This window comes from Eptesicus fuscus, chromosome 16 (genome assembly GCF_027574615.1).
Source record: "Eptesicus fuscus isolate TK198812 chromosome 16, DD_ASM_mEF_20220401, whole genome shotgun sequence".
Taxonomy (NCBI): Eukaryota; Metazoa; Chordata; class Mammalia; order Chiroptera; family Vespertilionidae; genus Eptesicus; species Eptesicus fuscus.
The window spans coordinates 34,616,310-34,759,833 of record NC_072488.1 but is presented as its reverse complement, the minus strand read 5'-3'; the positions used below and the strand labels follow the sequence as shown (position 1 = coordinate 34,759,833).

Genomic DNA, 143,524 nt, shown 5'->3' with positions numbered 1-143,524 from the left:
GCTTCGGTGCCTGTGGCTCGGCTCCTCGGCCAGATGTAATGCTCTCCGGGTCAGGCATGACTGGGTCCATCTCACAAGGCCCAACTCTGCAGACATGTCACAGAGCCACGGTTGTGTGGGTTAGAAGTAGGTTAACTGTACCCAATTCTAACTTGGTAAGTGGCCTCGTAGGTGAAATTTGTTGGCATCCATGGAAGACGGGGTTGGGTGCTGAGGAGAGAAGATCAGCTTGGAAGGAGATGGAGCGTCATTTCTAACAGCTTCAATCGACCCCTGCCCTCGAAAGGAAGCCAGGGGTCAATGCTCTGTTCTGCTTATCTTCCCCGGGGCCAGCATTTTCTGAGGCAAAAGCCGTTGTAAGGAGTTTGGTCAACAAAGTGAGAACAGCAGTCACATTTTGCAGGAGCCTCACCTGCTGAACAGGGTCCTTCAAGCCGGCAAACCTCCGCCCCACCACACAGCACAGGAAATGTGGGCTGATTCTGTTTCTGTGACTTGTTGGGTTGTCTGTGTACACTCAGGTCCCCAGAGGGCAGCGACCTGGAATTTTTAGCTGTGTCCTTATCTTTGGTCCCAGCAACATTTACACACCATACATGCCACATTTATTAGATACATCTTTAAATTTAAACACTTTCGTTTTGAATAGGAAATATGTGCACATGGTACAAAAGTACAAAGAGTCACCACCACCTCCCACTGTCCTCTAGGCACACGGGGCTCTCGGGTCACCAGGGAAGGCACTCGAACCAATTTCTTTTGTGATGTTCCAGAGACAGTGCACACACATGCCCGCCGCTACGTTAGTAAACATGCTACAGATCATGGCTAGGTGGGTATTGTTACTCATTATACATGGACAAGCGCGTCTCCTTCTGCTTTTTCTGCTCACACAGGCTCAGCTGCCTTTATGAGAAGGGGTGATATGAAGTGTTCTCATCACACAGAGCATGCCTAATGGCATGGACCGTGGCAGGGAAAGCAGTCGCCTCTGCGATGACACCGGGCCAAGCTTGGATCTGGCCCAGCGAGGGTGGCGCCGGAGGGCGCTGTGCCCAGCTCCGGCCGCACGATGGCGCCCGCTTCCTGCGGACCTGGCCCGCGGCAGCGGTGCAGACAAAGGCGGGCGCCCGGCCTCCCCCACGGGGCCGCGGAGGCGGCGGGCGCCCCGGGTGGCCGCGGCCGCCCCTGCGCGCGAGAGCCCAGCAGCTGCCGCCCGGGCCTTTGTCCTGCCCGGCGTGCCCTTCTTCTAAAGGGCAAGGCGAGAGGAAGCTGGGCGCAGGCGGAGCCAGTAGGGCATCCCTCCCTGCACCCCAGTCCCGGACCCGGTTCCACCAACACCCCAAAGCTCGGCCCCACGCGAGCTTGGGTTGCGGCCGAGGAGCTGGGCCTCAGGAGCGGGAACAGCCCCTGCATGCCCGCCCAGGGAGCGCCCTTCCCCTTCTACCCCTTCGCAGAGAAGGTTGTGCAAACGGTACAAAGTGGGATAAAGCATGCCGCACCGTGGAGGCTGTTCCCCACGCCCCTGGCTCCCCAGTGGGAAGGCTGCAGGGCCTGGGGGTTCACACTGGCATTTAGATTTGGGTGGAGGCTAGTGAGCGCCTGAGCCTGGCTCTCCCAGGCGGGTCCCTGCAGGGCCCAGGAAAACTGCCCTCGCACCCCAAGTCCTGAGGTCCAGCAGACCTTCCTGAGAGAGAAGAACGTGCTGTGTCTTCACTCTATTCCTTCGTCACTAGCTGAGTTCCTACTTGCATTTCATGTTAACGAGCTTCAGCCACACACGCGAGTGTAGGGTCCGTGGTTACACTCTTGGACCGTGCAGATGTCAGGACTCAAGTTGATTCGGGCAGTTGAATACGCAGTTAATGTTGTTAACAGCCAAGTTTTATAAAGAGTCACATGAAGGATGGAGCCCGTGCGTGTGGCACCTGGACAGATGCCTGGAAAAGGAGCTGGAGGGGAGAAAGACGTGGTGTCCGCTGAGTTTATTTTGACCTGTTTGCATCCCTGGCTGGTGGGAGGTGGGTTATGTCACTGTTGCCTTCCCTGGCCGTGGGATACCTATGAAGCCAAGACCGTCTCCTTGTGAGTTAGGAGGGCGTGTATCTGTGGGATCCAAGACAATCCTGCGTAGAGAAACCAGAGGATGGGAAGTGTTTGTGGTGGTTTTTTTTTTTTTTTCCAGGGCCAGAGTGTCTTAGATGGCAAGCTGACTTCTCACTCATGATCAGAGCATCGTTACATGTAAAATACACAAGTCACCTACAGCAGAGATCAGCCGGGTCTGGTACTTCAAGTCTGCTTACTCACCTATCTCTTCCAAGAGGGTAAACCAATCAGCAACTTCCATTTATTTTTTTATTGAAGATGAACATGTACACTTTTGTAGGTTCCCTGGCCTAGTTTATTGAACGTTTACAAGAAGCAATTCAATTATGTGACTATTTGCTAAACTCTGAGGTTGGATGGTCCCTATGTGTGTGTGTGTGTGTGTGTGTGTGTGTGTGTGTGTGTGTGTTGTGGTGGTGGTGGTGGTGATAAATGGTGGGAAAGGGGCAAAGATGGACCAAGAAATCGTGAGTTATCTGTCAAGACTGTGTGCCCGTCAGCTTGTGAACACGGGCATCTTGATAGCTCGGGGTGTCCTTGTCCATAGTAGGCACTCAATAAATATTGGGTGAATTTTCAGTGAGGAGGGAATGGGCCATGATTCCATATCCAAACTATCTTTGTGGGCTGTCTATCCCTTTCTGTTTGTTTTGTTTTGTGTTTTTTTCCCCCTCTGGAGATGTTCCCAACCACAAATAAAGAACAAGGGGGAAAATAGTTAAGCACACCTAGAGCTGCGTCCAAACAAAAGAGGAAAGAGACTAAACAAACCCAAGGTTTTCTATTTCTCCCTGAGCCAAGTAATCCCTTTGATTACATCTAATACCTGCCAAAACCCAGATGGTGTGCCCACCCATCTCCCGTGTGATAATGCCACGTTGTGAAATCTACCCATTAATATTAATTGTCAGCCGGAGAATCTGTCTGAACTACTAAAGCTTGAGATTGCCTTGAGGAAGCAGGCTCTGCCTTAGCAGGGATTTTAAGATAATTCTCATTCTTTCATTCCGTATCTCACATATGTAGAATGTTAACTAATAGCCCAAGAATGCCTTTCTAATTTCGGCACACGTCTGCCTCTCCCAATCCAGGTCTTAAACCACTGTTCATTTGGAGTCTAGGCCTGCTGACCAGATATTACCTTAAACCGCTGTGGGCTCGCCAGAGACGTGTAGGCGCCCACTGTTCCCCATAGAGAGAGCATGTTAACTCCTCGGGAGCTGTTTGCATGGAATGTGCCCCGGCTTGTGACGGGCCACGATTTCCCTTTCATTTCCCTGCCTCTCAGTCATTGACAGTGGTAATCCTTGAAAGGTCTTACAGAATCTCAGTGTCGTTGTTGTTTTCAATTATTGTGTGGGCCTTCCTAAGGAAGGAAGGCGGAGGCAGAAGAGAAGGCCTGGGAAGAGAACTGGAGGTGCAGGCTCTGTTGGGGTGCCGCTCCTGGCTGATAACCCCATCTGGTTGTTTGGTTTGGACTCTGATCATAAACGCGCCCGGGTCGGCTCCTCTGTCTTCCCTGTCTCCACGTGGAAGCGGCTTACCGTCACAGTGTCTGCTGCGTTCGCTGAACTGTTTTGTTTTTTTTTAAGCCACAAAACTTTAAAATCCATTTATGCTCGAAATAGGATGAAAATTTAGTAGGTACGAGATTGAGTTCTTCCTCTGGAGTCTTCCCCCTTTATTCTCAGGGGTTATGGCACAGTCACCTTTTTTTTTTTTTTTTTTAAATATATTTTATTGATTTTTTACAGAGAGGAAGAGAGAGGGATAGAGAGTTAAAAACATCGATGAGAGAAACATCGATCAGCTGCCTCTTGCACACCCCCTACTGGGGATGTGCCCGCAACCAAGGTACATGCCCTTGACCGGAATCGAACCTGGGACCCTTGAGTCCGCAGGCCGACGCTCTATCCCCTGAGCCAAACCGGTTTCGGCGGCACAGTCACCTTTTGACAGTGGTTCTCAGAGCCAACACCTTCAACTTTATGAGTAGATGCAGAATCCAGCCCACACACCGTCTTTGCTTTTGCCAGGAGCATGCAGGGCTGGTCAAATGAATTAATTTAATAATCTGTGCCTCCCGTTCGAGGAGGAGGCTCTCCCTGGTCGTGAGCTCGATGTCCGGCTGCGGGCAGGGCTGTGGCCGGTACCGGGTGACTGACTGGGGTCCGGGGCGTGGGGCGTCATGCAGATGAAAACTGGAAACGTTCTGCTCTTCTGGGTGCATCAATGAAGGTTTGCTTCCAAGTCCTGACAGTTCTTTTATTAACAAATATTAATTTCAATGGAAAAAACAACAACCAGAGACCTTCCTGGAGCAGCATGTCTACATAGACACCGGGATCATTTTAAAAACACTTATTGGTTCAGAAGGCAATAGACACCGGGATCATTTTAAAAACACTTACTGGTTCATAAGGCAATAGACACCGGGATCATTTTAAAAACACTTACTGGTTCAGAAGGCAACCTTCCTCATGAAAAGAAGTAACCGCACAGTGGCAGAAGCCAGTTTACACAGCTAAACATTTTGGTGATTTAATTTTTTGCTATTATTTTACAAAACGTAAAAAAGCACTTGAATCGCATTCCCGGCCAACCTTGCGATTCTGTGTTACAGGCATGCCGCTGTTCGGAAGAGAGGAGCAGTGAGAAGGCAAGTGACTTTTGTAGAGAGAGGCGAGTCCTCTTCCCGACAGGACCGGCTCAGGCGGTTGCGGCCCTGTGTGCCAGGAGGCGGCCTGCTGGGCGTCCTGGGGAGGACGGTGAAGCCTTGGTGCGCCCGCCACGCGCAGTGGTAGGGGGAGGCATGCCTACAGGAAAGTTGCTTTCTGATGTCAGAGATTGGGACACGTTGTTATAAAGGCACGCAGAAGGCAGAAATCAGCGCTTTTAAACTGAAGGTGAATCACAAGGCCTATTTCTGCCTCAAGCGCTGCTGTCCAACCATTTAAAAGGACCAGAATGAACTTTTAGGCGCCTTTGTTGCACACACGAGCGTAGGTGGTGGTTTCACGTGCTTATATTTGCAAATGACCAGAATTCAGGTGTTTGAAGGAATTCGCTCGCCGGTTCACACCCTAACACCCCAAGCTTAACTATGAGCGAATTTTTATGACCGGCTTAAAGACTGTCGAAACATATACTTCATTATAACAAGGCAGCATGGTGCAAACATGCCACAGGGAAGTTTATACCGCCCCATTTTTATCAGCTAGAAGAAACACAACAAAAATATTAAGGAGCAAACAAGTCAAAAATAGAGAGATGAAAGTCTGCTTAAGCCGAAACTGGTTTGGCTCAGTGGATAGAGCATCGACCTGTGGACTGAAAGGTCCCAGGTTCGATTCCGGTTAAGGGCATATACCTTGGTTGTGGGCACATCCCCAGTAGGGGGTGTGCAGGAGGCAGCTGGTCTTATTTCTCTCTCATCGATGTTTCTAGCTCTCTATCCCTCTCCCTTCCTCTCTGTAAAAAATCAATAAAATATATTAAAAAAAAAAAAAAAAGTCTGCTTAACTGAAAAGGGGACGATAGCCCTTACCGGGCAGCTCAGTTGGTTAGAATGCTGTCCCACTATGCCAAGGTTGTGGGTTCGATCCCTGGTCAAGGCACATACAAGAATCAACCAATGAATGCATAAATATGTGGAACAACAAATAGATGTTTCTCTCTAACATCAACGCATCAGAGAGAATATATGTGAGAACACCGTAAAAATTGTGACGTTTCACCGCACATAAACTAGTATCCTAGTACCTTAATGGTCTCCACGCCTTAGGACGTAGCCCAGCGTGAATGTTTCATCCTGAAACATCCTGTTTCCTAACGTGCTGGAGCTGTCCGGTGTTTCGTGTGTTTATGTATTCAGGTTGCAGGACAGCGAGCCATGGAGCCCTCTTTGCCACCCAGTTTGCATCTTCACTTTCGGCGGTGCCTTCTCAAAGGCGTGTCCAGAAACCTGCCAACATTTCAGATGTTCCTCGTGAGAACTCTGGATGGTGAAGCCAAAACAGGAGCGTGAGCAGTTCCAATTAAACATTCATCTTTAGGGAACGCCATAGCTTGAGATGAGCTCAGTTGGGCAAACGGTGTGGGGATGTATTTGAGGTGCGTTTTCTCTGAGTCTGTGGATGGCATTGAAACCCCCCCACATCACTCCAGGCCAGTTTACTTGATTTCCCTTGTAGAGGTCACCTGCTGAGGGGCTATGCTAACCCTGATCGGCCCACAGCAGCCACTGTCCGGAAGCCAGAGCCCAAGAAGCAAAATTCCAATGTCCTGGAAGCCTTGGGTCTTTGGAATATTTGCTTGCAATTCCTACGCTGGTTGGAACAGAACCCAACCAAGGGGTTTCCCCCCAAACCCCCCCCCACCCCCGACCTTCAGCTCAGAGCTGCTGATATGTTCTTATAAACACAAGTGAAAAGAAATCTCTTTGGTGTCTAATCTGTAGTATCTGAAACCAAGTTTCCTTTTGCATAAATAAATTGAGGGTTAAACCTTTGAAAATAACCTACTTCCTCCCAAATCAGAAAAACAAACAGACATGAAACAGACTTCTTCTATATTTCATTACCTAGGACCTTGAGTTTTTTAATTGGCTAGCAGAAAGTTATTTAAAAATAATGGGCAGGGCAAAATAAACATGTAATTTGATAGTCTGTTAGCAACTCCTTTTACTTACTGCATACAGAGCATTTTCCAATTTTCCCTTTGATTGTAAATAGAAACCTAGTTTATTAAGCAGAAACATAGATTATTAATAAATAAACCATTTGATGCCTGTAAAACACGCTGAGGGTGAAAAGCCCATACTAAATGGCAAATATTATTTTTATTGCAAACTAACGGGAGGAACTAAGCTAATGAGTGCTTACAGCGCTCAGAAGTAGTCATCACACTCCAATTGCCACATACCGAAAACTATTAAACTTGTTTCTTAGATAAGAGATGCGTTTACATTTTAAGTTGATACTTTTTAATTTTTGCCAAGGATGAAAAGCAATGCTTATGGGTCTCTGATTTAAATAAGAATAACTCAAGGGTTTAATCATTTTTTACATTTAAATAGAAGTTGCCTAAAATATATTACACTTTTGAAGGTACAGATAGGAGAAGAAGAAAAAAGAAAAAGAATGACCAAGACTAATTTTCTGAGTTAAAATCATTACCAGGGGATATAGCTTTTTACAAATATCACTTCTTTTGAATAATATCATACCCATACACCAATCTACTTTAAAATAATATCCTACACAGATAAAATGAAACCTGATGTTTTAAGGTTCAAGCTGAATTGAATGCTTTCTTATGCTATACTCTTTTGCATTTGGCCTTGATACTGTGGTATATGTGATATGTAGGAAGAATGAAATCTCTTACTGATGTTTGAAGTAGGGAACCGTATAAAGATAATATCAAGTCACAATGGATTAGTTAAAAATGGAATTATGGATGTAAGCCTGATTTTTCTTAACATTTTTCTAAAGTCAGACCCTGTTTGCTTGTGGTGTTGGTTCGAGTGGACATGCTGTAGATGTGTACGTATTATGGTAAATTGCTAATACATATGTGAATATGTGTTTACATAACTGGGATCCACGCCTTTTGCTCGTTCTTATTGGGAGTAGATTTAATTTAAACCCAAACTAATAATTTAACAAAGAAGCAGATAACAACTGTAAATGTCACAATGGAAAGCACTTTGCCTAAAATCTCATATAAATATATATTTTGGCTAAATCCTTGTGAGAAATCCAGATGGGTTACTTGAGATTTTCCTCGCTGAAAATGTCAACGCAGTCTTCATTCTCAAGAGAGTGAGGTTCTGATCTGAGATCACAGCGAAGGTGCGCTGAAAGGAAAGCATTTAAAGACAATTTTCTTGTCTCTCCCCCCACCCCCCCCACCTCCACACGCATACATTCCAGGCATTTTAAAATGACACCATTATGCTCCATGTCCAGGACTGGAAAACAAAGTCTCCTCCTGTTTGACAAGATTCAGCCTGCAGTGATTTTAGCAGCCAAGATACAAGATTTTTAAATTAGGGCCTTCAGAATGGAATATTAGCAGACCCATATTAAAACAATGCTGGCAGCCCTTATGATGATACAGGGTAATTTTCTAATTAGCAGAAGGCTGTTTGAAATGCAGCATGGTGTCCCATTTTTCATACTGTTATTTTCTACTGGGTAGAACTAGAGAAGTAAAACAAAAGCCACGAAGCCTCCTAGTCAAGGCCGATGAATTGGTCTCTCCAGCCCTGTAAAGACAGAATCTAATTTCAAAGGGTTTTTAATTTACAGAACTTAGCTTTGCTGCACTAGGAGGTCTGTGCTGAAAACCAGATCCCCATCCAACAGGTCACCATTGCTACTCTTCAGTTATTCGATGGTTAGTGTTTTTAAATTTATAGTTTTATCCTTGTATTATTCATGTATTTTTATCATCCTTGTTTCCTTCATATGTGTGTTTAGGTTCTTTTTTTTTTTTTTAGATTCAGTAAGGGTTGTGCATTAGTGGATGCTGAATAAATATGATTGTATGGTTAGAAGGCTTCAAGTATCTATTCTTAGAGATAGAAAAGAGGGGTTTCCTTCAAGAGTTTGGGTCTTACCTTTTGGGAAATGGGGTCAGGAGGAGGGGAAGGGGGAGGGGTTGAAGGTCGGAAGTATTGGGACTCGCACAGGGAAAGACACATAGATTCTTTGACATAAAGATTTCAAATATAGAATCATTCAAAGAACATAGTTTTTATATGTGAGGATCCTGAAAGGCAGTCATCCTGGGCAGGTAAATAGAAGCCACCGTTGGTGCCATCTTCAGTTATGAAGGAGAAAGCAATGAATATTCCACTCCTGGTAAGGTCCGCGTTGCGTCATTTGTACAGGGACAGCTTCTTCTGCAGAATGGCGAATAGGAAAATAGGTGTGATCGCAGACAACGACTTGCTTCGAGTCATCCTCCAGGCTGCCTCCAGGTTCCATTATTTTCAAAGAGCATGTCAGCCCTCCACACCCCACTCAAAAGCCTCCAATGTTTTTTCCCTGCTTGCAGAATTTGGTCAAGACTGTGAAGCATGGCATTCGATACCCTTCCCAAACTTGCCCCCACCTCTCTTTCCAGACGTCTTCCTGCCGCTCCACCCTGCGCTGTAGCTCCACCAGGCGAACTGCGGCCTCAAACTCCCCAAGCCCGTTCCTGTGCCTGATCTTGGTTCAGGCCAGTTCTTCCACTCAGAGGGCTCTTCCCACATCTCCCCACCTGGCAAAGCCCTCCTCGCCTTCCCCAGGAGTTGAGAAATCTGCTTTGGGGTGCCTCCTTGATCTCTCCTTTTTTTTTTTTTTCCTATCCCCAGTCTGACTTGTTCTGTAGCCAGATGTGTGTACATCGGGACTGTGCGCTGCTTCACGTGCGGACACAGACCTTTTTAGAAACCTTCAGCCCCCTCCACACCTGGTACAGGTCCCTGGGTGTGGTGGACACTCAAAAGCACCTCGTATTACATTGGCTTTAGGTAAGGGGCCTTCACATTATACACAGTATTCAATATTGTGTGGATTGGAGAGATTGGTTATGAATTGAAAGCAAAACAAAAGCAACAGCTGCCGTGTTCAAAGAATTCCACGTGGAGTAAAAAGGGCGTGAACGCAGCTGATGGTTAGGGCCACCCGGTCGCATTTTCCAGGCAGTTTTTCACTCCCTTCTACCCCATTCCAAAACGATGAAAGCAACGTTCACATCCTCCCCAGGGCCCGGGGATTCACACCCTCACTTTACTTGCACTGAGACTGGACTGGGATGGTGGTGGGCATGAGTTTGGCATGATTTGGCCCACTCTTCCCTATCCCTGGCGCAGCCTGGTCCATGGAGACACATCCTAGGAGGTTTTGATCATGATGCAAATGTCTCTCTACAAAAGAACAGGGCACTTTCGCAACCCCCAAACAGGCTTTAAAAAAAGAAAAAAAAAAAAAAAAAAAAAGGGAAGAAAAATATGCACCCCATTAGCCTGTGATTAAATGAATAGAATGGGGATTCTCTATTCTTAGGAAGATGAGAAATCCACGTGCTCATCTGAACTGTCTGAGCCAGGAGTCTAGTTTACAAAGCAGCACGTTCCCCTCTGCACTGGACCTCCTGTGAGAGTCCTTGCACCAGTGATTCCTGGCTTAGCCTCTTCCTTGCCCAAACGCTAACAACTGGGTACATCCTAGATGACTGTTCTTGATTTCTGCCGGTGGAATAGTAAATTCCGTAGGATCCTGCTTGCCAGGCCATCAACAACTGCTTTCCATAGCCGCCGATGGCAGATCTACCTATCGAGCTCTCTTTCCCACAAATGATAAGCTGTGTTGTTTATCATGCTTCTTTGTGTCCATGCATCTATTGGATGGGTGGTGCTTATTCCTCCAAGTATGGGTTCATGGAATTTAGAAAAAAAAAAATGGTCCCCACCCCAGAGGATACTCTGAATGTTCTCATAGGTCTCTGACATAGTTGGGTTTACTGCACACTGCAGTCTATGTTATCCCATCAACCCAGGGGGCGGACAGTGTAGTACCCAGAGCTAAGCAGATTTGCCCAATAACACAGGAAAAGCTCTAGGACCTGACTCTTCTGATAGAACATATGCAAGTAATTAAGAAAAAAAAAATAATTGCACGTTTTGAGAAGGTGGGCTCACCAAGCAGTTGCTGAACTATAAAAATGCATTAAGTGTAGTTAGTTTCTTTTTTTAATTATTCAGGAATGTTGTTTATGTTATCATGAAAAAAAAAAAGAGGTGAGAAAATATATTCGGCAATTTTTGATTTTCCCCCATTTGAGCAGATGGCGATTTGTAGTTCAAAATTTGTAACTCAAATTATTTCACATTTTTATTAATCAGTACAATATGTTTTTAAAACAACAAACTGCACTTAGAAATATCAGTGTAAGTTCCCCAACTTGCCTAGTTCCATCAGAGAGCAGTTTAAGAATTAGAGATTTTGTTAACAATACTGGGAAACAGGGCATTCTGGTTCAGTATTTAAATTGTAATTATTTTTACCCCTGTGTTCAGAGTATCTCATAGGGGGGAGGGAGGAGTTGAAATAGTACAGAAAATTGCAATGGGGAGCTGTAAAAAGCTGGGGGAATCTGTTTCAAGATGTTTGCTTTTTTTTGGTAGAACAAAAAGTGCATTTTGTTAGAGACAAATATTTTTGTGATAAAAAAACATTTTATGTGAAGTGTAGATTGGACTTTTAATATAAAAAAGAAATGTTAAGCCATTCTATTTTAGGAAGGTTTGGCGTCTCAAATGAAAGCTGTTAGAACTGCATATATTGGAATGTTCTCACAACTGTTGTCATCCTATGTTCTCTGCAAACCTGTTAAATTGCATGAGTGTAGGGATAAGGGAGCTTTTTTATTATTATTAATTGACACTCATTTTTAGCTGGCATGTGCTGGCAGGTCTTTCCAGACAGACCTCAGACGGTGCAAGGCAGAGCTTCAATCTGAAAGTTGGGAGAGAGTATTCCAAAGCCCTGTAACATGGAAGCTGGGAAGTGTAATATTAAAGTGATAAACATCTTATATTCAGTGTAATTCACAGTTTCTTTCATTCTTTCTCCTATCTATAGATCTAAATCAAAACAAATTCCATAAAAGAGGGGGTTATTTTCAAGCACATTTTCCTACAGAGAGCTCTTGAATATTTTATCATATCTATTTCTATACATATGCTATACATTTCTAGATCCCTGTTGAACAAAATCCAAGGTGATGATAAAACACACACACACACACACACACACACACACACACACACACAACAGAACCGATGACATTAGAATTCCTAGGAGATATAAAGTTAGCCCTTGTACATGTAATAAACTTTGTTTTGGCAATTAAGGAATACACAGAGATATTAAGTCAAAGAACAATATGTCTGAACTATTAAATTTTTTTCCAGGAGGTTATTAAAAATGTATTTCAAATTATCAAAGTGGCAGGAAAAAATAAAAAAAAACAATAACTTAAAAACGGTTACATTTTCCTTTGCTCTTGAGAAAGCACACTGGATTAAACACGAGGTGACTCCAAGTAGAATATTTCCAAGCACCATATATCCACTGTAGGACACCTTAGGGGCCCTCCCCCCACTTCCCAATAGTGAGACCTTTTGAGCTGTCACTGCAACAAACTGTGACTAGGTGGGCACTTCAGCTGTCATCGGGCAATGGAAATATATGGATTTTTCTGGGTGTCCCTCGAATTTTGCAGAACCCTGGGAATTAGACATTCTCCTCACAAGGTCAAACAAAAAACCAGACCCGGATCACGGGTGCCGGCCAGGATCAAACGGGGCAGGAAAATACCAGCTTAGGATGTGAGGAGGGGATCTCCGGGCGCCTGAACAGAGCCTGCGTCCTCAAAAGGGTTAATCCCCCCAGGCTGTCATATTGCATAAACAGATCCTCCTTTAATAAAATTAATTAGGTTCCGAGCTTTATAGGGTGATGCCCACTGACCCTTTACATGCCTATTGTTCCCGGATCCCAGGGAAAGAAAAAGGAGAGGCTTGCCCCGTCGACAAGAGAGAGAGAGAGACCCAAGTTGAAAGATTAGGAATCTCAAGCAGGAGCTGGAAGAGAGGAGGGGGGTGGAGGAAGCTAGGTAAGGTTTGCCTCTGCAAGGAACTAAAAAAAAAAAAAAAAAAAAAATAGGAAAACCAAACCAAACCAAACCAACAGCGCGATGATGGGGGTTTTGTTAATTTCGCTTTTTGCACGCGCCACGAAATCCAGGCAGCGTCGAGCTCCAGAGAAGCGCCCAGAGTAATTGCAGATTGCGGGGACGCGCCGCTTTGGTCCCACTAGGACCCGAGGCGCCGGGGGCAGGGTTAGGTGGAGGGCACGGGGGGATCTGCCGGAGGAAAAGCGGGAACCTGCAAGCCCACTTAGATGCCCCCCCCCGCCCCCATCCCTCCCCGTCCTTCTCCCCGCGCTCTCCCGGCATTTCGTGGCGCAAGTTGCTTCTGATCCTTCTTTTAAGTTTGCTGAGGGAACTCCCGGGGGGGGGGGGGGGGGGTGGCGCGGGAGCTGGGATCGGGAGAAGGTGAACCGAGGACCGTGGTCCTTCTCTTTCCTCTTCTTCCCAAGGGGCTTGGAGGTACCCGTCCTGGGGATGAAGAGAGCGCATCCCGGGCGCCCCTGGTCGGAGGAAATCCGAGGCACGACCGCAAACATTGCGCGATTTTGTTAGGGGGAAGAGAAAAAAAAAAATGTTAAAGGGAAAGAAAAGAACCGTCGACCGGATGTCTCCAATTACGGGGTGGGGAGTGGGGGGAGGGGAAATCTGAGAACAGAAAGAGAGGCGTTTGGCAGGGATGGGGCAAAAATTTGGAGAGGGTGGGTGTTGGGAGGCGGGAAGGGACGCAGCCGAGTAAAATGCAAGGAAATGAGGCTTCTGTGAGGAGGAGAGGGAAAATAGGAAAATGAAGCAGAACTACGAAGATGACAAAGTGTTGAGTGCTGATTTATTGCAGGAGCCTCTGGTCATTTCCATATATTGAAATGCGCCCAAGCGGCCAGTCAGTCAATTTCTTCTGAGCTGCCGCCGCCGCTGCCCACGGGCTGCCCACGTGACTCCCCTTCAGTCAGCCTCTTCGCCATCCAGCCCCTGAAACAGACAGGAGAGGAGGAAAGAGAGAGAGTGAGGCAGAGCAGGCATCTGTGCACTGTGGTGGGTGATGTGGGAAGGAGCCGTTGGTGGGGGTCTTTGGGAAAGGAGGAATGTGGGGGGGGCGGCAGAGGTAGGTTTCATGGTCCATTAAAGTGTTACATCCAGTTACCTCCCTCTGGAGTCTTTCCAATTTTCTCTCTCTTCTTTCTCCCCCCCCCCCCCCCCACCCAACTCTTCTTTTCTTCTTTATTTCTCCCCTCTTAAACCATTCAGAAAGGGGACAGACTATACAGAAATAGAGAAATCTATCTACAAACACATAATGGGGATGGGCGTGGAGATGTAGAATATTTAAGTCAGATTTGATTTTGGTGTATTTGATACTACCCGTTGCTTTGGTAGATTTTCCTTAAGGAAAGGTGTGTGTGTGCGCGCACGCACACACACACACGCACGCACAAATCCGAGATAAAAGTCAGCGAGTTGTTAGAAAATGAATTTGCAGCATTAGAGCTGTTAGCATCATTCAGCAAGCAGCAAGCTTGATAATTTCCAGGTGTTGGGGAAAGCCGTTGTCCGGGAGTTCTTACAGAGCTTATAAATCCCTGTTGGGAGGGAGGGAGAAAAAAAAAAATCTTTGGAGGTGAATGAAATATCAAATCACAAGCCTCCTATGTAGATTTATGATTGCATAAGAAGCTTGATCATTTCCATACACTGAAATGTGCTGTCCTTCTGAGCCTGCCCAGCCCTTCCAGGAGAGGAGGCGCTCCGTTCTGCCTTGATCAATGTTGACTATGAAGCAAGAAAGGAGGGGGGTGGGGGTGGAAAGCAGGCTGGCACCAGATGGAGCGGGGTCCCGGGAAAGGTCAAGGTTAGCCCAGGCTGCTATTGAGTCGGTAGCAGCCTCACAGATAGATCTCTGCCTCCAAGGCACCCACTGGGGCTTCTCAAAATCAAATCTAATAGAAAAGGCAGTCACAGAATGAAATCGCTTCATCTGAATGCTAAAATTGTTATTAGGCTACATTAGAGAGATATCAGGCACGTGGTTACCCAAAAAGGGAGCATGCCTAGCAGTTTGTGTCTGAAAGAAAAGCGATGAATATGTTGATAACATCAGTAATAGGCAAGTAGCAGAGATGGGTATCTTTTATTTTATATTTTTTTTGGTCTCAAGACCAGATTAACATATTAAATGAACACCATCCCCGCCTTTTTTTTTTTTTTTTTTTTAAAGCAGGACAACCTTGGAATTCTTCTTTGGTGGGGAGGGGGGGGGAGAATGTGTGTGAAAGAAATCATTCAATCAAGACATAGGTGACCCTTATTGATCAAGAAGTTTGACTCACTACTTAAGGAATTTTGTTAGCGTCTTTCGCCAGGTGTGTGCCTGGGGAAATTTATTCCTCAGGCGTTACTTTCGAGGTTGACGCCGCTATGGAAATCAGTGTTTCTGGCTTTGGACCCCTGCAAATGGGAACCTGTCAGAGGTCCTCCTCCTCTCCCTCTTCTTCACCCTCCTCTTTTCCCATTTACTTTTTTTTTTTTTTTTTTGGAGATAGAAGTATTTCTGGAGAAAAGGTCTCCCAGGCAAATCCCAGCCTAGGAGAGTGCCTGGGATAGGACAGACATAGCCTGTTGGGGTAGCCACACTAGTATTTGCCAGACAGTCCACCCCCCCACACACCCAGTTATCATAATGAAACCCACCCACATTAGCTGTTTTTAACTTACAGCACAGCCATATCTTCAAGAAGGATTTAGTCTTGTAAAATAAATGCGGGCCACACTAGATTAAACATGATGACTGCACTCCAAGGGTTAATAAATTTAGAATTAACAGATCATCCCAGCTTGATACAGCTACTATAGATGATTTAATATGCAGCCTAAGCAGGTTGACAGTCAGCTCACAGATGCAGATAAGATCAAACAGTCTCTTGATTCAATAGATGGAATGGTTGCACTGAGTGTCTAGAAGGTGAGTGACAGAACATATATGGCAGGGGCTCTGGCAAAGAGGAGCTGTGATTCCCTACTGCTGCTTTGTGCACTGGTTTTCTTTTCCCAACAGTTCACCTTCGGTGGCAATAAAACCCAGGGCAGGGGCTTAACAATGCTCCTCATCCCATAGAGTAATGGCCCCTTGTTTAAGTTTTGAGTAAGGAAAAGATGGATACCTTTAATATCAAGATCTATTTCTAATTAGTTCTGCCTGGTAGCTAATATCCACCCATTCCTCTCCCTCTCTCTCCTCACGGACGCCCAGGTCAGGGCTCTTAAAGACAGGGTACAAGATTCCTGGATGATGCAGATAAAGGCAGGCTCATTGCTGAAATTATAGAGGTAATTTCCTCAGTCCTCTACTTTGCTCTAGCTGTGAAGATCTGAATATGGAAATGAGATACAGAGCTAAGTTGAAATTCAAACTCCAGTACATAGCCACTGTGAGGGGTTTACACTAGGAGAGAGCTTACATTTCTGAAACTGATGTTAGAAAATTGCAACACTTGGGGGCTTGGGCATTGGAAGACTGAGGTGGATTTAATAGAAAAAGTTGAGTATCTTTGTCTTTGAGGCTTACTTACCTCGATGGCTCTAGCTAGAGTTTCTAATACCTGAGTTGTTGTGGGTTTTTTTTAAGGTGTAATTCCCTTTATCTGTTCCAACTCTAGGATTTAAACAAGACAAAAACAATCTTAATAGAAGTGTATGTGATCTGATGTGATGGACAAGTTTATAACAGTTTTTATGATTTGATCAAGAGCAAGGGCTCCTTCTAAACCCATTAGATTCTGTCATGTGAATATATATTCAGCCAATTTAAAAATGCATATGATGTATCCAATAGACCGGCACAGGTCTGAATTGTATCGCGTGTTATTCTCCCCTACCACCCCTTTCCCCCAGGTCTTAATATGAAAATCTGTAATAGAGTGACTATAGAGCTACGGCAATCAGTTTTCCAATGTTCCTAACTTGGTTGTTTCATTTATTTATTTTATTTCATTTTATTTTTGAATATCAAACTGTCCAGTCCACACGATGAGCTAATGGCCCACAAAATTTTCCTTTAATAAATAAGGCCATTTAAACTTGAGTAATAGCTCTACACGCGGTTAACACTTTAACTTTTCCCTTCCAGTCTTAATGTCCTCGTATAGCATGCTATTCCTCTAATTCAGAATTTATCATCCTTAGATAACCCTAGAAAATTCTTAAAATTTTTCATTCTTTAAAAATGCTGTTTTGCATCTTGGTGTGATGTAGTGGTCTTTTTGTTTTGTTTGTTTTTTAGAAATAAAATCCATATCTATGTAAACTGCGTAATTAAAGGTTTAGAGGTAAAAGCAAATCTTCCGAATTTTAGGCTGAGGAAAGTATTTACAGTGAATCTGTAACTGGCAGGAGGAACTCTGAACCCAGGAATGGCTGTTCCTGAAGCAGGGGTAGTGGGCATTTATTTCCCATATTAACCAGATCTAAATGCTTCCAAATTTTATTCTCCCTTTCTTGGACAACCTGTGATTGCAGCAGGGGGCACCACCAACATACGAATTACTTGGAAGGAGGAAGCTCTGGCTCTCCTGTTTCCTGGACTACTTGGAGGCATAACCACTGAAAACAGTTATCTCTCAGAAATTTGCATATTTATGGTGCCTCCTGCAGGTTCCTGTGATTGCTTTACAGTCGGGAAAGGTAACAGAAAAATATATATTCTCCTTTAAAACATGAAAAAGGATCATCTAGGAGCAGCGACTCTAATGGGAGACTAATCCTTGCAAAGCCTCTAGCATGAAGTGTGTTTCTGGAACATTTTTGTTTTGTTTTTGTTTTAGGTTTTGAAGGGAATATTTTGGAAGTTTCAGGGTCCAAGTCTCTCATTCCTTGAAAATAGACACGGGAAAATACTTAACATTTTGAGAAAAAAATTAGCATAGGCTTACTTATTCATTGAATGAATGCCTCTAAAGAACAGAAAATTCCTTACAGACATAGGAAAGCCATCCAATAGATCATTTAAAAGCCTAGTTCCATGGCACATATATTTTTTTAGTCCTAGTCATAAGCAATGAACAAATGTGCAGTGTAGCTTTGGATATAAAAGTTAATTAGGTCTCAGAAGAGAATAGTTTCCTTTTTATTGGCTCTGAGTTCCAAGGATACCTTCGATGCACCTTTTCTTCCAGCCCTTTCTGACCTTCTTTGTGGAAACTGAACCTGGGCCAGACACTCCAGCCAGGTTTCTGCTCCTCTGCTTGCTCTCTTGAAAAGCATCCCACCAAAGTAAGCATCGTAATTGAAATTACACCCAGAAAAATCTAATCTTATCTCCACCTCAGGACCAAGGTGCAGTTAATGTGACGTTTTATCAGGGTTTCAGTCCAGTGAGAGATTTCGTATACGCTTCCATTGGCAATACTCGAACACAGGAATGTGGAGACTGAAGCTTTAATTCTGAGTCGTTCATTTTCCGTGTATCTTCATCAGAACCTCGTCCTTATTTTATCACAAGTTTGCTGTACGTAATTTCCTTCCTTTTTAAAAGGCCAGTGCTCGTAGAACTGTTATCAGCAATCATCAGCAAACATCCTTACTGATGGTGGAATTCCACAATACACAGCCTTCTCTGTCTCCCATCCTTTCTATGGAAATGCCTATCAAAATCAAGGGGATGAAAATAATTTTTCATGCAGTTTTTACACATTAAAGACACCATGTAGTAAAAATAATATGTGCTATCAATACTATGTGGTGACATAAATGCCCAAACTGCAAAGCAGAAGGATTCTCTGATCACACATTAGTCACTGCAACAGTATGTGTACTTAGAGAGTACCTTTCAGGGTAACATTAGGCGGTATCTCTGTTTGTTATTCTGACTAGGGAAATTCTCGTTAAAATAATTACTGCCATCATCTTGTTATTTCAGTGCAAGTTTACCCATAACGTTTGGGCATTTGCTGTTATGTTAAAATATATATATATATATATATATATTTCACCATTAATATTTCTTTCCTTGCTGCTGGTCAATCTCTGGTCCATAAAAAGTGAAGAAAAGATACCATCTGACATTATATTAGGGTCTTTTTTGCCCCTTTCTGCTCCTACAGTGAAAAGCTGCTTCCGTTTAGAATATTTAAACATTGCAAGCAATGAATATCAACTTTTTACTATTGTCAGAAATGGATTGATTTTGAACATTTCTACAAACCAGATTATCATGTCAATCTTACTGAGGATAAAATAGCTGAAAACACAAGGCTGAGCTCAGTATTTAAAATTTTCTCTTTGTCACATTAATTTCAAGAGATTGAAACCTTTAAATGTGAAGATCAGTGGAATTAAAATAATCCAGCTTGGAATGCTAAAGATGTTCCTAAAGTTAAAGTCATATAATTTTTTAAAGAGTAGTTCCTTTTTGGTTTGAGGCTGCTTTTCAGTCTGATTTATTTATGCTAAGATAAAAGAAAAAAATTCAGAGTTGCAAGTTCCCATTAAGGAGAGTTAACTTCCTGAAAGCATATGTTTTAAAATGAGTATATTTATAACTTTCTAGAATCTTTAAATCAACACATCCAAAATATCTAAAATCTTTAGCAAAACCCCTTTATGTGCATAATATTCAAATAATTACTTCACATACTCCCTCATGTGTTTACTGTCAAAAACTGAGTTTATTTGAAAAATTCTCTTCCTAATTAAGCTAGGGGTTCAAGTTTGATAATTTTGAGAAGAGAGGGTCACGATTCTTTCCCCGTTATAGTTAAAGAGCACATACTGATATTTCCCTTAATCCCTAAACAAGGCCATAAAAATCACTGTTTGAGGATGGGTAGGGGGCAATTGCCAATATAAGGCTCTGTGAGCCTTGCCTCTTTCATATTAGAACCAGCTAGAACAGGCTTTGATATTTAAAGAAGGTAGTATCTGGAGAGTCAGACTCCAGAATTAATCTCTCAGAGTTCCTCTGTGCCTGGATTTTGGCTGTATAAATATTTTATTGCATTTCAAAATCTGAGAATTGAGAACAATAAAAATAACATGTTATCTATGGTATATAGGAATTTGAAGTTTCTGGGAATCTAAATGATCTACTTTGTAAGCCTTTATTCAGGTACCAGACATTTCCTCGGCTCCTACTCTGTGCTGAGGGAGGAAAAAGATGAAAAGGACAGAGGCTCTGCCCTATAAGCACTGACAACCCAGGACTTGAGCCATGCGGTGGCTTTAATGACATAAGTTATATAACATATACACAGAAAAACATGAAATTGTTTCCACCTGATGCAAATGGGTTTGCAGTTTATAATGTTTAGGTTAGACAGCAGTACAAATGACCCACACGTAACTATTTAAAAAAGTGAAATAACATAATTTTCTACTATATGTATATTTAATTTATTACTGAGCAGACACAAATACTTGTGTGCTGTTCATCTGCAGCAGCAACTGAAAACACATTTGTGAAATTCATTCTTTGATTCGACAAATGTATTAAACACCTACTATGTGTTAGGGAAGCGAAACACTGCCATTAAAAAAATGATACATTCACAAATGCTTGTTAGAAGGAGTCCATAATATTGTCTACAAAACAAATACAGTATAGAAAGCTAATTTCTCAAAAGTAACTAGTTAACTTAGGAACATCTTTAGCATTCCAAGCTATTTAATAACATCATAAAAATGAAAAAACAAAAACCCAACCCAAATAGATTACCATAGATATCCATGACCAAACTTCATTAATTTACTATTCTAATTTCTGGTCAATCAAGCCCTTTCTCTAGAAAGTAAAAATCCGTTGTCGGAAGTGACCAGAGCTGTGTGCCTTCAAACAGGTCCTTGCTAAAGGCTGACAATCAGCAATGTGAAGCCAGGGTTGTATAGAGCGGGGATAATAGTGTGCATCTATCTGTATGGCTTTGGCATGTGTGACTCGTGAACTTTATGTGACATAAAGGCTTGTGCCTGTGTATGTGTATCTTAGTGCCTTAAAAATAAAAGCCATCCAAGAGCAGGAGCCACGTCTCATGTCTGCTCAGTGCAGGCTCCATAAAGAAAGAAAGAATAACAATCCTTAGGACCAGATTCTTTATTTTATAGGAACCTGGAGGCTTAGATAGCTGACCTGTGCAAGGGACTTTTTTTTTTTTAAAGAGAAAGAGAGAGAAAACAGGCAAATTGTATACAACCAGGAATGGGAGGCTAGAGAGATTTATCCCCTACCATGCTGCCAAAGAAAGATGAAATAGAAATAGGCTTTTTTTTTTTTACCACAAGAGTTCCCTTTGTTAAATTTGGCAGGAAAAAAAAATACTGATGATTAACTATCAGGAAAAAAAAAAGTGTCTTAATTTCTGGAAGTGGGACCAGAATAGTCCCAGCTATTCAGTGTTCCCTGAGAATGGTTGGCACACATCTGGAGTGGTCTCGGGCCTAGATGTTTATGGGGTTTACGAGAAACTGGCAGAGAAGGAACTTGAGCCTGGTGACTTGTTTTGGTGACTGCTTCTCTTTTGTCAGCTAATTCCAGAGGAGACCAACCAAAGCTATTGTGAAGTGAGAATCGTCGAGGCCATTTGGTAACCCGATGGCCTGATGTGGTGGTTTGATTCCAGTCAGAGGACAGAGAAAAGAACTGCTTTTCTTTGGAAGTGAAAAGGTTCCCAAGTGCAGACATGGTTGCTGCACAGTTCTTGGTGGGTCTTTCTGTCTGAAGTCAGTGACTGAGGGCCTGGTCACAAAACCCAGCCAAGGCCACATCTTGGTGTGTATGTGGGAGGGACAAAGAGCTACATACATGTGAAGCACCATCTTAGCTTGTCTACCACTTGAGCTTTATGGAAAAACTCTCCTAATGCAAGAAGAGTTGGAGAAGCCAGGGTTTGAGCCTTTTACCTTCATCGTCATCCTATTTCTACTCCCTTCTGACGGACTTGTTAACTAGAGAAACCACCATCTCCATCATCACCATCACCATCCTGTTTTCCTTATGATAGAATTAGTTTCAGCCATATCATTACTAACAAACATTAATTACATATTATGGTGGTGGTAGACCAGGCTAATAGAACACATTTCAGAAAAACCTGGTCCATCAGATAACCCAAGGTAAATTCTTGATCAATCTGTCAACAATCAGAGTCAGGCAGAGAAATACAAAGTGTTTGTGTGTAGTCCTTGGGTGGTTTCATGCTGACTGCACCATGTCAGCTGTAGCTTTCTGAAAAAAACAAGTGGTCCCAGGAAGGCTAACATCTTATTTCTGAAATAAAATGTTAATACTTCTTTCATTTTTTACCATACTGTAAGTAGACAAGATAGACGGTCTGAGGTGCCTTATTGCTCCTTTTCATCAAAATGTAATACAAAATGTATACCTCTGTGTATGTATATGAGGCTGCAACATTTCTTGACTTATATCTTGATTTTTAGTTGTTTCTCTATGTCTCTCTCTGTATATATATTTTAATATATATTTTTTTCATATTTATCTTTCACAGGATAATAAAATAATAAAAAAGTATAATAAAGGCAAAGAATACTTGTTCAAATAAAGGGCTAACTGCCTATAAAATTTCTTTTTAGACAGTGAAGTCATAACTAGCAATTGGCAAAAAGACCATCTGAAACAACTAAAATTCATTTCTGTGATATTTTCTTAGAAAGGGAGGGAGGATAGAAGGAAGGGGGAGAGAATGAGAGAGAGAGAGACCTCACCTTCCTCAGCTGAGTTACTCTGTTTTTTATAAAACAACTTCACATCTGGACTGATAACTTGAATTCCACCCAGTGCCATTTAAATAGCTTAAGTTATAAACCTCTTAAACTTGGGGTTTATAATAGAAACACTGACAGACCCTTAACTATAGTGCCTCTATAGTAATGAAAGCACAACTATTTCATTATAGCAGTGTCTGGCAGGGCTGCTATAATTAAGAGTCTGTCAGCGTTTCCATTAAAAACCCAAATTTTAAGAGGTTTTTAACTCACATTGTTTTAAATCACATTGGACTGAAACTTACTGTACAAAATGTCAGGCCAGATGTGTGTGTGTGTGTGTGTGTGTGTGTGTGTGTGTGTGTGTGTTGCTTTTCTTTTTATTTACCCCTCCCCCCAAAAAAAAGAGGGAAATAGGTGAAGCTCGTTTTTAATATTAGGTGTGAAAACCATGTATTAAAAATGATTCATTTGTTAAAAGATACATGGAGGGGGGTTCACAGAGACTGAAGTTTGAGATACCTTTTGTTTGTTCTTATTGCATCTTTTCCTTCGGAAGTGCTCTCATTACCAGGTTTGTACATATCTAAAAAGCAATGTTAAAAAAAAAAAGGATCTTTTGATAGCGGGTTTTGATACTGGTTTATCTGGAAGATATTTGATAAGGTAGTCTGCTTGACTTGATGAAAATATCTTGCACTGTATTCTTAATTGTTCAGCTGCTCTGATATTTGGGATTACATTTTTTTAAAATCTCACCATCCTTGGTGGGAATTACTTTTAGGCTGAGATGCACTCTGAACAGGGTTGTCTGATCAAAGCCTTATTAGTTTGTGGGGTGCTTGGGGGGAGGGAACTAATGGAGTTTGGATGGTTACATTGGTCTCATTTATGCAGTGATAGGATTTATTCACTATTCACTCAAAAACCATTTATTGAGCATCTACTATGTGCTGAGTATTGCATGAAGACATCTCTAACACAGTACATTGGACGGGCTTCATCGCCCCGCAGCTGTGTGCTTTCGAAGCCAACGTTAGGGAGTTGACTGTGTCACCTAGCAGTGTTCTAAACCGAACTCCTTGTTGTCTTAAGAGGGGCCTCTTCCTTAAAGTGGTGAGACTACTGCCCCCCTCTCCCCACACATTATTGACTCAGCGCACAGCTGCCCAGTCTGGAGGCAAGTGTAGGCTTATTTAGAGCAGATTCAGCTTTTTCCTCCCTCCCTCCTTCCCTCCCTCCCTTCTCTTATTTTTTGGATAGGCTCATCCAGGTATGTGAGGTGGCCTGCCTGCCCGCCAACCAAAGGCCCAGGGAGCCTCTGGAGAAATACCAGACTAAGTGTTGCCCCAGGAACCTCCCTGGGGGGGAAGTCTGTGCCTTTGTAGAGGTTGTAGACACTGCCCCCCAGGGGCCTCCTTAGCTCCCAGACGCTGGATCACACTGGAAGCAGAGGAGGAAGAAAGGTGGCCCTTCTGCTCACCTTGCAATTCAGGGTGCCCACCTCCTTCCTCCCTCACAAACCCCCCTTTCTCTTTTTAATTAATTTCCCTTTGTCCTAACAACACCCTAGCACTCCCACCCACAAGAACCCCCCAGTGCAAACCTATGCTAAGTGTAGGATCAGTACCTAAGTTTTATGTTTATGAAGATGACTGCCCATTCTCTATTTTCTGAACTGCCTTTAGCGGGAGGGGGGGAGTGAAAAGCAAGGTGGGATCGATAGTATTTTTAACCATTCGTTCAGTCATTCACTTATTTATCTTTAAGTCTATAAAGGTATTTCCCCCTCAAGGCAGGCAGTGAATATTTTATTTTAATCTTGTAGTTTCCATCGAGACAGACCTTTTAACCCCTCGTTCCCCGGCTCAGCCGGAGTCTCCCGCGCCAGGCGATCCATGGCACGAGGGCTGGGACTGTATTCAGTCTCCCTCTTGGAGCTGTTTGTTGACCACGTTCACGTTCAGAGCCCCGGAGCTAAAAGCACTTTACACCATAAAATAAAAGCACTGTCTTTTTTTTCTAAAAGGTTACGTCTGGAGGCCACGCGGCTCATACTTCATACCGAAAACTACTGAAAGGACTATGAAATCCTCTATGATTTACACTCTCTCACTGCATTAGGGTATAGATCTACTCGGCTCTAAAAATACGGTGGGTTTCTAACCGACGTGAATATATGTGCATTATTTCAGAAAGTCTGTTAGAAAACTTGTCAACACATTATAAAGCATAAACCAGGACTTGGCTATTAAGTAGGGAGATCAGAGGCAGAATATATACTGCAGGAAGTCCTGGGGAGTCTCCTCCGCAGGCAAGATAAAAAGGGGGCGGAGGGGAGGGGAGGGGAGGGGAGGGGTCGTCTGGCTGGCCTGGAGTTTACAGGCAATGTCGTCACCAAAGGTTTGGGAAAGAGCCCACGGAGGGTATTACCCCCTCAGTGGGATCAGCAAAGGTTCCACAGCTCCAAATGAAGTCAGCTGAACGGCCAGAAAATCATTTTAACGCTGTCATAATTTACTACTTTCTAAAAGCCACTTTTGGGAAGGTAAATATACTTATTTGTGTTATCCGAGTGTGCTCGTTTAAAGTGACCTTTCACCTCTCCGCACAACCACCTGCATCATTAATCAATACTTATGTAATATTTTAAGACCTCTTAAAACAACACATCTTTATGTCTTTAAACAAGCATACAGACCCTCCCCCTCCCCCACCTTTGGGCGCTTTAGCGAGCATCCAGCCGTCCAGCCACAATAAGGGAGGGGGGGCATCACTGGTTGGGGCGAGCCCGAGGTACCATGGCTTGGGGTCCGCGACCAGAAGGGACCAAATGCCTGCACACAGTTCTGGCTTTCTGGACTGGGTGAAATCAGGCTGGGGGAGGGGCGGGAGTAGAGGGCCGTTCCTACTTCACTCTGGGCATTTTATGATGGTAAAACTACATGTATGTTAATGGTGGAAATGTCACCGCTTCCCTCTCCACTGGCACCCAGGGAAAGCAGCTGCAAAACTGGGCTTTTAATGCCTGTTTTAAGATGTGGTTTAGGAAGGCACCCCCCTAGAATCTGAAACAAGTGCAATAACATAGCAGACCTACTTGTAACTAAGTGCTTAATTTCCTATGTTTTCTTTTTAAAAAGAAAATCAATAAAATGTTGCCAGTTATTTATTGGAAATAACCACAGATAGCGGCCCTGATAGGGTCCCGGTTGTAGAGAGCGCGCAATTGTGTAATGAATTACAATGCTGAGGACTGTTAAATGTGAACCACACAACCTTTCAGAGGTAATCAAGTCATCACTTTTTACACTACAGCCACCCCCCCGCCGAAAAGCTTTATACACACCATTACATATAAATCATACATATAGATTTCCACAACACACTTGCCCATTTCTATACCTTCTCTCTATGTGGACTTTTATGGATGGATGGGGAAAATATTTAAATTCGAAAAGCTCGGTCCCGAAAGAATCCGACTCCCTATTGTTACCTGAAGGGACTTATGTTATTCAAAGGCCTCCCAGCTGCACTTTCTTCTCCCCTCTCCTCCCCTCCTTCGAACTATTCTCCTAGCCCCCCGCTCCTCCCCACCTCCCCCACCCTGCAAGGACATTCTTTTGGTTGCTCTAAGTTTAACTCGACAAAAAAAAAAAAAAATAGTAGTGGAAGAGAGATGCTGACCTGCTCTGAAGAACTCATGAAAAAGGGGAAATGGTGTAACGTACACGCCACAGAGCTTTACTGAAAGTGAATCTTCCAGCTTCTTAAACAGGATTTGCGTTCCCCCCTCCCACCCCCCCGCCAAACTGGAGGGAAACAACAAACCACGTTTACACAAATGCAGTCCAGCCCACATCTCTCTTAATGTTGCGCGTCAAAACTCCTTTTTTTTTCTCCCATAGAGGCACCCGAAGCTTCCCTGAGCTAGGCAAGCCCGTCATTTTCCAGGAGGTTTGAAACTTTGCTAAGACAACACAGGCATCCACAGCCGCTGGCCGGCGCGGCTGGGAGGTGGGTGCGCCCGCGCCAGCCCAGGCCCTCGCTTAAAATAAGAAAGCCCCCCGCCGGGTGGGCGGATGGACGAAAACCAAGTCCCTTAGACTGGGGAGGGGAAAAGAGGAGCCACGAGGGGTTGTGGAGCTGCTTTGGAGGAGACGGAAGGAGACTCCTCGCTCTGCAAGACACACACTCACGCACGTCCACCTGCAGCTCGGAGAGTCCCGCGGGCCCCGGTGACCCGCCTCCACCCAGCACGCTCCGCGCCTCCCTGGGACTTGAGCCCCTTCCCGGGCCCCCCTGCCCTTCCGGATTTGTCATTGCAGCGCGGTCTCCGCGGCCCGAGCTACAGGGTGGCGCAGGCCGGCAGGGAGGCGGGAGGCGCCGGGGGACTTGGTAGGCACGTTTCCGAATAAACTTTCCAATCGCAGGGGGTGCTGTTGCTGTACATTTTACGTAAAAACTGAAAGTATCCCACGCCAGAGTGAAGCCCGCTTTTTGACAGCGGTAGCGCGCGCGCGTGTGTGTGTGTGTGTGTGTGAGTGTGTGTGTGTGTGTGTGTGTGTGTGTGTGTACGCGCTCGCGCGCGCGCGTGTGCATTAAAGAGACAGGGGTTTATTTCCAACAGGTCTTCCCCAGTTTCCTGGGAACGTCTGCAGAAAGGCCAGAGGGGGTGATGCGGGCTCCAGGGTGGGCGGCTTGGCGTGGGGAGCGCGGCGCTGACCCGGGGCGGTCACCCCACCACCATGGCATCCCCGCTGCTCCAGCGAGCCAGTCGCTGTCTCCATTCCCTCTGTGCTCTCCCCGGGTAAACAGCACAGGAATAGTTGTGCTCTGTCCGTAAGAAACATTTTCTTTTCATTCTTCTGTGCCTCTGCAGTGGCTCCGGATTGGGAGGGGGTGTGTCCATCCCGGGGACCCGGTTCCGGGACCTCCCGCGGCGCCAGAGGCACGTTCCCAGGGACTGGAACTCCCAGCACTGCCCGCGCTTTGTCCTCTGGCCCGTGGCCGCTCGGAGAGGTGGACGCCTCGGCGCCTCCGTCGCTCCCCTCCGGGGCCCGAAACGTGCCCCGAGTTTGGCTGCTCGTGTTTTTATTTCTCGGCCTCTCTCTCTCTCTTTCCGCGCGACCCTTGGGCGCCTCTGCCCCGCGCTTCTAGTTGCATCCAGACCCAATCGTTTGTCGGGGCGCTCAGTACCCCGGGCCCCCGGCTCGGCCTTGGGGGCGCCCTCCCGACTCTCCCTCCGGGGCCTGCACCGCCTCCCACGCCCTGGCCCCCTCTCCCCAGGCCGCCCGGAGGCCCCAGCGCTGCCCTTCCCGACCTGCCACCCCCCAAACTTGGGCTGGACTCCGCTCCGCCACGCGCTCCCTTCTGCCTCCCCACACCCGCTGCGTAGCTGTAACTTGGAGGCTCAGCTCTCAACTTAGGGTGATTTTTCTTTGCTCGCTATTCCTCTCCTTGGGCAAAGTTTCCCGAGCGCAGCCGCGGGCCCGGGGCTTTCACTTCAGCCGCCGGCGCCCGCACACGGGGAGCCAGCGCGGCGGCGGCGGCGAGGGGAAGTGGGTGTGCGCACGGAGGAGGGTGTCCGGGAGCAACTCTACCTGGCTTCCCTCCGCCCGCGCTTCTCCGGCCCCGGGCAGCAGCCTCCCCGTACACTCCCGCTGAAAAGAAACCTTTCATTTTGGGGTGCACGTGCGGCGTGGGGGAAGGAGCACGTCTTGCCCCCCCCCCCCGCCCACCCCGCTCCCCTCCGCCCCTTTCTTCTCCCCCAGCCACGCCGCTGTTTCGGCGCTCGTTGCGGCCACTGGTGAGCCCGCGGCCCCGGCGCCCCCTCCCCTCCGCCCGCCCCTCCCCCGGGGGCCGCGTCTGGCGTCTGCAGAGCCCCCCGCCCCGCACCTCCCCCGCCCCGCACTGGCCATTGGCTTGTCCTGGTCTCTTTTTCATGTCCAGCCCCTGATGTGTGTCCATTGGTGTGAGCTTCCCCTTCCCTCCTCCCCTTCTCTCCTGCTCGCCCTGCCCATGTTTTGTGTGTCTCTGTCCATCCAGACTCCTGACGTTCAAGTTCGCAGGGACGTCACGTCCGCACTTGAACTTGCAGCTCAGGGGGGCTTTTGCCATTTTTTTCATCTCTCTCTCTCTCTCTCTCTCTCTCTATCTCTCTCCTCTATCTCTCTCTCTCTCTCTCTCTCTCTCTCTTTTTTTTTGCTTAAAAAAAAAAAAAAAGCCATGACGGCTCTCCCACAATTCATCTTCCCTGCGCCATCTTTGTATTATTTCTAATTTATTTTGGATGTCAAAAGGCACTGATGAAGATATTTTCTCTGGAGTCTCCTTTCTAACCCGGCTCTCCCGATGTGAACCGAGCCGTCGTCCGCCCGCCGCCGCCGCCGCCGCCGCCGCCCGCCCGCCCCGCAGCCCACCATGTCTCGCCGCAAGCAAGGCAAACCCCAGCACTTAAGCAAACGGGAATTCTCGCGTAAGTAACCCAATAATAGTAATAATAATTACTAATAATCACGAGAGCGCGCAGGACGAGAAGTAAGAGCGAGGAGCCGACAGGGGTGTGTGCATGCATTAAATTTTTTTTTTCCCCACAAGAAAAACCTCCGAGAGTCGGATAAAAGAGATTAAAGGGAGGAGAAAAACCTCATTCCATCCCGAACCGTAGCCGTCTGTACTTTTGGGACAGCAAGCACCTTTTTTATCTTATTTAATTGTACAAAAATTTGACTCCTCCTCTTTCCTGCTTTCCGCTGCTTTATTTCGCTTTTCGGAAAGGAATGCAATGATTTCTCCTTCAATTTTGCAAAATAATGAACAATGCTATATGTATGGATGCGAACAACTCTCCGGCAAACCTAGGGGAGGGAACTGGAAGGGAAAGGGGGGTTGCTTCTACTCACCCAAGGAAGGAAAACGGGTGTGTGTGTGTGTGTGTGTGAGTGTGTGTGTGAGAGAGAGATAGGGAATCCAAGCCTTAAAAAACAGTTCCCAGGGAGAAAATAGGTGAGACTGGCCTTCGGACACCGGCGCGCTCACGGTAAAGTGTGCAAAGGGAGGAAAGGGGTCACCCACAATAGTGAGAAAGTGGGATTGTGGGAGGGGGCCCCCCGGCTCTCCGGAGTCTGCGGAGTGCGGAGAGGGGCCGCGGCGGCTGGGAGAGCCGGGCGACCGGGAAGGACCGGAGTCGCGGTCCGCGCTGCCGCCTTTTGTTCCCGGCCCGAGGTGGGTGTTTGTCCCGCTGCCTTTTGTGCCGGATCCTCGCGCTCGCCCTCTCGCGCCGCCGCCGCCGCGGAAGGGCAGGAGCAGGGGCCGGGGGCGAGCTGCCGTGGGAGGGAGAGCGCGCGGGCCGCCGCCGCCGCCGACTAGGTGGCGGATGCCCGCCCCTCCCGGCCTCACCTCAGTGGCGGCGAGAAGACGAGCAAGATAAAATGTATTTAAACATTATATAAAACAAGGCAAGAGCATGCAAAATGTCTTGGCCCCCCAAATCGAGAAGCCAAACGCTCCGCCGGCCGTTTTCTGCAACGCTCTCCTCTTTAACACCGCCCCCCCCTAACCCCCCGGCAAAAAAAAACAAACACCTCACATTCTTTAAATAATGGGGGGAAATGTACAATCACCTCTTCCCCCAAACCCCTTTAGTTGCAAACTTAGAGCGCTAGCGGCACGGAGAGGGAGCGAGGAACTCCCTCCTCTTACTATTTTTTGGAAGATTTTCAAAAAAAGTGGAAGTGGATTTTGATTGGGAAAAATCTCGTGTCTGAATGTTTACAAGCACCGCGTGTGCGGGAGCCTCCTGCCAACAAACAGACAGAGGACCGAGCGCGGCGCGGCAGCCTGGGAGCAGGCGGCGGCGGCCGCCCGGCCTCGCCGGGGCCTCGCCGAGCCTCGCCGCGCCCCCGCCCTGCCCGGGATCGCCCACCCGGCTCCCGGCGCCCGCCCGCCGGCACCGCGGCTGGCCGTACCGAGGCTCCGCGCTGGCGGGGTCCACAGTCCCCGCCTGCCCCCCAGCACACTACTCAGACCACCTCCTGGCCAACTAGACTTCGAAATCGCCCGGGGAGAAGAAACTCGGCTTGGCCAAGCGTTTTTTATGTTGCAAAGCAACTGAAAAAGCGCGTTCTGCCTCCCCCCTTCCCCGCCCTCCGCGTCCCTTGTCCGCAGCTCTGGACAGCGGGGAGGTCACCACGTGCTTTCCCTGTCCCTCTCCCACCCGGTCGGGCCACCAGCCCTCCCCCTCCACCTCCCCACCGTCCCCCTGAGCCCTGACTAGCCAGGTAGGGGTGGGTGGGTGTGGGGAGGTCGACAGGGGGTAGTACATTCGAGTGTGCGTCCTGGGAGTACTGCGTCCCAGCACTTTGCGCACCCCATCCTGGAGTTCTTGCCCTCTATCCCGGGCCTGGCTCGGTCGGGATGGGGGGGTGGTGGAGTGGGGGTGGTGGTGGCGGCCCTCCTGAGCCCCCCTAAGGGGTGGGTGGGTGGCTCTCTCCTGGCCAGAGCGTGCGTCTGGAAAGGCGGGGGTGGGCACTTAGGAAAGTTTGTCCGTGAGGGAAAGAAAGGCGTGAGAGGGCCCACACCCTTTCCCCTCCTCACTCACCACCCTTATTTTCATGTTTGATGCCATTTTAAAGGACCATCTATACCCAATTCTGTATTTTTTTAAAAGGGGGGGGGGTGGGCGCGCACAGAGAATTGAATTTTTCACTGGGCCCTGGAACTTGTCACACACAGTTTGGAAGCTCCCCCGCCCCGGCACGTTGCGGGGCCCTCCCTCTCCCCACCCCCGCGCATCCCTCCCTCGCCGCTCTCCCCCGCCCCCCACTCCCCCGGCTGCGCCGGATGCGGAGCAGACGCGGCGCGCGGCGGTGTGAAGTTACAGTCCGGCCAGGTACCGGCGGGAGACCGGGGCAGTGTTCGTAGGAGTCGGGAAAGCCGGGCCCTTCGGAAGGATGCACTGGGGGCTCCAAGGACGGACTGAGACCTGCAGTCCTCGCCGCACCCCCCCAACCCCCATCCCGGGTCCACCTCGGGATACTCCTTGCTGGGTGGGTTCACCCCCCTCTCCACTCGTTCCAGTGCGGGCTTTTAGGTTGTGAGACCAGCTTGGAGGGGGTGCGGGGGTCGCTCCTTTTCCTGGGTGCGAAGAGGGGGGGGGGCGGCGGGAGTCATTCGGATCTTCAGGACCCCCCCCCCCCCATCCTTTGCTTCTTGGGCTGAATGAGAGCTTTTCGGTCGCTAGGAGGCAGAACAAGATCAAGAAAGCTCAGCGAACTTGAACCTGTACCAGAGCCTCCCCCACCCCCCTGCTCTCCGTTTCTCCGCCGGGGAGGGAAGAGCTCTGCTAGGGTGGGGGTGGGGGGAACGGACGGTTAGGCAGAATTCCATCTCCCCCCCCCGCCCCCCGCCCCCCATCACCCCTTCTGTCTTTGTTCTTCGTTTGGACTTTAAAAATGCTTCAGGCCAGGGCTGCGGAGAAGCGCCCCAGCGCGTCCACATCCCCGGGCACGGAGAGCCGAGCGGGGGTGCAGCTCTCGTCTTCCTTCGGGGCGGGCCGCGTCGGAAGGGAGGACAGGGGAGTGCGCGCGCTCCGGCGTCGCGACGAGGCCCACGGGTGGGACCGGGCAAGTTGGTCCTCAGGCTCCAGGTTCACTCCTTCCGCCCTGTCACCCCCGCGCCAAGCAGGGACCGCTGCGGGCCGCCGCGGGCTGGCCGAGCGGCTCCCCCGCCTCCTGCAGCTCTCGCTGAGGAGCCCGAAATCACAACAATAGTAATAGTTATCATCATCATGATGCGGGCAAGCGGCGTCATTAATAATGAATAACCGCAGCCGCCGCGGCGCTGCGCGCATCGGGGCCGGAATTGCGGGAGAAATGCATTTGCTGAGATCCCCCCCCCCCGCCCCCAAAGTAAAGTGTGTGAGTCTTTGGGCACAAAATGAATTTCTGGAGCCGCGCTGGAGGGGTGTGCGGTGTTACCGAGACTGCACCAGGTTAACCAGCCGCGATTTTTAAGCCTCACGTGCCTTTTCTCCCAACTGGCCGGCCCGGGGAATCTTGTCTTCCGGCGGGGGGTGGGGGTGGAGGCGGCAGTCGGGGCCCCTGGCTGCCCGCCGCCTCCCGGCCCCCGGCCCCCGGCCCCATGGCCCCATGGCCCCGCAGCCGCTGCTGCACGTGTTCGCAGCGAGCACGGCCGGAGCCTGCAGCCAGCATGCTGCTCGCTTTGTGCCTCAGGAGTCCCTGCACCCAACTTCACTTTCTGCACCGGCCGCCCCCGCGGGCCCCCTGCCCCGGGTCCGTCGCCCCTGCCTTCGCTTTTGTTTCTTTGCTTTTCCTCTCGGCATTTCAGGCTCGGTTTGCTTCCTTACCCTGTTTAAGACAATCAAAGGGAAGGACTTGGAAAGCAAACTTGAAGGCAGACCTCTTTTCCCCTCCCCCTCCCCAGCAGCCCTAGTTTCCCTCGCTCATTCCCTACATTTCTTCTAAGGCTTTTTTTTTTTTTTTAATTTAAATTTATTCCTTTGCAACAGCAGAGAGAGGAAAGATCTCTCAAGCCAGCCGCTGGGGCATTGAGACGTTTCAGTCTGTCTTGCTGTTTGAACGCAGAAGCATTTTATTTTCTATTTCTTTCTCTTGTAGAGAATTCGCGCTAATTATTATGATTATTTGCCCACTCCCTTCCACTTCAATCCTGGACTCCCCGCTTTGTAGCCGGAGCTTAGGCCGGAGCTGAGAAAGGATGGTATTGTGGGGGCGAAGGAGGATGGAGTTGAATTGAAGGAGGGGGTAAAATGGCTGAGGTTAGGAATATTTTTAGGGAAAGAGGAATTTGCATTAAAATACAGAGAAATTATCTGATGCCCAGAAAGGAAATGTTGATTGCCACAGAGAAAAGATGTCAATGCAAATCAGTAGACTACACCAAGAGAATTGTATTTTCATATTTTCTTTGTGCCCCACTCCGCCTGATTTTTAATAATATAGCAGCAATAATAAGAACACGTTTTGGTATTTTTCTGAACATCACTAGCCAAATGTTTTGCAGGGAGCCCGATGTTAAACATTATTTCATACATTAGGATATAATTCTTGTTAATTAGCAATAATTTACGTTAAGAGCATAGAAAATGTTGAGGTTACAGGTTTTATATCTGTACATTTGATCATCTTGTTATTTTCAAGAACTTTGCCTCCTATAAAATTAATTAGGTGAAATGTGGAGGTGTAATCAGCAACCTCTGAATTACCACTTCATTTCCTGGTTTTGATTGTAAATCAGTTCAGTCACTACATTCAGAAGACTTTAACCAAGTCTGTTTTGTACCGCATTACCTTTAACTATTTGCTACCTAGGAGAATATTTCCATTTACTCCTAAATATTTCCGCTTTCAGAAATGTGTCAGGCCTTGGGAACAGAAAAAGAATCTTAACGGTGGAGTTACATTTTTTTTTTTTTGCCAAGGGTCTATGTACTACTAACTTTAATAAAATAAAATATTTTTCCTGACTCTTTCTTTAGTCTGTAAACTTCAGAACTTGTAGTCAATGCTGAAAAACAACAACAATAACAACAACAAAAAACCCCCACATTTGTCCATGTGTACTTAAAACCTGAATTCAAATAGCAGGGATCTGGGACAATGACTTCTCTATTCAGTTCCTCACTTGGTCAAAATGAAAGCAAATGTAGGAGCAAAATGACATAGAGGCATAATGCATAAGCACTTCCGTCTGTCTCTCTTTATCTGAGAAGTATTCATGCGAATTTTGTGTTTATCATTTGGTCAGTATGTTGGGCAAAGAAACATAAGTGCTCACCTCGCTGCCTTTATTAGTAGGAATATAACCTTCATATTCCTGTGATGACCTTATGTTAAATTAGGAGGAGTACCAGAGGCTAGAAATTATGACATGTCCTACTTGAGCACAGGTGCAGCTAGGCAGGGCTCTCTCAATATTATTTCACCCAGCACATCTGGGAGTTACTCCAGATCTTCCCCCTCAATATTCAGTCTGGGTAGGGTTGAAATAAATTTAACCTGAGTTCACTGGATTTTTGCACTTTATCAAAATCTGTTCCAATATTCTACACTCAAATTAAAATCTATTTTTTGATTCTCTGTGGCTTTAAGTTCATTAAATGTGAAATTGGCAGCTTGCTAAAGAAGGTCAGACTGATTAACTGTTTAAGACTTGTACATTTTCTGCTTCAGTTTTATTAACTGGCAGCATCCTGGAAGTGTTTTGTATTTTATGATTTTTTTTTTTTTTTAATGGAGTAAGCATAAGGTTTCAGAGGCAGAGACTTACCAACTCTCTTTTCCCCTTTGGAAGGTTAAACAGTTAAATGGAAACTGTTCAAATAGATGCTGGAGTATTTTGGTGCAAAGTGTTTTTTAAAAAAGGAAACAGGGATAAAAGACGTATCTACCTTGTTATACCATCGCTGGTGATTATGTGTGCAGAAATAGCCCCATAATGAAGCGTTTTAGAGCTCATTCAGAAAATTAGTCAACTTTGACAACATTAGGCAAAGTATTTCAAGTCTAAAGAAAGGACTTCTCAGCCTTGTTCTGAAATGTGGCGTTTGCTTGACCATTCTGATTTTTATGTGATGGAGGCCACCAAGTACAAACATGTTTTAGGATATTTTAGGCTTTCTTTCTTCAGAATGAAAAATGACTAATTGGCTTATTTTCTTAAGTACTCAAAAGTATCCCATTTAGCTAATGTGTCTGAGAAGAATTGCCAGTGAATTTGGTATTTCTTTGATTTTGTGGCATTGCTGAGCGTGAGATCAGAAAGGTTTTTGGCAGTGTGAATGATGCTGCGTGAGGATGATTATTTAGATCTGTTTCACAGGTGAATGCAGTCGTTTTCTTATTACGGCTGTGTAAATGTGGCACATTTTCTGTGTGATGTAGTAGCTTTCTAATTTATGAAGCTATGTCTCTGTATAACTTAGGAGTATATACATTCACACACAAAGGGTGTGTGTTCTTATTCACCTCTCCTTTTATTCTTTGGAACAATAGACAACTTAGTATGTAGGGGGAAAAAGAAACTTGGTTCCAATCTTTGTTTTTACGGTTTTTTTTTTTTTTTTTTTAAGGGGGATAGTTATTATTTAAGCTTTCTTTATGTCCCCTGCCTTAACTTTATTTAATAGTCCCATTCTTCCCAAACTCACAAGCCAGACACATTTGTAGTGTGTGTGTGTGTGTATATTTCTGGAGCTCTTCAAGTTAGACTTCACATACAGGATGATTTCTTTAAATACGTGATGACTTGCCTCATTGATAAATTTGCTTTTCTTGCTGACCACCTCCGCAGCTTTGTACATTTCAGGTGGTCACATTTTTCTGGGGTTTATAAGGTAGAGCCTAGAAACACTTGACCTAATGTGGTGGGATGGGGTAGGGTGGATAATGTGTTTCTCTCTTGCCTCTCCTTCCTGGCCCTCTGATAATTTGTGCTTTTGTTTCCCCCACCACAGCCGAACCTCTTGAAGCCATTCTTACAGATGATGAACCTGACCACGGCCCTCTGGGAGCTCCGGAAGGGGACCATGACCTCCTCACGTGTGGGCAGTGCCAGATGAACTTCCCATTGGGGGACATTCTTATTTTTATCGAGCACAAACGGAAACAATGCAATGGCAGCCTCTGCTTAGAAAAAGCTGTGGATAAGCCACCTTCCCCTTCACCAATCGAGATGAAAAAAGCATCCAATCCTGTGGAGGTTGGCATCCAGGTCACGCCAGAGGATGACGATTGTTTATCAACGTCATCTAGAGGAATTTGCCCCAAACAGGAACACATCGCAGGTAAATGAGAAGCAAGGAGAAAAGCTGTTTGCATGTTTTCTTTTCATTTTTCCAGAGGCGCTGTTAGCCAAGCACTGAGGAGTGAGTGGTGGAGTGCTTTCTGTATTTCTCCATGTGACTGTCCCTGACAGCCTGTAATGTTAAAAACAGTCGTTCCAATGGCTGACAATCCAGGACACGATATAAAAATAAATATTTTCCACTTCACTGACTCGGATGAGGGTGGAGTCGGTGCACACACCTGATCCCCTCCCTCTGGATCTGCTGATTCTGAATTTCTTTCCTTCTTTCTCCCCTTCTCATTGTTAAGCGTTGAATCTCACTACCCCTAGCTCCGTTTCTAAGTGTCCCTTTCTGGCCTGGGGGAACAAGTGAGAGACGTTGTGGCCATGTAGGCATCTGTAGTTGGGCCAGTGACCTGTTGGAGTCAGAACACCTGGTCAGACCTCCCAGGGGTGCAGTTAGTTCTCAGGGCCTCCACGAAGTGGGCTGGGCTGACAGGCATTTTTGGAGGGGGTGGAAAGAGTTAACAGAGCTTCAGGGCTAGCCTTGGATCCATATTGGCTGTCAGCCCGTATGGGGCTGTAATTAAACACAGCCCCGTGGCGGGATGACACCGTGACCTTGACTTTAAGATGCCATTTTCGACTGGCCAGGCCAGAGTAGAGAGGGCAGTTGCTGAAGCGCACAGACATGCTTACTCGAAAAGTTTAAGGGCATGTTGGAAATTTCAAAAGGTTGGTTTGACAGGAACGGCTGCTCCCTGCAGCCTGCCTCCTCAGCTAAATGATAAATGCTTCTCTCTGCTCTCTCTTGTCTCTGATGTGGTTTTGACAGATGTATCTTGATTTTGTTTGTGGTTTACACAACCACATGTCACCCTTACAAATGTCCAGTCCAGACTTCCACTGTTTCTGCTGTAACACAAAGTAAAAATTCTCTCAGAAAAATAGGTACAATACATTCAACAGCTCTCCTTCCTTTGGTTAATTTTAGCAGAGAGGTAACTAGGTGTGTGGGTTTCTCAGCAGCTCAAGGGAAAAGGAATTAACAGCTAGCAGAGGGACTTAAATCCCTACTCTAAGAGATAAACACAACACTGTATAGTGGTCCTTAAAACCTTTGTGTTGAAACAACAGTGATTTAACACGTAAGACAAACCGAATGCAGATTCTGTGGTGACAAAAATGGCTCGCCTGTCGGTGGATCACTTTCCTCTGTTTTCCCCTGTCCCCTCCCCCAAAGACAAGAGATTTGTTCAGTTTTAGGAAGGATAGTGCATATAATCAATTGATTCCCTGTAACGGGTCTCTCTGACCTAGTTTGACCACAAAGTTGAACTGTAGTAGGTCAGTGGTCCAGAGGGGATTAAATGTCATATTATTTCTTCTCTCCCCCTCTGGAATTTGATCCTTAAAATCAAACGTGGCATTTCTTTCTTTTTAAATGCGTCCTGCAGTAGTATTCAGATACTTTTCCTTCAGTGAAATGAGAAATCTGCTCCCAGAGAAGCTGCATTTACAAAATATTTTTCTCGAATCCACCACATTGAGCTTGTGTGACGGGTAGGTTAAGATTCTATCCCCTCCCCATTTCCTCCCCCCCCCCCCCCCCCCCCCCCCCCCAGTAGGATACAGCAATGACCATTTCCATGTGCTGTCTTGTGACTGGAAGGAAAATGAACAGAAGTGTAAGGCATGATTAATGAAGCAAGAGCAAGCGGAAGGGGATTTGTCATCTTCGGAGATTCAAAGCCTTTCTAAATCACCAAATATGGAGTAACACTTGCGTGATGTAACATCGTATTTACATATTGAGCTGCCCGTTTAAAAGACAAAACACAGTGTCTGTCAAGCAAGAATTAAAACCACACTTCTTACTGAGGTCCCAGATAGGTTATTCAGTCTCAGATTAACCAGCTCGAAAATTCTGTGCTTCTGTACTTAGAGGAGGACTCTGAAAGCTGGGGAAGGCCCTGCAGTAAAGGCTTTTTGCTGTTACAGTTGTGAATCTATGCAGGGGAAGAAAAGATATGTTCCTTAACTCTCTGGTTGTCATAAAGGTTTTATTAATATTTTTTTTCAAGAACTAGTACAATAACAGAGCCCAGAGAAGCCAAAAAGAAAAAAAAAAGGGCAAGTTTAAAATATATTTTATAGGGCCAATATGAAATAATTTCACTGAGATGATGGGTGCACAAGTGCTTCGACCCAGGTGAGGTAAACCTTGCATGCACGAATAATTACAAAGCCTTGATTCCTTTCATTGTGTTTAATCACCTGTTCCCACCCTGGAATTGGCTGAACATAAATAGCATGGTCACATCTCAAAGCGAGATGTCAGTAGCTAGCATCACGACTTCTCATAATTCACAGTAATGAATTAAGAGTTTCCTATGGTGAAATTAACATTCTACTATTGCACATAAATTAAGATGCCCTGGCCCTCAGGTGCCTCTGAAGCGAAGTTCTGGAAGACAGCTGTGTACTCCCAGCCCATTTCTCTCAAGCACGTCTTCACAATTCCAAGTCTGCTTCCCTTTTTATGGCGAGGAAGGAAACAATAAGAGTAATCATTCAGTAGATATTTGAATCGTGTCACAGAAATAAAGGAGAAGCCATGCTCTGTATTAGGAAAGAGATGTATTGATGAATCTCTGGAAGAATATGTTTGGCAACCACATAAAAGGTAGTCATTTAAGTGCGCTGTGTAGGAAAGGCTTTATTAAAGTGATGTAAGTTGGATTTGAGCTCCACCGTGTGCTCTGGGCCATTTTATAGGCAGGAAGCGCAGGAATAAAACAGCGACAGATCTTCCTGAGATAAATAAAGCTTAAAATTCAGGGCTTTCAAATAGGAGAATAAGATAGAGTTCTTTAAATCTTCAGTAAAATGCTATTCATTTTGACTGTACACAGGCCTCTCAAAGCTGAGTATGTTTTTAGAAAGGATAATTTTTACCTGGTGCATAGATGGGTATGTGCCCAGCACGTCACCCATGTACACGTGTTACCTACACATATTTGCATTGATCAGGTTGCTTTTTTTCACTTTATTCAGAGAGTCAAAATATTGTGTGACTGTGATCCACTGAGACCATTGAAATAGTGTTAATGTAACTGGAAATGAGCAGGTTATACTGTGTGGGGCCCAGTTCATCAGTTTGTGTGTCCAATATCCACCATCAGATATCAGCAGCCTTTGACTGGCAGCCAGGGCTCTTAATAGGGGTTTTGTTTTGTTTTCTAGTCTCATATTTTATGATGGGGAAATATTCATTGGAGATTAGTGAATGTAAAACTGCTGTTTACATATAGAAAAGGCCAAAAAATATATCCTACGTATCAGATTTGAGGTTTTGGCTTATTGCACATAGAAATTTTTAAATTAGGATTGGGCTATCATAAACATTTTTTATTTTTTGAGAGAATGGGAGACAATATGACAAATTCTACAAAATTTAGTAAAGTCTACTACTATTGATATGTAACATTTTTTTCCTCCTTACAATCATGAAGAGAGACACATCAGGGTATGTAAAAATTATTTGCCTACACTTCATACCTAGATAATACTATGTAAGACAGATACCCTAATGAAAGGAGAACTACTCATTCAGAACTGAAATACATTAGCACGTTACTTAAAGGTAAATCAAGTATAACATACTTATGCTTTTCAGAATTTAGAAAATCAACTTGCCTTTTCTCTTTGTGCCCAGTGCCAGCTCAGACTGAACTGGAGGATGTACGTGTATACTTTACAGTGTAATTGTAAATGAGACTATAAATGATAGTATCCTATTACGACTCCTTATTTTTCATCTTTTCTTTATTTGTGTGATTCTGAATAAAAACTACTGACTGCTGAAGTGAATTTTTAGTATGGCAGCTAAACAACAACAGCAACCCCCAATATACTGATTAACATTTTATTTACCTTCAGAATCTACAGACTAGAGAATATTGTTTCCTACTAAATACCTAGGATTTTCCCTGGGAGCCTATGTTTGTGAGGCCACTACCCACAGACTCATGTTCATGAGACTGGGAGCCCTACATACAAGCTGTATTTGTAAATAAGACAGAGAAAGGTTGTGAACTGGCAGCTTGGATGTTTTGTCAAAGTGCAATGTCAGAGAAACTCTTTCTAAGACAAATTGTAAATAGAACTGTCACAGTGATTGCATGATTGAGCCGCAGAAGTGTCTTACAATTGTTGGCATTGTCAGAGGACTTTTGAAAGCTTAATTAAACACAGTGGCCCACATGGCTGCTAAATTTACTTCGGAAAGCCAAAAAAGAAAGAAAGAAAAAAAAAATCTAAAAGGTGGAAGATCCCAGAGATCCCAAGTTCTGCAGACAGTTTCCCTTCGGTGACACAGAAAAGATGCATTGTGCATTTTCCTAGTTGTCTTTGATAAATAATAGTTTTGAGAATAGGGCCACGTGATATGAAGATCCTCCTGTGTGTGATGTGGCGATTGTGTTAGTTTTTCTGTCTCCTGCTGTTACAGACAGTTAATGTAAAAATGGCCTTTTATTGGGAACACAAATATGTATTCACTTCTAGAACAGGAGCAGAGGGAGAAAGTTTCCCTCCCATCCTCTGTGTTTATTCTCTGAAAGCTTAAGAAAACAGTGCTGTCATTTCTTAAATCACCCCATTCCTTGTTGTGTTTCAAGTTGTGAGTTTTACTTTAAAGGATCTGAAATCTGGTTTGCACACCTTTTCTCCGGGTGAATGTGGCATTTCATTGTGGAGCTGACCATGGGCTGGGAAAATGCAACTGGGCGTAGAAACGTGCAGGCGCTGTCAGGACAGCAAACCCTGAGCTCAGGGCAGAGGCGAGTTGGATGCATATTAATGGCACATTGTGGAGTCCTGGAAAATCATTAATTTCACACTGCAGCGTCAGTGTCGTTTGACTGATGTGGGAGGACTAAATTGGAGTCTGTAACAAACATGCAAATCCTAGGGAAGCATTTTTCAGAATTTCGTGATTTCTTAGTGAAAATGTTTAATAAAGGAGAATAGATGAATGGTGGCTTCCCACATTAGTCTGGGAGAAAGGAAGAAAGTTTGTCTTTCCTTTGGGGGGGAAAAAATCTGAAATTTAACCGAAGTAAGCACAGCTAGGGAGATGCAACAGAGATTGTGTCATTCGATGTTAATTCAATCTACTTGGGTTGGTCTGTTCATTCCCTTTATTGCACAAAGAAATCATTTGACAAAATTTACCCCAAGCCCAAGTCTGTTTTTACAGACAGGAGTACCAGCTTTGTGCAATAAAAAGCACTTAGCATCAAGCTGGACCCAGCCTGGCACCTTGCCACTTTTTTTAGCAAGAGATTTAATCACCAAGGATCTTTAGTACCTTTCTGCTTGTTCAGATTTCATTTGGGTCATGGTTATGTCAGCAGTGTTATTATTACAAGGATTAAAAAAAATTTTTTTTTTTTAAAACTTAGTGCCCATTTTGAACATTATCTTAAATCAAGCAGGTTTTTATTTTATGTGTCAATTTAGAGGACGTTCATAAAGTTCATAAAATATGTTCAGACTATAATAATTTAATGGGTAATGACCAGTATTTTTTATTTGTAATACAAATAGAAAATTGGCCATTGAATCCCTCCCTCCTCTGTTCTTTGCTCCTGCCCAGGTAAATCAGCCGGCTTCAGCTGCTTCCTCTTTACTTCCAGGGGATAGAGCCCTGGCCAATATCAGTAAATTTACCTTTGTAATTTGCCATGTAGTTTTTACAACAATGACCTAATTAATTTGAGCATGAACCATATTATTGCTACTAGAGTCATTTTCTGTCACAAACTTAATTTCCAGGAAATGTAACCTGACGAATAAGAATGCTTTAGCTCTCCACATGTGCTCCTGGAGACCAGAGGCAGATTTAAAATAATAATAATAAAATGCCAGCATTATTAAAGTCAGTATGCTTGATGCCAAACTCAATTTGAAGCCAGTAAACATCAGGCTGTATTTCTAATCAGTTTTAGACTGTAACGTAGTCCATATTGGGTTCCCTGGAATTTGTCGTCCTGCTTTTTTACTGGCCAGCTGCACTCCCCATGCATTTTTAAAACATTTCAGCAAAGGCTTTTGCTGTTCTTAGCAGGGCTTGTGACTGGGGGTCTATTTCCGAGCTCATTCGTCATTCTGCGATGGCATTGAGTTCGGTTGGCAAGGGAAGGATTTGAGGCATGGGGGGTGGGTGAGGTCACTTCTGACCCCAGCAGGGAATAGGTGAGCTTCATTTGCCTTTACAATAGGCACACAGTGACTGCACCTTGGAGGAGCTCTCAGGTGCCGCTCAGATGGGCGCATGTAAATGCCCTGTCAGATGCGGAGCCGGAATATTAATGCTTCTCCCACCACCGCACCATAATAAAGCTGTACACAGCCAGCTTAATATGCAGCTAGCCTGGGGAATTGTGTAAACTTAGATAGCCCAGTGTGAAAGACAGCGATGTAAAAATGCTCGATATGCCACAGTTCCCATTCTTGTTCTTTGATCTATAGCAAAATGAAAACATCATCCTTTCCTCCTCCTGGAGTTGTCTCCCCAACTCTGCCACCTCCCCATCCACCACCAGAATTTTTTTTGCATGTGCTGGTATGGAGAAATGTGACATAATTTGTTTCATATGGTTAATTACAGGCGTTTGAATATTTAAAATTTTAAATAGCCACAGTTCCAGCTTCTCCTGCTACAAGTATGTGATTTGAACAAAGGGTGTACAGTGTAAATATTTGTGGTGATTTGCAACACCCTTCTTACTCCATTAAACACACAAATGCACACGCACATACAGACATTCAGTTTAAATTTAGTGCTGTCTTGAAGGACTTCTGTACCTTCATTTGTATTATTATTATTATTTTTTTTTTTACCAACTCTCAGTCGGAACTCCATTAAAATATTTCACCATTATTTTTTTGAGTCCACTGTTGCTTGAGGTTTTAAAGAGGATTTTCATAATGTGTTCATTTAACAGAATCAACAGCTGTCAGAACCAGTTGTGGTAAATCCACAAAACATACAAAGAAAAATACACACGTTTCCTGAAACAAAACACTTGGAAAAATAAGCTGCCAAGAACTGGCGAATGAGAAGTTTGCAGACAGGGAACCGGAGTGTTTCATCTCTGGGTTCACCCTAGAGACTGGTCGGAGCGGATCTGATGCAATGCCGCTGGACGCTTTACCTGAACAGGTTGCTGCTCTGAGCCAGGGCGCTGAGTACAAGGACTAGGCTCGCTCCCTCTGCTGCTCTCCTTTTCCCTTTTTGATCTCCTTAGGAAGATAAAATACCAAGTTCTTCGAGTGTTCCACAGCGAATCATATCCACTCAAGGTGAGATGATCAGGTTTAAACTTCCTGTAAAAGGTGAGAAAGCACCTTGCACACCCTTTTCCAGATAGGGTTGGCAGCCTGTCACCAGATTGAATTGGGCAGCCAGGGAATTCCCACTGGGAGCCTGGAGCAGGCATGTCGATGAAGGGGATACCTGGGGACCTTTGGTCACTCACAATGCGTTTCTGTTTGTATCTTCACTCTTGTTAGCATTGGCAATGAACAATTACACCTACAATTTGATCTTAGTTTTAGATAGAGGTGAGTCCACTGATTAAAAACTCCCATTAAAATGAAGAATGGAATTATTGTGAAACCTGCAAAGGCGCTTTTGAAAAGAACACAGGTGCTGTTGTACAGCCCCCCCCCCCCTCGCCTTCTATTTTCTGCTTGAGCTTTCTGAAAAACACAAGGAAGCCTTCTGCTAATGCATCTTAAATTTATATTCATCAGTTGTTCATTTTCTTGATATGTAATGATGCATAAAAGAGCTGAAAAAAAAATCACATCTGTTAATTTTTAGGGAAGTAAGGTGTAGTTTGGATTCTTACCTTAGCTGGAGCACAATGCCCTACATGTCACGCCTGATCTTTTTTACATATTAAATATGGAGTTTCTCTTTGGGCCAAAAAAAAAAAAAAAAAAAAATCTGAAGCATTTCCCTTCACCCACTCAGGGGATACCATGATTTCATGATTTATTTACATTTAAGGGGCAGCTCACCATGAGGCATTTACTGCTCATTTTGCCCCCCTCCCCACCCCAAGTCTTTGAGTTCACAGTTAAAAACAATACATTAACCAATGTTACATTTAAAGCTCGTGATTTTCTCCTACTCCAGCGCTCCTAAGATTAAAAAAAATTTTTTTTCTTTTACATTTAAAAGTGAACATTGGCTACTGAGGAATGATTTAAAGGCTGAGAAAAAAATTTTAATAATAAATCGTAACCTTCTCATGTTATGTTTTTGTTATGTTAAGGGGAAAAATCAATAAGGGAAAATTTAATTCTGATAAAGATACTCTTGGATCTTTGAAAACAACTGCTGTCCTTTTAACTAAAACATTTGAGCAGCTTCAAAGACTATGTATTTCTTCTGATCTTGGAGCTGTGTGACTGGTAGCAAGGAAGGAAAAAAAATCTTATTCTACATACAAGTGGATTGCTTAACAAGTCTGCACAGACACGTACTTGTTTGTACAATAGAGATAAAAATTCCTGTATAAAAATAATTCAGCTGCTGACAGCAGGCATTGTTGTTGGACCTGTCTTTTGTGCTTGTCCTAGCTTTGGCGCGCCCCCCGCCCCAACCCCCCCCCCCCCCCCCCCCCGATCTGCTTGGGGCAGCTTGCTGCCTGCAGACTCCTGGCCAGAAGTTAATTGCTATATATTAAAAATATAGGTATTGTATCTAAAGAGGACTATCTCAAGCCTTCCTGTATGCATCACACTCTCCCCTCTGATGTGACTGCGGCATTGCCAGCAAGGGGGTGGCAGGCAAACACTCTAATAGGGAAAATGGCTTGAAGGCAGTTAAGGGAAATTTTGCCTTCAAGTCCCATTTGCTCTGCAGTGTAGCATCGGTTTCTAAACTTTTGTTTTTAATCTAATTCTGATTTACTCTGTCACATCCCATATCAACCCTCATTGAACTCTACTCATGTAGAGTAACATTAGTGTCAAGCGGAATTGGTCAGGACTGTGGACCTGTGGCTCCTACAGATGGTTGTGGATGTAGGTTCCACGCAGCTCCGCATCCTATTCCTCCTAATAAATGTTAAAATGTGGCACGTTGCTGAGCAAGGGCCCATGGAAAAGAGAGTCAAGGAACCAGGGGTAGTACCTGAGGTTTTTTTTCTCCCTTTTCCCTCCAACTCTTTCCCACTTCCTGGATAGACCTACAGTTCAGGTAAGATCAGCTCAAGGAAAACACCTGAGCCTGGAGGCAGGGGGTGGCAGGGGGGTGCAGGGGGTGAGGGGTGGCAGAGAGAAGTTACTGGAATATATTTTCATATATTGGGCCCAGCAGCGGAGCAGTGAGCACGGGCCCGTGGTTCTTCCAAAGCTGTTATCCCCAGTCTGACCTGTACCCTCACAGAGAGAGGACTTTTACATATACTTTAGTGCTTTCACCTGCCTTGGGTGTTTGGGATGGGGGAAGAGGAGTCCTTCCCCCGGCGGGAATTCTATCACTAGAATTTCTGAAATGTCCTGAGGTTAGTAAGGTGTGACGTAGCATTCAAGGGGTGAGTTAGAGACTTCTCCAGACCGGTAACTGGGAAGCATGAGCCTTCAGATTCCCATGACACTCTCTAATAACTGGGGTGGGTGGGGACGGTGGCGGTGGGTGGACACACAACTTTCTGAATGTCAGCTGATGTCTGCATGACTCGTTCCTCTTGGATGAAAAGCTGCCGGGGCAGGATGGGGGAACCCCCAGGAAGATAAATATCCCACGACAGGATTTTCACTCTTCGGAAGCAAACCCAGACCTCGCTCCTATGCTCTCTCCTTTCTTGCTCTTTTCTCTTCGGAAGCAGAGACTTCCAAAGCGAATGGCCCTCTAAGCCGATGAAAAAGCTGTTTTTATACCATGGTGGATGTTTACACAGGAGACTCAACTTGAGGGGGAAAAGGCTTTTGGGGAGGGTGGTGGGACTCGTGTTAATCTGTTTTGTTGGAGGACTGTGCAGTCTTGCCTATGAGCAACTCTGGGCTGTTTTTGATAAATTACCATGTTTAGAGATAGGTTTGGCTCTTAAGGGCTTAGTTTTATGAACAAAGTCCGTAACGATGTTTGCTGCCTCTGTTTGTCTCTTAGCCCCTTCCGGCTTCACTGGGAGCTCAATGTTTAGTTTAAGCTCAGTCTGGAAGATATAACAATTTTGCATTAAAAAAATGAGGAAATCATAGGAAGAAAAACCCTTTGCTTTTTGGATGAATCTTACTGATAATTTGCTAAAGCTCATTTGAATTTTAAGCACTTCTTTAATCTTCAAAGGCTAAATTGCTTTATGAATATGCATGGTGTGGGCAGACTTCAGTTCATTACCTAGTTGTAAATTCTAATGACCATTAGGTCCTTCCAGTAATTGCGAATTGTTTTGCATTTTTGATTGGCCTATTAACATGTACATTCGGTGCACATCAGGCTGGCCTGTCAGCCTGCTGAAGGAGAAAAAAAAGGTGAAAATTGTTTATAGCACCAAGATTCTTAGATTTTCAATCTTGCAAAATTGATGATGTAAAAAAATTAAAGCAGTGTTTTTTCTTCTCAAGATTGAAAGTTCACCAAGAGATTTGACATATTTAATTTACATGATGACTTTGCACTCCTTCATTAATGCAATTTGCATATGAAGCTGTTGTTAATCACTTTTGATCATGTTTTGTGTATTAGCTGCCTCAGTGGCTCTCCTCCTCGGATGCCCCAGTAGAAAGGAGCAAAATGATGCATCTTCTTGCCAAGTTTCCTTTAGTGAATTGAGGAATTAGAAGTCTAACCTTAAGTAATTACATATGTTTTATCCGTTTTCTTTTAACGTTAAGTACAGTTTGTGGAAGTGTTGGCTGGAAATCCTTCTCATTTGGGGAGAAGACTGTAAAATTTAAGTGTGTGATTGAGGCACATCCAGATACGTACAGAAATCTGTATTGCCCGTCCCTGTTCCCCCACGAAAGTTGTGGGCAGTTTTATTGTTAGCAGTTTGATGGCAGGGAGACTCGAATATTCCAGTGAATGAAGACATCAGGCTCCTCCTCTGGAAGGGAAACGGCCGCAAAAACTGCAGACCTTTCTAACAATGCTTTGGGTTTCGTCTTGAACTGTGTGGCTGGCACCTGCATGTCTTGGGCCTGGCCTTGCTTGGCTGCTGCTCTCGAGCAGCTCTGTCTGTGTCCTCCCCTCGCCACCAAAGTAAATCGTGGTCTCTGGCTCCCGGGTGCCTCCCTCAAGGTACACAAGTGCCCTGGTTGTGAAAACAAGGTGCTTAACTAACGGTTTCCGATTTTTGAGAGCCTGTGATTTTTTTTTTGGCGTTTGCCTTTGCCGTTGAACCGCCCGTGCCGTGTTATTGATGCTCATCCTTGGTGTCTGAGTTGATCACTGGTTAACGAGCAGAATCAGAACACTGAAACGGCTATTCTGATGAAAAGGAATGTGTAATGAAAGAAAATAAATGGTGATGGAAAATGAACAGTGTGTAAGAAACATAACTACAATTTTAACCTCTGAGGGACCCGAGCCCTGCCCTACCGTGACTTCCATCCATACCATGCTAAAAGCATGCTTCAGTTCAAAGTTGTTAATATTCAGCTGGGAAACAGTATCCAGAACACAAATAAATTATTAAGTGCATGAACTTTTTAGGCAGTAAGATGAACTGATGGGGTCCATCTGTGAGATCCAGGGGCTTTTTATTTGTGTGTGTCGAGCGATTCTGCCCTCTCCGACTTCACAGCCTTTGGTCTCCGGCCAACTGCATGCATAATTGATTCCACACGCACTATCATTTTCTTGATGTAATTGCTTTACTAAGATATGATGAAATCTAATGGCTAATTTGCTATTTGAAAATGGCAAAAAAAAAAAAAAAAAGGTTCATACTTTTTATTGGCGGGAGGGTAGTGGAGAAGGGGGGTATTCAGATGACCTGGTATGTAACAAAACAAAACAAAACGAAAAAGGCAAAACTAACTCATGCACACTGCTATAATCGCGTTGGTTGCGGGTAGGAAGGTCTTTGTGACATATGGAAGCCAGTGTGTAAATCTCTCTTTCTATCTCGTATCACCACCGCCCTCCCCCCCACATTCCCTCTCTCCCTGCCTCTCCCCCAAACTTTACAAGAAAGGGATCCTAACAAGGTAAAAAGTAAACAGTTTAGTCATCACAGGCCTTATTATTCAGTCTATCCAGGAGTTTTGCCTTGTAGGTTTATTTAACTTCCAGGAATGTAAACACTGACACAGCCCTAGAAGCAGCAAGAAAGATTACAGTATTAGAGTTAAAAACGTGAGCAGGGAGTAGCTGTGCTTTATACCCAGATATAATAACACTTTACATTGAAACATAATGGTAAGTCAAAACCGACTGGAAACTTCTGCTTATATGGAGTACAGATTTCATTCTAATAGATTGGCATAATCTAGTGTACCCAGAGTAGATTGTTATATAATGGGGGAACTGTATAAATGTCAAGTACACAAGTAATTCTACAGGAAGTAAATGAAAAGTATTAGAATTTCTTAAATCACCATTACATTTTGTTGGTGGGACAATCTCATTTGCTCCCTCAGAATCATGTGTGGCTTTGCATACCAGTAAGTCTTTTAAAAATGTATTTCGAGGGGATTTACGGACGTTGAAACATTGTTTTAATCCAAACCAGTTCATGCTTTAAATGTACCTTTAAAGAATTGCACTGTTTTTTTCAAAGTATTTAAAGGGAGTGGAGGGGTAGAAGGCATATAAAGTGAATCCATCTCACTGTGGCAAACTGTTTTTCAAGTAAAGTCATAATAATGAACAACACATGATCTGAAATTTGATCAGCAAACATATACTTATGCCAAGGAATTTTCTTTCTTTTTCTTTCTTTTTTTTTTTTTTGCCATTCACATACCAAGGTTCTGTAAATCAGTAAACCAGGCAGAGTCACTGTTGTAAGGGGGAGACTAAATCGTAATGCACAGAATGGCACTGCTAAGCTGTCTTTTGGAAGAAACATTAACATCACCACCATTACCACCAACAAAAAACCTTTTTATCAAAACTGGAAATGACAGAATAGTTTTAAAAGGTGGGGGTCGGGGGGGGGGGAAGGAGAGGGGGGAATCCACCACCACCACTACCACCCCACCTCTGATGCTCAAAACTTCAAACTATTAATAGACCACCAGTGAGATAGACTGTCTTTGTGCCTTGAAATGCAAAGTGAGGGAAATAATTAGCAGAGGAACAAAATTCTCAAAATTTGAAGAACTTCTGTGATTACTGGGGGTACAGTGAAAAGAAAATGCAAATTTCTTCCTAATCTTAATTAGATTCAATTGTGCTGTGGGTGTGTTGGATTTGGGGGGGAGTGGAGGAGGCAGGGAGTGCTGGGGGTGATGTGAGGGGCTGTGTGATGTGGGAGATAGGTTCGTGGGGGCCTGGCGGTGTGGCAGGAAGGTGGCTCCCAGCGCTGGTACAGGAAGCTACGCGGTGCTGGTGGGCCCGAACCCTGAGCCTTGATTTGGCTGGGCTCATGTCCCTCTGGGTCGAGGGGATTTAATTGTTCTTTCAGGGGAGGGATGAGCCCAGCCTGTGGGTAGCTTTTCCCTGCCACATGGCAAAACGGTGAGCCGTGGTGGGCTCTTCCTGTGCCCTGTGGCCCCCAGTCAGCTTCTCGAGGTGGTGTCTGCACTGAGCCCCCAACACCTAGGGCACCACCACCCCTGGCCCCCCACAAACACGCTCTTCAGAGTTCGATGACGGTGGTTGGCCAGAGTCCTGCCAAAGTATGTATATAGCAAGTTTCACTGGCTGGATTCCCCCTTGTGTGAAATAATAAAAGTCCTGGCCAAAGGCTTATGAGTCTATTTTTGTTTCATTAATATTATTTATTGTGTATTTTATTAATATTTTTAGGAGGGACTGTGCTCTCATTTGACCATTTGTAGTCATAATTAATACATTCCGTGCTGGTTGTAAAAAGTGTACCCGCATTTAATTGCAAGTCAGGATAAATTAATGGATATGATTTAAAACAAAACTCACTTAAAATATTCTTGCAGGGAGCGAAAGAGGGGCCAGTCCCTGCACTGAATTTCTTTTCTGGTGGAGTGTCTGTGGTGTGAGGGTTGGAAGGATGGCGGTGGCCGGGAGGGGGGGGGGGGTGTTTCATGTCTGTGTCTGAGGGATGTGGGGGCCCAGAGGAGGAGGAGGGAAACCTGGGCAGGAGGAGGGGCAGCCAGGAGCTCCTCTCTTTTCTTTAATTTCTGAGGTTGCGGGGGGGGGGGGGGGGGGGAGCGGGAGGGGCGGCTTAAGCAGAGTGGTCAAGTCCATCTGCTCCGGAGAAGGTGGTAAAGAAAAGAGGTTAGTGGCCAGAGGGAAGGCGCACAAAGGGAAAATTGTACATTGGGAGCGTTGCTCTCCCGGCCGGCCGTGGTGTAGCCAGACTGGTTTAGCAGACAGAATGATAGATTGTTTTGTCAAGGGTCCCAGGGTGTGCCCTGAACTTGAAGCACTTTGTTTATCTTGAATAGAAAGGGAAAAGCACAGACATAATCGATGTCTAGTGTTTAGGAGCTAGAAAGAGGTAGGAGAACAGAGAAGCGTCGGGGAGGTGGGGGAGGTGCAGGCCCTTGGTTGTGGCTGTCCATTAACAGATGAACTTGGCCGAGGGCCAAGCTTTAGATGAGAGCGTGTCAGGGCCCCAGTGCAGCCAAGCCTTTTCAGTGGTGTTTTTTCTTTCTTTCTTTCTTTTCTTTTTTTTTAAATACCTGCTGACTGTACATCAAATGCTCCCAGGTCTTTGGCTAAAGGCAAGAAAAAGAAAGAAAAAGACACACAGCTCCATTCCCCCCCCCCCCTCCACCCCCCCCCCCCCCCCAACTAGTTGAAGCCAGTCCTTTGGCGACAACACAGGTTCTATCATCTTTCCTGGCTTGCCAACTGGGGGAAAAAAAAAAAGTTGTGATAACGCCAGTAACCTGAGGGCCCAGGATCGGAAGGGTTTGGTGTGTGCGCACCGTGTGCCGGAGTCGAAGTGTGTGAGGCGTGGGGCGTGGCGGATGGGCCTGAGCGTGCACATAGGAACTCGGTGGAAACTATTTTTTTTTTTTTTTTTTTTTATGGTTGAAGTTAAACTCCTAGTTGGAAAGGACCTGCGAACTAATCCGTTGGTGGCTGAGAAAGATAATACACAAGCAGGGCCCCGCAGGCCAGGAGTGGGGAAAAGTGCGCTGGTTAGAAGCATAGCACTTCCTGTGCAGGGCCGGCCGGTGGCACACCCCTGTGTCTAGGCTTGTTTTGTCCTCCATTATCCTATCTCCTTCGGCCTGTTTCTGTGTTTTCTAGTTTATGGTGACATCCTGCGTCCACTTAGGAGGGTTGGCAAGCAAGAGCCATCAGCCAGGAACTTCCTGACATTCTTAACTCTTCCAATGTGCAGTCTTGGCCCCCCCTGCCACAAGTGGCGAGGTGATTGAATTTCCCTGTTTCTCGTGGCAGGAGGCATGCTCCGGGTCCCACCAGAGGGGCTGCTGGGGCTGCTGCCGGCTTCATAGAGTTCCACCTGGGGGACACAGAGCTTCCAAGTGGTTAGGGGGGGCCTGTGTGAAGGGCAGTTCACACAACGAAATCTGTTTTTCCCCCACCGTAGACTTGAAAAGCCACCGGTGTGACCATCCAAATAAGATGTGATAGAGTCATGTTTACTTCCCCAGGTTGAAGCCTCACAAGGCAGGCGAGCTTTCCTCCCTCCTCATCTAATCGCTAATGGAAACTGGGAAAATTTGGAGGCCTGTGGGCTCATCCCACAAATCTCCCCCCAAAAAAACCCAGCCAAGCCTTTTGGGGCCGTCTTCTCTCCCACCGAGGTGTCTTTGTAACCTGCGTGGTAGGGAAAGGGAGGGGGGGGCGGAATAGGCTCTTAAAAATATGTTTATCTCCTTTTTTGTCCTCTTCAGCCTCGGTGAGTACATGAAATAAAATGTCGAAGAAGTGGTGCCATTTCTAGTTGTGTGAGCTTGGGCAGATTTCCTCATCTCTCTAAGCTTCGGTTTCCTCATCCGTATTTCGGGGGGAGTCACAGGACCCACCTTGTGGACGCTGGGAGCATTATATGAGCATGCTCGCCTGGCATGTGGTAAGCACTAGAGAAAAGCTAGTTACCGCTATGATTATGACTCCTGGCTAGGAACTTCCTTCTCCTGTCAGACCTGGGGTCCCCAGCGTTCCTCCCTGTGTGGGGCTGAGCAGGCTGGATGAGAGGAGAGCAGGGCAGAGAGGGTGCTAAAGCCCTCAGAGCCTCTTTCTGCCTCGGGTGGGCTCTTGTGGGAGCCTCTGGGGAGGGGTCCTGGGTAGAGATGGTTCAGGAGCCAGATCTGGTGAGGTGAGGTGACTGGGGGCTTCTCTCCATTGGCAGCCCCCTCAATGCCGGGCCTCTATTCTTACAGACATCGGCGCGTGTGCCCGGGTGTGCGACAGTCATCCAGAGCGTGTGCTCGGGTGTGCGACAGTCATTTGGGGTGCAGAGTCCTACTTTGCCACTGACTGGTTGGGAGAGTTTGGGCAAACCATTTAACCTCTGTGAAATGGAGATGAACCAGCGTACCTCCCTTACAGGGTGGATGCAAGGAGTAAAGGAGAGAAAGCACATAAAGTACTTGCCACACAGGATGCATTCCAAGAGTTTTTATTGCCATACTATGTATCCGACCTGTTGTTACTCCATCCCACAGCAACCCCAGAAGGGAAGTCCTAATAGCTCCATTTGGGAGAAGAGGAAATTGGGGCTCACCAAGGGTTAAATAACTTCCCTGAGGGCTCACAGCTATTAAGGATCACTTCTTTGGCTTCCAGTCATTACCCTCTGCCACCTCCTCAAAAGCTCTGCCGCTCTCTGCAGCGGGGCTGGGCACCAGTTGGGTGGGAATCTCTGGTGCTGGACGGTTGGCCTCCTGTGGGTTCTGTGGTCAAGTTCTGCAGTCTTCTGGGAAGGAGAGGAATGTTCCCATCCAGTCCCTGGGCGGCTGTCCTGGGCACATTGGAGCAGCCTTGGAGCTGTTGGAAAAGAGTTGCAATGCGAGGAATTCTGCTTTGCAAGTGGTCATTTCTCCATCTGTCCAGAGTGAGCCAGAAATGGGGCCAGGTCCTGTGAAGAGGAGGGAGGAGGTTTTGCTACTTGTGTATGACTTGGTTAGGAGACGGCAGTAGGCTGACCAGGAAATAAGCTAGGACTTTTCAGGGCTGGTGAAGTCTGGCTTTCAGCAGTTCTGTCTGTTGTCTCTTTGGCATTCCCTTCACTGACCACACCTTTAAAGGGTGGAGGGGGAGAATCAGCATTACACTGTGAGGGAGAGCGTGTGTGAGCGTGTGTGAGTGTGTGTGTGTGTGTGTGTATGTGAGTGAGAGAATGTGTGTGAATGTATGTGTGTGAGTGTTTATATGTGTGAGTGTGTATGTATGTATGTGTGTGTGAGAGAGAATGTGTGTGAATGTATGTGAGTGTGTATATGTGTGAGTGTGTATGTATGTGTGTGTGAGAGAATGTGTGTGAATGTATGTGAGTGTGTATATGTATGAGTGTGTATGTATGTATGTGTGTGAGAGAGAATGTGTGGGAGTGTGTATATGTGTGAGTGTGTATGTATGTATGTGTGTGAGAGAGAATGTGTGTGTGTATATGTGTGAGTGTGTATGTATGTATGTATGTGTGTGTGAGAGAATGTGTGAATGTATGTGAGTGTGTATATGTGAGTGTGTATGTATGTATGTGTGTGAGAGAGAAGGTGTGTGAGTGTGTATATGTGTGAGTGTGTATGTATGTGAGTGTGTGTGTGTGTGAGTGTGTGTGTGTGTGTAGGGGTGCTGGGGATGATGGGTGCTTGAGGGTAATAATCTGCTTCAAGGAGGTTTTCATTTCTGGCCACATCGGGGCTGTGGTAAGGCGAGTCTGGAAGGCATGCGAGGAGACTTGAGGGAATACTTGAATGGAAACTACAGTCAACAACTCCATCTGATCCACATGTGGCTTTCCCGGAGGCAAGTTTTCAACTGCATGGTGGCCTCCTCCAGTCACTCCGCAGGCTGCTCTGACACCATTAATATTTGCTGAAGCAAGACCTGAGGTTCGTTGCAGAGGGATTACGTAATGTATTCCAAAACCAAATGTCAGGGTTTTCCTTTTATTACCCATTTGTTCGATTGGCTGGGCCGCCATAGACCTCCATTTACATAATTTCAGTCAGTTGGTGGTTAAGAGGCACCTACTGTGTGCGGAGGCCCCAGGGGGGAGCTGAAGAGTCGGCCTCAGCACGGACAAGCGTTATCTGGGAGCTCTGCTCACATGGTAAGCCCTTCCCTTTGGACCGAGGGAGGTTGTTCAGAACCAACCCCAAGAGGTTGTCCCAGGCGGTTGTCTGCGTTGGGGGTGGGGGTGGAGGTGGCTGCTGAGAAGGCGTGCGGGTAGCGAACTCCAAACCTTCCGTTTCAGTTCTTGCTCTGCCCTGGGACGGGCATCCTTGCTTCTCGGCCCTCCACCTCTTCCACTGGCTCTCCACGCCCTGGGCCAGGACTGCAGGGGTGTCCCTTGATCACCCACAAGGGAAGTCCCCAGCTTTGTTTGCTCAGACTCCTAGACTGCAGAGCTGAAGTGATAGCAGGAATACCATTGCTTTAGCGCCTCTATTCCACCCTCCCTCCCCAGTTTTCTCTCCATTCCCTTGAAAACCAGGCCAGCTCTCTGATGGTGGCCTTTTTGTTTCTTTTTCTCTTTTGGTTCTGCCTTCCTCCAAGGTAAGCACAAATTTAATGTCCCCAGAGGCAGGCCGGTGACCCTTCAGGCCAAGTGCCTGGATGTGGCAACGCGCTAATAAATATTGAATGGCGAGAGCAATGGAAATTTAACAAAGCCATAACTGAGGAGACCGCAGAGGGGCAGCGCACTGGGTAAGAGGCTGTTGGATGAGCTGGGTAGTATTTCTACTTCAACCTGATTGAAATGTCGACTAAAAATCAATGCTGTTGACTAGTGATAATTTACAGCGTTCCCGGTGCTAAGTAGTCTCCCGCTTAAGAATGCGTTGGCCGGGCAGAGATTAGTGCAGGGAGTTGTGTGTGTCACAATGAATCAGACGCATTATAGGTCAGCCCTTTATTTGTTTCATCATGACTTTTACACAGTTGTCATGTAATTTATGGCTGCTTTCACGTTGTCAAACATTTTCATTGCATCTTCTTCTCTAACACACTCCTGACATAGACCCGCTGTCTTGGAAGGCTTGGTATTATTTCATAATCCGAGAGGAGGCCTATAAACCATCAAATTACGCTATCTTCGGGCTAATCTAAATACGCTGCCGATTAAAATCAGAGCTCATTTGTCCCTGATGCAAATTATTAAGTTCTAATTATAAATATCCATTCAATTACCCCATACATTTTTATTTTGTGGGCCCTTTTGAGCACTGCTGTCTGCGGTGGGGGGAGATGCGTAGGGGACAATCTGCGGTAATTAATGTACACTTCCCGGATGGTAAAGGGTAAACATATGCTGCTTTGTTTGTCTTATTTATTGATTGATTAGATGCATAGAGACTTTGGCATCGGCACAATCCGAAGTTGAAATCCTTTTAAAAATGAAAACTATTTAAAAATCTGCCCGGGAGGAAAAAGAAAAATATAGCCAACCCGAGAGCTTTCTGCTAGAACACATCGTCCTAAAATGTAGGATTCTCATCCGATTCTGAATTTAATTCCCTCTAGATTTTGCAGAAGTTAAGGGTGAGAGAAACCATACCTGTTTGTACCCAGAATGTGAAGTCAAAGAGAGAGATCTCATGGACATGGGCAACAGTGTGGTGATAGTGGGGGATGGAGGGAGGTGGAAGAGGGCAAAGAAGAGATAAATGACGATGAATAAAATAAAATAAAGAAAAAGGGACAGAAAAAAAGGGAATGTAAAGTGATTGTTACAGAAAAAACCCCATAATGCTTAATAGAAACAACATCCTTATTACCAATCCTGCTGCCATTCTCTACTGGAAAATAACAGTCTCTGCCTCTAATAGGAAGACAGTCTGAGAGCATGATGATGAACTATTTTTGGTTATCAAACTATAAAGTAAAAAAAATAAAAAGAGCTATAAAATAAAAATTTGTAAAGTCCCTATAACTAGACATTGACTCTCCCACGAAGGCAGGGGAAAATTACAAAAACTGGTTTTGGGGAGAGAATTGAAGTCTTTTATGATTTTTCTAGGACCAAACTTTGACTTTAATGATTGTGGAAAGACACTGGTCTGGGAAGCAGGTTCTGACCCTGAGCTGTGAGACCTTGGGTTTCCTTTGCCTCTTGGCATTTCAGTTTCCTCATCTATAACACGGGTTGCTTGGGTTGGGTGGATCTCCAAGCTCCCGTCATGTTCTAGCATTCTCTGAAAGCTCAGGCAGGCAGGCTCCCTGCTCTTTTTGGAATCTAGTTGCTGAATGGGGCTCACCTGCAAAGAGGGCAGAATGCTTCTTGATTTTCCTCAAAGATGGAAGCCATGGCGTTTATTAAGGCTTGGGCTCATGATCCCTTGGCACGGAATAATGGAACGGTAACAATGCACAGACAGTTCCAGCCTTATAAGATTTATCCACCTTTTAATTGTTGCAAACTGGTGGTTTTTTTTTTTTTTTTTTTTGGATAAACTCTAAGGAGTGTAATGGGTATTTTCTCCAAGCTTGCTTTTTTTGGGCAACTCGCGCTATGTCAGAATAGAAATATGTTTGACAAAGAAACCAGTTGAATTCAAACAACCAGGTATTTTAAATTCAATTAGCTGACTGAATTCAGTGATATTTTCCTTTTTCCTCCCCCGAAAGCTGTTTTCTCAGTATGGACATAGCCTACATATGCTGAGTTCTTGGAGTTACAAATTCTTGCTTGTTAAAGGCATCGGATGCAACATGTTTAGAAGAACTCTCCCTCTGTTAGTGTTGAAGACAGCATAAATTGAGGGAAAATGCTCTTTTTTTTTTTTTTTACTCATCATGTAGGTAAAAGCATATGGCCTGTTCTGGGACATGTGATTTTTGCAGTCTTTTCTAAATTTGGTGTTTTCCATTGACTTTTAGCACGGATGTTTCTGTTTTCCACACGGTCCAGCAGATACCATTTATTTGTGGCATTAAATTACATAGAAAACTATGTTTGCAGAAGCATGCTGAAAAGCAACAAAGTTATTCTTTGATAACGGTTATTTAAAACTTTCTTCTGTTATCCCATGTGCTGAGAGGAGGGGGAAATGAACCAGTTGTAAATTACATGTTCCTTAAAGGACAGAGGCACTCTTGAGATCTAGAGCCTCAATAAAAAAGTAATTTATTTAAATGACTACCTCTTTAATTTGTAATGTTTTGGGTTTTTTTCTTTATTTTTATTAGGAGTGCTCTATTAGGGCATTGATAATCGCCTATTTCAGATTTTGCATGCTGTTTGGTTCTGGTAAAAACAAAAGAACAAGTTTAGAAAAAAAAAAAAACCAAAAAACAGGGAAAAGAACAAGTTTAGTCCTAACCCAAACCAAAGGAAGGCAACAGAGTGAATGAATGGCAGCCCCCTAGAGGCACCGCTTTCCCCGTCGGGTTATTACCTGAGGAGAAAGCACGGCGACATTCATGCCAAAGAGACAGGCGACCAAATATGTATTCAGATCTGAAGTTTAGGATGTCATAGTCCGATAGCCCCTCTTCTCCCCCCACCACCCCTCATTGTATTGTGCAAATGTATCGGCCGTTGTATTGTTAATGTCTGATAGGATGCTGCCTCTAGGACAGGCTGGGCTCACTAATGGGGTCAGCTGTGTCACAGTGTGATATATGGATTATGTTTACCATGGCATATTTTGTTTGCGAGCTGAGCTGGGAGGTGGGAGCAGATGATAAATGAAGATGCCCTACAGTTTTCACACTAGTTCCCGTGGTCCCGAGTCTCCCAAACAATCAAGCACCGCTGATAATGGGGAGGTATTTATGGGGACTTAATTGATTTCAAAGTTTTAGATCTCTGGCTGAAGTTTAACATGTGATAGCCCGTTACATTAACGCCTTTACTTAAAGCTCCTACTTGACTTTAAGTAAATTATTTAGGGTTTGCTGCTGAAACCACAGTAAATTCACGAACCTTCGGGCCAGTGAAATAACTTCCCAGTGGCTTTCTGTGCCTTGACGATGCATTTGGTTGGGCTCCCATGTGTTCGTATGATTTCCAAATTTATTTCTCAAGTTTCACTGGCAATAAATGACTTTTCTCAGTGGAATCCTGTGGGGTATACCTACAAAAAAAGTACATCTTTTGAAAAAAAATTCCCATATGCAGCAACACCATCATCATAAGGTATAGCATATATTTATGTACACATACATACATTTATGCACACACACGTGTATCACATATAGTGTGAGTACGTATGTATATATAGTGATATAATGCATTCTGTCTCTACTTAATGTGTATAGATAGGAAGATCTTCAGATTTACTGATTCCATTTTCAGTATAGCAGTTTTAAAAATCATCCATGCTCATACCTCCTCTCATCGTGCTGTTTGTCTCTGAGGGCCTGTTTTTCACACAGCCCTGGACTGAGGGGCAGTGTTTCAAATTTAGGGACAATAATGTGAGGGCAAAACCCTGGATGCAGCCTGTATCTTTGCCTTCACTGTCTTGAGAAGCTGGTGTGGATCTCTCTCGGGGGATCCTTCATGCCTTGAAGTCCCCTTCCTCAAAGTTCTGACAGGAGGCTATTTCCCGTGACCCGCCTCTGCATCTGGTTAAACGGACTCCAGTAATCTGTGCGCAGTTACTTCTTTCTTATTTTATATCCTGAAAGGTACGAAGTCCAACAAGCTTTTACCCACCGAGTCTGCCGAGAAAACGGCCAGGCAATTTTTGTTTCAATCTCCGTGTCTCTCTGGAGCACCAGTTCCAGAGGCTGATCAATAGGTTTTATTGTAGACCTCACTGTCTCTAAAAGCACTGTGACCTTATCCTGGCTGAAAATAGCATTTGCTCTTGCCTGCAGAACCTTGACCTGAGAAACCCCATTTGGAACATAACTGACATATCTAGTCAGCTGTATATCCAAGACATGCTCTGTGAATGAATTCTGTGCAGAGTCGGCCCGGAGAACACTTTCTTGGAAGAAAAATAAATACCAGTTCTGAACACTGGGGGTGCACCTGCTTGCCGATGGGTGATGGGACACGTGGTGGGGAGTGAGGGAGACACCGGGCCTAGGGGGACTTGGAGAGGAGTGAGGACCCTCACAGAGGACTCCGGAGGGTGCATGAGACCCCACATAGGACAAGGGATGCAAGGGGCAGGAATTGGACTGACGTGCAAGGTGGCTTTAAACAAACTCTGTGACCTTGTTGAGAGAGTGTGGTTCTCTGAATGCTTTCCTGGGCTTCAGTCTTGAACCTGGGTGGAAGGGATCCTCCAAAGCATGACCTAGACGGAAAGAAGTCTTTCTCATTCTAAAGCAGGGGTCCTCAAACTTTTTAAACAGGGGGCCAGTTCACTGTCCCTCAGACCATTGGAGGGCCGGACTATAGTTTAAAAAAACAACAACTATGAACAAATTCCTATGCACACTGCATATATCTTATTTTGAAGTAAAAAAAAACAAAACGGCAAAAACACCCACATGTGGCCCACGGGCCATAGTTTGAGGACGCCTGGTCTAAAGTAACTCCTCTATGTAATGATAAGAAATTATTGTCACTTCATTTTTCTTGGTGTGATCATGGTTTTGCGGTTAAAGAAAAAAGTCTTTATCTTTTAAAAATACATGCTGAAGTATTTACTGATGAAGTGATAGGATGTCTAGAATCAGTGTGAGTAATCTAGTGGGCAGGGTTGGCAATGGGGTTCTAGATAGAACAAGATTGGCGCGAGAGGCTAGACGAGGAAGCTGGATGACTCCTGCTTGCGGGTTGATTTACACCAGGCTCTGCTCTTGTACAGGTGAGAGTCTCCCGAAAATAAAGGTGTTACCTAACTGCTAAGGAGCAGAATGTCCTTGTTCAGTGGGTGTTATTTCTTCCCCCAGGGTTTGGCTCAGAGATAGTGAGGCGGCAGCTGTACCTGGGACGAAAGTACCTGTGAGCTCAGGTCTAGTATCTGGGAAAGGTCACTGTTAAAGGGTCATAAAGAGTCTGCGCTGCGCTCCCTCCTCCTGGCAGAAGAGAGATCCCTTAGCCTTTTCCGGTGCATGAAGAAGAGGTGGAGTGGAGTGGAGTGAGTTTCAGCACCTGTGCCTCTTCGTCAGGTGGATGTCGGGAAGGAGCAGGGGGCGGTGCCCACTTACCTGGTAGTGTGAGGAAGACAAGGCTCTGGGCCTTCCCGTGGCCCCTGGAGCCCTGGCTGTTGGAGAAAGGTGGTTCGCCTGAGAGGGGGCTGACCACTTACTAAGGAGGAAGGGGACCAAAACACAGTCATGGCGGGACTGGGCACCGCCCCCGAAGGTGAGAGGGAGCAGTGCAGGATTGCACGGCTGAGCAGGGGCATTTCGGAGCCCCTTGGCAAAAGCCAGGACTGTCTGTGAGTAGCTTGAAAGCAAGGTCATCCAACGGGTGGTCTTCGTGCAGCCAGCACGTGGGCGCCCGGGGGGCCTGCTTCAGCCGGATCTGCGGCCTCACCGGCCTTCCCAGGCGTCGGTGCCTCCGGTTCTACAAAATGCCCGCTCAGGCCGGTTCCCGTAGAGGCTATTATTAGCAGGTGTCACTCAGTTATCGGAGAGTGGCGCTTTCGGCTGCCATCGAAGTGCATGACACTTGGGTTTACAGCAGATTAAATTAAATTTTAGGCTGGTTTGGCTTCACTGGCAGTACACAATAGGACCAGCTGCTGGAGAAATGTAACCCGGCACCCTCAAAGATTGTGTGTGTGTGTGTGTGTGTGTGTGTGTGTGTGTGTGTGTGTGAGTGCGCGTGCACATGTGCCCCTTGGGGAGTTCTGAGCATGCAGGTGACTCTTGGGCGATTGGGGACCCGCCAGGCCACTGTTGTGGGAATGGGAGAAGTGCCATTGTCTGAGGCCGACTGCGGGGCTACACCGCCTTTTTCTCTTCTCCACACCTCATCCCTTCCCCAAGATGGGTGTGTTCAGACAGATAGTTTCTTCAACTTGGTTTTACTGTGCTTGATGGACAAAGGGGGTGTGCAAAGCTGGAATACTCTCGACTGTTTGCACATCCATGCCAGGGCTTTTCTGCAAAGAAGGGGCTAAGCTTGCCTCAAGGTACCAGTGGACACCCAGCAGAAGGAGGGCGTGGATGATTTGGGCCCCGTGGCAACGTGACCAAGTTGATCTAACCGGTACTGCAGGCGGAATGTCTGGCTGCCCCCCTGTCCTGCTTTATATCACAGACTCCTGTGGGTCCAGCAGGCAGACCCTCGTGGGGATGGGGGTGGGTCTGCTTTTTCAGATGCAGATAACTTGACTCTCCTTGGTCCTTGGTGCTTGGTGTGGCTGTGCCTGTGAATTTAGGACGGTTGAATCAGAGCAAAGCAATGCACATCAGCATCATTTATTTAAAACTCTTCAGCAAACTCTGTGGGGATAATTCCTCCTTCTTATAAACGGAATGCAAATGTGCACATTATTCCACCAAAGGGCGATGCTTTTTACTTTTTAATCTAGATTTAAAAATCTTGTGGCACTTGATTTCAGTTCCTTAGACTCCAGGATTTATACTCACTGATTAGTAATACATTATGCAAACAACTCAGTTTACATATCCAAATACTGTTTTGCATCATTCACACCTCATGTCTTGAAAAAAAAAAAAAGTGAAATGTTTCCTCAAAATAAACAAAACCTGCAGAAGAGTTTATTGTAAGGGTGAAAATTAAAGAGGCACCCATTTGCCAGGGAACTTTTGAGGAAAAATTTAATACTCCTGCATAATAATTTGGCAAGGACTTTTTTAAAAAAAATTTTTGCTTCTATCCATAGGACATGCCATTCAAGGTATATCATGTTATCCGCTATCTTTGGCTTTCTGAATTTTTGGAAAAAAAGAAACCATAACACTACATCAGGTCCACATTTGTGCATATATACCTACAGCCATACATGAAAATTTAAGCTGAGTTCTTTGATGGACAAAGGGGGTGTGCAAAGCTGGAATACTCTCTTAGGAGATACAATAATTGCTTATCAGTGACATGAATTTTCTGCCAGAGAGAGAGAGAGAGAGAGAGAGAGAGGGAGAGAGAGCAGAACAAACAGATGCAAACTTTTAATACTCCATGTCAAGAGAGAGTCAACTAAGTGTAGCCCTGAATGCTTACATAGATTGGCAAATGGCAATGCCCTGTGAAAAGTATCTCTTTGCTTTCAGTGAGTTTTTTATTGTCATTGGAGTAATCCAGGAGGATGCAGGATGTGACCTGGAGCCCTTGCCCGGATAAGCACGTCCCCATGCCCACGTGCATGTCTGAACCAGGGGCTTTGGCTTCACGTGTCGGGACAGAATTGGCCTCAGCACCGTGCCCCTGTTCCACCGGCTCCGGCCTCCCGCTCTGGAGTGGCTGACTTACCGCTGCTGGAAGGCGTGTCGGACAGCAGGAGGGACTGCCCTCGGGAAGAAGGAAGGACAGAAGGGAGGGAAGAAAGCTAGTGGGGACCTTGTTTTTCCCTCTGCGGCGTGAGGGCTGTCATCTTTCTCGTACGACGCTCCACACCCATCTCCCCTAACAGGCTATAGACACATTGTTGGCACTGCCTGAAGCCAGCGTTCCAACATGTTCTTAATCTTTAACTTCCACGTCGTTAAAAGTCTGATGTACTGACTCTAAGCTGCCTGGAGATGGTTCGGGGCACTGCACCTGACAGGTGTAATGTTCTGTGTTTTATGTCACTCACTCTGGAGGTTATAGAATCAAAGAGGCCGCAGAGGGCCTCGGAGATGTTGATCCCCACATTCCGGCCACGCACAGTTCCTAGGTTCCCTTTCCTGCCCCGCTTTCACACAGTCATTCATTCATTCATTCATTCACTCGTTCATTTATTTATTGGTAGTCTGCATTTGAAAAGGGGCCCTTGGTGTACGTGGGAGACAACAAGCTTCTTGGCTTGGCACAACCTATCAGGATTGAGGAATCCCCCTTCTCTTCATTTCCTCTCGTGGGTGGAGAGGTGTGTACCAGAGCTCTTTGAAGGAACGGACTCTCCTTTGGCTGTGGATTGTAGGGAGGCAGGTTGGGTGCAGCCTGTGGCGTTGGGTCTCAACTTAAATGGCAACATGTCAGTAGTAAGCAGCCCCGTGAACTCCCACTACGAATGACCGTGTCTTCATCTGAGCCCATCAAACAGCGGCACGTTGATGGGGTCCGTCCAGCGTTTCTTGAGCCTGAATAGTAATCACTGGTCCTCAGGAAGCCTCGGGCACCCCCTCTTACAGTCTGGTTCTGGATGGACTGTCAAGGGAACTCTGAAATTTCCTCAACACACTCTGGTGCCCCCCCTCCCCCCCCCCGCCCAACCTCCCTTGTATGTGGCAACTCTCAGGTTGGGCCTCGATGTTTCTGGCCTTGTCCAGCCACCTCCGCGCATGTGAGGAACTGACATTCTCGTGTCTGATGCCCTCCCACGGGCAATTTCTGGCTGGGCCCTGCCTCTCCCTCTCCACTCGAGTCAGTATATTGAGATGCAGGTGAATGGGGACGTCCTTTTACAGGCACCATCTCGAGTCTGCTCTAACACAGACATTTAAAGAGGAAGTTTTATTAGTACTAAGTAGTAACAAAATTCTCTAGACTGCCATGTCCCCGAGGCCACTCCCTAGGCAGGGACAGACCTGGCCCAGAGCCCGGCCCCCGCACCCTCACCCTGTAAAGCGGTAGCAGCTTTACAGCCTCTCCCTGCCCCGCAGGACCCGGGGCGGCTCCCTGGGCCTCTGCCGAGTAACGTGTACTACTTACTCCCAGCGCTTTCATCACGACGGCTGGATTACTGTTCAGAACGGGAGCTTTGCTGATAGAGATTCCAGATCTCTCTGGGCAGTGCTAACCTAGGGATCCCGTGGTAAAACCCAAACAACAGAACACCCAACCACACCACACGGCCATCGCAGAGAGTGGGTGTGTGGCCTCGCCGGCTCATGGCACCTCCTTCCTTGCCTCTGTCCTCTGCCCTGGTTCCTGCTGGGGCCCCCACAGTGCGGCAGCTCTGATGTTGCCCTGTGTGCGCTTGGCATCTCTACCCAGATCATTGGACACGGGGGGTTGATGGCGTTGGGGTGGTCGTGGAGCCCATACCCTCTCGGGGGCAGACAGGTCTTGAGAATTGGCCAGCCCAACCTCTTCCTCCACTCCACGGGTTCTGGTTTTAGAGGCCTCTCTCGAGAGGAGGGAATCCTTCCGTCCGCCTTCAACCCCTCGGCTTCAGTCTTCACCCATTTCCTCTTCATTCCAGAAAAGACAGATGGTCCTGCCACCAGCTGTGGGCTAAGACCCCTCATATTTTAGAATTCTTTTCTTTACTCCCTTGAATAATTTCGACTTCCTGAACTTGGATTCATAAATCAGCGATCTCTTAACTCATTTAGGATTTTTGTACCTCTCTTTGGAACTTGCCTGGTTTCCCAGATCTTTTAGTCTAACCCCGGTCTAATGACTGCAGACACCTCCGTGCTGTCCACGCTCCTTACTCCTAGCCCTGTGCTCAGGCGTCTTGCTTGCTTTTCAAAAACCAGTGCTTCCCCGATGACTCGTGCCCAGCTTGATGCCCGCTGGGGTTCCTCGGTCCGTCAGCCATCGTTGGGCGCAGTTAACGTTCAGTCCCAGCCCTATGGGTGCCGCATCTCAGACCGCCCTCTCTGTCCTTGTTCATCTTGAACTTAGTTCTCCATTCCTGGCTGAGGTTTTCCCGACCACCTCTCTGCTTCACCAGGTGATGGGATCCCATCCCTGAGGGTGCCTCCCCCCGCCTCGGCTCCTCTCCCAGTGATGGCTTCCTGGAGGCTGAGAAATAACGCGAGTGGCCTTTCTCGCCTCGCGCACTGCCGGGGAGAGAGCCGTTCCCAACGTCCCCCTGACATCTGGACAGCATAGGTTCTGGAGGAGCAGAGCCCAGGTTCCCGGAGAGCCAGCAGAGCCACGTCCTCTTTGAGTTTCCTGCACAGCCTGTGTTATAACGCTAGGAGCTGGTCCTCGTGCTTCACAGTCAACCAGAACCCAGGTGCACAGATAAGCACATCTCGGGGTGCCGGGGTGAGGAGGGGTGACGGTGCGTGTGTAGGACGACAGGAAAAGCATTACAGACGTGGGAAAGCATTTCAGGGCACACAAACACGGCATGAGTAATAGCAGGCTTAGAGCCACAAGGTCCGGACTTTCAGTCCCTGCTCCCTCGTTCCGGCCCCAGTGCAATCAGCACGTAAATAAACTGGTGAGAAGAGGGGCCACCGGCTCTTCAGCCTCCGGGGCCTTTGTAGCCCAGAACCCCTGCATGGGTGTCGGCCCCACGGAGCCCAGAGAACGTCCCCGGATTGGCACTTTCTCAGCCTCCCCAGCTCGCTTCCTGTTCTGCCCTGCCCTGCCCGGAGGTGGCTCGGTAATCCCCACAGCGTGACCTCACCGTGGGCGAAGCGCCCTGGGAACTTCTGCCTCCAGCCTCCAATCCGGAGGAGCAGAAATGGGGAAGCCTGGAAATGGGGGGATCGAGAGTCGCTTGGAAACCCCTGTGTGGGTGTCAGGCCTTCGTCTGCCTCTCCGTTCTCCTCGCCCCCAGAGCTCGGCTGTGTTTCAAGGAAGAAGAGGTAGCTTGTTCCCAGGTACACGCCCTGAGCGCTGGTTTCTGTAGCCGGATCTCCAGGGCCCTTCCTCCGGGTCACGGAGAACGCTGCGTGGGGACCCGCGGAGGCTGGACTCCACCAGGCAGTGGCTCCCGCTCTGCTGCTCTGGGGTTAGTGAGCGCACATCAGTGGCACTCACGCTGCCTCCTGGGCGTTGGTATTTTCTCCTCCCCGACTCAACTTTCTGAGGGCAAGGATTTATGTTTTACTTTTTGTATTTTCATGCCCCAAACAATGCCAGTTCATACTAGTAGATGCCATTTAATTCATACTTCGTTCAGGCTAATTGATTGAAAATTAAAAGGGTAGGCTTTGCCTTGGATTCCTTGGCTGGGTGAATGAATCCCCCCCCCACCCCCCCCCGTTTCCCCCGTGGACGGGATGGGGAAGGGTTGGGGTTGGGATTTGGTGGCCTTCCCTCCCTGAGCACCTTTCCTCTTGGCCAAGTGAGCTCTGTGCTTTCAGCTTCTGCCTCTTCTCTCCGGGCAGTCGGTGGCGGGGAGGCTCCCCAGGCCTGGGCAGACATTGGGAGGGCAGCTAGGGGATCCGCTAGGGGTGTGGGAACTGGGAGCAGCATCCTGCAATCAGCCCAGAACATTCCAGAAGGGAGTATGGGCTGCTTTCAGAAGGGACTCAGTACTGCTTTTCTTCTGGTGGCTCTGGCAGCTGCTGGGTTGGGTTGAAGCAGTGATTCATGCTCTGTCTGGTGTATGCACATCGATATTTGGAGGGAAATCCTCTTACCAGTGGAATTCACCGACTCTTGCAGTGCTACCCTTTCCGACACGTTGTGAACAGGGTCATCCAGACCAACTAGATTTACTTGCACAATTCTGATTTCTTTCGTGAGAAAAAACCCCACCGATTTAATTCCATGTTTAGGCGACCGGTTCTCCAAGTCCCAGGACTGTGCAGAAGTGGGTTGCCCACAGGGCCAGGCCCAGCACAGCTGTTCCATTAGTGCCCAGGGCAGTCCACACAGCCTTCTGGTTCATTTGCTGGCCGTTCTCATTACTTCTTTATCTGCTCCCACTATCCCAGCAGAGGTGGCCAGCACACAAGCATTCCCCTTGGAGAGCCGTCGGCAGCCCTGCTGTGCTGGCTGGCAGTTCCGGGGGTGGGGGGTAGGGGGGCAGTCTGGAAAGAAATGGCTGGTGTGGCCAGAGGTCCCTGTGGACCCCCTCAGCCCAGGTCAGTCCACTGGCCTTCCTTCCTAACATCCTCCCCTTTCCTTCTCTCTCATCCACCCCTCTCTCCTCCCCTCCTTTTCCCTCATCCCCTCCTTTGGGAATTTAGGACCTTGGGAACTGCTTCTCATCCTTGGAGGTGCCCTTCTGTGGAAGGCAGCACGTCCTTGGCTTATTGGGAAGATGGGCCACCTGCCCTTGGACTGTAGTGCACACAGCACCCCAGCGTAGGTGCTGACTCACATGTGCCCGGCTCTAGAGTAGGCTCTCACTCCTAATCCCTCAGATGCCGGCATGATGGGAGTATCCGTGTGGTGGAGACTTTCTGTCCTGGCCCAGGATGAGTCTGTTCTGTTGTGGGTGGGAGTGGGCAGCCAGCCCTTGGAGGGAAGGGGGATCTAGAAGGGAGAGAGCAGAGCAGGGAAGATCCTGGCAGCACTTGAGGATATGCTCCAACAAGAGGGAAGAAGCAGGAGTTCTCGCCAGAGGCTGACCCAGCACCCACCCCTGGTGAGGCACCGCAGCACCTGCTGCCCCGGGCGCTTGGCTTTAGGGCATTGGCCAGTGGCTTCTGCTGCAGAGCAGCCTCAAGGGGCATGGGAGCAGCTTCTCTCCCATCGCCTGGCAGCGAATGCCCCCGGGGAGTGGGCGGCTGGCGCAGTGACTTCATCTAGTGCCACTGCTAGCACCAAAGTCCTTGTCCCTTCTTTGTCCCACATCCCACCATCTTGGAGCAGTGTTGACCACATAGATTGGGGACTGGGGAACGAGAGGAGTGGGCCTCAAACCTAATTAGCACAGGCTGGCTCACCCCCTCTCCGGTGTATGTACAGGTAAGACCATCCCTATCCCCTTACTCTGGTCATCCTCCTGCCAGGGGACAGCGGCTCAGATAGTGAGGATGAGAAGGAGACTCTCATTCACGGCCTCCCAAAGGCTCTGTACCCATGGATTATGGAGGGGGAGCGGGACTCCTCACTATCCGGGAAACTCTCCCCATGGTGACTGTCCTTGCTCTGTCTGCCTCTCTCAGTGGGACCCAGAGGTGCTGGCGAGGGCAAATGGGACGTGTCTGCTGTGCCCTGGGGGTTTTGTCTTTGGGTGAGATTCATCTCTGAGATGCTAATGGGTAAAACTCCGTTCCCCTTGTGTCTTCCAAATGGATGCCATGTGGGTGTGCAACATGGTCAAGTTTATTTCTTCACTTCAGATGTGTACTGCAGTAAAACCCGCCTGCTCTCCTCCCCCTCGTTAAAGGGCACTCCCTTGAGAAACTGAGAGAAAATAAACCATCTTCATCGGAGGCGATCCTCTCTAGGCTCGGGACAAATTTCAAGCAACCCAGGGCTGCCCTGGTGCCTACAGGTGATTGAAGCCTCTTAAATTATTTGATAAGCAGCATGCAGTTACTGGGGGCTTTTGCTTTCTTAGGACCAAGGTATTAGAGCTGAGCCGAGAGGCAGAGGCCATGTAACCTCATTGCTTTGTTCACACGTGCAGTGAGCACTTCCTTACTCATGCCCAGCGCTGTGTTGGGCATGAGATGCAGAGATGAACTGACCACGCTCGTTCTCGCTCGCTCGTGAAGCTGACTTTCTCATCTGGGAGATGGGTTGATTGGGAGAGGAGGGCACGGGGGGAGGGGCGGGCAAATCCTCTACCTGAGAGCCAGAAAGCCTAAAACACACAGCCTAAAAGAGGGGCAGTGACGCGTGCCGGGCCACCAAGCGACCTAGCAGAGCTCAGCCACAAACCGTAACAGGTTTTCCCGTCTCCCAGACCCACCCGTGCATTTTCCAGCACGTCAGGCAGCCAGCCACCATTAGCACCTCAACAGAGTTATAGGCGGGCCTCCCGGTGCCTTCTGAGTCGCCCCCTCTAAAGCATCCTAGGTCAGCAGGCTCCCACTTTGGACAGCTCTCCAGGGAGGGCGCGTACAAGGCGTTCTTTCCTGCTTCCCACCCCACTTGCTCAGCCTTCCACATTGTTGGGAGAAAGTTGCAGGTCCAGGTCTGTGCACATATTCCTTTTTGAGTCATGGAGACACTGCATTTCCTGGGAAGTGCTACTGTTCCTTTGGCCCAGTTAGTACCAAGCCCTGAGCCATGTCCTTCCTGTGGCCTTTGAACTCTCATCCCGGTTACCAGAAGGCCAGCTTGGTGAGCTGAATGAGGCAGGTGAAGCTGCCACATTCTTATTTATTTGTTTGTTTCTGAAAGAAAAAAAAAATCCCACTTGCTTTACCATTCCTTTTCTTCTTGCCTTCATGGAAATAGAGGGCACAAGGCCTAGAGGAGAACCGATGGCACCCGTCCCCACCATTGTCTTCCACGCGGAGCTTCTTCTATGCCTCCTGCACTTTCAACTTATTACAGCTTTTCTTTCTATGATTTGGAAAATCCGTTGACTGAGTGATGATTGTTTTCATGAAACGGTGCAGCATGTAAAGCAATGGTTGTCATTAATAGTGCAGTTATGTAGAGTGTGGCTCTTTAAGCCTTCACTTTCAAATCAGATTAGTGCTCTGTTAACTTAAAATAGCCCCAAAAAAGAAGAAGGGGGGGAAAAAAAAAAGAACTGTTGGAAATCAGAGGGAAATATTAGCATTATGAAACATGTTAACAAGTGGCCATTAGCACTTTATGTCTGCATGAATAGCATCTTTAAGTGTTTTATTGGTAACAGAATAGAGTGGAGTCACATAGAATGGCATTTCTTTTCAAATTGGCAAGTTCTTTTAATTCAGACTTCTCCTTGTTATTGCCTACTGGGGAGCATTTATTTGCTTGTCAAAATGTATGCCAGGGGTGGGAGAAAGTACTTCAGCATTTCTGGCAGATCCTGGGCTCTCAGGTGTAAGCAATTGGGTCCCTTCCCAAGGCCCCCTCCCCGCTACACCTCTCCCACCAGGAGGAGGGAGAGTCTGAAAGCTTTCAGAGGGAGAGTAATGCCTGGAGGAAGCTGGTGTCTCAGGGCTCTGCCCCTGCCCAGTACTCCTGCACGGCGTCGGGTGAGTGTGCGCACCTCAGCTTGCCTGGACACGTGGCTGTGCAAGGGCACACGTGTGTGGGCCCATGTGTACACCAAGGGGCAAGAGCTCTGAAGAGCTGCAGGTGAATGGCACCTCCCAGGCTCTCAGCCTCTTCTAGAGGCTCCTCTAAGCCTTAGGGATAAGAATTCCAGTTTGGCTCTAACTCGGCCATGTGGATTTCTGGGGGAAGAGGGTTCCAAGCAGAGTGACTAGAAAGCGCACCATGCGTCTGGTTGCTGGAGGAGGCGCGATGGGCCCTGTGGTCAGGGTGGAAGTAGTTGGGACGTGAGTAGGAGCTGAGGTCCAAGGAGGGGAGACCAGTACTTGGGAAGGGACCAGTTGCTTACACCTGAGAGCCCAGGATCTGCAGACTTTGGCTTTGCCTCTGGAGGAGTGGCGGGAGGTGACTTGGGTTTCAGGAAGGTCCCTTTGGCTCCTTTGAAAGACTTGAGTGTAGGAAGGTGAGGCAGAAGCAGTCAGAGGCTGTTGCCAAAACCCAGGCGAGATGGTGGCAGTTTGGATCAGGGTGGTGGGGATATGGGAAGAGACTGGGTTTGGGACATATTTTGAAGGTGAAATCAACAGGATTTGCTGACAGATTGGATGTGGGGTATGAGAGGAAGAGAGGCGTTAGGGCGGACCCTGAGGTGTTCGGCTTGGTGCCTACAAGGATGGCCTTGCTGTATTCTGGGCTGGGGAAGGCATGGGGAGGTGCTCTGCCTGAGCTTCAGGCTCCACCTCTGCTTGGGGCCAAGGGTGGGTGCCAGACTGCCCAGCTCAGGAGGGTTTGGGAGGGCAGGGACGTGGCCCTCGTGATGGGGCAGTTGGGAGAGCTCTAGTAGACGGCTTGGAGCTGAGATGCTGTAAGTCCAACTCTAACTGTGGTTCTTTAGGGAAGGTGTTTTTCTGAATTGGTTTTATTCCGTCGCCTGCTCTGTTCTTCTTTAGATACCAAAGACGCTGAAAGACCTGCTTTGTGACTTGCATTTCTTCCCTTAGCTTGGCCTCTCTGAGCTTGGGTAACGCCCCCCCCCCCCACACACACACCTCCCGGGGCTGCTGGTGAACATGGGCTCTAGAAATGGGCATGTAAGCTGTCTTTCCCTGGACAGCACCCTCTCCTGGTGCCTGCGGCTTCCCGGGAATCCACTGCCCCGCACCTCCAGAGAGTCCTTTTCCGAAGCGTCTGTGGCTCTGCCGCGCTCTGACCTGCCGGTCACTCCGGGGTTTGGAATTCCTTATGGAAATCCTCCGTTAACCTCCTTTCCACGGGTCCTCCTCCTCCCTTTCCCATTCCTGGAAAGAAGTTGGCTGGCAGAAAGAGTGTTTTTCCTTGAAAGGAGTGTGGAGAGCCCTCTAATGGAAAAGTAAAATAATTCTTGGAATCCACACAGCACCCAAGCCGGCCAGAGCTGAGACCAAGTAAATTATTTGGGGTAATTTGCAAGTGCCGGAGTCAAACAAATTGCTTTCTTGCCCTGACCTCAGCTTGAATCTTTAGGTCAGAAACCGGGGATTTGAGGAGTCTGATGAGAAACAGGAGTCAGTTGCTTCTGTCTGAGCCCCTTGGTGTTAAGCGGTCTTCTGTGGGGTGGGGCTCACAGGTGAACATCTTTCGCCAGCAACAGGTTCCTTTCCGGGGAGAGGGGGGCTCCTTTGCCCTGCAGTCTCAATAAAGACCTTGAAACACAGCATTTAGAACAAGAGTTTCCCATCCCTCAAGTTAGGACTTAGTATTTTTTTTTTCTTCTCTCTCTCTCTGTAGTGCTGGCTTTGCCACAGGTAGAACAAATTATTCTGGAACCAGAGGTGATTCAAAGGAGCAGTCTAGGCTGTCTGCTCAGAGGTCCAGCCTTGTTGTCCGAGAGACCCTCCGGGGATCTCAAGGCCTCCGGCCACGGCCACGGCCACGGCCCCAGATATGTCAGCACCAGCCTCTTCCTGAGCCAGGCAGAGCCGGGTTCCTGCCGTCTTCATTCTCGTGGCAGTACCCCTCCTTGGCCAGTTGGCCAAGGTGCCCGGCACCAGGACCCATCCTTCACCCACCCATCACGCCCTTCCCTCCTGGAGGAACAGACACTTTTCAGAAAGGGAGGAGCCCAGCACAGTTCCACACTCGCTGTTCCATAACCTCACAGCCACAGCTCTCAGAGAATGTGTTGTGGGGCTGTGTTTCTCGCAGCAGCTGGCACACGCCTTGCTTCTGTAAACGGCAGGCGGACGCGGCGACCGGGCTGCGGTCCTGGCCCCTTCCCCTCGGCAGGGAGAGTGGCCTGGGCGTCATTCTGTGTCCCAAGGAGCTTTTCTCCGGCTCCTCTTTCACACCAAGCCTTCTCTGCCACATTCTAAAGACCGTGGCCGGGTTTGTGTCTCTTCCTATTTTTTTATTTGTGTACTTTATAAAAAAATTTTTATTGTTCGGGCGAGGGGTAGACAGCCCTGGGGCAGTCCGAATTTTAGGTTGTCTCTTTGAGATGAATAAGTACTTAGCTGTTGCTCAACTACTTTTGTTTGTGAAATAAAGGGCAGTGAGCACCATGACATGAGAGAATTTCAGGTTTATTGTGACTTCTTTTTTGTGTTTGCATCTGTCCTGCTCACTTAGGGCCTTACAGGGCCTTACCCGGAACCCCGTAGGAGCCAGCCCCGAAGACCATATGATTTTAAAGCTTTAGAAATCTGCGTGTGTAACATGTCTTTTGTGAAAAATTTTTTTTTCTTCTTTTGCTTTAGAAACTAATAATAATCCGCAGTAATTATCCCATAGTAGGCTGTCCTTTGTTACGGGGCACTGGATTAGTGTGAAAACGTGTCCTGTAGCCGGTTTCAGCAGCTTGGCTGTGCCCCCCTCCCCCTTTCCGTCTTGGGCTGTTTGGAGGGCCGTTTCTTTTTTTTTTTTAATTTCTTTATTGATTAAGGTGTCACATATTTGTCCTCATCCCCCCATTCCCATCCCACACCCCTCCCCACGGATGCCCCAACCCCCTGTTGATCTTAACCATTGGATAGGCTCGTATGCATGCACACAAGTCCTTTGGTTGATCTCTCCCCCCTCCCCCCACCCTCCCCTATCCTCCCTCTGAGGCCCGATAGTCCGATCGATGCCTCCTTGTTTCTGGTTCTGTTCTTGTTCATCAGTCTATGTTGTTCATCATTTCCCCTAGATGAGCGAGATCATGTGTCACTAGAGATATACTTATAAGAACTGAATGTGAGACGAGCAATAATAGTTATGCTGACAGGCAAATGGATCAGTCTGTAGTGAGTTTCTTTCTGGACCAACAGTTCTTTTGAGACCCAATTTCAATGTCCACCGGTTCCTTATGTGTACATGTCAGCACTGACCCCTCAGCTCTGGATGGTGGACAAATGGTGGTAACGGAGGTCCGACTCCCTCTGGTTTGGTCTCGGCCGGACCCAGGGGCACGGCTTCACCCGGACTCAGGGGCACGGCCTCACCCAGACCCAGGGGGCACGTGGCCTCACCCAGACCCAGGGGGTGCGTGGCCTCACCCGGGCCCGGGACCCAGCCTCACCCGGATCCAGGGGCACACAGCCTCACCCGGACCCAGGATCCAGCTTCACCCGTACCCAGGGGCGCGTGGAGGGCCGTTTCCACATCTCTGCCATATGTCTTAGAAGAGCTCTCGACTCAAAGGCGGGAGCAGACTTGGGACAGCGAGCTCAGTTCAGGTGGGGCGGCCGCCCTGTGACAGAGACTTTCTCAGACAGCGGGCTGTGGCCACAGCTGCACTGGGGAACAGTGCTTCCCCTCGCTGCCCTCTTCTCTGGAGAGGCTCCGAAACATCTGAAAATGCAAAGCACTTCTCCAGGATTTAACTTTCCCGGCTCAGACAGGAGCAGCTTCAAATCAGTCAGAGCACAGCAGTCTTTGTATGTTTGTACACATTTCCCCAGATTTTAATGAAAGGCAGCCCCATTTTCCCCTTTCCCTCCCCTCCCCTTCCCTCCCCTTCCCTTCCCTCCCCTTCCCTTCCCTTCCCTTCCCTTCCCTTCCCTTCCCTTCCCTCCCCTCCCCTCCCCTCCCCTCCCCTCCCCTCCCCTCCCCTCCCCTCCCCCCCCTTCCCTTCCCTTCCCTCCCCTCCCCTCCCCTCCCCTCCCCTCCCCTCCCCTCCTCTCCCCTCCCCTCCCCTCCCCTCCCCTCCCCTTCCCTTCCCTTCCTTCCCCTTCCCTCTTCCCTTCCCCTTCCCCTCCATCTTCCCCCTTCCCTCTCTTTCTCTCTTTCTTTCTCTTCTTTCTTTCCCTTGTTTTGCATTCTGAGGCACTGGAGAGCATTTAATCCTTAGCCTCCTGTCTGCTGAGATATTATGTTTTTTTAATAGTGCTTGTTTATGACTGAGGTCAAAGACAGTATTCAGAACAAAAATTAGAGTTAGTTCATAATTGAGTACATATGTATGTAACTGTTTATTTTTATAGTTTGCTAATTTATTTTTAAACAGCTCAGTTATGCCAACATGTTTATAGCTCCGTTCATCACATGCCTTACCAGTCGGGGGATAAAGGCACATGCTTTTCAATAGTTTGGATCCCAAGTTAAAGGAGATAATGCCATCAGGTAGCAATTTGATGACATTAATTGAATGTCTAGGCGGGAAGGTAGTTTTGCAGGGGCTATAACGAAATAACATTTAGAAGTACACATGTCTAAACCTCAGCACCACAGACATTACTTGAGGTTGCTGACAGAAGAAGGGATACATGTCAGGTTTTTAGGAGACATGAGGGGCTCTCTCATCAGTGGGGAGTGCTGCCTTCACAGTTTGGGAGGCTGCTGGGCACGGCCATTGCCTGCGTGAGTGGCCTGTATCGTTAGTCCTCGGAGCAGAGACACACAAAGGCACTTGGGCGCGTTGAGTGCATCCAGGGCTTTCCTGGGAGGCAGCCTGCCCCCGTCCCGGGACTGGCTCACGGAGCCTGAACTGACGAGACACAGTCTAGTGAGGTCTTTGTCACCTTGGAGGGTCGAGGCTTGGCACACTTGGGTTCATCTCCGTGCCACTCCAGGCCAGCTCTGTCCATCAGGAGGGCTGTCTCAGGGTCCCAGGGGATTTGCAGACCGGGGTGGCAGCCACCGGCAGAACCTGGGACATGAGATGAGGCCAGTCAGCCCACAGCTCTGGCCTGATGCAGAGGAGTTAAAGAGGGGCCAGAGCCCCGGCCCTGCTCGCCTGCCTTGCCGCGACGCCCTCGGACAGAGCGGGAGCACCAGCCTTCGGCTGATACGATGAGCTGTTCTGGGTCCAGGTGTCTCTCCCACTTCCCTGTGATCTAGTGTGGTGGGTTTCAAACGATGGCTAGGAAGAAGGGGTTTTGAGGTGTGCTGACAACAGATCCTTTGCCTATGAGCGTTCACCGTCTCCTGACACCATCTGGTTTTCACCCTGGCTGCAAAGCCTAGTGCGGTGTCCTGTACCCTGCAGCACCCTGCGTGGGTGACAGCCAAATGGCACCGCGCCTCCCCCCGCAGCGTCTGGCCGATAAACCAGGTGGGTCTGCTGTCGCTCCTGGGTGTTGGCTGGATGCAAATTCTTCTGCCCACCATTGCTTTGGGGGAAACTGTCCTCCTCCCTCCGGTAGGGCTGTTCCTGGCGATGTCTGTGATTGGCCCTTTCCTTCGGGACTTATCCATGAATGACTTCGGCTACAATTAAAGACCCAGGTGGAGGGTTACCTATCCTCACCACGGAGCAGGCAGCTGGGGCCCCGCCTCCGGGGGTGGGGGGGGGGGGCGGGGGCGGCAGGCTGCGGGATTGTTTCTCAATCCCTTGCCTCGGTGGCCTGGAGGTCCCTGTCTCTCGGAGCAGAAAGGAAGGGTGGGGAGGGGTGCCTCCGAGGGGAAGGAGGCTACTGGTTGGGACAGGAATGTAAAGGAGGGTTGGTTTGCCCCAAGGGAAGGACAGGAAAGCCCGCACGCACGCGGGTGCGGATCCAGTGTTTGTCCAGCTGAAAGCAGCCCCACTCGGTTGACTGCGCGATGAGTGATTTCCCCCGAGCTGACAGCTGCTGCAACACGTTTCACCTGCAAGTCCTGACAAGGTGGCGTGTTCTTTTGGGGCTGTTGCTGCAGCAGGCATTTGGAAGAATCTGGAAGAGTGGGGCTCCGAAGGACACCCTCGAAACCATCTCTGAGACCCTGTGCCTTCCCTTCCTGCCGACCCGTCTAGCTCTTTTGGTTGATGAAAAAATTAGGCCCATCCCATTTCAGACATCCATTGTGCTATTAATAACGAGGATAGGCCTAAAAACCACAGTGCGTGTTTATGGTCTTGAATAAGCCCTTTGATGGGCATTGTCAGATTGGGGCCTCTCCTCACGAGTAACCTTGTGAAGAGGTGGGGGAGGTGGTATCGGAAGCCCAGAGAGGTGGAGGGCAGGTCTGGCCTCACACAGCCCCAGGACCCCGGACTCCGGACTCCTGCCCTCCACTGTCCGCAGCCCTCCCACGGGCTGGTTCTTGGTGGAAGGTCTGTTGGAACAGTTTGGAGCAGAGGAGTGGCTGGGGGTGCTCACTGCTACGGTGGGGGCAGGTGGCAGGACTTAGTTTTATCCTTGTAGGGTTTGCAGGGACAGAACTGTGCTGACATTCAGCCTTTCTGTGTGATTTCAAGAATGCATCGCCGTGGTCCTGAGCAACGGGAAACGTTAGTGCGGAGAGGCCGCTTTCTCAGGAAACTCCGCAGGTACGTTTCCCCGTGGGCAGCGGTGCCTGTTCCTCAGGCTTCCTCCTCACTGGCTGCAAAGCCGGGAGACGGCGCCGAGGAGGGGGTTGGCTCTCCCAGCGCACTCGGTCTTCCATTTGCATTCTGCGTTAGACTTGACTTTTCCTGGCTTCCGGGATGCCGAGCTCCCATTTCCGGGAGAACATGGGTGTACAGATGAAAACCACAGGTAGTCGGAGGTTGGCTTGTTTGTTCTATTATGCCTTCCTCTTGGGGAGGGCGGGCTGGCGGGGCGGAAGGTGCAAGTGTGCGTAATATCCTGGCATTCAGACTGGTGGCCTCCTCTACCTTTGCAGTGGGTGGCTGGGTTGGGCGAAGCCCCGAGGCAACTTCGAAAGGGAAGGGCAGGCCGGACAGACCTCTGCGTGTGTCTTCATCATCACCCCTGCACGCATGCCAGCAGGCAGCTGTGCGTGGACGGCTGGGGAGGCAGCTGTGCAGGGTGGGCCCTGGCCCTGTGCTCTCATGCGGAGGCTCGGTGGGCATCCCTGTTTTGTGTGGGGGAGTCCTGCCAGGCGAGTGGGAGCTGGAAAGGAGACCAGGGCCCCGCGGCACAAAGGTGTGGTAGGATGCATGACCCTTCTCAGAGTTTGCAGCATGTGCCACCCAAAGCCACGAGTGCTCCCAGCAGGCTGTGGGAATTGCGGGGTTGTGGTCTGGTTGGGCCTTGACGCTCAGTGTCTTTCATTTCCTTCCTTTTTTGGTTTGATTGGGTCTTGACACTCAGTATCTTTCATTCCGTCTCTCCTTCCCTTCCTCCGTCCCTTCTTTTCCTCCTTTATTATTTTTGAATCAACAGTCGATAATTAACTTTCAGGAGGTTTAGATGAATGCAAACTATGGCTTACTTTTAAAAGCTTTACAGAAGGAATGAAACTCTGACAAATGATCCAGAGCCGCGGTCGCCCACCGATGGTCCGTGAGGTCCGAAAGGTTGGCGACCGCTGATCCAGAGTATTGTCCCTGTCAGTGGGCATTGGGCTTGCATCTTTTCTCCCAAATCTTGTAGTTGGGTTAAATTAGTCCTCACAAAATGTCACACTTTCTTGGTCCAGCCATCTGAGTATTTTGACGAAGGCTTTTCAGTCCTGGGTGGGAACTGCTGGGTGTGGAAACCACCGGTTGTAAACCCTGTGTGGGAGCTTGGGCAGCCCTCAGACCTGAGTTCCACAGGTTACCTGGCCTTGGGCAGTGCCTGGCATGTCTGCCTGGGAGGCGGGGGCCTTATGCTCCATCCTGGGAATAGATGGAGGAGAAGACACAGAAAAAAAAAAAATGTTATGGCGCTCATAGAAAGCCAAGAGGCAGCTGTCTCCAGGGAGAAGTCTGGGTTCTGGAATGGCTGCCCAGGCTGGGGGGTGGTGTATGGGTGAGAGTTTGAATAAGAAGCCAGATCCTTGGAGAAGTGAGGTTCCTTTGCTACTGCCCCCTTCTTCTGTCGTGGGTCTCCTGGTTGGCCTCCATCTTTCCTACCTGCTTGGAGATGGCTGTGGCTTCTGAATGGGGCTGACATGCTCGGGGTGGGGGTGTGTGGGGGGGGTGGCCCTCCTGGCCCTGGGACGACTGGGTTTGGAGCGGGTGGCCTTTTCCCCTGTTCCTACCCTCAAGGCAAATGCAGTGAGTGGGTCTGGGACTCCCCTCCCCACAGACGCCTTCATGACTGGCTTTGATCCTTATTTTAAACACATTCCACGCGTATTAAGATGACAGACACATTGGTTTTGCTCCAAGCAAGTAGCCATCCACCCTAGATGGGCCCCGGGTCCTAAAGACAGGTAGGCGTTTGGAAGAGAGAAAGCGACAGGCAGTGCTGTTTCTTCTGAGAGCCCCCGACGGAGGAGGGTTCTGCCTCTCTGTGTAGCTCACGCCCTCCCCTGTCTCATTTTGCCCACGAGAGACTTGACACTCTCAGAGATGAAGTGCCTCCTCCTGGTCACACAGCTTCTTAGTGACAGGACTAGGATCGGCCAGGGGCGTGCTTTTTCTGTTCTACTAAATATATTTTTCTTACTGGCATTTCTTAAACACATGTTTTAATATAAGAAAGCAGGGGGTTGGGGAGGAATGATACTTTTGATGTAGGAGGAAGATAAGGGGAGGAAGCTGAGTGGGGACAATTCAGGAGCAATACCCGAGATTGGCGTTGTATGTACGAAGCCTGTGCAGGCAGAATGGAAAAAAAAAAATGCGTGATTGCACGGACCCACTGGGCTACCCTTCTGAATTCCACGAAGTTACTCTGTCTGTGTGACTTTACGAGGCCGAGACCTTTTCTGACGGGTTATTTTTCCGTTTGCTTGCGGACCATAGAAGAAGCCGGTGGGTCGGGGGAAGCCAGCACGGTTGCTGACTTACCTGCTCTCTGACTTCGGAGCTCGGCAACTCGGCTGCGCCGTCACTTTGTGGCACCGACTTTTACAAATCAGGACAATGAACTGCAGGCACCTCAGCTTACTCCGCGGGACCTGATACCTGATTGTTGCTTTGATAGGTAGCCGTACAAATATTTATATGATTCTGATAGTCTTGAGTTGCGTTGTTGCAACACGCACAGCTGTCAGGTTTCCAGGACTTTCTGGTGGCAGAGCTTCCCAGTGGAGTGAGGATTACGCTCGATCTGGCCTTTCCTCCTGTTAGCCTGAGATGTCCCCCAATGCGACACAAGTTGTGCAGAGAGAAACATGGTATTACCTGGTTCGTTCCGTCATTAACTAATGAAATAACCAGAAATAACCAGGAATAATTCTGGAATGCCGAGAGGCCGGTGTGGCTTCTCAGCACGTGTCTCCCTGCACCCCCTTCCTAACGTTTCATGTGAGGTGAGCACAGTGCTGTAATTAAGGAAGCGATGTAGTACTCGTGAAAAGCTTTTATCTCTTGCCACGCAGGTGAGCACCTGAAAGAATTGATAAACCATTGGGGAGTGACTAACCATATTACAGAAGTGTCCTGCGTTTTCCTGAAGGACCCAGGCCTTCCTGGGGCACCTCCACGTCCTTTTACAGTCATCAAGGATCAGAGCCGCTAGACCAGGCGTCCTCAAACTACAGCCCGCGGGCCACATGCGGGTGTTTTTGCCGTTTCGTTTTTTTACTTCAAAATAAGATATATGCAGTGTGCATAGGAATTTGTTCATAGTTTTTTTTTTTAAACTATAGTCCGGCCCTCCAACCGTCTGAGGGACAGTGAACTGGCCCCCTGTTTAAAAAGTTTGAGGACCCCTGCGCTAGACCGTGAGCTCCTTACGGGCAAGGAAATGAGGCTCCTCTCATCTTGTCCTCCCGGCTGTCAGCCGTGCACGTGTGGATCAGATGAAAGGAATTGGCTGCCGTTGGATATCAAGGGGAGGGAAGGTAGCATTTCTGGAACGACGTCGTGAAAAAGTGCAGAATTGGATTTTGACGGACACCTTGCCAGAAACAAGTCTTGTTTTGGAGGGCAGGCCCAGAGCCTCTCGCTCGGGAGGGGATCATGAGGTGGTGGGAGCCCCTCTGTTGTCGATTTAGTGAACCGTGATTGGGCCAAGCAGTTAAGCTTCCCCCCACATTGCAGATGAGGAAGTGAAGCCCAGATGTGCTTGCGGACCTGCCCTCAGCGCCTCACAGACACGATTTACGTCCGTTTCCACAGCTACCCCAGGAGGCTGACAGGATCATGCTGTCATGCACATTTTACTGATGAAGAAACTGAGGCTCAGAGAGGTTAATGAGCTGCTCTGGGTTGCACAGCCAGGAAGAGGTGGTAGATGAAGACTCCAGAATCAAACTGAGGAGCCTCGGTGCTCGCCCTGCTGCCCCGCCAGAGCTGGAGCCCCCGCGCTCCGGGTTCGATGTCCCAGGCCTGTCAGCCTCCCACCCTGACTGCTGGCAGGTGCTGTTTTTAGAGATAGCAGCCGGCAGGCTGGCTCTGGACTTGGTCCTGAGGGGTTGGGAGGAGTGGAGTGTCCTTAGTACACCTAGTTCTTTCCACTGTTTCTCCCGTCTCTCCCAGGGCCTCACCTTCCTTCCCTACCGCAGAGACTGTCTGCCTGGCTCCTGGGTAGGCCACCGGCTCCCACGTGCATTCCTGCCGGGGATTATTTCTCAGGCCGGGGCCACGGCCGCTCCCCATCCCGCTCCCGAGGCACGTCTGTCAGCCCGCAGGGGTGCGGTTCAGGAGGTGGAGAAGTCAGAGGCGGCTGGACTGAGGGAACCGGTCCCAGGGACCCTCACCTGTCCCCTTTCTCCTCCCCGCCCGGGCTAGACTTGGCGAGTTCCACTTTCAGGACCGCCCCTCTGACCCACAGCCCCTCTGCTGCCCCATGTCTCCCCTCAGACCTTTTGGGGCCTCTGGGTTTTCCATCCTGGGCAGAGCAGCAGGACTGTGGGAGTCCCAACCCTCAGTGCCCTGGGCACAGTCCCGACATGCAATCACTCTGGCAAGCAGCCTCCGGCAGGCCTGGGCAGGGGACAGAGAGGAGAAGGAGCAGGAGAGCTGCAGCAGACCAGACGAGAGACAAAAGCCAGCTCAGGAGCTCACCGTCTGGCAGCGGGGTGGGTGCCCCGGCTGGAGGGGCCAGTCCAGGCTGGCCTGCCCTGGAGGAGTCAGGCGGTGCCTGCTCTCTCGGGCTCAGTCCTGCTGGCGGCTGGCCAGCTGCTGGAGCTGTGTGTGGGGCCAGGAACACAGGGGCTGGGAGTCTTGAAGGTTATGAGTAGGGAGGAGGAGAAGAAAGAAGGGAGATAGCAGAGCAGCAAACAACTTGGGCATGTATCTCTGCCACCACACCCGTGGCCCAGGTGTTGCCCTGGAGCTGTTTCGAAGCAGCCACTCCCCTCGGGGCTGAGCGGGTTTCTTCACTCCAGCCCATGCTTTGGTTGTAGGGGCCTCGTGGTCCCTCTGCCTCACTGATACCTGTACCTGGGGCTGGTGGGTAAGGGCAGGGGGGGTTGGCAAACATTGTCTTGAGAAGGTAGCCCTTTGGAGGAGCCATGAGTTCCTTCACCCGCTGGCCGGATGGCCTGAGACAAGCTGATCTAAGCCTCAGTTTCCTTATCTGTAGAATGGGGCTAATTACCTTTCCTGTCCTCTGGGGAGAAATGCTCTGCCTGACTGTCACTCGCTCAGAGGTGTTCCCGGATGCGCGTCTTCTCCCAGGGGCGTTGCTCTGGGAGGCAGAAAGCACGGTGGTCTTTTGACTTCGGCCTCAGGCACTGCGGGCTGGAAGTGTGTGGCAGGGAAGGGGCGTGCCAGGGCCCCTGGCAGCGGCACTGTCTGCTGCCCTAGCACAGCACGTGTGGTGGCCCGAGCTGCCCTTGGCCTCCCGGGGCTCTGTGGCCAGACATTGTTCTTCTGCCCACTGGCTCGCGCCCAGAGATAGGAGGAGATGATGGCAACCCTAGGAAGCCGAGTTCCAGAGGACATGCCTTAGGGTCACCTCTCCGAAAAGGCGAAGATACGTGTTTTGCCATAGCGTTCTTCTCTTTTGCTGCTCGTGCGCAGAGCCAGAGGAAGGGAAAGTGCGGGGAGGGGAGACCCTGCGCCTGCCTCACCCCCTCACCCTACCTGCTTCCTGTTCTGTTAGAGAAATGCAGTTTCTGCATGAGCTGGGCAGTCTGATCAAGGTCTAGGGATTCTTCAAATATATGTTTAAGGTACACGCATTAGTACATAAGCCCAAGGGGCTTCCCTCTAGCAACCAGCTCTCCAGGCGCCTTGGAGAACCAGCAGCCTGGCCAACAATGGGCGGGGCTGGGATGACCTTGGACGTGCAGATGACCTTAGTGGCCCCACTGGCGTCAGGCCTACTTCTCCCTCATCTGCCCGCTTCCCTCTCTTTCATATGTGTTGGTGAGTAGCTGGGTAGAGCAGATCACCCCTGCCCACTTCCCTTCAGTACACTAAATGTATTTGCTATTAAAATTAGACAAATAAATGCAGTTCCAGAGGTGGCAATGTTATGAATGTCCCGGGCCACTTCTAAGAGGCCACGTGAGTATGGGGCAGCTCAGTGCCTCGTGGCGCCTTCTGGTCCTGGGCTGATGCAATGCTGGAAGGCTGTCACCTCCCCACCCCCTCAGTGCACGCCCTGCAACCGCGTAGGGACCCCTGCGTCCAGCCCAGCCTGGGTGTGCGTCTTGTGTGCTTGGTGCGCGCTGATAGGGGTCACCAGTGGGGAGGAGTGCTCCTTGGAGCGCACTACCACATGTCCCATGAGCTGTCCCGGAGGCTGTGCCCAGCCCGCAGTGTCCAGGGCCTCTTCTGCCAGGGCCCTGCTGGTTATCACTGTGGGCATTATCTCCCCTCACCACCTCTGCGCCCGGGGCCATGGTGTCCCCTTGAAGAGCCACACGCCCATCTATCCAGGGGCCCCTCTTGCTCAGAGTCTGACCCAGTCTCCCCCACCCCCTTCCCGCGCCTCCAGCAACCTGGCCCAGTGACTTTTGATCAGCCCAGCCCTGCTCAGGGCAACATCTTTCCCCAAAGGACCAGACCCTGTTCTCTAGGGGCTTCCTTGCCTGTGGGTACCCCGGTCCCTCACCTCCTCGGGGCTGCTGGTTTTGTGCACAGTGATCTCTGTAGCACCCAGACCTTCCTGGGTTCTCACGACGGCCCTCGGTGATGCCGAGGTTTCAGTTAGGGCCATGCACAGGACCTCATGAGCATCTCCCTGCCACGTCACTGTCCTGTCATTGGCAAGGGGAGACATGGGACAGAAGAGGCCATGGAGTCCTCTGGAGTCAGCGCTGACGATAAGGTACAGAGACAGTGGGCGTCAAGACTGGCCTGGAAGGCCTTCCAAGTTGTTAAATGGCTCTGTAAGCGGCAAAGTGCCATTCTGTGGAAGCTATTATTACTATTATCATCATAATGGTCATTATCATCACCATTATAGGTTATGGCAATGAGGTAGGTGGTAACTGGCGGGCACTGATCGAGTCTCCAGCTGATTCCTGACTTCAGAGGCTATGAATTTGCCCACCTGGAACATTCCACTTCAATTCAAGAGCTGGGGTGTGTCTAGACTTCACAGCTCTCTGGTATTTCCTTGGCTTGCTGTATATTGAGGACTAATTTCCAGGTTTTGACTTGAAGACAACTTATATGTCCTTGGACACTAGTTATCCATATTGTGAGAAACCTTGACTTTATCAAACAGCAGTAAAAAAGGGATGCTTCATTTTACAAGTGATCCCCCCCCCCCCCCACACCCACACACACACACTTTACTAAAGGATCCACAGTGCTGTTCCTTTTCGATGGAATGTTTCCATGTCTCCCTAAGTGTTTGCAGGCCATTAACCACTCCATGGAAAGGCTTTGATAGAGACAAGGAAGGCTGCAAGATAATAGCTTCCCTGCTCCAGCTCAGAGGGTGCTAGTTCAAGAGAATTAGAGCCTGTTGGACAACAGGTGTCTGCTAAGCCCTCCATGCACTCAAGGCTGGGGGAGGAGAGAAGGGGAGTGAACCACCCTTCTGAGAACTTGCAGTCCCTTTGGAACCCGTATTTCTTGTGCAGTAATTGTGAAGACAGTGTCGGGAAGACAGAAATTAAGTGCCAAGTTGTGTCCACTCGCCTCTTATGATTGTTGATGGGAAAATGGGCTCTGCTTTACTGTATCCTGTTTGCATCCATTGAGGGGGATTTGAGGAAGGGGTTGGCCCAAGACTCCTTTTGGGAGCATGGGGTGCAGGGGATTGGCTGTGCTGGAATTTAATTGTGTGTTATTGGGGTTTGGACTCCAGAAATGCCCCAGCTCCCTGGGCTGCTGGGAGAGCAAAGCAGGTGAGGAGAGAGGGTTGTGTGAGGTGGGAGAGATGTACTCATCAAGCTCTTCCAGGGGAAACTGGCTCAAGTCTGTCTCAGGCCAGTGGCAAAGGAGAAGGTGGGTGTCATCCTCTGTCCTCCTGCTCTCCTTCCGGCTGCTGCTCTGAGCTCCCTTTCGCCATGTGTCCAGAGCTGACCAGGGAACAATGGCCTAGCGTCATATGGTTAGCCCCAGCCCTGCCTCTGCCTGGGAAATGGTTGTCAAAAGCTCCTGGTCTGGCCTGGACATCTGCCTCAGAGGGGTAGCCACTGTCCCTTCACTAACTCCTTTGGGATATTGCCCCCTTCCCCTACCTGTGGCAGCCTGCACCACCTCCGGGGGGCAAGGCATTCCGTAAATGCATTTATTGGACTTCAATTGTATAGGCCAGAATTCGTTTTTCCTGCTCCCAGTGTTCCCCGCTAATCCTAGCGTTCTGGGATTTCACAAGTAAGCCCATGTACACCTAATCTGTTTCCTCTGTATACACATAGCTTTCAATCATTTCTCCTTTTGTTATCCTTAGAGCCTTCATCATCATTTGAGTTTTCACATCGGAGGGTGACCCTGGCCTCTTTCTTTTTAGTTTGTCCCCACCTCTTTTCTGGCAATCTTTCCCTGGTCTGTCTTTGTTTCTTAGGCGTTTTTTTTTTTTTTTAAACTCTAAGAAGAATGTAATTTAGACTCTCAGAGCAGTGGCGCATCATTTAGAGCCTGCAGGTCCAGCATGCCCTGAGCGTGCCATCTCTGCCCAGCCTCACGGTGGCAGGATGTTTGGGTTAGGGGAGGAGTGTCGAATTGCCCATCTCAGCAGGAAGGGAATTGGGGTTTGCCAAACACCTTTTATGTATATGTTCAGATTGAGGGTCCCTTTGGAACATTTTGACTTTCAGGAAAATCCCAAAGTCTCAAACCACAGGGATCACAACACAGTGTCTGCACCCCAATCAGGAAAACAACCTGACTGCCCCCATTCATTCCTCGGGGGGTCCACCCCGAGGTGCCGGTGGATTGTCCTGTGAGAGGAAAGGAAGCTCGGTTGGGAGTGACATGGCTGAGGAGAGACACAGGGCTGGTTGGTGCCCCAGGTGTGTACAGGTAAGAGTAGGTAGCTGATTCCAGTGTAGATTCCCAACATTGGCCCGGATAGGATAGGACATTCACTCTTAGACTAACACCCCAGGGTCAACACATGGGTCTGGTGCAAGCTAACAGTCGCTTTTATCAAAGGCCCCATGGAAGGGTTGGGCCTCCGATTGGGGTGGGGTGGAAGAGGAGTGGTAGAACTCCCGTCTATGGCTGTTTGCTCAGGCGGCCTCTTTCAGAAGGCTCTCTTGTAGGCAGAGAATTAAATTTTCTTTCTCAATGGAAATAACTCTTCCCACCTCATCACTGTCCATCCATTTTTCATCCATTAGCCACTGTCCACCTGTCCATCTTCTGTCATAGAGAGGCATCTATCAGCTACCGGCTATTATGCTAGAATCTGTATTCCCAATTGACCCCTCTCCGAGCCTCACATTCTTTTCCTCGCTTCTCTCCCTCTTCCTTTTTCTGTTGATCTGCTCTTGGGAGAGGGGCTGATGACCTCATTTCTGCTGAGGTATAATTAATAAATACCAGGAGGCATGCATTTTATTTCACAAACACAGCACTTACGCTGTTCTAAGTACTTTACAAATATTAACTAATTTTACTTTCATAACAACCCTATGAAGCAGACACTATTATTATTCCCATTTTACAGATGAGTCAATTTTTTTTTTATTCCAGCTGAAGAAATAAAGTTTGGTGGTGAAACACTAGGGGTAAGCCAGCAGCTATTTGTCATCGCAGGACCAGTCTGCATCTCCCCAAGTCTCCCTTTGCCAACTGAAGATTAGGCAGTTGGAATGAGCACTTCAGTATTTCCTGTCAGCTACCTCTGAGCCACTTCCACGTCCCTCTCCCACAACTCCCAACCCTGTAGAATGGCACCAGGTTTAAAGACACTAGGGTATTAGAGATCATTTATTCCAACCTGCTTGTCTACACTGGGGAGACTGAGGTCCAGAGAGGTGATAAGACCTGGCAAGGTCACCCAGCCAGTTAGTGGCGGGGCACCCAGATGAGAAGCTGGGACTGACTCCCACACCACACCACTCCATCAGCACCATCCTCTCCCCTGCCTCCTGCTTCCCCAGTCTGTTCAGCCAAAGGATCTATTGCCCCAGGAATAAGAATCTGCTCAGGTATCTTAAGTAATAGGTGTGCCTCACGTATGGGCTTTGCTTTCTTTTTCTCGGTTTATTGCCAGTAGCAGTCTCTGTTCTGTTTTCTTCAGCTTCTTCCCCTTGAGTTACTGTCCTTTTATTTAAGGTGGCTGCCTCTCTTTTGTCCACGTCCCTTCCACTCCCCATCTCTTCCCTTAATCCCCTTCTACCACTGCGGCTGTAGCCTCCATTCTCTGGCTCCTCCCGGAGGTTGGGGGACAGGGGAGTAAGGGGACTCTTCATTCCTCCCCCTGATTCTCTGCTGTCTGTAGCACTGGTCAGCAGCTGGCCCCCCACCCCCACCTCCGCCCCCCAGGGGTGTTGTCTGAGAGAGGCCTTGATGTTGTCTTTCTTCCCAAGGCCTTTTGGTAAAGTAGAAGTTATCTCCAAGGACCCTTGGCTGCTGTTCAACTACATGGCTAATGGGGGAGGTCAACCACTCCCCTTTCCAACCCACTGGGGGCTCGTAGGGTTCTCAACACTGCATTTAATAGTTACCCGACTCAGAAGGGACCTCAGTCCAAATGAATGTCCATTATAGAAAAGGTTTGGGGTCTCTTCCCATCACTTCTTTAGGGTAGTGGAGAGTTTTTTAGGGAATAAGATGACATTTGGTAATTGAGCCAAACAAATGGCTGGTATTCAGGCTTTGGAGTTGGACTCCCAGGGGGATGGGGAAGAAGTGGGGTGACAGAATGGGGGCTCCCTGGACTCTCAAACTCAAAACCCTTTCTCTGTCCTCAAAACTTGTTGCCCTAGATATTTACCTAAGAGAAAGACATGCATTCATATAAACTCACATACACAAATATTAATTGTGTTATTGTTCATAATCATCAAAAAGCAGTAACAGCCACAATGTCAATCAATAGGTGAATGGTTAAACAAATTGTAGTACAGCCATGCAATGGAATACTCAATGTAAGAATAACAACATGGGTAGATCTCAGAATCATTCTGCTTAGTGAAAGAAATTAAATACAAAAGGGGACATGCCTTATCACTCCATACATATGAAATTCTAGAAACATCATAACTAGAGTGATGGGAAGCAGATCAGTGACTGAAAGGAGTCAGAGGATGGGCAGGGGATTGGGTGCAAAGGGGCATGAGAAAACTTTTTAGAGTGATGGAAATGTTCTATATTTTGGTGGAGATTTTATAACTGTATAGAATTAGCAAACTGTTATTGTATGTAAATTATGCCTCAATAAAGCGGAAAACACACACACAGCCCCTTGGGTTGGACCATCAAGGGAGACTGTCTATCTCTAGCCTTTAACTATTTGCGACTTCTCAAGACCCCAGCTGTCTTGGAGGGTGCTGGGGGGGGGGTGGTGTGGGCGCACCACAGTCCATTTCAGGGATATCAGAATGCTCTTTGGATTTTTGAGGAGATTTCATAGAAGTTGGTGATGATTTCACAGAAGAGGCAGAAGCAGACTGAGATGGTGTTATCCACCACGGCAGAGCATGTGTATCTGGGTGAGAAACATGTGAGCCCCTGGGCGTGTGTGAGGGACGGAGAAGGCAAAGGGAGGGTGTTCATGTCATAGAACCCAGTGGGCTTTAAAAAATTTAAAGGGGAGAGGGTGCCCAAGGCTTATTCATTGATGAACCTTCTCCCTCTGTGGAGATCCCAACTGTGTAACTGTCTGGTGAATTCCTATAAAGTGAGAGTTTTTTTGTTTGCTTTTAACCTCCACCTTCCTCTCCGAATTGTCGCTCATGCCAAGTTTCCAAGGTAGCTGCCATAAAGACGGTATCTGAACTTGGCTCATTTCTTTGGCAGACGTGCATGGAGTGCCTTTTCTGAATGAACCCAGTTTCAGTGGCAAGGCTGTGTAGAATTAGGTCCTTACCATGGAAACCTTCGTGCATGCATAGTGTCGGGTCCTACCTGGCCGCATGGCCCGACTCCAGGTCTTGGCTGTCAAGGTGGAGTGAGGATGTCCAGGGCGCTTTGATAGGAGCAGTCAGCCCAGCCTGGAGAACTGTGGCCAACATTTCAAGTGGTAGTTACATTCACCGCTGCCTTCATTTCTGCTAGGCCTTCCCTTTACCACACCCAGTAGCTTAAGGGAACCAGCAATGTCCATGTTCACTGCTCTCTGGCATCAAAACGAAGTCCTTTTTGGTGGTGCTGGATTGAAAAGAGTATGAGAAGTATGTTTTTAGAACCTGGCCTTTGCATCCAGGATACACTCCTGCTGAGCCTCACTTCTTTGCAGGTAACTGAAGTACAGCTACAGGGTTGCCCAGCCTTCCAGTTGGGTTTCACGTAGAGATGTTATTATTTTTTTGGTAACTCGGACACGCAGACTTGATCGGCTTGGCACATGCTTGGCACAGGGTGTGGGGTGGCTGTTTAAAGAGGGTGGATATGAATGCTAATCTTTGGGGAGCATAACATGTTCCTGCCACTTGCCTGTTTTTATCTGGAGAAGTTCAACAGATATCAGAAGGGAACTGTTTGTGGGTACAGAGATGGTTTAAATGACCATTATGCACAGAAATGATATTTGGCAAAATGACTTCCCTTTTAAGAAGGTGAAGCAGTCATCTAACCACTATTTGTTGAATTTCGAGGATATGTATCATATCACATGCTCTGCTGGGTACTTTGAAATAAAAACAAGTAGAAGACAGAATCTCTGCACTTAAGCACATTGGGAAGTCATAAGTAGAGGCTGAGTGAGGTAACCAGTGATATAAGGATGGGGATGAGGCCAGAGCAGTGCAGGGAATGAGTACTCTACGAGGCTGGAGAAGGAAGAAACTGAGTCTGCATGCCACGGCGGCTCGTAGACCTTCAGCTGGGCCTCCAAGTATGAACAGGTCTTAGGAAGTCAGAGAAGAAGAGGAAACGCCAGAATGGAGATGAGACTGGAAGGGATTTTTACTTGAGCAGAGTACTTTCATTTGTGCATAGCGGGAGCTAAGCCTGAGGTAGAAATCCGGGACTAGATTATGGAGTTCTGGGACAATGGGTTAAGGATTTGGTCTGTATCCTGTCGACCATCAAGCCTGGGGGACTGTGCTGAGCACAGGGCAAAGGCAGCATTCTAGGAGATGTAAATCAAGGACTCTGTCCAGGGGTGGGGTGGGGCGGCTTGTTGGGTCTTCTCTGTAATGTCCTTCATGCTAAGTTCTCTCCCCCATTGACATGTATGTTCTAGAGGATGGAGTTGGTTGACTGTAGGGTTTCCTTTCAAAAGCAAAATGGAGCCAACCATTGTAGGGGACTAGCAAATGGTTCTGTTATGAATGGAGAGGAAATTCTAAGTCTCGCAAAGTTTTCATTGGGGAGTGGACAGGAATGAGGTTGGGAAGTGAGAGTCTACCAGGTTCCGCCTTGTTCCCTGCCCCTCCCTTCCAGATGACCCTCATGCTGGGGAGTTGTTCAGGGCGTGGACAGTGTTTCGTGATGGCCTTTGTCATTCAGGTGGCATGCCATGGAACAAGGCAGGCACCGACATTCATGTCCTTGTGCACTCTCTTAAATAGTACCCTCCTACTCCGGAGGCTATGAAGCTAGCCTGAGTTTGAATGAACTTTTTTTTTTGGATGGGGTAGGAGAAGAACTGACAAGAGGGCTAGTAGATACGCATTTGGAAAGGAGATTAGCCAGGGAAGCGGAGAAGGTCCGAGGGAGACCAGAAACCCGAGTGAGCCCAGAATGTTCTAGAGAACTAGTCTCTGTTAGGATTTGAAATGGTCGGAACATGCCTTCAGCCTCCTTCGTGACCCTTCCTCCTCTAGCCAGCACGCTCCTCGGTCCTGGATAACAAGGAAGCCGCTTTAATGGCAGGGCAGCTGTGTTCTCTGCAAAGGAGTAGCAGCTTCTAGGAGAGGTGGTGGCTTCGGGAAAGAACTAACAGCGGCCAGAATTAATCAGAGAGTAGAAAAGAACTGACTTCCCAAAGCTCGTATGGCATGGATTTGGATGTGCTGTGGGCGAACAACATAAAGGAAATGGCATGAGGAACAGTGTAAGTGACTGGCAAGGACCCTGTTGTTGGGGAGGCCCGGGCTGACTGTTCCCCGGTGGGAATTTAGTTAGGCGTTTCCTCTTTATCTTCCCCAAACTCTAAAGCAACAGTTTCATTGGGGTCGAAGACATTCTTCTGAAACCTCTTAGCCCTCTACTGTCCATGACCAACAGACATTTTTCTTCTTCTTTTTTGTTTTGTTTTATTAATCCTCACCTGAGGATATTTTTTCCATTGATTTTTAGAGAGTGGAAGGGAGGGGGAGAGACACACAGAAAGAGAAACATCGAAGTGAGAGAGACACATCAATTGGTTGCCTTCTGCAGGCCCCAACCAGGGCTGGGGATGGAGCCTGCAACCAAGGTATGTGTCCTTGACAGGAATCGAACCCGGGACCCTTCAGTCCACAGGACGACACTCTATCCACTGAGCCAAGCTGGATAGGGCTCTTCTTTCTTTGAAGATAAATTTATTTGGGGTGGTAGTGACTTCAGACTATTATTGGATCTTTGGTTATTGGTTTGAAAATTCTTTTGTTACTGCTTTCACATCAACCAAAGCTAGAAAGTTTTCCCGAATCCCCCTGCAGTATAATAAATACTTCTTTTCACGGGGGAAGCAAACTATTTACGACCACACCGGGGTTCACAATGAATTGTATAAGTGATACTGACTTCTGTGTCAGCAAAAAATGAAACAAAACTGATCACAGATGACATTACCTAAATGACAGTACCTCCGCGTGTCCTTTCTCTCACATTTGCTGTAATCCTGTTATGGCATTGTCCTATTACCTCAAGTACTGTCATCTTTAAATGCTGTCAAGTCGTAACTGGATTGCCAAGGACAGAGGAGAGGAATGAGGGAGAACACAGGGGTGTTTCCCAACACACTGCGGAGACGGTCGTCGGTTGTCTTCGCCCTCTCAGAGGTGGAATTCTTGGAGAAATTGTTCCGTTAAAGTGATGACTCAGGTATCTTTTACAGACGCTGATGCTATAGCCAGATTTCCTAGAAGGAAAGAAAGAAACACTCTCTTTTAACAGCCAATGAGACAGACTCACCTGGGAAAATGTCAATGTTCCTGCATAATGAAAATGCGGGAGAAGTATTATTATTGTATTTTGGAAACCGGGTCAAAAGTAACAACAAAGAGAGGTTTCTAAGAGTTTAACATCCAATAGTTTTGATGTTTCCCCAGAGTTGTTAGCTCTTCTGTCTTAGAGTTGGGAAGCAGAGTCCTAAGCCTGTTAGAGACGAACATTATCGGGCAGCTGGAGTTGGGAACATTTGTATTTTGTGTTTGTTCCACATGTCTGTGTTCCTCTTCATAGGTTTAGGCCAAATTCTTATGCAGGTTTTAAGTCTTCACCTTTCTGCAGCTTTTGTAGATAGAATGGTTGATGGGGGAATGCAGTAAAAACGAACCTCTTGCTTTTTTTATTCTGTTGTTCAGAAATAGGGGAGAGAAATGGTTACTTAGAGCCCCTTTAATAAGGATGGATTGACTGCCAGAGAATAGGGCTAAACTTAAGGGGACTAGCTAAGCGTTCTTTTTCATGTTTCTCTCTCTGCTTTGGATTTTATAACAGTATAATTTAGTTTTATAATTTAATTAGATTCTGTATTCATTTTTAAATATATAATGTTGATTAGTATGTACTAGTATTTATAGCCCACCAGAAGGATCCCTCGGGAAGATAATCTCCATTTGAGAAGACAGTTTCCCAATTTCCTTTTAGATGACGAAAAAGTAACTGCCCACTGCATGACTCCCCCTGCCCCCACCCTGAGTTTTCTTCTTATACTTGGGGTGTGTGGCGCTGTGGGTCGCAGGCACCTGAGAGCTGGACTGGAGGTGCAGCATATGGGATAAGCTGACATTAATGCGAAAAGGCTGGGTAATTGACTTGCAAAATATAGGTTAGGGAGTTTTATGGGATATCAAATTATCTTACTCTTCCTCTGATTAAAGACAAAATATAATATATTATATTATATTATATTATATTATATTATATTATTATATTATATTATAAGTAGATCATTACATGGGCAAAAGGTTAGGACTTCACACTTCGAGGTGTGGTGCCGGCTCTCCCCTCCTGCCTGTGGCAGAGGCCCCTGGCAAATAGCGGGCAGAAGGCAGGAAGACTGTCGTAGAACTGTGAGTGTCTGAATAGCTAAGTTAGATTTGTGGGAGGGGCGTTTGCCTTAGCTTTGCATTTACCCAAGTCTTTTTTGTTCTGATAGACTAGTAATCTCGAAATTAAATATTAATTTGTCCTGATTCCATTTGTGACGGCAGGGAAAGGGTGAATGCATGAAAGGGGGAGTGAGCAGCGGGCAGAGCAGTGGTCAGGTGTGAGCCGCGGCCTGACTGTCTCAGGCTGGGCGAGTGCCATTCCCAGGGCATTGAGTGGAAGCATTCCGTGGAGGCCGTGGTCATTCGAAGACTATGGGCTGCGCCTCTGTCACACCATGATGTCCTGGTCAACCGTGTAATGCTATTAAGGTCTCCGTGAAGGAAATTCCAGGCCCAATCCTGATGTTGGGCTGGAGTTTTCATGAGTCTGATAATCTACCAGCTAATCCATCAATCTGCCCATTTCTGTGCATTACTTATTTCAAAGCTGGAGGATCCCAGCTCCACCACGAGGCTTGTGGTATGTAGAAAGGGACAAGTTCTAGGCTTTTCCAGGCCAGATATAGCCATTTTCTTTCAATATTGCACATTGGTACAACTTCAGAAATTACCCCTTAAAGTGTGTGTGTGTGTGTGTGTGTGTGTGTGTGTGTGTGTGTGTGTGTGTGAAGTATAGGTTACTTGAAGTGTAGGTTCCTTACTTGCCTTAGTACTAAACTACATGTATGTGCATAAAGTGGACTTGCAGCATTTGGCCACACCCATCTCATTATGTGAGAAGAAGGCTACATTGAGGTGGGGCAAGGTGGGCTAGCAGAGCTGTGATTGGCGTCTCCATTTGACGTGTGGGGGAGAGAACAAATCACAAGCCATGCTCTGGAAACGAGTTCACCCACAGGGCAATGACCCTGAAAGCCCCTGTGTAATTACCAGACTCCCCAGGCTGTCTTGACCTTCAGCAGCCTTCACCTTCAGTGAAGTCCATTTCAGAATGGAGGACGGCTTGCCACTGTCCTCTACTCTTGGCCTGCTGACAGAACAAGAGTATTAGAAATATTGGGTAGATATAGAAATAGATCCCTAAATGTACCAAATAGATTGTGTGTGTGTGTGTGTGTGTGTGTGTGTGTGTGTGTGTGTGTGTGTGTGTTTGGGGAGGAAAGAACCAGAACAGAAGTTACAGAAAGAAAGTAGGAGAGAGAAACATTAAAATGTACAGTCTCATTCCTCAGCTCTCCTATTGAATATGGGGATCAGATGTAGCCAGACATATTTTCAAGAGAAGATAAAACCGTCTATTTGGTGAAGGGGGACTGGTCTGGGGGACCGGGAATTACTGTGTGACCTTAGGGAATCACTTGCCTTCTCTGGGCTGAGCTTAGCCCGGTGTCCACAAGGGTCAGCGATTGTATTTATAGTCCAGGTTTGACAGTCCCGAGTGAAAGGCAACTTCGCTTCTCACCTCAGAATAGCAAGTGTAGTTTCTCATATCTAGGTTGCTGGGACAGCTTCCAAGGAATATTCTAATATTCGACAGTTTGTGACGTTGGATGGAGGGTTTTTCTCTAGAAATGAGTTGATTGGTTTTTGCCACTATTCACATTATTTTCCAGATCTAGGTTTTTTCTTATTTTTTCCTCACAGGCAGGATCTAAATAAGCCTGGGTGTCCCCCCCCCCCCCCCCCCCCCCCCCCCCCCAGTAAGCTTAAAAGCATTGAGGGCTCTCCTGGGACTGACGTCTGGAGGCCAATGACCAAGCCATCAGCAGCAGGATGTGGGTGGAGGCATGGCCCCCACTGGGGTTAGCGGCCCACTGTTGAGGATACTGTCCTTGGATTCTTGCGGGGGTCACCTTGCTCTACCATGCTCAGTCACTGTGACTTTAGCTAATCTGGGTTTGTGCGAATTCTAGCACATGGCATCTCACCCCCATCCCAGCCAATTGCATTCTATCTATCTATCTATCTATCTATCTATCTATCTATCTATCATCTATCTATCTATCTATCTATCTATCTATCATTTATTGTGAGCAGTATTACAGATTTCCCCCATTTTCCCACCCTTTGCCTCCATCCACCCAGCCCCCGCCTCACCCCACACCTTCACCAAACTATTGTCCGTGTCCATGGGCTATGCATATATGTTCTTTGGTTAATGTATTCCCATCCTTCCACCCCTTCCCACCTGAGATCTGTCAGTCTGTTCCATGCATCCATGGCTCTATTCTGTTCACCAGTTTATTTTGTTCATTAGATTCCACATATAAGTGGGATCATTTGTCTTTCTCTGACTGGCTTGTTTCACTTAGCATAATAATCTCCTGGTCCGTCCATGCTGTCGCAAAGGTAATATAGATCCTTCTTTTTTTACTGCTGCATAGTATTCCACCAGCCCACGTTGCATTTCATAAGCCAGCAACTGCCAGTCCAGGCTCCCGTTACCCGCAGTCTCCTGTGTTTGTTTACAGGGACCTCACGGAAGAATTGGGCCTGCTTAGGTAAGACCTGGGATTTGGCCTGGTGAGATGAGTTAACTTGGGGGCTGTGGTGGCAAGGGACAGATGGTTCTTCCAGGGCTGTGCCTTGTTGGTGGTGGTGGTGGTGGTGTGTGTGTGTGTGTGTGTGTGTGTGCAAATAGTGTTTATATTTCTTATTAAGTGCCACAGAAGATTTCTTTTTGGCTTGAACTTGATGAAGTTTGGATGAACTTGGTGAAATAAACACAAGTTACTCACATATGATCATGGACACATCACCACTGCCCCCTTCCTCCAAGCACATAAGTCATAATAAGCTATTCCTAAGTAAGAATTCTTACAATTTTAAGGTCTTATATTGGAATAGTGATGAGAATGGACAACATCAGCCCTATATACATTTTTGCTTGGGTCGTTAACCTTTCCTTCCTCCCTCCTCCTCTTCTCCCCCTTCAAGGTCCCCCTTCCCTTAAGAGAAAAGCATGTGAGCATTGCTGGAGGCATAGACTTGACCTCCGCCTCACCAGGTGCAGCTGCTGACCTGCACACAAAATAGGAAATGTGTGTTTTTTTTAAAGGAGGGGGGAGAGTTTCTGTTCCACAATCACTGCTGTTTCAATAAAAAACAATCTGGTTCATCTGTGAGATCTACTTCCCTCTCTGGTGAACATGACCGTTTCCAATAAGCCGAGGAACCCTGATGGCTGGGCGGGGTGGGGGTGAGGTGTAAGGAGAAGGAAGGTGAGAGAAGGGAGATGCTAGAAAGATAATGGGGAGAAGGGAGAAGAGAGCGCTGAGAAGGAGAAGAAAAAGGGGTTGCGGGGGGGGGAGAAGGGAGAGAGGATTGAAGTTAGAGCTATTTTTAGCAGAAGGTGATGCAGGTTTCCGCAGGCCGGCTGGCTGCGGAGGAACAGACTGTGCGGACAGCCACCTTGCCTGGCACACCCTGCGAGGCGGCCGTGGTGACTGCATTTTCTGACACTGTCAGAGTTTGGACAACGCTGCCAGCTCCTAGAAGGGCAGCCCAACAACTGTCACAGGCAAAGCATCCAAAGCACGAGCTGTCGATAGTGACCTGCATTTGCAGAATATCTGAGGGCTTTCTAATTACCGGAGGAGCTCCAAATGAGAGGAAAGCTGTTTGACAAGCCCCCTCGCACGTGGTGAGTGTCACAGCGCAGATAATCATTACGTCTAACAAGCTTCTGATTTTTAACAGAAGCTATGAAAGGACTCACCTGTAATGGTTCAGATTCAATGCGGGGGGGTTGGGCGGGGGCAGGGAAGCACCCCCCCCCAAAAAAAAAGAAAGAACAATAAGAAAATAGTGGAAAAATGAAAGGATATCCTCATTCTAGTGCTTCTGGCAAATGCTGAGACCCCCATCTCTGAAATTCTTGCTTTGCTGCTGGTCCGAGTTGCCTTACTGTAATCTGTGTCTGCTAATACGCCAGCTCGTTCACTTGATGTTTCCCGGAGACAAGCATCCTCCGTGAGTTATTTCTGACCATAGCAGCATTCCACAGGGCCCGGGTTGTGGAAAGCAGTTCCCCACACTGTAACAACTTGAATCTTGCAATCAAAGCACATGATAGAGACAATCGATTTGGGTTCTGCCTCGGATGGAGAAACAGGCTGGCGGCCGAAGCAGATAGAAGCCGCTTCCCGGGACCTGCCTGCGGTTGCTTGGGTTTCGCTGGAGCCCAGGCCTCCCAACCATGTTCAGGGCTCTCTGCGAAGGGAGGGCTGGCGAGTTTGAGTCCTGGTTTGAGGCCTTGCTTTAAACCAGTTTTCAAGGGCCTGAGCGGAGCTGATCACTTGTGCGTCTTCCTTTCTGCGTGCCCCCCACCGCACCCCCCCCCAACATTTCTCCAGCAGGGAGGCATATTGGAGGGGAAAGGGCTGTAAACTCGATGGCTGCCCAGCATCGTTGAGGATTTGCAGCGCCAGGCGCCCCACACTCCTCTTGCCCGTGTTGATTCTCCCCAAACTACCCACACTGTCCGTGCAAATTATTCACGGGAAGTGAGATAATATAAATCACGCTGCCTGATTCTTCTCAGATGGCTCACAAAGTAATCACAGGCGGAAGTGCAGGTCTTCTTGCAGTGCCTTTATCAGTAAATCAGATTTTGAGCATTTATCAGCAAAAGTTAGATTTAAGCTTCGTTCCTGTAACGTTTGAAAGAAAGATTTGTTTCGGCGGGGACTCTGCCAATCAGTGATCTTCCTGCTTGACTCTGCTATCAATTATTGCTGCAATTATTTGTCTAGTTGGACATTTAAAATGTCATCAGAAAGAGATGATTACATAGTCTAGAAAGCCAGGCACTGTGTAATCAGATGAACCGAATCCAGCTGAATGCAGTGTGGTACCAACTCGTCCTTCCAAGGAGAATTCTCGCGCTACCCCCAAAGCAGCGGCCTTCTGCCCGGTTTTCAGGATGCCGATCTTAACCTTGGGACGCAGCGTGCAGCCGGGGTCGGGTGATACTCAGTTATGGGAAACTTTCCAAGTCTGAAAATGGAATTGCTCCTCAGACACACGAGAAGTGCATTTTGGTTATCTCATTCAATTCATCTGCAAATCTATAAATAAGAAGTCCCTCTATTTTTCTTATTTCCTGTGGATTTAAATGCCAAATCCCGAGTTGTTGCAAAGTTGTCACATGCCCCCTTTCCCACTCTTCGTGCCTGGTGCCCAGGATCTAAGCAGTGGCGGTAGAAATTACAACTGTTTGGAAGCCAAGAAACAGCTCCATTTCTCACTTTCCTCCAATTCCGGATATTCTCGGCCCCACTCCATCTATCCGCCTGCTCCCCACACACCTCCTCCACTGCACACCCTCCTTCTGTCCACGATCAGGAAACAAATACAGCTCCACTCCCCCACCCCCCCCGCCCGCCCCCCAGGGAGGAAAAGAAACCACAACCTGAATAAACAACACAGAAATGCCAACCAAACTACACTCTAGGTAGAACAGTCCCCAGTGTTCTAAACGTATAGAAATCCCCCCATTACCAGTCTGTTCCCACCCTGATGAGCAGGGATGTTTGAGTTGAAAGTGACCGCCAAGCCCTCAGCTGGGAAACATTAGTCCATTTGCATTCTTTTGACACCAAGGTTAGAATGGACTAGAGGTTCAGGAGACATTCTCTCTATCTAGATGGATCTCATGAGTTCGGGAATTTTCTGTGGGGCTGGCTGTCTGGCCAGGCTTTTCCCAATTCACTTCCTACCATAACAGAAAAAATGCATTGGGAGTCTGTTAGAAAACTAATCTTATCTGTGGGGGGGAAAAAAAACATCCCAAACAAACCAGCACCTTTTAAAATACTAGAGCCTCGAATTGTGTGTGCTGGGAGAGAGAAAGATGTAGGGGGGTGGAACATAAAAAAAGAAAAGAAAAAAAGACTTACAAAAATCACAACCCATCAGCTTGGGGAAGAAGCACTGTCTCAGCCGCAGTCACTCGTGGCCAGGAGCAGGCTGGGGACAATCCTGTCGCCTTCGTCCCCTCTCCTCCTTCAGCAGCTGTGCTCAGGGACCCTTGTCTTGCCTGGGTTTCCCGCCAGGCCCTGCAGCTTGTGGCCTGGGTGGCTTCAGTTCCAGGCTGGGGTGACCCGGGTCAGCTGACCACACTGCCCTATTGGGGAGCAGAAACTGCTTTGACCTTTGAAAGCAGGTTGTCCGCTTGTGGTGGGTGAGGTGTAGTGTGTTAAAACCACAGAGCAGAGGTGCGAAGGGCCCTTGGGAGACAGAGGGGAGGCCCTGGGTTCTGGCTGCTGTTGCTTTTCCTGGGATCCCTTTCCCATTTTTGTTTCCAGGGTACATGTGTCTCTCTCTTCACCCCCTACAGCATGTCCCGAGCAGAGTTGTCTCATAAGCCCGTGTGGTTTCACGTCCCAGGGCCCTTGCCAGCCACTGGGCTGGGGAGCCCCGGTCTCGCAGAACACACCAGGGCTCTGCATTCCTTCTCCTCGGGGTCCCCGCTGGGCTGTGCCAGGATCGGGTGCAGCTCAGATGATGAGGTGTGAGTGGCTCAGATGTTCTGCGCCTGAGGCAGGTGAGATCAGCCAGCCAGCTTTTACTGACCCTTCCATGGATAGCTTTCTAGCCTCATTTTAAAGCCTTTTTATTCTAGCAAAACTATGGGTTATAAACAGGATTATCTTAATGGAAGGACTTCATGCTATTCTTTCTCTTGGGGCATAAAAATGGGGGTGCCTTAGGGGGTAAGAAGAGAGGAAAGTGTGTGTGTGTGTGTGTGTGTGTGTGTGTGGTAGGGTTTACTAAAAAAGAAATTTAAGAGAGTAGAGGAAAGGGACCCAGACTAGGTAATTGGGACCAATTCATCAGAAGACCTAAGGAAATTTGACATCTAGTAATTACACAGCATTTGGGAAGTGAATTACTAACCTGATTGTCCATAACAACCATTGAGTAAACATACAGTTACAGAGTGCCAAAATTGTACAGTGGACTGATGGACCGGCAGCCACCTTCAAGGGGCTGTAATCATGCCTGGGGTCAAGGCTGACCCGGAGGCTCCTTGGTGAGTGAATCATTTACTGAAGAGACCTCACTGGCTTCAGGAAGGGAAGGTTCCCCTGGCCACAGCTGGCTCCCTGGCCGCTCCTTCCGGCCAGCCGGGTCATTTAGAACAAACAGCCTCCAGCAGGAAGGAGAGTCCACTGAGCAGCCTCGATTTCTCAGTATTTACTGACGGCTTTTCTTTGCCTAGAGGGGTGCTGGGCGATGAGAAGTAGACAGGACAATCTTGGTTCTCAGAAGGCGTGGGCTTCAGCTGGGGGACCAGTGCTGGTGGGATACACGATGATTCCGGGAGCCCGGGACCCAAATGTAGTGGAGAGCGGGGGACAGAGCGCGCCTTAGCCTTGCCGTCCTATCCATTGTCTAGCCGGGGGCCTTCGTGCCCCCACCCCCTGAGTTTCAGTGCTCCCAGTAGTCTCAGTGGGGCCTCCTCCCGGGGAAGTCCACAGCCTGCTCCTCACTGGAGGAGCCGCCCTTGTGTCAGCCAAGAGCCGCAGGCCATAAATGCAAAGTATGGTTTAACAAAAGCAGCTTTTGAGTAAGAAAGCCGAGTGGAGTTGTCCCAACCTGTCAACTTCAGATTTCTTTCCTCCTCTCCATAAATCAAAAAACGGTTGGTGGAAGGGAGGGACAGAAGCGTTTCATTTTCGGATTTTGTAAGAAAATAAAATCAAATCAAAAGAACCTGTCCCACGCTGATACCTTACATGCCAGGTTGCAGCCTGAGGCAAATTTTTGTGGCCATGTAATAAGCCTCTTTAAAATGGTGACAGACCCTTGACTCTTTGCCTTGAGTTAGGCTGATAAAAGACATTTTATTGCATGAGAGCCGGGGCAGGCGTACAGGACGGTTCTTGCCTGGTCGGCCTCTTTGAAACGGTGTCAGCCCTGCTGTCCACACTCCCCACCGCCTGACAGGGTTTGAGCGCGAAGGCGGCCGAGATCTGTGGGCCGGTGACAGACGGGGCTTTCTACCCAGCAGTCGAAAGTTGAGGTTCTGGAAGCAAAAAGATTTCAGCCCGAGGGGCTTGTTAGGGAGAGTGGAGTGTCTCCCGTTCCTGGTAGACGTAAGAGATCTTGATTGAAGAATCTCATTGAATCTTAGAGGCATTCAAAATGAAAAATGATCCTGGGGTCTCTCCTCTGTAGTGTGGGGTTCCTTTGCCTACCCGCCCCCCCCACCCCCAATGCCTGTGGAGAAGGAAAAGAGGCATTGTGTACCCATTGCACAGGGGGCCAGCCCTCCATGAGCTGAGCTCCCAGTGCACCTGTCCAGTGTGTAGACCGGAGCTGAGATGATGCGCTCTGGGTTTGAGGAGATGTGGGGGGAGAGGGTGTCTGATAGCTTTGGGCGTTACCCCCATTGAATCAACAGAATTAGTAAACCTGAGAACAGCCGGCAGCACCCATTCTGTGGCTGGATTGGGGCCTCTCGAATGATTACGGATTATACATGTGGGCATTTCTTTTTTATTCAGGAAATTCTTTCCAGGTTGGTAAGTGGTATAAATGAAGGATTTGAAATTGGGTAAAAAGCCAGGAAAATAACTATGAAGCCAAGAAACTAGGCCTTGAATAAATAGGCTATGTCTGCCTCGCCTTTGTTCTGTGGGACTGTGTCTGAGAGGTTAGGGCTGAGGCCCGAGCAGGGCTGCTGTGTGTCCGGGAGGAGGCGTGGGGGGGGGCGGGGGTGCTGAGGGACTGAGTAGACGGGGGGGGGGGGGGGGGCCGCGCAGAAGCCGGAGGAGCGTGTGGGCGGGCAGAGGCCTGTTTTCTGAAAGAGGGACTTGCTACCTTGGGACAAGGCCTGGCCTCCCAGCACCAGAACCCTCCTCGATTCAATCTCACCTCAGGCGAGAGGGCAGCCTAGTTTTGTTCCTGAAGAAAAGTCAGAGCCTGACCTGCTAGACCATTTAAAAAAAAAAAAAAGTGTGTAGCGCTTTGAAGCCTTAAATTAGTTCTCATAATTTCTGAGCAGTTCTGTGTTAACCATAGGACATAATAGGTTTTCATTCTGGAAAATGTCCAGTTCTAGTTCTGAGAATCTCTTGGCCAAGCTGGTCCATCACAGAACGTTAGGCCGGTAGAGTGTGGCCGCGCCCCCCTCAACCCCACTTCCCCAAACACACACACACACACACACAGCACGTTATAGTCCCAGGAAGGCAAATCAGTGTCTGTAAGACTAGTGCCTGGGCAGCACAGTTTGCCCTGACCCACCTCCAGGGGACCTGAGGTGAGTGGTGACGAGGGGCAAAGAAGGTGGGCAGGACTCTGAGTGCCCCGCCCTGCCCTCACGACCCCTGTAGGACGACCCTGAGATCTCCCATTTTCGTGGCTGGGGAGGTGAGGATAACGCCTGACCTTATCCCACAGGATTGCTGTGGGGCCAGATGTGAGGGAAAGGCTTTCGGAAGCAGATAAAGCCTCCACAGAGGCAGGACAGACTTCCTTAAGAAGGGCCAGACCTGGAGGCCTGACAGCCTTGCACGGGGCTGCCCGTTCTTCTGGGCCTTTTTCCGTGGAAGGGTTTGCTCACGTCATTCCCGGGAGATAAGAGCAGAAAACTCTAGCTTGCAGGGTGGCAGCGCTCCTGGGCCTGCTCCCATCTTCCAACCAGGCCTCCCCCTCCCGGTCCCCCCAGCAGCACCCGTGTCCCCCACCCGGCCCATGTCCTCCTCCACCAAGAACACCCGAAAACATCAAGAGTCTTGGTATACGCGCAAAGTTGGTTTCCTGAAGCTTACTGTGGTATTTTCTCGAGACTGATGAAAATGGTGATAGAGAGGCATACATTACCTTGGTTGTGAGTTGACACAGATAAAAAGGCTCGGGGTGGCCTCTTCAGAGGAATTTGGGAGTTGCACGTTCTGTTGGCTTTGATAGACACGTCTTCACTGCCCTGGTTGGTGTTATCAGAACCAAACGTTTGCTAAGCGAATGGTCAGTCTCATGGGATCCATCTTGACAGCCCAAATGCGAAAGGCATCTAATAATACTTAAATCAGAAGCTCGGGTGGTTTCCCAAGCTTGCCAGGGGTCTAGGACTATGACTTTCCACCCTCCTCTTCGTTTCTCAGGTAGGGTAGAGAGGTGCGAGTGGAGTCTTTGAACATCTGTGCGAGGCCGGCCAGTTCCGGGTGAGAAAATGTACCCAGGGCAGCTTCTTTCATCCCTCACCTCCGCTTCCAACCACAAAGGGGTTGCAGGTGAGCCCCACCTTCAGAAAGCCCAACACACACAAATCTCACCAATGGAAACTGATCAATTAGAGGGTGATTTTTCACATTACAGAAAGATTGTTAACTTTTCAAAAGGTTTCGCCACAGGGTTTCTTTAAATAGTGAGCTCCCCCACTGAATTTAAAGTGTTTGTTTACAGATCATTAACTACTTGACAGAGAGGTTGGGGAGGGGGTGGAGGAGGAAGCTCTTCAAAGGTAAGATCTTAGAAGCCCTGCCAATTTTCGATGAGCCTGGAAGGGTGATGAAACATCCCTGAAATTATGTCGGTTAGCAAATGGGATTCACTTTACAGAAACCCATCCTGCACATGGCTTTCCAGGAACCCTGCGCGTTGGTCGTTGGTCGAGGGCAGGGACCACAGGACGCTGGTGTGAGGTGGCCGGGTGAGAACCCTGGCTTTTTCTAGAGTCCTGCTGGTGCCCTCGTGAGCAGTGGGTGTGAGGCTCTGGCACGAGGCCGAGCTTCGCCACTGGCCTTCTGGCACAGACAGCAGAGACCTTTTCCCTTGACATTTAGCCTGAGTTTGTGGGAACTTTCTTCCTGGTTCTCTCTGACCTTCAGCCTCTCTGGGTCAGGACCCACTTAGGTGTCCTCTTTGACGCTGAGACAGGTGAGCTTTCCAAGACTGTGCCCCAGAGGTTTACACTAAATCTAAGAAGGAACCTGGGGCAGAACCCAGCCCACACAGGTCTCTGGATTCCTCCTGCTCCCTGCAAGGCACAAAGGGTACAAAGCCCATCCGTGCCGGCTTCTGGTAAGGCCCGTAGTAGGTGTCTTAACTGCGTCCAAGTCTCCCGCCCTAAATCTTCTCTCAAGGAGACTGCAGCTGGTGTGGGGAACAGGAAAGAGAAGTCATCATACACATCAGCCAGGCTTCTCTTTTTAAAGATGAGAACGCTTAGAGCCAGAAAGGGGAAGAGACTGACTCAAGGTCACGAACAGCTGGTAAGTGGCAGAGTTGGGCCCGAAGAACCTAGATTTCTGACTTCGTTCCAGCAGTCTCTCCAAGGAATGAGTCCCTCACATCCTAAAGGAAGAAAAGAATCTGAAGACAGGGTCTGTGGGGCTCACAGAGGAATGCACTGGCCAAGGGCATCTTTAGAAGATAGTTCCCAAATCCCCCAAATAACCTGGAAACTACCTCAGGAAAAGGCAAGCCTGTACACACACACACACACACACACACACACGCACGCACGCACACGCACACGCACACGCACACCTCACCATACACAAACAAAATCCTCAAATTAAGGACTCAGCAGGCATAAGGTGGCCCCACTCCCTGTGGAGAAGAGGAGAGAGAAGGAAGAGGGAGATTTTGGAGGGAAGGTCACGCTGATGATTGAAAGAGACAAAGCAGTATAGGAAAATCTCCACGTTTCTTGTACAGTCATTTGTTGAAAATGTGTCAGCAAGTACAAGCCCATCTTAAACTGGCAATGATACATCTGAAATAGATTATTTAAGCTGGGGAGGCAGGATTGCAAAGAATGTGGCTATCAACACTTGTTGGTCTGACTTGGGGGGCTAGAACACAGTGGAGTCGGCCTTGGGAGACCACCCACCATCCATCAGGCGAAGCAAGTCAAGGTGGGGAAACAAAGGAGGGCCGATGAACTTGCCCCGAGCGTCACATGCCTGCGTCCCTCAGCAAATGTGGTGTTTGAACATAGGAACTTGGGAAAGCTGAAGGCTCCACCGAAGTCCTCAGAAGGCCGTGGAGGTGACCATATCCTCTGTTGTCAACTGTATGGATCAATGCACCGTAGTTTGATTTAAATGTCACGATTCCCTCTGGGCCCCACTTGCTTTGTGCACACTCTGGGCTCTGCTTCTCTCTGGGCATCCATACCTGTGTTCTCTTTTGTCTAGAAAGGCCTTCCTCTTGGCTCTCCAGGCCCGGCTCCTAAGTTACTTCTTCCCCAACGCCACTGTCCTCTCTCCCAAATGGAAGCCATTTTCTTCCTTTTGAATTTCCTTCGTAGTTTATCTGTGCCTCTCTGAAGACACACTTCCTACACTGGAATAGAACGAGTTCTGCCCTAGCCTTCTCTTCTCTACTATGGATGAAGGCTCCTGCGGTCTGGGTCTGAGTTTTCTGTGTGCTAACCAGCGGCTAGCCTACTGCTTTGGGCATTATGGGCATTTGGTCAGTGGTTGTTGAATGTATGCATGAAAGAATGAATGAATGAATGAATGGATGGATGGAAGGTGTCTTGGGTACATACATTTTGTATAGTGAAGCACACAGTTAAATCAAGAAGAAAAAAAAAAACTGTCCTAAGACAATTTGTCTTTTTAATGCAGCTGCCCTTCCAGTCTCCTCAATAAGTTCCATCATTCTAAGGCAAAAGCGTAATGTGTAATAAAAATTTATCTAATTCACGATCAAGCGAAAATACTTTGGGCCCAGAGCCAAAGAATATTATTGGAGTGAACTTTTTTCAACACCCTAAATTTAACCAGCTGGAATTCTTTTTTTAAGTACCATCCTATTCAACCTTTTGAAATGAAGGATTTGCCTTTTAGTGGGAAATCTGCATTTCAACACAAAGATGGAACACATTGTCTCTGGCTTAGTTATTCTTCAGAAAAGCAAGCTCTTTTTTTTTTTTTTTGGAATTATATGCTTTGCTTATGTTAAAGACACAGATTGCAGAAAATTTTGTTTAGGCCTGACAGATTGGTGGTGTGCATTTTTTGCATTTTTACAGATAAAGGGGCATGAAAGATGTCATCTCTCCATCTCCCAACTCATAGAGTGAATGCATAGGGTGAGAACTCTTCCAAGGTGAGGTTAGTAATGTGCTGTTTAGATAATCAAGGCTCTGAGGATAGAATTGGTCAAAAAAGAAAATGAGTTTTTAAATGAGTGATTGATGAAATTAAAGTCGCTGATGAAATATCAAGGAATGTAAGAACCGTGACCAAGTCTCAGCAAAGAAATTCTGTAGTGTGGTGTCTCTAGAACGCTCCCTTGCTTTCATTTGTATACAATACACTTTTTAAAAGAGCATCACAATTTGGCAAACCCTTCGCTGGTCAAAAAGCAGTGATGGAAAAATGCTCATGGAAATGTTCATTTCTAGAACAAAAGAGAAAGTGATTTTGACAATACTGGGAGGTTAATTAAGAAGTCTATTAGCAGTGGTATAGCTGGCACATTTCAGTTTAGATCAACATGACTCAAGGTATAGGCATAAGACTCTGAGAAGTCACAGAATCTGAGAGAGGGGAGCTGATACCTATCGTAAACGGTGGGTCAAGAACTTGAAGGACGTTATGTGGATTTGCTTTTGGTTAAAGAAGCCTCTAGCTCAGACTAGCTGCACTGTTGTTATTTTTATGACTTGGATTCAGTAATATTGAATAAACTGGAATTAGTTCCTTCAGGGAACTTTACAAACTTCCAGGATGCATTTTAAGTGTAGTCTACAAGTTGGCTGCTGGCTGGGTGGGGGGGAGACTTGAGAATCTTGGAGCTGGAAGGGGCCGTAAGGGTCCTTTACTTTGGCCTGTCACCAATATAGAGATCCCTCCCTCTTATGGTGGGTTGTCATCCTTTCTCTTCTTGAATACCCAACGTGGTAAATAGGTCACAGTTTCAGAAGGCAGCCATTCCTCTTGGGGACAGCTTGACTTCTTTTGTGCCTTGTCTCATTGGAAAAACAGGGATGTTACCTAAAAATATATGTTTGAGAAAATAATATATGCATACACGTACATTTTTAAAAAGAATATAGTTTATTGATTTTTCATTTTAGAGAGAGAGGAAGGGAGAAGAGAGAAACATCAATGTGAGAGTGCAACATCGATGGGCTTCCTCCTGCACACTCCCTACTGGGGACCAAACCCTCAACCCAGGCATGTGCCCTGACCGGGAATCAAACCAGCAACCTCTTGGTGCACAGGACAATACCCAAACAACTGAGCCACACTGGGCAGGGTCACACAGATACATTTTAATGAACAGCAAACATCTGTACTCGTAAAGAGGCCTGGGGTTTTAATTCCTGATAAAAGTTGGGCACCCGGGGCAGTCATTAAGTGTATTGGAAATGATGCTTTGTGCGTAGCGGTTTGGGCACATTTGTAGATCAGCAGTATTCCTTGTTAATTAATAGACAATAATGTGGATGTACTACACACCTACATTAGTGTCAGAAACAAATAGTATGTCTATAGTAAGTGGATCTTTGAGATGTTCTCTATGAAACCGAAAACTTGATTTAGTGACCTTAAGTCTCAGGGACATCCAGCCGGGTTTATAGTGCATCAAAAGTTGGTACTTACTGTGTATAGAAATGTAGAAGGACCAAGGTGTCACTTTCAATCAAAATCCTTCCCAATTTGTTGCATATTTTTAATGAGACCTGAAAAATAAGGTTCTTCTTTTTTTTTTTTTTAATTCAGCCATAAGGAAACGTTGCAGCGTAACAATGCACGAGACATATCTGAGGCCCCAAGTGGAGATGATGGGTCTGGAGAGACCTTTATGAAACAGAACAGGTTAAAACACCTTTCACCAGAGGAATCAGGGCATTTAAAAGGTTGATTCAGAAATGTCCAGAAAGGGAAGCAGGAGTCCAGTTCTAGCTCCAGCCATACAGGGTGCCACAGCTGCATCCCCAACATTTTCAGCTTCTATGGGAGCAGTGAGGACACCACCGGCCTGACCTGAGCTGGTTTGGATGTTGTGTTTTGCAAAGAGTGTTCCTACTTGTTGGAGAGGACCAGGCCTGTTTCCTGTCCTGGTCAGTGAGGGAGAGCAGAGCCTTGGATTCCACATGGAGAGAGCCTTAGGGATTTCCCAAGCTTGCTCTACTTCTGACGATCCCAGTCCTAAAGGAGGAGGTTCCCAGATAGAAGGGAGGACAGCCTCACAGACCAGGGATCTCTGCCAGGGGAACATCAGAGCTTCCAGCCTCCGTGCCTCCCCCACCTGAAGGTGGCACTTGTTAAACTGGATTGTGTAGCTGAGTCGCCTGGAGGGCGTGTTGAATGCAGATTGCTGCCCCCCTGACCCTGCACCCTGTGTCTGATTCAGTAGGTCTGAGCGGGGGCTGAGAATGTGCATTTCCAACAAGATCCAGGCAATGGTGGCACCGGGCCTGGACTTTCGCTGTGAGAACCTCTGCCCTAAGAGAACCACCAAGGACGTAAAGAGAGCACAGCTGCACCACCCACTTCCCAGCCAGTCACCCCAGCCCCTCTCTCCCTGGGGAGAATGAAAGTGTAGGTGGGAGAAGAGGTCTTCGACCAGGGGGTGGCCTGGGAAGGCAGGGCTGCGCATTGAGCCTGATGCTTAGAAGCATTAAAATATATGTTCTAATGTGAGACTTGGCTTTGCCTAAACTGTGATGAAACAATGGAAAGCATCATAGCAAGAAGTTAAACCCTGGGGAAGCTATTAACAGTTTAGCATTTGCAGTTCCTGTGGGAATGTCGATTCTACTCACAAGGCGAGTGCTGCGGCCGGTCCAGCGGGAGCGGTGGCAGTCAGCGGGGGTCCGCGCCGCCTTTGCGTTGACACTCTTCCAGGAGGAAGAGAAACTCAAGGATGCGTCTGTCTGACAAAGGCAATGTCGATGGCTTGTTAGGCCGGTAGGAATGGTTTGCTCCTCTTCAGCTGGCTAATTCTGCAGGGGACCAGAGGCCGAGGGTGAGAACAGTGGGGCGCGCCAAGAGTCGCAGGAGGCACATCAGGTGCTGTTTTCCGATTTTGAAACCAAGTCAGTACACTTGGACCTTTTGAAAGGCCCACTCGACACCTCTGGGCTGGACTCTCCCCCAAGAGGTTAAAAGACTTTGTTTCTCCTGTTGGGTCAGGAGAAGGAGAGTCCTCCTCACGGCACTTCTTGGTCAGTGAAGACCAGGGCAGGACCGGCGGAGGGGAGGCGGTAGGTGGAAAGAGCACTGGACGTGGAGTCGGAAGGCTAATTCTGATCTTCACTTTGTGTCTAACCATCAATATAGCTGCGGGCCAGTCATTTAATTTCTCAAGGCTGTAGTTTCCCCATCTGTAAAATGAAGGCATAGAGTCCTGGCAGGGTCGCTCTGTGGTTGGAGCTATCATCCCATGCACCAAAAGCTTGCAGGTTCTATTCCTGGTCAGGCTGTGCATGGGAGGCAACCCATTGATGTTCCTCTCTCACATTGATGTTTCTCTCTCTCTCTTTTCCTCTCTCTCTAAAAATCAATAAAGAAATATATCATTGGGTGAGGATTAAAAAAAAGGCATAGATTTTATGATCTTTTAAAAAAATATATATTTTATTGATTTTTTTACAGACAGAAAGGGAGAGGAATAGAGAGTTAGAAACATCGATCAGCTGCCTCCTGCACACCCCTCACTGGGGATGTGCCCGCAATCAAGGCACATGCCCTTGACGGGAATCGAACCCGGGACCCTTCAGACTGCAGGCCGATGCTCTATCCACTGAGCCAAACCAGCCAGGGCAGATTAGATGATCTTTTAGTTTTTTTACAACTCAAAAAAACAAAAACCAGGGGGGACAGGGGGAAGGGACATATGTAATACTTTCAACAATAAAGTTTAAAAAAAAAACAACAAACCAAAAACCAAACCAAACCATGGTACCAGAAACTCCGCACTCCCCTGGATGAGCCCTCATGGTGCCACAGGGCCTGGTGCTGTGGAGAACCGGCCAGGCCCCTTCCCTGAAGCTCAGCGTGCTCAGGGCCACCAGGTTTGTGGACAGGTTTGCCAACCAGAGACACATGCAGGTGGCCAGGCCTGGATCAGGTTAACCGTTCTCCCCTTTCTTGCTGGAGGCCATTTGAGGCACCCAGGGGTCTCTTCCCAGAGTGAGTGGCAGGGAATTTGAAATTAGACTCTGCCTGTCTAATTTCCTAACAAGGTCCAAGTACCTTGTTGCTTTTTATGCTGGGGTCACAGAGGCACCTCCGTTGTGTGGGTCACCTGAGAAAAAGGGTTTTCGTCTCAGCGACAAACACTTATTAAATAGCTGAGACAAATACAAGGGCAAAAATGAATTCTCAGATTTCTCGTCGAAAAACACTATGACTAAATCCGTAGGTAATTCTACCCCATCCTCTCAATTCATTGAACATAAGTGGTCAGATGAAGACATACCTATTTTTTGAGTCCAGGCTTCCTCCTTTAGCGGGTTCACTCTGTGGTGTTTACTTTGTTGGGGGTCAGGGAGGAGGACGTGCCTCCATAGCTGGTCGTGGGCTGGGTGGAGGCTCCCAGCAGCCTGTCTTTGCAGTCCTGGTGCCGTCCGGGGAAGAGCTTCCATGAGCCCCATGCCATTGTTACCCACCGGGTCCTCATGAAAGGAAACCTTGTGCCGACTGCCCTGGCCGTTCTTGGTAATATGATCTGTGTAAGGAGAACAGGATGTATTTTACACTGGAGACCTGCTGTCCTAGAGTATAACAACAACACTTTTAAGTGCTCTTAATATTAAGCTAATGGAAAACATACTCTGTTTACTCACCATCAAAGTCTGTTTTTCTTCTCTCTTGCCTCCCCCAATCATCACAAACGGCAAACCTCTAGGACACACTGAGCATCTCCTGCCCCATTTGTCCTCCACCCTGCCTCAAGGTTGACCTCTGCATGCTTGGTTAGCTCAAGGTGGACTTGGAAAAGCTAGGAACTTCCCACATAAACCATATAATCCCCAGGTTGCACAAACCAAATATTTCCTTTCTCACAAAAATTTCACTGCTAGAAATGCTTGATTTACTGCTAGATTGATGTTTATTAGTGTGAGAAGTCTCTTTTCCTCGCCAGAGTGCAACAAAGTGCAGTGGGATGGAGAAGGTGGGTCACTTTTCCTGGGTGCCACTGTATTGGAATGTCGGTTCTCTCCCCGTCACTTAATGGGAGGGTTCCTTAGGCTCATGGTGAGAACTCGCCAAAGGTATTTTAATCCCAAACGTCTAATCTTAATTCTCCACTATTGTGTGTCTATATGGGGTACTCCACTGATAGAATTCTGTTCTGGAGTGTGCCTCAGGTTTCCCTGTCAGCCAAGGTGCTGTCATAAACACAGCATGGGACGAGGGGCATTGGGACAGGGAAGGCAGAGTGGGACACTGTCTGAGAAGGAATGATTCACAAGCCCACTCATTTCCTATCAGCATATTGTTTTTCCCTTGGGCTTATCTATAAAGTAAATGTATGCACGTAAACCAGCCTTGCAGATAAATCCCCTATTTTACCAGCCTACCCATACATTACCAACTTTCCCTTGCTATTTATATATATCTTATTACAAAACAATCATCAAGCAATAACCAACAAATAAATAAATGAAAGAACCACCCCCAATACAAAAAAGAAAAAACAACAACAAAAAACACCCCCTCAGAAACCTCTTACCTTTTGTCAAAAAGACCAAGATTAAAAATTAAACCAAACGGTGGGAAATAACTTTTCACTGTTTTTTTTTTTTTTTTGATACAGGCGTTGGTCCTGCTAACTATCTGCAAGGCTGTTGTAATGATGTTGATCTACTTTATTGGAATGGAAATGTGATATTCTGTGGTTTTCGATGCACATTGCTCATAGCCTCAGTGCTTGATTCTGGGTTTCTTTCACAGATAAACTTCTGCACTGGAGGGGCCTCTCCTCCCCGCGTTCTGCACACGGAGCTCTGATCCCCACGCCCGGGATGAGTGCAGAATATGGCCCGCAGGGTATTTGTAAGTTGAGCATTATTTCTTCTACAAATGTCCATGTGTATAGAGATGAGAGTTTCTGGAAATTACCCTTACTTTTTATGCACTGAAAGGAGTTACTTCCAAAATAGATTGGCATCCGCACATGTATTATTCCATTACTCACTTGGCACCCAGTCCCCCACTCACTCCACTCAGTTTTTCCCTCCCCTTTTTTCTTTCCTTCCATACTGAGGGCACGGAGCTGACTGCAGCGCGTCCCTGTGGGTCTCCTCCCCAGGGCCCTGTCTGGCTCCATGGCTGGTGACTGCAAATGTCTGTGTGGTCAGAGCCCATTTTATTGCTGGATATTCGCTCCCATGGCCTCATTTAAGACTGAATTATTCCATGGCATACATTTTTAGCAGAGGCCGGAACCAAAGGGAGTCAGTTTAGAGTTACTCCAAAGTTATTCTCATGCATGTTACATATGCATTTACATGTGTATTTAAACATGGTGTATTTTTATATATACGTGGTGCATTATATATGTGCATACATATGTAATTTCTACTTGTTTTTTTCCTAGTTTTAGGGGAAAATGCACAGCATTGTTGCCAAAATTCAAAGATACCACCACCACCACCATCATCACCACCATAGCCACCACCACCACCACCACCACCACCACCACCACCATCACCACCACAACCACCAACCACTACTTGTTCAAGCCAAATTTTATAGTGGAGAACTTCCTATGAAATTTAGATTTGTATGTTCATAAAAATGTTTTTTGAAAGATATTGTTTTAGAAAGCAATACAGTTTGCTTCTCTGTGTAGGAATAAATGGTATGAATCATGCATGGCTAAAAAGTTAGAGGGGGTGGGGGGAAGGCTGATTCCACCCCAAACACACAAAAAAGCAGGTTCAAGATAAAAAGAAGTGTGATATCTAACTTTTATTTAAGGAAAGTATTTTCATTTTGAAAGTAAATGAAAAATAGCCTGTTGTGGAAAGAAAAAAAGAGAGGGAAAGTGTCACGGGAGAGAATACCCGAAGAGCAAGAAGCAGGAGCAGAAGCTGTACAGGGGGCTGGTTTTCAGATGGGAGGTAAACTAGACCTGTGAATGGTGTCTGCAGGGCATGGCATGCACCCTGGGACCAAATTCAAAGCCAGTTGTTTATTTTTGTTAACTCCTAGGTAATCCTAGGTAACAAAGAGTTATTGTGTGAATTTCACAAGCCCTTGGGTCCTGAGGGCTGGGTGGTGCAGGGGTTAAAAGCACACCCCTCTCCCCGCCACACACACACCAAGCTGGGCCTAAGCCTGGTTAGGTCACAGATTGAAGAGCTTAGGGGCTTGGACTCATGGTTTCGAGTCCCTACATGCTAACTGGGTGCTGGGTGGGGAGAGCTCTCCTTGTTTGGCTGTGGGTGCTTGGGGCCCCACACTTGGCTGTGGGAACAGAGCCACCTTGGAGGGAAGGGGAAGGAAGGGAAGTGGGGCAGTAGAGAGGAGGGTGGAGCTGAGTAGCCAAGGGCTGTTGGCCTTGGAATCTGTTTAGTTCTCTCTCTTCCACTTGATCCTCCCAAGGGCAGGGAGTCTGATTTGAGGGGTGGGAAACTAGGGGCCTGATATGGAACCCCGGTCTTCCTTGCTTGCTGCAAAGGGAGGGTGCCTAAGTTGCTGGTGCTCATGCTGGCAGGACCAGTTTAGGAGTGACCAGAGCAAGGTATGTGGAAATGGGTGGTGGGGTTCCAGAAAGCTCTAGCACCAAGCTGACACCGACCCCACTCAGCTGCCTGAGCCAGGCTTTCAGAGCACTAAGCACCTGTGGCCTCTCTGCTAGTGGGCACAGTCACACTCCTTAAAACAGCCCCCTCCTGCTTTCCTCTAACCTGGCCCCCACCTTGGCCTGGGGTAAGACCTGGGTTCTGGATTCTAGATTCAGACTTTCCCCTGGATGCTCTTCTGGGTGTATGATGTAGTTAGTCATCAAGCCTGGTAGTAATGAAGATTCACATTCACGGTCATTCACGTTGGACCTGATAATTTACAGAGGGCTTTTATACCCGTCTGTCATTTGAGCCTCACAATTCTCTAAGGTACTATTTTTATGTTCATTTTGCAGATAGGAAACCTAAGGCTGTCCCAGGCCAGGAGCTAGTGTACAGCAGAGCCAGGGGCCAACGCTCTTGTTCATCTAAATCCTGAGGCTTTGATCATGTGACTTTTTAATCACCTGACAAACTAGAAATGGGGTCATTCCTTCCCACACAATAAAAAGAAATAAAAGCCAGTAGGTGAGCTCATAGCTCATTTTAACCATTTTGATGCCCCGAGTTCCTGTGTGTGTGTGTGTGTGTGTGTGGGGCCAGGTCTCAGTTTATTGCTCTAAATCAAAACAATCCCTGGGATTGCCCAATGAGGCTCTCAAATTGAGAAGTTGATTTTCATCAGAGTAAATGAAGAATATTATTATATTTTACAAGTCAATAAATCAATGTAGCCCTAATTTTGCCACGCAGGAAATCAATTCTGGTCTTTCTAAACCATCAAAGATGTTATGAACAAAGTAATTTCACAAATTATGGCAAGTAACACATTTATTGATGACTGCAGTTTAGGAATTTAGAATCTGTGAGCACTGTAATATAATATGGTGCGCGGGCATGAGCTGAGTGAAATACAGATTATATGGGGAAGCCGTAATGCATCATTTGCTATTAGTGGACTGGTAATAATTACCAGTTTCAAAGCAGCTCTTTTCATGTAATCTTTAGTCTCAATCGTAACAGCCCTTCTCATTGACATTATGATTACACTAGCTGCCCTCGTGATCTAGAATAGCTAGTTGATGGGAATACTAAAATGCAATAGTGAAAACTGTATGTTGTGTGCTCATTAGAAGATAAAATGCCATTTTCTCTGACCTGGTGTATGGGAGAGAGGGGAAGGTAACAGCACAGTGTTAACATGATCACAACGCTGGCTCTGAAAACAAAATTTTAGGATGCTCAGGGCAGCAAAATAAAATGGGCTTTTCTCAGGTAAGCCTTTTTGATAGGATACAGAGGGGCTCCTTAAAGTAGTGCTATAGAGATCTTGGCGTTTGCCAGTGGCCACATTCATGGCACAGGGGTCCAAGTGCTGGGTTTCAATAGAATATTGTAAGGTAAAATATGGTTTTAAGGCATTTGGAGTGATGAAAGTGTTAAGGACTTGCTTTCAGCTGACAAGTCCTCTGTTTTACTTACCCAATTCAGATCGGCAGGCTAAATGTATGATAATAACACGGAGTCCTAGAGAGGCAAAGGAGAAAGCCACAGAGGGTCACCGTAGTTGGAACCAGGATCGTTTTTTTCCTATCTGTTTAGGACTCAAGTAAAAAAAAAAATTATGAAAATACTCTCAATGATGCTTTTTATTTCCCTTTGAAGAGAGGAGGCAAACAAAAATAGGCAGATAATGTGATACTAATGTCAGCGTTTTCTTTCAAAATCTTTCTGCCTTTTTTCTCCCTCCACATTAGGCAAATGTTTAAAACCTAATTTTGGTATCTTATCATCTAATCTTGTTAAAGAGATTTACCCAGGAGTGGGATATATTGAGTGAGATTATAAATGCATTGTAAAGTAAATTGCAAGGTCAGGGCAGGGAGTCCATTATTCAGACAAGTGCTTGTGCGAGGCTGGCTTGTTTTGGAATAGGAATGTTTGGGGCTTCTGAGAAGACCCTGCCAGCTTTTCTTCCTGACTTGCTAAGTGGAGGAATCATAATTGATTAATTCCTCATTCCCACTCTAGCCCATGTATGAATTTTTTTTTTTTTTCCTTATTAAGAAGTTACTAGCCAATGCTTTCAGGAACTCCTCTGGCCCCTCTTTTAAGAGAGGGGCTAAAGTTTGTTATTTCTCATTTGTGTTTTATACACTGTCCTTTTTTTGGAATTCCTGGTGGGAAATTTTCTTTTTTCTCCTCCTGTCTTTTGCCCACCGACAGGCGTGCCCTCTTTAAGACTGCAGTTGACTGGTAAACTGTTAGTTACTCCCTTGGCGTGTATATGTTGTTGTTGTTGCTTTTAAATTTAGCTATCTCCAAAAATGAATGATCGTGAAGTCAAGCTGGCCCCCTCTTTGCCAAAGTGGCATTTACCACTCTCGGGTTCTTTTCAACGAGAGAGAAATAATGTGACTTAAGCAGGGCCCCTCTCCAGACGGCTTGGCTACTAGCCAAAGAGTTGACTAGCTGAACTGTGTCTTTCTGTTTCTTTCTCAACTGGAGCTGAGGCTCAGCCGAGGGCGCAGGATGTTGTATAATTTGGTTCACGTTGTTAGCCTCTCAAAATAATGAGGAGGAGGATAGTGTAGCATTTCTCAGCCTGCTGCTGGTCATGGTGCTGGCTGCTCTAACTGTTATTAAACTGGGATGCCGTGTCTGCGTAAGTTGGCACCAGCCTCTCCCCGTAACTCTAGGCTTGCATTTGCTTGACTGGGGGACAGCTCCTCAGGATTTGACATGGCCTTTTGTTTAAAGCCGAATTAAATTTATCTTTTGAGATTTTTCACCACATCCCTTGAGATAAAAACGAGAGTCCTCCTGGGGCACTGTGGAATCAGAATTGGGACTCACTGACCCTCACACAGGCTGGGATGTGAGAATGTTGCTAAGTCTCTCTTCCATGGCATTATTTTTGAGAACCTTCTCATTTTTTTAAAAATAATATCAACAATTAGTGTATTTCAGGCTAAGATTAAAAGCATCTCTGGGGCCACAGAGAATTGTAATGAGTTGACCTTCTCTTTTTTTGATATCTCCGTGAAATGATTGCCTATTTAGAAAGTTCACCTGCCACCCAGGGGGGAATTAGAACGATGGGATTTAGGGAGCCGAAAAGTTTCCCTTAGGTCATCTTGTCCAAGTCCCTCACTTAACAAATGAGAAAACAGGGGCACGAGATGAAATGGCTTCCCCAAACCACAGCTGGTGACAGACTGGAAAGTGCAGAAGACGTTGCTAAGGTTCTCTAGGCTGTAGGGATTGTCATGCTCAAGCTTTGAATTGGTCTAGATTTTTCTGCTTCGGAGACTGGATTTAAAATTCCTAGAACCGAGTTAAACGGCAGGAAGACTGATTCGGCAAGTATTTATTGGGCACCAGCCACTGGATATGCCAGGCGCTGTGTAGACACAGGGGGTAGGTCAGGGAGGGCTCAGGGCCTTGGCTTTGGGAGCTGGGGGCAGGGAAGGCTGGCGGTGGAACATAAATAAGCAATTGCTGATCCCCTCCGCGGTGATTAAACATTGATGTCGGTGTTGTATTATTTTGCAGGTAAAGATGAGCCCAGCAGCTACACATGTACAACTTGCAAACAGCCATTCACCAGTGCATGGTTTCTCTTGCAACACGCACAGAACACTCATGGATTAAGAATCTACTTAGAAAGCGAACACGGAAGTCCCCTGACCCCGCGGGTTGGTATCCCTTCAGGACTAGGTGCAGAATGTCCTTCCCAGCCACCTCTCCATGGGATCCATATTGCAGACAATAACCCCTTTAACCTGCTAAGAATACCAGGATCAGTATCCAGAGAGGCTTCCGGCCTGGCAGAAGGGCGCTTTCCACCCACTCCCCCCCTGTTTAGTCCACCACCGAGACATCACTTGGACCCCCACCGCATAGAGCGCCTGGGGGCGGAAGAGATGGCCCTGGCCACCCATCACCCGAGTGCCTTTGACAGGGTGCTGCGGTTGAACCCACTGGCTATGGAGCCTCCCGCCATGGATTTCTCTAGGAGACTTAGAGAGCTGGCAGGGAACACGTCTAGCCCACCGCTGTCCCCAGGCCGGCCCAGCCCTATGCAAAGGTTACTGCAACCATTCCAGCCAGGTAGCAAGCCGCCCTTCCTGGCGACGCCCCCCCTCCCTCCTCTGCAGTCTGCCCCTCCTCCCTCCCAGCCCCCGGTCAAGTCCAAGTCATGCGAGTTCTGCGGCAAGACGTTCAAATTTCAGAGCAACCTGGTGGTGCACCGACGCAGCCACACGGGCGAGAAGCCCTACAAGTGCAACCTGTGCGACCACGCGTGCACGCAGGCCAGCAAGCTGAAGCGCCACATGAAGACGCACATGCACAAGTCGTCCCCCATGACGGTCAAGTCCGACGACGGCCTCTCCACCGCCAGCTCCCCGGAACCTGGCACCAGCGACCTGGTGGGCAGTGCTAGCAGCGCGCTCAAGTCCGTGGTGGCCAAGTTCAAGAGCGAGAACGACCCCAGCCTGATCCCGGAGAACGGGGACGAGGAGGAAGAGGAGGACGACGAGGAAGAGGAAGAAGAGGAGGAAGAGGAGGAGGAGGAGCTGACCGAGAGCGAGAGGGTGGACTACGGCTTCGGGCTGAGCCTGGAGGCGGCGCGCCACCACGAGAACAGCTCGCGGGGCGCCGTGGTGGGCGTGGGCGACGAGGGCCGCGCCCTGCCCGACGTCATGCAGGGCATGGTGCTCAGCTCCATGCAGCACTTCAGCGAGGCCTTCCACCAGGTCCTGGGCGAGAAGCATAAGCGCGGCCACCTGGCCGAGGCCGAGGGCCACAGGGACACTTGTGACGAAGACTCGGTGGCCGGCGAGTCGGACCGCATAGACGATGGCACTGTTAACGGCCGCGGCTGCTCCCCGGGCGAGTCGGCCTCCGGGGGCCTGTCCAAAAAGCTGCTGCTGGGCAGCCCCAGCTCGCTGAGCCCCTTCTCCAAGCGCATCAAGCTCGAGAAGGAGTTCGACCTGCCCCCGGCCGCGATGCCCAACACGGAGAACGTGTATTCGCAGTGGCTCGCGGGCTACGCGGCCTCCAGGCAGCTCAAAGATCCCTTCCTTAGCTTCGGGGACTCCAGACAATCGCCTTTCGCCTCCTCGTCTGAGCACTCCTCGGAGAACGGGAGCTTGCGCTTCTCCACGCCACCCGGGGAGCTGGACGGAGGGATCTCGGGGCGCAGCGGCACGGGAAGTGGAGGGAGCACGCCCCATATTAGTGGTCCGGGCCCGGGCAGGCCCAGCTCAAAAGAGGGCAGACGCAGCGACACTTGTGAGTACTGTGGGAAAGTCTTCAAGAACTGTAGCAATCTCACTGTCCACAGGAGAAGCCACACGGGCGAAAGGCCTTATAAATGCGAGCTGTGCAACTATGCCTGTGCCCAGAGTAGCAAGCTCACCAGGCACATGAAAACGCATGGCCAGGTGGGGAAGGACGTTTACAAATGTGAAATTTGTAAGATGCCTTTTAGCGTGTACAGTACCCTGGAGAAACACATGAAAAAATGGCACAGTGATCGAGTGTTGAATAATGATATAAAAACTGAATAGAGGTATATTAATACCCCCACCCCCACCCCTCACTCCCACTTGACACCTCCTTTTTTCATCACCCCCTTCCCCATCGCCCTCCAGCCCCACTCCCAGTAGGATTTTTTTTTCTAGTCCCATGTGATTTAAACAAACAAGCAAGCAAGCAAACAAACAGAAGTAACGGAAGCTAAGAATATGAGAGTGCTTGTCACCAGCACACCTATTTTTTTTTTTCTTTTTCTTTTTTCTTTTTCTTTTTTTCCTTTATGTTCTCACCGTTTGAATGCATGATCTGTATGGGGCAATACTATTGCATTTTACGCAAACTTTGAGCCTTTCTCTTGTGCAATAATTTACATGTTGTGTATGTTGTTTTTTTTTTTAAACTTAGACAGCATGTATGGTATGTAATGGCTATTTTAAATTGTCCCCGATTCGTTGTTGAGCAAAAATGTTGCTGTTTCCAGTTCCGTTCTGAGAGAAAAAGAGAGAGAGAGAGAGAGAAAAAGACCATGCTGCATACATTCTGTAATACATATCATGTACAGTTTTATTTTATAATGTGAGGAGGAAAAACAGTCTTTGGATTAACCCTCTATAGACAGAATAGGTAGTGCTGAAAGAAAATCTCTATGAGCTAAATGTCTGTCTCTAAAGGGTTAAATGTATTAATTGGAGAGGGAATAAAAGGCCTTGAATTGACAAATTAACAGAAAAAAACAAAACAAGTTTATTCTATCATTTGGTTTTAAAATATGAGTGCCTTGGATCTATTAAAACCACGTTGATGGTTCTTTCTACTTATAATAAACTTGTAGCTTAATTCAGCATTGGGTGAGGTAATAAACCTTAGGACCTAACATATAATTCTTTCTTGTATTTCTCACAACAATGGCTACCTAAAAATATGACCCATTATGTCCTAGTTAATCATCATTTTCCCTTTAGTTTAATCTTGTAAGCAAAACTGATTATACCAGTATAAAAGCTATTTTGCTCCTGGTGAGAGCTTAAAAGAAATGGGCTGTTTTGCCCAAAGTTTTTTTTTTTGTTTTTTAAATGATGATTACATTGAATGTGTAATGTGCAAAGCCCTGGAATATAATTAAATACACGAGTAAGGAATTCATTTCATGAAGATACTTGTTTTAAATAATGTCTTTTAAAAAAAATTCTGGCACCAGAAGAAATAGATCCAGATCCACTTGGTTGTCAAAAGGACAATCACACAATAAACTTCAAGACCTCGTATACCATATTGAAAAGAAGAGGCTGACCATAAGGTTTGACAGAGGATAACAGAGGGAAAAAAGTGATTTATTAGCACAACGTGGTACTATTTGCCCTTTTAAACTAGAACAGGTGTATAAGCTAATATTGATACAATGATGATTATGAATTCTTACGATGCATTGAAATGTGACATTCTTAAAAAAGAAGAGAGTTTTAAGAGTAGCAGTATATATGTCTGTGCTCCCTAAAAGTTGTACTTCATTTCTTTTCCATACACTGTGTGCTATTTGTGTTAACATGGAAGAGGATTCATTGTTTTTATTTTATTTTTAAATTTTTTCTTTCTTTTTTATTAAGCTAGCATCTGCCCCAGTTGGTGTTCAAATAGCACTTGACTCTGCCTGTAATATCTGTATCTTTTCTCTAATCAGAGATACAGAGGTTGAGTATAAAATAAACCTGCTCAGATAGGACAATTAAGTGCACTGTACAATTTTCCCAGTTTACAGGTCTATACTTAAGGGAAAAGTTACAAGAATGCTGAAAAAAAAAAATTGAACACAATCTCATTGATGAGCATTTTTTAAAAAACTAAAAAAAAAAAACCTTTGCCAGCCATTTACTTGACTAATGAGCTTACTTACTTGGACTCAACATTGCAAGCGCTGTGAATGGAAAACAGAATACACTTAACATAGAAATGAATGATTGCTTTCGCTTCTACAGTGCAAGGATTTTTTTGTACAAAACTTTTTTAAATATAAATGTTAAGAAAAAAATTTTTAAAAAACACTTCATTATGTTTAGCGGGGGGGAGGGGACTGCATTTTAGGGTTCTATTGTCTTGGTGGTGTTACAAGACTTGTTATCCATTTAAAAATGGTAGTGGAAATTCTATGCCTTGGATACACACCGCTCTTCAGGTTGTAAAAAAAAAAAAAACATACATTGGGGAAAGGTTTAAGATTATATAGTACTTAAATATAGGAAAATGCACACTCATGTTGATTCCTATGCTAAAACACATTTATGGTCTTTTTTCTGTATTTCTAGAATGGTATTTGAATTAAATGTTCATCTAGTGTTAGGCACTATAGTATTTATATTGAAGCTTGTATTTTTAACTGTTGCTTGTTCTCTTAAAAGGTATCAGTGTACCTTTTTTGGTAGTGGAAAAAAAAAAAAAAGACAGGCTGCCACAGTATATTTTTTTAATTTGGCAGGATAATATAGTACAAATTATTTGTATGCTTCAAAAAAAAAAAAGAGAGAGAAAAACAAAAAAGTGTGACATTGTACAAAGGAGAAGCCATACAATGGCCGTTTGGGGGAGCCTGCTAGAATGTCACACAGATGGCTGTCATAGGGGTGTACATATCCTTTTTTGTTCCTTTTTCCTGCTGCCATACTGTATGCAGTACTGCAAGCTAATAACGTTGGTTTGTTATGTAGTGTGCTTTTTGTCCCTTTCCTTCTATCACCCTTACATTCCAGCATCTTACCTTCATATGCAGTAAAAGAAAGAAAGAAAAAAAGGAAAAAAAAAAAAAAAAGAAACCCCACAATGTTTTGCAGTTTTTTTCATTGCCAAAAACTAAATGGTGCTTTATATTTAGATTGGAAAGAATTTCATATGCAAAGCATATTAAAGAGAAAGCCCGCTTTAGTCAATACTTTTTTGTAAATGGCAATGCAGAATATTTTGTTATTGGCCTTTTCTATTCCTGTAATGAAAGCTGTTTGTCGTAACTTGAAATTTTATCTTTTACTATGGGAGTCACTATTTATTATTGCTTATGTGCCCTGTTCAAAACAGAGGCACTTAATTTGATCTTTTATTTTTCTTTGTTTTTATTTTTTTTTATTTGGATGACCAAAGGTCATTACAACCTGGCTTTTTATTGTATTTGTTTCTGGTCTTTGTTAAGTTCTATTGGAAAAACCACTGTCTGTGTTTTTTTTGGCAGTTGTCTGCATTAACCTGTTCATACACCCATTTTGTCCCTTTATTGAAAAAATAAAAAAAATTAAAGTACACAATGTAAGCTTCTTGTGTCCTCATTTGACACACTCTGTAAATTACTTTCAAGAAAATAACAAGTTTTAAGAGAAGGCCAGTCAGTCTTTTTCAGGATTATTTCTATGGGCATTTTGATGCATGTATTATACCCTAAAGGAACATAAAATACTTACTATATTAAAATAGATATATCTCAAACTATGGAAATAGTTTTTAGACTTTATAGTTCTAGAATAATTTTCAAGAAATAGAAGGTATTTTCAGTCTGATATTAAAAACTTTCCCTTCATCTCCTTGCAGTAATCCATTCAGATATAAAGAAAAAAACATAATAGTAATAGCATCTTAAGCTTTGATTTCCTTTAGATTTTTTTTGCTGTTCTTATTGTCTAAAAGTTCTCTTCTATTCTCTCATTCTCATCCTACCTTAGAGCATAATGTAAACAAGGTGTTGTTATTTTTTTTAAAAGGAATCAGCTTTATTGTTCCCACATAAAGTCTTTCCTCGTGTCAAAAATGAACACACCTCCCAAATTTAAAAATCCAGAAATGAAGGCATCAGGTGAAAAAGAGAGAGAGAAAAGGATGAAAGCAGTAACCAGATGTGGCTAAATGTGTGGAGTCAGCCACTGATTTTCTGAGATGTGTGGTGGTTTGCCTTGTGATTCTGAGATGCTAGGGTCCTAGACGGGACAGATCTTTTAGGCATTTTTATAGGGTCTTCCTGGCTGATAGCGAATTAGGGTGGGAATGCCTTACAATTAATTATCTTTTGGTCAATCAACAGATTTATGAAATGAAACATCATCTTGGAAAAGCAAGTTAGGTCTATTTTCAAGTCCCCCAGCCCCTTAGAAATCTATGTTGTCAGTTTTACAAATACTGCCTGATGCAGCATCTATTTGCTTTATTGCAACACATATTTCTGTGATACCGTCTCCCCATTCCCAGTGTAGACAAATGGACACAACATTGTTTTTATTCTTGTAAAAACCAAAACAAGCTGTTCTGTTGTCTTCTTGTGGTAGCATTTTTTTCTGTTGCTCAGTTCTTATGCACTGATTAAATATCAGTGCCTGTGAGGTGGCCTTTTCATGGAAAGCCTTTTATCTGAGTCAAGAAGAGTCTTATCTTTCTAAATAAAGAGGAAGTAGTAGGGTGTTTGCTTGTTTTTAAAAGCCTGTTTGGGTGGGAAGCAGAGAGTGGAGGCAGAGAGAAGTCTAGAAATAGGGGATCTGGGAGAGCTGGGATGGGATGGGATGGGATGGGATGGGGCAAGGCTGGTGACTTGTAGAACTTGATAATTGGCAATGAACTGAGGGCAGATATATGTGTTTTAGATTAGGTTACTTCACAACTGAATCCAGAATGCTGTTTAAGACGGAACTATTCCCCAGCGCCAGGACAGTTTTAGACGTGGTGACTTCTGCTCCACCATATTAAATGTCTTTAAAACCGCTGTGTGTCCCTATTACTCTTTTATTGGGAGCTATGAGTGCAGCTGTGCACGTTTTATATACAGTATTTATATTAATTTCTCAGTATATGAGGCTTTTAGTGTAATTAGGTTTTGCGTCCTGGCAGAATTAATGGTGGATACTGTATACGTGTATGTTCCGATTTCTTAAATCAAATGGCAGAGAGGGAGGGATGCAAACATCTGGTGATAAATCACAGATTGTGTCTGAGTCACATGATCCCAAAGTGAAATAAATTTGTTGGGAGACAGGTTCTTCAGGGTCCTTAGTCTCCTGACTTACCAAGGCCCTCTTCTCAAATACTATTTCTGAAGCTGAACAAACAACGGATGCATGAAAACCTAGACAATAAGAACATAACTTATAAATGGCATCTTATGTCCAGAACCCTAAAATTAAAAATATCAATGCAAAATAACCAAAAATCCCCCACATTTTCCACAGTAGGATGAATTCATGATATCCTTTTTAAAATGAGGGAAAATTATGACCATTAACATTTTTCAAAGATTTCAAATAAGGTTCTATGACATTCCCAATGTGCTGATGCAATGTCCTCTATATACCTGAACTGCCACTTACAAAGAAGGGCCCTTTTTATCTTCATTTTGAGAACAACGTAATAAACAGGAATACAGCAGATGTTATTTCTCACAGACTTGAACCCAGAAACTCAATACCAGGACTGCCTCCATCCTGAGACCATTTATTAGCCTCCGTTTAGGACCTACAGGACTGACGAGCCCATTTTGGTGGTTGCTAAGAAGTGAGGTTTACACTTGCTTCTTCGTTTGTAACAGCAATGGCAGAAAGCGTGAAGCCGTCGAGTTTTTCCCAGGGCATTCTGTGACAGAGCTGTTTATTTAAATACCACTTTTGTATATGCAATAAGTACATACTGTATATATTCATAATGCTAGAAGTGAGAATTTGGAAGGAAGTGGCAGGGAGGGTTAGCTATTTCGTTGGGAGAAATAAGGAAATGAGGTGGCTTATTCACGGGTACTCCCAAGTTTGGGAAGAGGTACTGGGATATTTCAAGCCTTCCTGAAAAGATCCCATCCTGTCCTGTTTCGAACACTTTACTCCTGGAGAGTGAGGGAGGAAATACGGGGTTTTCTGTTTTTAAACCCTTCCCCCACTCCCTACACACACACACACACACACACACACACACACACACACACACACACACATGATTTCTTATGACTGTGCTGTAATCCTGTCTTCCTCATGATGCTGCTGTTACTTTGTTGTCCCCACGGCTAGTGTGTTCAAGAATGTACCCATCCCATTCTCTCTTGTTTTTTTTTTTGTTTGTTTTGTTTTTTCATTTTCCCCAGAAAATTTCCCTTTTAAGAAAGAAAAATTGTGGGAATTTTACTGATATGAGGATGGGATTGGCAGTGTTCTTTAAACTGCTTAGAAAAAAATGTTTATGTGAAAGACTGTTAACTTTCAAAAGGCACAAGCCACTTAGCGAATTTCCTGTGTCTCCTAAGGCCCTGAAGCTCCCAATTACAAATAAATGAACTCATTTTTAGAGAAATGGACATCAGAACACACAGGCAGAGTTGGGATTACATACATTTATTCCAGGGCTGTGACAGCTACAGACTGTAGACATGGGTTGTTGGGTATCACTTTTTTTTTTTTTTTTGCTTGCTGTCATCTTGTTATCTCATTAGCCCACTGTTTCATTTAGCAAAACACATGGCCAGTGAATCAGCCTTTAGGGGGATGGGCCTGTTTCTCTCTCTCTCTCTCTCTCTCTCTCTCTCTCTCTCTCTCTCTCTCTCTCTCTCTCAGTGTCATCTATGGTCATAGGATGCGATTCATTCTCCTTTTCAAATGGGAAAGAAGACCAATACAGTTCACGTGGGTTATTGTACTCCAACCCTAAACTTGGCTGAACACAATGCAGTGGTTGGTCCAAATACTGGTTTTCCTTTCTGTAAAGTGGCAAAGACTACTTAAAGAGAGCAAATATCAGTTCTTTACAAAACAGCAGAAAAGGCAATCTAAGGATTTCTCTAAAGTCTACCCTCTAAACTTACAGGGACCCCCACACCTACAGGGGGCTGTGCTTTTAAATAACAGTGAGCGTGGTACATGCCCATGCTATACTTTGTCTGTTAGGGTTTTCAATATTGGTAGCAGGTCTGACAAGGGGGTTTGATGGGGGTACCAGCTAAAGGGGCCTCAACGACAATGACTTAGGGCTGGACTGGGAACCGGATTCCCAGAGCCCACCTGGACACAGCAGGCCCCTCAGCCCAGGTCTCCACCACTCAGGATTCCTGAGAGCAGCTGAGCTCCAGACCCTGAGCCTCCTGCGGAGCCAAGTCAGGGGAGAGGAGGCCCCAGGCCCCTGCTTCAGGTCGCCATGGCAACGAGGCCTGGAATGCCACAGTGGTAGCCCTCTTCCTCGGCACATCCACATCCGGACTCCCAGTTCTGCTGCTTCAAGTCAATGTGCACAGCAAGGGAGGAACCCCGGAGGAAAATAACTCCCATCTTCCCCTCACCATTGCCTTTCCCCCTTAACAAAGAAAAAAAAAAAAGAAAAGAAAAGAAAGAAAACTGCATGTTCGAAAGAAACTACAGGCAGTTTTTGGTGCAATTTGGGAGCAACTATGTTGGGTTCTGGTTTTCCTCTTCAGAGATTTGTTCGCCTCTTGTAAATCGTTGGCTGCTTTGACGTTGAACTTGATGACATTTCATGTTTTCGTTGTGCTGCTTTTACATCAATTTTGATTTTTTAGTTTCTTTATAATTTTATTATTATTTTAAGGAAATGTCCCCCTTCCCTCCTTCCTCCCCTGTTCTCCTCAACCAAAGGACTGTTTCCTACTCAAGTTTTCTCAGTCATAAGGGAAAGTGTTTCCTCCCAGGTGTGTCCCCAGTTTATTAGGACTACCATATGATTGGGTAGAGGGTCTGGGTCCTTTGGGGGAAGGCACGGAGGGAGCTCATGGGAAAGGCACTTGGAGGTTAGAGACTGGGGGCAGGGGGTGGGGAGGATGGAGTTTGAAATCATGTTTAAGATGCCAGTGGCTCAACCTGTGGCTGGTTTAAGTTATAAGTGTAAAAAGCTAGTTAGAGAACAGAAAATCACTGGGCCAAGTCACACCTGTACCTTTTTTTCTCCCCCTCCTCTGTCTCCATCCTCTTTCTAGGTTCTTCACACACCCCCATTCGGCGTAGTGTCCAGAGAGCTCAAGATGTGTGGCAGTTTTCGGATGGAAGCTCGAGAGCCCTTAAGTTCTGAGAAAATTTGAAGCCCCCAGGGGCGGGGTGGACGCGTGCCGCCCGGCAGCATCTGCGTGGTCTGTCATCCTGCTAGTTTGTGGTGTTTTCTGACAGTAGCCTCCAAGAAGCCGTGTGCGAAGACAGAGTCCTGCAGAGGCCTTCCCGCCTGGGCCTGCAGCACCATTTTATTTATATTTTTTAATAAAAAGTAAAAACAAAAAAACAGACCCACCTTGGAATAGTGAATCAGTCCCATAGAGAGGGCCCGCGGACCAGCACTGCCCCGAGTGACGTCCTGGCCCCTTTGAAACCAGCCAACCTAATTACCCATATTGTGGAAATGAGCATGAGTCCCCGACCCCTTGTTTCTATACATTCTATGTTGTCTTTTAAAAAGTGTGCTTAACATTGACACAATAAATGTTGGAGCTTTAGGTGGTGTTTTCTTGTTCTTTAATTATCAATGTTTATAAGACAATGCAGCTGCTTATAACTTTGTATTTCTGTACCCATTTCCTGCAGACACCCATTGGGTGGGTAGGAAGGACAGATTTGAGGAATGGGTAAGGAGGCGTACGAGGGGAAATAGGTTACTGCATATTGGATGGCATAAATTTTCAAGGAGAAGCAACCTGCAAAACTTGGGAATAAATCATAGCGATATCATAATTAATGTAGTAGTAGTATTGCTGTTTATTAATGCTGAAGTGTGGTTTTCCTAACTGTCTGACTTATAATTTGCATACCATTAAATAATGCATAATATGGCACGCTGAATTCTGTTTTTCAAATATATGCTTTTGGTGGCTACCATGCAGGATTTGAATTTGTCTTTTAATTTAGCTCAAGAAAGATAACGTCACTGGGTTAGTGGTAAATCCCAAGGAAGGTGGCAAATGTCACTAGTTGCTTATTAAATATTCTAATTTTAGGTTCCCAAACCTTTGGCAAATATATCTTAACGCAGACAAACAAACACACATAAAACTTCTTTATTACTTACATCAAGAGATTTAGAACAGATTTTATAAGGGGGAAAATTTTAGGAGGAAAGAGGTTCATATCAGAACACACTATTGTAATGACAGTAATGCCCCATTACTTAGAAATCAGTGACACAAATAAGTTATGTTTACAGACAGGTGATAAAGATTCCTTTTGGCCCAGTTAATTTGCAAAGAACTTTTCTCAATTTGGTGTTTTCTACTGCCTGGAGATCCAGAAGAGAACTAGAAACCCTATAGCATATTGAAATAGGTTTATAAATAATAAAACCCGTGTATTGTAGATTTACATATTGGCTGTGCATGTGAGGGGGTGGGGTGGGGGGAGGATCGTACCCACTCACCCTCTGGCTAGATTACCTCACCTTGTGAGAAGATAACAAAATTACTGGCAACCGGATTCTTTTCTGCTTATCTATTCACCATAAATAATGACTCCTTTCAGTAGCCTGCTGCCTTATACTTTCTACAGTGCTTTCATGTACATGGTTTCATCTGACCCTCCTTGGGGCCGATCACACAACCTCCACTTTAGGATGAGGAGAGTGAGGCTCACCCAGGTTAAGGGCTTGCCTGAGACCACGTCAATAAGGTGAGGGAGAGTCCAGAAGCCAGGTGTTCTGGTATTGAGTCCAGAGCTGATTCCATTAAACTCTGTAACTGATCAAAGGGATTGTCCCTCCCTGTGCTGTTAGCACACATGCCATGAGTGTTCATCAGCCCACATGTATGGCTCACGTGCACACATACACATCACATTGGTAAGGGCATGCACAGTTGTCTCTTGCCGCCAACAGCTGTGTGCACTGCAGGAGCAAGGTTCCCTCCTTGCCACCTTTCCCCAGTGACTTCCCCATGACAAAAAAATACCCTGACTGACTAGGTGGCCTTGATGAGTTTTTGAGATGTCTTCACACCTAGGTGAGATCGTACTTCCAGACAAATTGTGTTGTGGAGAAACACTCTCCCTGCCCCCTGTTCTGCCTGGGTTGTTGACACCTAAGACCAGTAGGGATTTTGTGACAACATCCTTCCTGAATGTGCTAAGGTCCTTGCTGATAACTAGAGTAAAGGGAGACCTGACTGAAACAACCAACAGGGTTTTTTGGACAACCTCAGCTTGGTAACCACACTTGGTGTTCACTACACTTTCATTTCTTATTTTCTCTCAGAGACAGTTTGTAAATAAATGGGTATCTCTCAAAGTGGGATTTTAGCGGGGTGGGAATGGGGGAGGAGAGAGGGAGTGGGTAAAGGATATCTTTTATTTCTCCCCCTTTTGGAGAAAAAAGATCCCCCCCCCTTTTTTTTAAAAAAAAAAAAAGGCCATCCTTTTCCTCATACCTTTTTTAATTGAAAGAAAAAGATTCATTTATGAAATAATGATGTTGTGCTAGGGCTAGGACTTTTGAAAACCCACACAGGATTGATGATCACTGAAGACATCTTGTGTGACCTGTCAAGGTCACGGCCATCCGCAAATGGTTGGAGCAGCAGAAGGGGCTGACAAATCCGGTTGGGGTTCTCACCGAGCCCTCTCCTGAGACTGGAACTCACATTGCAGAGAGATTAACTGTTGACCCAGCATGCACCGAGCTCCGATTTGAGGACACAGCCCCGGGTGCTCGAGAGGGTGGGGACCAAATATAGGATATCGCTCTTACCCTACCAAGCCTGGTCTATGAACATTAATTCTGTGGTCTGTCCAGGTCATCACACTAAACACAAAGTTCTGTTAGACTTCTGGGTGCCTGATGACAGGCTGAGTAGCTTCTGCAGCACCTAGCACCCAGCCTTTTGAATATAAATGATTGCACTCGAAACTGGTGGTCATTAAAAAAAAAAAAATCTTAGGCAAGGAGAGCTAACTTGAATTCTACTGAGGCCTAACTAGGGGGCTCCAATCTTGGCAGAATGTTTCCTGGGCACTTTTGCTTGGTGTTTTCAAGAGCATTTGCATTGGATGAGCCAAGCCTTTCAAGGGGTCAAGAGTATCTTTAAAGGTGTGTGTCCTGACATGGTTTTCTTGTTTGGAGGACTAGATAGTGAGGTTAATGTTGAAAAAGATAATTATTAACATTAACCCATATTTTCCCTTAGTACTAATATTTATTAATATCAAGAATTCTTATTTTACAAATCAAATGTCCCAGAAAGAAGTGGTGGAGAGGGTCAGAATTGAAGTATTTGGTGGCTATTGTTTCTCTTCTTACATGCCTCATATCTTTGGCTCCTTTTGGAGTATAATGTGAGGGAACAGATTTGAGGACTTTATAGATTGGCTGTGAAGTCCGTATGAAGTTCAGCTGGAAGTTCAAAAACAACAAACTGCAAGGATCCACCCTGTCTCAGTTCTTAACCAACAACTCCCCAGTAGAGACAGCACTCTTCAGTTTGTATGCCCCCTGGGTTATATTAAGCCAAAGGACTTCTCACTTCCAGCAAAATCCAGAGAGGAGTAACTGTTTTCCACCCCACCTTGGTATAAATTAACATACTCTTCGTTAAGTCACATTACCTTGCCCCTTGCTTTATATTTTTAAAAATGCTCCCAGGAAATGTTGAAGATTTATAGAGTACTTTTATAGACGTGATAGAATCAATTTTCCTAGTGAGCCTAGAAATTGAGTAGGACCAGAGCAGACGAAAGCTGCAAGGAGCCACCCCAATCATGCATTTCACAGATCAGGGCAACAGATGAGGTGAAGGACCTCTGATCACACAGCGTGAACAAAAAGTGAGAGCCAAGCTTGAAACCACACAGTTAGTGGCTGAGCCAGGACTGGAACCCCAGCCTCCAGCTCCTGTGCAAAGGAATTCTCATTGCAAATCTCTCCCTCGCGGCCTACGGAGGGTTCAGCAGCAGGAATGGCAGAAGAGTGTGCATGACAGAAGGATTTAAGAATGAAATCAAAAGCTTGTTTGGGTGCCAGTCCTCGCGGGGAGCATGGAAGCATGGCCCACATTTCAAAGGTTTCTAAGCAGCATCCTGATGACAGGTCACTACCAGGGAGGATTCCTCCTTTAATTCACCTCTCTGATGGTAGAAGTAAACTTAGGGACCAACCCTTGTAGGGAGACAGCCTTTACAGTTAAAAAGGCAGAAGAAAACTAAATGCATTTTAAATGACTTAAATAGATCGCACAATCTGCTCCATTCTCCAGACAGGATTTAAGAGAAACTCCCACTTAATTTGAATGTCGAGGCTGCATCACATCCTGCTAGAGAATCCGTATAACCAATAGCATGACGCGCATCATGTTACTGGGGCTGTTTAATTTTGAGTTCCAAGGTGGGGAAGGAGCAATGAACTAACGGGAGGAGTGATGGACATGGCATACAACTTGATTGTGAGGATTATTCCACTTAACATCCTATTCCAGGCTGCACAGTCTTTTTCTGTGCAAGATTAAATCTTACTCATTGTCCCTTTTGATCAGGGGTCCCTGGCTCTGTGTTTAGAGATGGACAAATTTGATCTTATGAGAGCTGCTATGTTCAGCTCTTCTGCTGCCATTTCTTTTCTTGCCAGCCATCCTTTGATTCACTTTTTTTTTGAATGAACACGGGTTGACTTTCCAGGTCTTGGGGCCGGACAGGGCGGCAGTTGCTGTAGGGAGCAGCTGTTAGGAGCCTGCAGGGGCAAAGTCATCCCTGAAATAGGAGCACGATGGGGGGGAAGTCTCCCAGAGCAGCCGCGAATCAAACATTCCCTTCAAGGGGGGTGGGGTGGGGTGGAGAGGAAGTCATTAGCCCGATTTTCCCCCCTAGTGATAGTTCCCTGGATTTCCTGAGACAGCGATGCAAACAGGCAGCGTCTGCTGGCTTCGCTGTCTCTTCTGCTCCTTTCTCCCTGTCGCTGCGTCCTCTCTTCTCAGACACCTTGAAAGCTTACAGAGGGGCCCGGGGAGATGATCTGTTTGGCCGAGAGTTGCTGGCGCCCCGATTTCACAGAGTGCCCCGTTTTACCTGTTGCTTACTTCACCACACACAGGGGAAAAACCCAAATGCAAACACGTCTCTTCCGAAGCTCATCTGCAGCTCAGAACTCAGGGACACCAGAGATTTGCCTTTTACGCAGACCCCTTTGTGTGGACTTGCCTGTAGCCCCTTTGCCTTATTTGTGGAGTTCTTTTCATTTTTCAGCCTCTCGGAGAGCAGACTTTCTTTTCCCTCTGACAGGTTGTGCTGGGGCTGGTGGACTCCTGGGGTTTTGGTCTAGACTAGTAAATGGTGCTGGTGTCTGAGCCGGCAGATCCAGGTTGTAATGGTGGCTCTGTCTTTGCCATGCTCACCTGCCTGGTGTCCCCTCTCTCCGTACGTGACCCCATTCCAGTCCCATTACTCCCTCCAAAAATGGAAGGACACACCTTGCGTCCTGCCTACCTACTAACCAGTAGCACACAACAGTCTCAACAGTGTAAGCTATCTGAATGCCTTGGGCCCTACAGAGGATTGGGGATATTGATATCCAGGCCTGATGGCTGTGGGGAAATGAAGTAGTGGTCCATCTTCAGGGTGAACTTTCCTTTGCTTTTGCTTAATAAACCCATTTTCTTTGTAAGTTTATGTCACAGAATAGAAAAGCTGCAGTGATTTTTGTTCGGAATCTAAGGCTGCCATCGTGTTTTAAAAATGCTCATTTTTTGAAATGGTTGCACCTGCCTTTCATGGGGTACATTTTATCACTTTGGTGCACCTTAAAGTTGGAAGTCCCTCGCCTTGCTGGAGGGTAGCATGCATTGAAGGACAGCCCTTTCCCACGGAGCCTCATACATCCCATCAGGAGTGGCAAAGCACCACAAAACTGCTGCCTGGAGAACGAGGGCCAGGAGATGTCTGAAATATGATCTCATTGAATGCCTAACCCTTCCCATCCTTAGCTAGCAGACTGCCTAGAGCTTGGTAAAGAGCAGAATATAGGTTAAAGTAGAAATAACAATATTAGCTAATGTTTATTGAGCATTTACTGTGTTCTAGGCACAGTGGTAAGAGTTTTCCATGCTTGTTGTTATTTCTTCTTTGTAACCATCTTGTGGAGTAGGTACTATGATTATTCCCATTTTATTGAAGCTTCAAGAGACTAAGTGACATGCCCAAGGATATACAACTAATATTACCACAATGATATGACTCCAGAATCCTCACTCTTAACCTTTGTATATTGACTTCCAGGATCAATCTCAGTCAATAATTTTGTCACTGCCAGGCCTATGTGGCTCATTAGTTGAGCATTGACCTCTGAACTAGAAGGTCATGGTTTGATTCCCAGTCAGGGCACATTCCTGGGTTGTGGGCTCCATTCCCAGTTGGGAGTGTGCAGAGGAAAGCTGATCAATGATTCTCATCATTGATGTTTCTATCTCTGAAATCAATTAAAAAAATATCCTATATAATAAAAGGCTAATATGCAAATTGACCGAATGGCAGAACTACTGGTCGCTATGACATGCACTGACCACCAGGGGGGCAGATGCTCAATGCAGGAGCTGCACCCTGGTGGTCAGTGCACTCCCACAGGGGGAGCGCAGTAGCGGTGGCGGGAGCCTCTCCCACCTCCACAGCAGCACTAAGGATGTCCGACTGCTGGCTTAGGACATCCCCCGAGGGCTCCCAAATTGCGAGAGGGTGCAGGCCGGGCTGAGGGATTTCCCCCGAGTGCACGAATTTTCGTGCACCGGGCCTCTAGTGTATATATATGAAAAGAATTTTTGTCACCAATGCAAAAGGTAAGGATAACATATAAAAACAATGACAATAGTGCTAATTAAGCAGATTAAGAAGCATACCCAGACTGGCTTGGCTTTGAGGGTTCTGGTCTTGTTAACTATTGAGCAAGGCTGTTATCAGTATTTCCCATGGTGCTTGCATTTCTGTCCATCCTCAGCACTGGGAGTTTGTTTTTTGTGAGGCATGTCTGAGTTCACTCGTGCATCTTCTCCATCTGTAGTAAGGCTCCTTCATTTGTTCAATCAACAAATATTTATTAGGTCCATGCTATATGCAACCTACTGAGCTAAGTGCTGGGGAAGGAATGCAAAGAGGTAAAAGGCACAGTCATTGCCCTCAAAAATTGCCACCAGTGGAGAATTAAATTAATTAGAATCCTACTAAATAACTAGTCTCAGTTAAGCTGATGTGGTGAGAACAGTGGGCCTTTTAAAATGCTAATACATAATTCACTTTGTCAGTGTAGATAGCAGTCCCAGGCAAGGGGCTTTGGAGCTCCTGAATGAATGGGGATGTTATTCTTTTTTTTTTTTTAATGTTATTCTTTATATCTGATCAATAAGACTCAGACTTAAAAGTTGTTTCTCAAATGGTGGGGATGAGTATACATTGATGTTTCCTCATGCATTTGCTCCAGTCCTTCTTGTAAAAAATAGCAGTAGATGACTTAGAAGGAGAGTAGTAATAGGAACACATTTCTTGTCCTGTGATCAAGAGTAAATGACCTATATAGGGGATAAGTCCATGTATTTCAGCTCTCTAAATTGACCTGCACCTGATTACCTGCTGCTAATTTAATCTAACTGGAACATGACAAAGAAATCTGCACTTTTCCTACATGCAGTCCTGTGATCTCTCTCAGAACATAAGCCCAGTTTGTCTTCCCTACCTCCAGTGTGCAAAAAGGTAATGTTCTAGGCACTGCGGGCAACTGCAAAGAAGTGTAAGACCTAACCCCTGTCCTCAAAGGGATTATAGTTGGTCCTAATGGGGTGGGATAAGATTATAAACATAAAAGCAGGTAATTAACAACGGAAGGATGCAATATGATTAATTCAGAAGTGAGAGACACGAAGTGTAGGAATGTGAAGAAAGATCATTTCTCTGGGGTCCAGATATTGGGCTTTTAATGGGTCATCCAAGTTAGGCTAAGATTTAGATGATAAAGAGAAAGGATGAGGGAAAACCAGTTCAAGGCAGTACTGTGGAGCTCGGAGGGCAAAGGCTAGACCAGTGTGGCAGGAAAAGAAGGGTTGTCTACAAAATCATGGAAGGTAAGGCTGAAAAATAATTTTGAGCCGTATTATGGATGCCCTTTAATGATAGGCTAAGGCTGGTATCATAGTCAAAAATAATTTTTAAAGTCATGTTGATAGAAAGAGCGTACCAGACCCTGAAATGGATTGAAGGGGAATTCAAAGGAGACCAAGAAACCAGTAGGAGGCTGCCCCTTGCAGGTGTTGGCAAGTTCCTACAGAAAGGGTGCTACTTACGAATATTTGGGTCAGACTATGTAGTCACCTTTAGCACCTTCAAGCAGACAGTGATCCAATTGTTCGATGGTACTGTATCTAAATTCCCTATTTGCCCTGGTCCACATCCATCCCAGTCTATGGAAGCCAACAAAAGGTCTTCCTTACATGTTGGCTGTTGTTAGAAGCCTACACAATAAAGAGCTTAAAGATAAAGACCTTGAGGCCCAAGCAGGTCAGTTAGGTCCTAGAGCTCGACTATTTTTATAATACAAAGGGAAAACATGTCGCATCAAGCATTTAACACTTTAACATCATGTCTCAAGCACAATGATAAACTTAACTGGAAAAAGAATAGGAAACTACTAGAGTTTCGTAGGTCAATGGGCTCCAAGGATTTCTTTTTTGGGGGGGTGAGGGTGGGGGAGATTTAAGAATTTTTTGGCTTCTCTTGGTTATTTGTAAAAGTTATATTATGTTGCTTTCTTCTTTGTTGTATGCTTGTTGATACATTCCAGGTCCTGTAATACGATTTTATTGTCACTTGGCCACAGCATTATATGACTTTCATACAGAAAGCATGAATTGAAAGTAAGCAAGCATGTTTATACCGAATCAGGGAAATGTTCTGTGCACAAAGTAAGGCTGAGCAGGATTCACTCTCTTGGAGCTTATGTTTCAAAAATAGAGACCTCTGTATTTTTGTATTGAGGTCTTCTCATTCGGTAACCTTCCCTCCCCCTGCCTGCCACCCTCTTTCTCCTGGAAGCAATTCTGGTCTACGACTGTCCATTGTCATAAGTCAGAACACTTAAGGCACATTAAGAACTACTTTTTGACAGTGGGTTGTGAACTCTCCATTACACCCTTGAGTTTCTCCCAGAGCCTCCTCCCCATTCCTGTGACCTGTCCACATGCTTTCCTTTCCACTGAAATAGAGTATAATAGAACAAGTTAAGTCCAGTGGACCCTCGTATCTGCGGGGAATACATTCCAAGACCCCAGTGGATGCCTAAAACTGTGAATAGTACCCAACCGTATATATACTGTTTTTTTTTTTTTTTTACATATATACTGAGTGGCCAGATTATTATGATCTCTGAAAGCATAATAACCTGGCCACTCAGAGTGTGTGTGTGTGTGTGTGTGTGTGTGTGTGTGTGTGTATTAGAGGCCCGGTGCATGAATTTGTGCATGGGTGGAGTCTGGCCAACCTGGCCAAGGGGAGGGGACATGGGCAGTTGGCCAGCCTGCCTGCTGGTCGAACTCCTGCTTGAGGGGAAAATTTGCATATTAGCCTTTTATTATATAGGATTATATAGGATATACACTGAGTGACTAGATTATTATGTGTTCAGAGATCATAATAATCTGGCCACTCAGTGTATACCTACGATAAAGTTTAATTTATAAATTAGGCACAGTAAGAGATTAACGATAACTAAAAATAGAACAATTAAAACAACATACTGTAATAAAAGTTACATATATAGAAATGTGGCATCTCTCAAAAATCTTCTGCCCGGTACTCCTTTTCGCTGAAAGGAAGCACTTTCCAGCTTCTCTCTGGCATGTCCACACTGCCAGCATCATCACTTTTGCGCTTTGGGGCCATCATTAGGTGAAATAGGGTTACTTGAACACAAGCACTGCAAGCGTTGATCTGACAGCAGGATGGCTACTCAGCCGCTAAGGGGCAAGAGCGGGTACAGCCTAGCTAGGCGGGCCCAAGGGTTGCTTCAGGTCCCTGACCGGGCAGCGCGAGACTTCATCCGGGGACAGCGCGAGACTTCATCCGGGGACAGCGTGAGATTTCATCGCGCTTCTTGGAACAGCACACGAACGCAACAGTCCGCTGCTCAGAGCAGCTCACCGCTCAGCACTGAAACCCAGGGAATGCAAAAGGCAGGTAACGGGACCACCGGTTCCCTACAGACCTCGGTGGGGTCGGGGAGGGAAGCCAGGCCTCTGCGAGGTGCGGTCTGAGGAGCAGGCGACAAACTCCCCTCTCTAGCTGGGCCCCGTCGTCCACGTCCGCCCTGGGCTCAAGCCACACCAACGATAGCCACGGAAAGCCGTGTATACTTCGTTAGGAAATGCAAGTGTCCATTTAATTGTTTAATGGAGTAGTTTGCATTAACCACGTTTTCCAGTTTCCCCGTGAGTCAGAAGCTCAGGAAGTGTATGCCCACGCACAGTGACACTTAGAGTTCCTCATGTATACACCTACTTACAACAAATACACACTCATGTCTTGTGGGTGCCACCAGCACATCCACATCCCCATCCACACCCACACAGGAGAACAGGCCTCATCGGTAAAGACTGTGATGATCCTAAGGACATTACTGGGTTTGGATCTTTGGTAGTCGTCACTGCCTAGTTTCTAGAGCCTTATCATCAGAAACTGTGTTCGCTTTGGGCTCCTACCTTTCTTCTCTAGAAGGTAAAGGTCAAGGCCACCAAGCTGGCCAGAGAAGCTTTGTTCATCCTCTCCCAGCCTAAGGAGACAGTGTGTCTACAGAACAGGTGTAGGATGGGCAGCAATGGAATAAACCTGTTCCCTCTCCTACTGCAAATCACATTTAACTCTGACCCAAGAGGCCTTTGTGTGGCAAAATGGAGAGGTAATTAAGCCTCCAGACTCTGAGCCTTTTGGGGTAAGAGGGCTTAGTTTTTCAGATATACAACTGGTATATATTGGGAGAGCAGAGGGTGGAGGTCAGAGAAGCATAGGAAACCTTGAAGATAATGGAAACAAGGTGACAGGTGTTGGGCGTATTGTCATTCAGTGACATGGATACATATTTAAAAATTAATTCCATGTTTTTAAAAGCTCAAAGAATTCTACCAGCATTCTTGGTGGTGTGACAGAGGGATGGGAACGCCAACTTGTGTGGCGAGGGCTCACGAGGAGTGTGGGCCCCTTCTGCATTTGTTATTATCGTTATAAAGAATCACTATTGAAATGGAAAAGTTCCACCTGCAGAGACCTGGAGTGAGACCTCGAAGGACAGGAGCTCTGTGCTGGTAACCACACTTGGTTGTTAACCAACACAGCCCAGGACAGAGCCCAGTGACCTAGAGGGAGATGGCTGAGGTAACCAATCCCCAGGAGCAGTCCCCCCAAGGAGCATAGGTCCCATTTCAGCCACCGCCAGCAAGGAACATTCCACTCGCTGCTGTTCTGTGTTGACTTAAACCATCCCTCCTGGGGGTGTGGCTGCACTAGAGCTTGGAAAATCTGAAGCAAGTGAGAGGGCTTGAGAGATTTCCATTTTGGAATGTTGACACCTTCCCATAGTGTGTGTGGTGTGGTGTGGTGTGGTGTGGTGTGTAGTGAGTATGTGTGTGTGACTGGTTCAGGGAGGGCTGGGTCAGTCTTTTCTCCACCAGCCTGCGGTGTTAGGGCTGCTGAAGTGGAAAGTGCTACTGTATACTCACTCTATACCCTCTCCTTTCACCACCCTCTTTTGGAACCAGACTGAGAGAACTCTTTAGCATGGGCACCCTTAGGTTGTGTTTTTTTTTGTTTTTTTTTTTTTTTTTGATCGGCCAAGCTTACAGTTTTCAAAGTGCTATGACAGGATGGTTGCAAAAATAAAAAGCTAGTGAAAGCTTAGTCACAATATTTCTATAGCTGGCAATCAAAAGATCATATTGCATGCAACTGGCAAAATCATCCTAGAAAAATTATGCATTTTCCAGAATACCTTATTCCCTTCTGTGTATTAAACATTACTTTAATATTCTGGTGACAATGTTTTATAATTAATCTAAATGTAAGGGAATGAACACACCAGAGATTACGTCTCGGTGCAAAGAGGTGAAAAAGCCTTTTTTTTTTTTTAGTGGCAGACCGGATTATTGACTCAACTCTTTCACTTAAGAGCGGCCATGGATGTCACTGCGGGCTAATATCCCACCCCATCCTCCAGTGACTACAAACAGCCGGTACACTTTGGGGAGTAAAACCCTTTCACTCATAAGGGTGTTAATGTTAACACAGAAGAAAAGCATTTTTAAAATTACATTAGTTCATAGACTTATATTGAACTCATGAGGGGAATCTAGCCCCAGAGAGATAGAAACTAAAGAGCTGAGCCATAAACCAGTATGATAACATCCTTATTATAAGATGCAAATTGAGGAACCCAATTCACTAAAACACATGTTACTGGTATTTAATTTTGCTTGTGGGAATATATCAGAAGTTGGCCTATGCCTTTTGCACAATGTACTTAAAACGAGGGCGAGTAACTTTAGCTATAAAAAAAAAAAAAAGTGATAGAGAAGCACAGGGCAGGCCAGGATTGAGAGATAATTGTAAGGATCCAGTTTAAGTGTCAGTGTACACAGCTTTCCTTCCTGGCTTGGGCTTCGAGGCATCATAGTGTTGGCTTGGGAAGGCAAGTGGTGCTATGCTCCTGGGTGGAGAGGTTGGGGTCCTGCCACAGGGCAGGGGAGCCGTGGCCTGCCTGCTTGGCTGGCCCAGACCCATGGGGAGGGAGCCCCTGGGGCGGGGGCAGCAGAGGCAGGCCCATGCTCAGTGGTCATCGCAGGAACTTCACTTGAGTTAGTCTTGTTGTGAGTCTGTGGTTTGGACAAGAGAAGATGTACTTCCCCACGAGAACAAGGTCAGTTCCTCTTTCCTCGGGTGGCACAAATAGCCTGCTGGTATACTCGGACTTCCCGCCACCACTGCCACCCCGAGCAGGTGAATTATGCTTCCCTCTCAGGGTGGCATCGCTAGGTTGTATCTCCCCAGGTGTTCACTCCTGTGGGGTTCAACAGATGAGAAAACTGCTCTCAGCTCTTACCAGCTCTCAGAAGCCTTCCTCACCTAGTGGCTCTGGGGGAAGGGACCTCCATCCCTTAGACGCAAAGTGCATCGGTGGGCCACAGAGCCTGGGCATCCCTTGGAAACCCATTAGAAATGCACAGCGTCTAGCCCCTCATTTTAATGATGTGTATGGACGTCTAAAAGGTATTGCCAACCCGGCCCTCTGACCTACGGTATGAACCTCTCATTTGGCACTTACCATTTAGGGTTTGTAGGGTTTGGAAAATGAGGAGAGGGTCCTCCAAACAATGATCTTTTTCGGGGAGATTTAAATCTTTGTGATTAGAGGGGAAAATATCATAGGAAGCATGGGGATACACTGGAGCTTATCGGGGCACAACTCCCTTAGATAACACCTGAGTCACCTTGATGTGGGCTGGGGAGGGAAGGGTTGTCCGACTTGCGGGCCACAGAGGGTGTGCTGAGGGAATACATTTGCTCTGATAGTGTTGGCAGAAGCCCTGGGAAAAGCTATGGACATAAGGGTAGTCTGTCCTGCCTTGCCCTCTCCAGAAATAGGGTGCCAGTTACCTCCTTGAAAGTGGAAGTTAGGGAGACAGGGAAGAGAGGGAAAGGGTTCAGGACAGGGACCGGGGCCACCCTAGGTAATTAGCCTTGAGGCAGGCTGAGTAAGCCTTTAGTGAATTCAGGGGCTTCTTGACTAATTCTGCTCCCACAAACCTGCCTAAAACTTGTTTAATAAGATGAAAATCCTTTCATAACACAGTCAGGAGAGAAAATTCTTACACAGCAAAGTCGGGATTGAGGTAACACTTAAGTATGAGTGAATTAAAGAATAACCAGACAATCAATCCTTGAGTCTGGACAGGTGAAGAGAAGAACCTGTATTGGTTTTGCAGGGCTGACGAACTCAGCTAAAACCAAGAAGAGAGTTGGGTGCAGAGCGTGCATTTTGAAGACTCCAACCCTGCATGAGGCCCAGTTTACTTCACACTGAGCGAGCAGAGTGGAAGCATCTAAGAAGGTATTTTAGGCGTGCAGCGGCAAAGGCCATTGCTCAACTTTGCATTGTTCAGTGAAGTTTTTTTTTTTGTGTGTGTGTGTGTGTTGTGTGTGTGTGTGTTTGTATTTAAACCCAGCTTATCTCTTAAATAGGAGCTTGTCTCCTAGAGCTTTGTTAATTGCAGCATTACAATTAATTTCTTGTCTCTCCACCCGTCCCTGTTCCACACTTTGTAGCTTTCCCTGGAGCAAGCACAGTGCCCACACATCATTCTCTGGAGAGGTGCCCAGATGTAAGTGGCCCTTTGGAAGGGCCAACATAATCTTCGGTGGGAAAATTGCATCTCCCAGGATGTTTTTCCAACGGTTTAGATCTAGCCTTGAGAAGCCATCTTTCTAGGTGCTTTGGAAGGGAAAGCCCTAAGTACTTGATTCTGCATGCAGGCCTGAGAGATGCCCAAGTGACACTCTGAGTTGCTGGGGAAGCAGCCCCTGGCTTTTGGAGGCGGCATTAGAAGTTCATGGAGGGCTTAAATTCCCTGCCATTTTCTTATTGCTGCCACTCCTTACATTTGTGTAACTACTGGCCTACAAAAAGTTTACAAGCATTCTCTCACTTGATGTTCACAGCAGCACTGTGGTTATGATGCAAGCAGGACAGGTGCTATTACCTCCATTTCACCGAGAAACTGAGGCTCGGAGCCATTTGGGGCCTCTCCTGAGATTACACAGCTAGTAAGGAGTCAAATCAGGTCCCAGAGTAGATGCTTCAGTACTGTGTGAGGATGGTATAAAATGAGCTCTGTGGACCATTGTTTCTCTGACAAGTTAAAGTCCTCTGATTTGCTTCTTCCTCCCTCCAAGACAATAACTTGGTTCAGTGCCTTCTCTTGGGGTAGACTGGCAGCGTGTCTTCAGTGCTATTAGCTACCATATGATCCAGCAATTGGACTCCTACCCAAAAAAATTGAAAGCAGGGACTGGAACAATATCTGTAAGCCATGCTCTCAACAGCATTATTCACAATAGCTGAAAAGTGGAAACAACTGTCCATCAACAGATGAGTTGATGAACAAAGTGTGGTATATGCACACAACGGAATACTACTATTCAGTCATAGAAAGAAATGAAATTCTCACACATGCTACAACATGGATGAACCCTGAAACATTATGCTTAGTGAAAACAGCCAGTCACAGAAGGACAAATGTATGATTTCACTTACATGTGTTACTTAGAACAGGCAAGTTCATAGAGACAGGAAGCAGGAGAGAGGATCTGGGGGCCGGGGCGGGAGGGAAAGGGGGAGTTGGTGTTTAATGGGCACAGAGTTTATGTTGGGGTGATGAGCAAGTTCCGCAGATGCATGGTGGGGATGGGTACACAGCACTGTGAATGTACTTGGTGCCACTGGCCACTGAATTGCACACTCACTGCTGGTGAAAGTGGTACATATTATGTGATATGTAATTTACCACCAATAAACTTTAAAAAATCTAACAAAGCCCAAACAGAAAGCAACAAAAAGGACCAACAACAACAACAACAAAAAAGCAAACCAGAGGCTGTAAGGAAAGCAGAGAAGGCACAGGGCAAGGACAGGGGTTGGGGTGGGAGACAGTGGCATGGGAATGGAAGGGGGGAGGGGAAGCCCTTTGCCTGGGGGCCTGCAGCTTGTCAGGAGAGAGAGTCACTCTCTGGGACCTGAGACCCTTCAGGGAAACTGTCCCGGCCAGTTTCAGCCAGAGAAAGGCAGGTTTTCTTTTATTACACAACAGTGTGCCTGGAGCCCCCGGGTGGGGTCACCTCTCTGGGGTTGGAGAAGTGTCCATTTCCAA

General features: G+C 47.0%; 1 protein-coding gene across 5 annotated transcripts; it reads left to right on the top strand.

Moving 5' to 3' along the window:
• The first annotated feature begins 28,714 nt into the window (after positions 1 to 28,714).
• BCL11A (BCL11 transcription factor A) lies at positions 28,715 to 128,488 on the top strand. 5 transcript variants are annotated; one of them, XM_008162104.3, is made up of 5 exons: positions 28,715 to 29,002; positions 36,023 to 36,352; positions 112,295 to 112,396; positions 117,688 to 119,430; positions 127,601 to 128,488. In XM_008162104.3, the coding sequence occupies exons 1-5, from the start codon at positions 28,948 to 28,950 to the stop codon at positions 127,690 to 127,692; spliced, it is 2,322 nt and encodes a 773-aa protein (XP_008160326.1). In that variant the 5' UTR covers positions 28,715 to 28,947; the 3' UTR covers positions 127,693 to 128,488. The 5 variants fall into 5 exon arrangements, with proteins under 5 accessions (XP_008160326.1, XP_008160327.1, XP_027995669.1 ...); XM_008162105.3 differs by having other exon boundaries at positions 28,837 to 29,002; positions 117,688 to 117,830; XM_028139868.2 differs by having other exon boundaries at positions 28,837 to 29,002; positions 117,688 to 119,710; positions 127,601 to 127,643.
• Positions 128,489 to 143,524: the final 15,036 nt, after the last annotated feature.

Coding starts and splice junctions, on each gene's coding strand:
- BCL11A (XM_028139868.2), top strand. CDS start 28,948: ATGTCTCGCCGCAAGCAAGGCAAACCCCAGCACTTAAGCAAACGGGAA. Junction 36,353..112,294: donor CAAACAGGAACACATCGCAG/GTAAATGAGAAG, acceptor TTTCTTTCACAG/ATAAACTTCTGCACTGGAGG. Junction 112,397..117,687: donor ATATGGCCCGCAGGGTATTT/GTAAGTTGAGCA, acceptor ATTATTTTGCAG/GTAAAGATGAGCCCAGCAGC.